Below are 144179 nucleotides of genomic sequence, written 5' to 3'. Positions count from 1 at the left end.
AATTTGGTACAGCAAAATCAGAGAATCTTAGAGTGAAAGTGTGAGAGACGTTGGATAAACTGAATTCTCATTTAGATGCTGATTTATTGCCAATCAATGAACATGTCTCATAATTTGAAACACTTAATCGTTCTATTGCCTTCCTTCCAGATCTCTAATGAGGAGCTTGTATTTATTTCAGGGCCGTCACAATGATCAAAACAGAACCATCAAGCTGTGAGATCTCTGTGTCCGATATTGCATCCATCTGGGTAATAGTTGAGATGGCGGTAAGAGTTCTTCCTGTAATTAATGGGTTGCTGGTTTGAATCCCTGATCTGTCCATTTCCGTCATTGTGTCACTTCACCCACCTTGCTTGCCTCTTTCAAACTGCACAAGGACAGCTGTTGCTACTATCCAGTAGCTTTCCACAATCAGCATGTGAATGACTGAATGTAGTGTGAAGCACTTTGGGCTTCTCTGGACTTGATAAACAAAGTCGAGCTTCCTTTCCATGTCATGTTTTATTATGAAACTAATGACATCATTCACCATTGTTGTTGTTATGTACGATATGTTTGATGCGTATGACAGGTTGGGGTTGTACATCAACTTAGCATTTGGACTAATAAGTCAGTGTTTTCACTTAGGAGGCATTTTTGCTGTCCACGTGACTAGAGAGGGTGAAGCATTCCCTCTGGAAGTCCTTTCCAAAAAATAAATACATGTTGGGTTCTCTGAAATTGCATTTCTCTGTGGAAACAGGGCAGAACTTTTATAAAACCACTTTCTCATGTTGATGTGGCCTAAGAGAACTAATAGGAATTTTACTTTTGGGGGCCTGATCTGAGCATCTCTTTGCTGCCTCCCCTTTAGAGGTTTTCTGAGCTAATCCAGCTGGGAGGAGATCCTACCGAAACAGAGATGTCTGGGTTTTTCTCAAAGGATGGAACCTTTTCTAGACTTTGGCACTCTGTTTTCTGTTTTTTTTTTTTTTGGGGGGGGGCTTTCAAAATTATTTGTTGGTTCTTTCTGAAACAGCTGCTAGTGTTTGCTGAGTATTACTCAGTGGTGGCAAAGTGAGCGTGCCATTATACCAGAAGCCCTTATTTGCAATCTGGGTCATTATCAGCACCCTTACACATGTTCCTCCCAAGTTCTCACTGGTTCTCACTGGTTCTTATTTAATTAATTCTTATTCATTTACCTTCAGTAGAATAAATCAGTAACACAGGTTTTACTTAATTTGTCAAATTTTCTTTTCACTTTATCTCTTGAATCTGTGTGGAAGGTATTAACCTGAGAGAAGCTTAAGTGAGATTGGGACTAGACTAAATAGATTCATTTGCTATGTATATATATAAAAAGTCAGATTTGTTCATTGTTCTTAAGGGACTCAAAAAGTGTTGATCGAGCTAGAATATGAACCTGATTGTGGACACTAAGTTCTAGAAGCACAAGGCTCACATTGTTAGTCAGTGTGGTAGTGGATATGTCTGACACATTTTTTCCTCTCATATTGTTTTTCACCACTGAGGCTCCTGATCCTTTGAGCCCTTTGTCTCTTCTCCAACATTTATATGCTTTTGCTGAAGCTCAAAAGGCAGTCCCAGAGGTTTCAATTAGAAAAGTGTGGTATATCTGAGTGTACTCCCTTTAATAGTAGAGTGATCTCCTGAGTGTTGCTGAAGGGTTTGGGGGAAAGAGTTGCACTGTCTCTAACTTGGGTTAATTGGGTTTCTTTTAGCTTCTCACTGCAACAGTACAAAAGCGTGGAACAGGGAGAATATTTTTTTTATCTCCTGAAAAATTTGTTTTTCTGGCTGACATACAGAAATACAAAACTTGTGATAGTATTTATCTGATTTGAATTAGGTGGTGTGTGTAAGATTTCCACTACATGCTAATATCCACTTTATTCTTCACACAAATTAGTACATGTAAAGATAACTGAAGTTGTGAAAAATATTTGTGGCGTTTCATACAATACATTCAATTTAAACTCAGTATAGTTTAGTATAAGAGTTTAACCATCAGCAGTACAGCAAATTCTAAAATGATACATAAATATTTACTGAACCGAATTTTTTGTGTGTTTTTTTTTCTATGACTGTGGCCTTAGCTAAACTCACTTGTGTAAGCACTCATATGTTGATGCTATTTTACTAAAGATGTATTTATTATTACATTGGAAAAGCAGTGGTATAGCAATACAAGCGGAAAAGTAGAATGCCTCTTTTTTGACAATACAAATACAGAAAGATTTCAGACTATTTATTTTATTTTAAGAATAAATAGTCTGTGTAGAAAAATATCCAGTTCAGGTTTGACTCTTCCACATATTGAGATTTTTAGCATATCACAAGATTTGCAACCCCAAAACCATTGTGGTACAGAGAGAGACATGGGAAACCAAATTCCCTACCCAACTACCTTGTGTCCCAGTGAAGCTAGAAACCCCGGAACCTGTGGATGCTCAGAAGCACCGAGCAGAAAAACTGCCCAGCACAGACAGGGAGGAAACCTCCAGACACTGCAACCCTCTGGCCAGGCATCAGCATTCCCAGCACTGAAAGGGACAGAAAGAAAAAGGGCACCATTGCATCCTGCTTGATGAGACAGCCCAGGAAGGTCAAAGGTGCATGCCCCACAGCAATTCCCCTCTCACAACTCGCAGCCCAAAGCTGACACATAATATCTCTGAGAGCCGTAGGCCATCAGCCAGGAACCCACCATGTTGCAACATAGTCCAAGACCAATGGTGGTCCATCCATATTTATTTTAAAGTCATGTTAGAATGAGTAATGGTAAATGATTTGCTAACACATCTCATATTTTCAGCATCTAATTTTGATGCACTTTGTATTTTATACAAAAAGCACAAAATGTACTTTTTTATGTTCTCAATTCTTTTCTTATTATTTCTCCTCTTTTACAAATGGCATTAACTTTTTTATTTACTTCTATGTCAAAATTAAGTGACAAGACATTCATATTTCAAATCCAGTGTAAAAATTTAGAATTTAGACTTGTCAATACTAAAATTTAGAATTATTTTAATTGAATGAAAATTACATAATTCTTTATGTTCAGGCATTTTCTTGGCTACATAAAGCCCCTGAATGCTTGGGCCAAGACAAATATGAATCTAATCTGGTCGGGCAACTTTATCAGTACCAATTACCATAATTAAGTGGCAAATAATCTTCTATGTTAGGGAGGTTATGATGCAGAAAAGATGAGGCATAGTCATAAATACACACAAAGTTATTAGGAAAGCATTTCTAATGAGAATGGAGAACATAACTTAATTTTTCCATGTCTAAAAGATGAAGTATTCAGTGACAAATACAATACTTAGCCATTTGCTCTGGTTAAAGTGTGATTTGAATTTTCCAATCATCATGCCTTATCAAATTTAATCAATTAAAATGTGTAAAAAATAAAATAAAATGGGGGGAAAAAAGGATAAAAAACCATTCCTCTTAATTAAAAGTAGAAAAGAGCCACAGCAATGGCATAAGGGTAAAGTTTGCAACCAATATACGGGGGCTTTAGTCCTTAACACGGCTGTCACAGGTTCGAGTCTTGGCATGTTGACCTTTGGCACTGGCTTCAAAGCTGATCTTAGAGTCTGAGCTCTGGTCTTTTTCGATCATCCTCTCAGTCAGCAGTCCACATGTTATTCACACCTTGAGTGCAGGTGAAAAGTTCTGTCATAAAACTGTAGATTTACACCAGCAGTGGCATGCTTGTCTGGAAATTAAGATCGAAGTAAGGACAAAAAAAACACTAAATAAGCATATTTGTATTTTTTTCACTAAAAGAATAATATTTCATAAAACTAAATCCACAGTTCAACAGAATTTAAAAGTTTTGGTCTTTCCAGACCGTTTTATAATATTAACAAGAGTATATCTAAAGATAACTTAAAAATAATAAAATAGTGTTTTAATTTTGTGTTGAACTGAGATCTACGATTCAGATGCCAATACAGTTCGACACAGCTGAAAGATGGAAATAGCTTTTCTATTTTTCAGTTTTGTGCTACTCCTGGATGATATGGCACCCTGGAAAGTGAGGCATATTGCTTATATTATTAACCGCCCCATGGAGACACCAGATGATCATCCAGTGTCTGTGTGAGAAATATGTTTATCATCACAGGCTGATCCAAATAACATGTTGATGATGATTTAAAATAGAGAATTTGGACAGCCTACATCAGATCCCCAAAGCAAAGCTCAGCCAGATTTGGGCAAAATTCCCAATACATATATTGGCTTTATTACTCAGGTAAATTGTGCTGAGCCAAAAATCTTTAGATACACAATCTCGACTACATGTTCAAGGCAGAAAAATAATCTATGAAATCGGGTAGGGGTGGGGGCTCATGGATGTGTGTTTATTGTGGAAGACTATAGAGTTTAGTCATTCACTTAAACCAGTCACTCTTTAGTTATTCTTTAAATGCAGTTTTGGCCATTTTAAGGTTTGAGATCCATATTTCTTTTTTTTCTATAGTGAGTTAAAAATAGCCTAAAAATTACATTTATTTATTTATTTATTTACTTATTATCATCTCCTAACAGTTTTCATATAAGATCTTGTACAAAGATTTTATATCCAAGAAAGTAATTGCAATTCAGTCAAGTTCTGCTTACCATAGAGATGAGACTGAAACAAATAAGTAGTGAAGAGCTTGTTAAGCCTTCAAATTTAGCTGCATATTGCAGAATATTTCTGCTGTTCTATTGCATAATGTTGTCATAAACTCAAGTTTCAGCCCAGGTAACAGTTGTGCAGATCTGATGGTTCAGTCAAAATTTTTGCAGCTGCCAAACTGGAATCCTGCAGTAAGACAGGAGTCACTCTGGAGGAACCTACAGCTTCCCAAACAGAACAGAAATTGAGAAACAATAGTCGACAGACCTGAGACTTCCTGTGGTGCAGTTAAACCACATGAGCCAAACTGAACTCTGACAATAACAGATAAAATCGATGGGAGAGATTCTCATCTTCTACCTCATTGACAATTTATTTCATGGATCGCAGCAAACAAAACTGTGTCTGATTCAAAATGAGGGAGCGCCCCGGCTCTCATTCTCACGCATATTCCCTTGGTTACTTTAGTCCTAAGGCTGTTGAAGCTCAGTAGCAAAGTAAGACAGACAGCACAGGTCATGGGAATGTAGCAGCCTGACTTACGGCAGATGCCAAAAATGAGACAAAGTCTCTGAGATTCACGCAATCCAACTAATTATCAGACATAAATGAACAGGAAGTGCAACCATCTCAAACGAACAAAGTGATTTCACAGATCAGTGACGCCCTTTTCTGGAGATGGCAAATTAATGACTGCGCTATGTATTTTCTTTCCTGTGCTGCAAGTCCTCCGGAGTGCAATAACATTGAGTGTAAAGGGCTTGCCATCAAAGAGGTGAGATCGTTTTCTGCCCTGGACGTAGAGTGAAGTAAATGGGGAAACTGATAATGAGATTCACTTAATTGTAAATTAACAGAATCTTGTTAATAAGATTCTGTTAATTTAAGATTTATTTCCTTATTGATTCATTTACTCCTACTGCGGCGAGAGTAAAATGATGTGAGAGGATAGTTCCCAGCAGACCTAAATGACTAAGAATTGAATTTACAGCATGTCATTAATCACACTGGAGATTGTGAATTAGGATGCAGATTTACTTTGTGCCTTCAGTTACTGTGAGCAGTAGCCGGCAAAAACCAGTGTATTCAAATTGTTGATGGCGTGGTGGTGCGAAAGTTATACGCCTGGCCTGATGTAATTTACGTTTTGACATTCTTATATGTACATGTGGGTGGCAAGTATATTAGGTATGTAGGTGTTTCTAAAAAAAAAAACAAAAAACAGACAAAGTTGTGAAGGAGACTTTGAAAGATCAAGTATTGCACTGGGTTTAGATCAGTTTGCATAATTCATATACAACAATGAATTTTGTAAATATGCTGACAGGACATTATTTGACAAGTAATTTGAATCTACAGATATCCCTGTAGGGAGCATACAATCTATTATCCAATAGACAATGCATTTGTAAATCTATATCTGTCTCAGGTTTGTCAGATAATTTACACTTTGTAAATATGACATATTGTCTGTTTAAACAACCCTGATGTGACTTATACCTGTTGAAACTTTCCACAAAGAATCCTCTTTTTTGTTTTAATTTGTTCGTTATCTCAAGAAACCACAAATGGTGAATGACCAAAAAATAGCTAAATCCACATTTCCAAAATTAAGTAGTCTATTTTTATTTGCCAGTTTATGATATGAAAGAGCCATTTAGAAATTGTTAAATATTGGTAAATAACATTAGTCATTTTTTAGAATAGCAACTATCTCACTATGTAGGATTTGTATTTCAGTCTGTTGTCCCTTATTAGTATGTTTAATTTTTTTTATGTGGTCACACTTTAAAACTATTATTTATTAATATGTATGAAATCCTTGTAGTAGTAGTAGCAGTAGTAGTAGTAGTAGTAGTAATGGTAGTAGTATTAGTGGTGAGATGTTTTGTGTGTGATTATTATCAAAATAAAAGAGGGATGTACATATTACAAAAGGAAATACCAGATGGCAACAAGCTTCCCATAGAGATATTTAGGGTGGCTTTAATATTTACAGCCATTCAGAAAGTCACCAAGACTGCATGGAGATACTTTTGGAAATAAGGGGTAATTTAGGACAATGCGATGTCTCATCGATTAATGTGGCAATGAGCTAATGAGCTTCAGTAAGCGATTTCTGAGTGGTAATTCAATGACAAAACACGTGACTTTTTGAGCAATCGACCAAATATGCAGTTGACCAAACATGCTGTTCAGCTCTGCTTGGATTGCTAGGTGAGGGGCCGAACTCAGCTGGGGATGTGAAGGACTGGGCTTGGCTAGGGTTACTTAGTAACCTGAGCAATTGTAACTTAATATTCAGCAGGTTTTTAAAATGGCTTGTTTTGCACACACCAAAAAACATGAACTTATTGCCAGAAAACATCTGGTTGGTGGATTTATTTATGCACTTCCAACTGATTTTTGGAACAGTAAAAACCCAAATGGAAGTACAAAAATATCCAAAAAGTGAATTTTGCATCATAGGTCCCAATTTAATACCTTTTTAACTATATCATTCCATACAATAAAATAACCAAATTGCATGACAAGGAATTTCAATCATTATCATTAAGTTATGAAATTTTTATCTACATTGCATTTTTGATAATTTCCTATATAACCAGACCAGAAAAGCCATTAATAATTTTTTAAACTAAAAAAAATATATATATTGGGATTAAGTGGGGTTTTAAAACTTCTTTTCTTTTTATGTCAGTTAAAACATACAACTGCCTTTTCCACTTTTCAAGAGTAACTGGTGAGTTCAAGTTCTAAATATGGTGGTGTAGTCAAATTATTTAAAAAATGATTAATCTAAGTCCATGTGAAAATGGGGATAATGTTCGTAAGGAATAGCTAACGGGGTTGTGTTTCACTGTAAAAAGGCCAAAATGTAAATAGAAGATTGAAACTTTCACAGGCAGGTTTGTAGGTTGTTTCAAAAGGTAGAATTTTTGAGCTGAAAAGCTGAAAATTTGCAATACAAAATGCAGGCATTAGCACAAGGGAACCATTTGAATAACAGGAGTGTGACAAAAGGGAGGAATTATCACAGATTGAAATACCAAGGAGTATTTGTATGTGCTGAGGCGGTTATTATGGGGAACAGGAGACCTAATGAATCAAAGCTGTGAGGGCAAGAGACTTAGACAAAAAAAAAAAAAAAACCTAATAGAGGGAATAATAAAACTATGAATATCATTAAAAATATGTTTCTGGAGTTAATATGCTTAATTATCTGATAAGTCAAGAAAATCTCACATATCATAAATGTGATATCAGAGATCTGAATAATTTATATTATTTTGAGAGGTGTTTATTTATTTCACTTAATTAGAGCTGCATCAATAAGTCTTCAAGAAAACGATAGGCAGGCCACGCCTTAACCAAAATAATTTGAGCTTTTGATCAAACATTAGGGACAAATTCTTTAGCCCATAAATTTGGAAAATGTGGTTATTTTTCATTGTCAGTTCACTATAAAACTACTATATCTATCAACCTGCAACTCTTTCGTTCCTTTTATTAGATACTTGAGAACACAAACCAGAAATCAGTATTGCCCATTAAAGTCTGCTCAATCTGCCTCTACCTTAACCATTACTGGAAAACACAGGAGTGGGAAATCAGCCCACTGCTTTTCTTCTCAATCATCTGTAATGAGAAGATTTATGGTGTTCACAAACAAAAGAAAATCCATTGAGTGTTTTTTTTTTAACAATGGGAGTCAAGTCACAGTTGCAAACCGTTCTTTATTTCTGGGCCACATCAGATGTTCCTGCTGCCTTCAGTGAGTGACAATATTGCAGTGGCCTCTCAGGCCTTGAAGTACATGGAATGTTTGTGATTTTTTTTTCTTCCTTATAATAAATGAAGATCAGACATCAAAAACCCAGAGCATAAGTGTCAAAAGAAAGCTTTACTCAATATTTCAGAATTGGTATAGCTCAGATATTCCATCCAGGAGTACTTGTACTCGAACTGAGGTCCTGCATGTTTTAAACATTACCCATGTTCAGCTCACCTGAATCAAATGAACACTTCATTATCAGCACTTAATGGTATTTCAGACATTAATTATGTTGTACTGGCGTAGGGATACATCTAACACCTGCAGGAGTCCAGGTCTCACATGAAAGAAATCATATATTAAAAAGCGGGATGTCTACGTTTAAGTGACTTTAAACCTAGAATAACAAGAGTTGTCAAAAATTTAAACAGTAAGGGCTTAGTCAAAGTCAGAAGGTATCCATTGATCCATTTATTTTTTCATCCCCTTGCATTGCATAAAAATATTTTGTGTGTGCTCAGCCACTTTGTTTAAGAAGTGGGTAAAAAACTTGACAAAGTGTTCAGTTAAAAACACTGCAAGAAAGTCCAACTCCTCAGAGGAAGATAACAAAAGTCATTCAAGGTGTTAAAACTGTACACATTCTCCTTATTTCTTTTTCTTTGACATTGTTTTATGTTTTAAAACTTTTTCACTGAATAAATTGTCTCTGTTTTCTTCAATAAATGACATCACAACAATCTGAATTCCTATTTACTGAGAGAGGTTGCAAGGATAAAATCCCTCCAGCTTGATTCTGGGGAGGAATCTGCTCAGCTTTCCTATTACTGCATCAGCAGGAGCAGACTACATTTTTCCTCCACCAGACTCTGTGGCACTTCTCTAACTTTGGAAAGAAAAAATGGTTTATTATCTGTGTCACAATCTTTGGACATCTGTGCATAGTTTGGTCATATTCCTTGTCTTTTTCTTGTAAAGTGGGCAGTGATACACTTGTTTAAAGCAAATACATGTAATTTTAATGCCAGTTTTGCTGCCTGATGGATCATCTTAATAGACATAATGTCTTTTTCATGAGATCTTGGGCCTATCTACCATTCCGGAGCTTAAATTTAACAATGCCAATACTACCAGTGACTATGAGTTACCCTGAGGCTGCCTTCTTAATACAAAACCAGTCTATCAAACAACGATTGAAAAAGATCCACAAAATCGTCTCACTTCAAAGACCCAAAAATCTCCTTTCTAGTACATAGTGACCAAATAAAGTCATACACCTTCCTCACCCCACCCACTACCCCCACACCTCACATCACCTTTTGAACTAAACTCTTCAAAACACAATCAGTCCTAATTATCAGCCATTTTATTTTTTTTCCCTTTAAGTATTTCTGTAATGATTTGGAATATTTACATTATACATTATACACCATAACCCACATTTGTTGTGAAGGTATTTTCTATAATATGAATTTATCTTTCACAATAAATGCAACTGTGATGCTCAGCTCAAAAGCGATGACACAACATTAATCTGTGATTCGCCCCATTTTTCCACTCAGTTGACATAGTAATAAGGACTGTTGATTTTCATAAAATAGTACATTTTTGCCAATTGTTCTGCTCTGTCTTGGCAAAGCATTGATTAATTCTTACAACCTTGCTTAAGATTTTTGCCACAGGCCCCTAGAAATTATTTTAATCCTCTTCCTTTAGTCTCCTTGAATGGCAAAAACAAAGATTCTGATTTGTTAAGTGTTAATCCACACTTGTCTTTCCTCAGCTCAAATCAATATTGTTTGATGTAAATAACTAGTCAGGGCACATGTATATCCTTTATTATTATCCAAGGTCAGAAACAAAAGGAGGGGAGGGATTTTTGCCAAATGTTTCCCTTTAAACACTCTTTGTACTTCACATTTGTTTTACTGTCTCAGAACCATAATTTCCACAACGTTCTGGATTAACCACACACACTTCTTATCTTTGGTCTGCTCAAATGTCTGTGTAATTATTCACACTCATGAAGCAAACCACAAAATAAAACCTTCACGTCGGCTCCATCAAAGCCCGCCTTATCACCTTCCTGAAGCTGGCTCGAGTCGGAGAACCGGGACTTCTGCTGAGCGTCACCAGAAATGAAAGAGAAAAAGGTTTCAGCCGCTGTCACCATTTGAAGGAGACACTGAGCTGAGTTTGGCTCGATTGCCCGAAGTTATTAGCTCACGGTAATTAAGTTTGCATTATTCTCTCCTAACAGTGGAATGATTTCATTCAGCTCGCCATCATTGTAGCCCAGCCATTTGCTCGTCTGACACGTGGAGATACCCATGAGCTGACCCAGCGAGGGTATGAAGAGAGAAAAGAGAATGAGTCAGAAAGGAAGAGAAACTGTCCTTAGCAATATGAAAACCTAGCAAACCGCTTAGGCCGGCCAATGTCTCAAAAGGATTTTGATTGCAAGAACGTCGGATTCAGACTCAGATATTAAAAAGGCTAAATACAAAAAAGTTGTTCAGGGTGTCGCTTTCTTTCTAATATGATGGCGCACAAGTCCAGCAGCTATACGCAAACACAGAGACCAAAAGGCAATTTATAATTACACAACATCTATGCTGCATTTTTGAAGCCGAAGGAGAATGTGCAAACTCAAAAGAATGCAGGAAACTCTAAATGCAAAAAAATAATGTTAACAAATGTTTCATCCTTCCGCTTTCAAGCTTTACTGTAAATGAAACGTACAGATTGAGAGGCTAAGATCATTATGTCATACTTTAGCTTTGAAAATGGACTATAATTAATAAGTGTTCCAGTTTCTAAGTCCAAGCTTTAAATAATACAAATCTGAGACATCAGATGGAATGGTCATAAAGTCTGATTTCATAAGTTTCTCACCAGTCCTGAGTTTAAAATTAAATAGGGCTGTCACATGCACAACATGTAAAGAGTTTTATTAATAATTTAAAAAAACATGTAAACCATACACTGTTGCAGGCTTGAAACACACTGTGCTACCTTCTACTGCTGTCTCCTTTCTCTCATTTTTATTTATATCTTTTCCTTTTATAACTGTATTAATAAGTTCACTAACGTCCAGAATTTGCTGTGCATTTATTGACTGACTGACCTGTCAGTCAGTTCTGTCTGATGTGATTTTGGAGCAACAAATTGTGCAGTCTGACATCTTTTATGGTGCAGTGTGATGGGAGTTACTGTCATATCAGGCTTTCACAATGTGACTTGCTCAAGCACAGTGTGTGCTGGTCCTAGATTGGGTGGGACATTATGCTTATATCCAAGTAATGACTCCTTAGGTAAATGAAATGCAGCTTTGTCTTTTCAGGCCTTGGAGCCAGGTGTCACTTCTGGGCCATCATAAAGTTTTTTTTATTGGCATAATTCCTTTTGTGAGATTAAGACAAAAGCACCATAAAATCAATGTAATCTTGGTGTAAGTGTGATAGTGGGTAGATTGGAGTAGGTAGATTGAGAAAATCCTCTTTGCCCATTATCCCAAACTATATGACTCTAAGCTGCATGACTATATAGTACAAATTATTTGCTACTGCTTTTGCATATTTTTGCAAACTATTTTTTAGTTTAACATTTAAAAAAAAAAATCTGCTCATAGTGCATCTTTGTGGAAGATATAATCCTATGTGACAGAAAATAAGGGTGCCGAAGTCCACTCTTCGAGAGCTACCATCCTGCAACCGTTAGATGCATCTCGACTCCAACACACCCAAATGAAACGGCTCATCTGCATGTCTTTCAGCACCGCAGATGCTTGGCAGTGATCCATTTATTTGATTCAGCTGTGTTGGATGTACTGTTTGGTAATAATAAATGATTTTGTAAAATGCTAAAAGTGAGAATGACAAATTTAAATCTATATAAAGAAAAGTTCTCTCTCTGTTTCATGACTTCTCTTTCTGTGGAAAATAAACTAATTTTAAAGAACAGTGGAGCCTATTTTCAATGAGGAATCCTGTGAAGAAAATTACCAAATCTAATTGACTATTATCCAACAAGACTCTTCACATTGTAAACAAATAAAGCACAATCAATGGTGTAGACAAATGTTTGAAATCAGTAACATTTTTTCTAAAAGAGCACCATCTCAGCTGTGCTCTGGTGGTTGCACACTGCATCCTGTACAACAGTGGTTCCCAAAGTGTGGGTCACCCCCCCTAGGGGAGGCGCACTGCCATTGCTGGGGAGAGGGAGGAAGCGGTATATGAATAAAAAAAAAAAAACAGTTACACAAAAGTGTTTCACTGTAAAGATGGTTTGTAGTGTGTTTTGTTGCAACCTGAAGTGTGAAATTAACTTCAGTGGAGTTTGAAAACAAAATATGCGTGTAGGTTTATGTCTGGTTGGACAATGTGTGTGCCAAGTTGATTATAATTTTTTTTGCTTTTTCGGGGAGGATTTTGTTGTAATACATAGGGGAGCCCAGAAAATCTTTGGGAACCGCTGGAGGGGCCCAGAAGAAAATCTTTGCGAACCACTGCTGTACAGGATCCAAACACATCTCTTCCCCAAATGTTAGCAGCAATATACCTGAAGTTCTCCATATGTATGCTAAAAGCTAACTTTGTTATTCCCACGTTTTTCATGTGTTGACTTGAGCTCAGAACTGCACCTAAACATTATGAGTGGACTGGGAGCAAGCGAATGTCGTTGACAGACCAAAATGAATTTTTTATCACTGTCTTTATAGCTCGAAACGATTCCATATAACGTACCGTTCTGCATCTACAAAAACAAAAAGTATTTCTGAGAGTGACAGTGGCAAAAAACACACTTCTCACAAAAACAAACAAGCATAGTGCAGGAACATGTGTACAGTAAACTGCAATGGTGCTACTATGGAATTGCAAAGGCCTGACTTGTTCTGCAAGAGCTGCAAAAATCTAGCTTAGAAGGCAACAAAAATAAACATAGCCTTCTCTTCTCACACTCTGATAAAAGCTTATACTGTTTATTAATTCAATGGCCTTTACCGTGTTTTTGGATGACTCTCCGTTTGCCTGTCAGTGTGTCTCAGTGTATAAATAAATGAAAGCAAGTTGCAGCTGAAGCGGTGGACACTGAAGGCCGTAGCAAGGATGAAATTCCTTTTTCACTCTGTCTATATCATACCAGCCATGTTTTCTGTTTGTTCCACGTCCTATAACACTGCATGAGATGCCTATTACAGCTGCAGTTTATTGTCAAGTATTTGCATACCTTACAAACTATGTGTTGTTTCCCTACTTTGCTCAGCATGAGCTTGTAAAATGCAACCTAATGAGCAGAGAGACTTGCTGCAGTCCAAAGGTCAAACCAGCAGGCATCTGGGAAGCTAATGAAAAATTCTCAGTCATTAACCATCCCACCTCTGAATTGCCCTTGAATAAGGAACGTAATCCAGCTGAGTGGCCCAAACTAGAACTGGGACTGCAGCTGTTCCAGTAAACTTTTTTGCGACAGACAGTTTTGAGAGAAATTTTCACAAACCTTGGATTTCTGCTGCTCAGTGGATTTAAAACATGTTTAAAGGTTTTTTAAATCAGAAAATATTTTAAGTCTGGCTTTTGCTTCTTTAAAAATTATATCAATTTATACTTGGACAACTTAACGACAATTCACTGGGTAAGCAATGGAGCAAAAGATTATTGTGCTGTAAATTTAGTATGATGAACTACATCTGTTCCGTTGCATTTCAGTGTTTTGCTAAAATCATGAAATTATATCCAATGAATGTGTTTTCAATCAATTAAAAAGTCAATGGTAATGGGTTACAAGATAAATTATAGATTAAGGATTGCTTTCCTCCATTAAATAAGGATGACATCTGTTAGAGAGGTAAACAATTATTTGAAACATGAATTAGTGCCCATATTTATAGACATACATAGTAAAAATACATTTAAAAAACTTTAAATAGTTTTTATTTGCATTAGCAAAACTTTCTGTATTTTGAGCACATTTATTGAATGGTTAAAAACTGGAATGTTTGGAAATAATTGTGTTTTTGGGATCATCAGTGGCACTCATCTTTGTGGCCCCAACATTTCCAATAAAATAAATATGACTGATCATTTTTTGTATTATTATTTAGTGTATACAAACCTTGTTATGAATAACTGCAACTCCAACTAACAATGCTGAACAAGGAGCAAAGTTTATCTTGCAACCCCACTCAGTGAGGGGGATCATAGGAAATATGAATAAAATATTTAGAATGCACTGTTGAAGAACTACGGCAAATTTTTCAAGGAGGCTTTTTACAAATCTTTACCAGCAGTACTAATAAATGTGAAGGGCACTATAATCACGATCATATTTCATTTTTAAAAGAGCATGTTTAATTTTAAAGCACAGCCACATGTTTAATTATTTAGGTGATATTAATGGATTCTGGGTTGGATTTTTATTTTTCTAGACTCCTGAATTTGGGCAACCAACCACAAACTACCTGTCTTATGTGGGAGGCATCAGCACTGAGCCTCCTAACAGATTTGTGCAGGGGATGTTTTGTTTCCAGCTCTGCTTAAATTCTTTTTGTCATTCACCTCAGCCTCTGCCTCGGTCAAGCGTTTCCTTCCCACAATGAGAGTGACTTGCCTAAATTAGTGGAAAAACAGAGACAGAACACAAAATCCGAACTGGCTGTTGTTTGGATAGTAAACAGAAGTCCACAGGATGGGTAAAATTTAAAACCATGATCTTCTGTCTTCATGGGAATTCTTTAAAAAGATGCCTGAAGTGACTTTGGTGGGGTAATATGTTAATTCTGACAAACATTGTGCTTTCATTTGATGAAACATGTTTTTTTTTTTCTATTCTTACTAATTAATTGCTATTCAATCAATACATAATACTGGTATTAATAGATTTTAGTGCATTGAAATAATTTTAGCACCAGAGTAAAATAACTCTGTTTATTCTGGTATGCCTGAAAATCCCATCCAGCTTCCAGTGCTGTCAAAGTCAAATCTTTACATTTCACAGTCAAAGTAAGGAACCAGGCCGGAGATTTGCTTGTGTACACTGGCTGAGAACAGCTTTCTGTGTGAAGCCCTCACAGATGTGTGTTCATCCCAAAGTAAGAAATTCCTGGAAAAGATTCTGACCAAGGTCGTATCGAGCATAAAGTTTTTCTCAGCACCTATATTGGTTTCATAAATAATATATCATCTGAAAGTAACTTTATCTTGCTCACGTGAGCAAAATGCAGAACTGAGATGCATAAACTAGTTAAGTTGTTTAGCTGCCAACTTTGATCTGGGAAGCTTTAGTTGCATTCTTGTCTTAAAAAAATAAATAGTTGTACACTCTGCATAGCTTTGAGCACCCAGTTACATTTGAAGAGATGTGATTTAGCCAAACATAAGTACACTCAGGAAGATCAAAAAGGCATTTCTATATTACTTTTAGCAAGTTTTCATTCTGAACTGGTAATTTATTGGAATGTCTCCAGAGAAGATGTAGAAACAATAAAAAAAATACTCCCCCAAATCTACCGCCACCGCAGCAATCTGTGTTGCTGAATTTTTGCTCATAAGTAAAGCCCCAGGAGATGTGCGCAAATGATCCTGAAACAGATTAGGGAGTCAGTGCCCTGCACCTCCTTCTCGCTGGTAGGATTCCTGCCTGTCTGCTCGGCTAATCTAGGCCTGCCAGGAAACCGCAATACCGGCGTGAAATACATCTCCTTGGGTTTTCTGATAAACACACACTGTGTACATCCCTGAATGCTGTGGGACCAAGCTCTGATCCTTTGTCATCTTCTTATCATTGGGTTTCTATTGGCCGGAACAAAGGCAGCTCCACTTTAAGTGCCTGCTCTGACATTTTAGAAGGCGGCATATTGTTTGGATTAGGTGCACTCACAGTGTTGTGAACTTGAGCAGAAAAATACTCGTGCGCATTAACACGGCTGTTTGTAGCTGCTCATTTGAGCCTCTCAGCTGTGACTTCTTCCCTGCTTTGATGAAAGTGGAGCCACGGCATGCTTGTTGAAGTATCGCCTTCAGCACCTGGCTGTCACATCAGTGATGGCTCTCTCCTCCCAGCGCTTAGAGCGAGATGTCTTAAACTCTCTGCTTTGAGCCACACAGGGCAATAATAATCACTCAGCGGAGGAACTTGGAAAAGTTGAAGACAACACAGCTAACTGACTGACTGAAATATGAATTTGACACATTGAGGCCTGTTTTATCACTTTTTATTGCTTATATTGTGATACATCCTGCTGCTGAAATCAGTTACCTTTGAGAACTACTTCCTACTATACCCTATTGCCATGAAATGTGTAAGAATTATAATTTTCACAACAAAATAAAGGATGTTATGCTTGGCACTCCTACCACAACAATCTGTAACAATTCCTATAAAATATAACTGAAGCAAAACCAGTTATGCAGTCATTTACTTTTCAAAATTAATCAGCATCCAGGAACTTTTCAATTAGTATTAAATACCTCCTGTTTCCCTGGGGTAGAAATATAATGTGATGCAGAGGCATAGTGTTTTTAAACAAGACTGAATGAGGATTCAGGTTTATGTTACAAACACACAGTGAGTAGGACGGTAAAAGAAGTCAGAAAAAAAATCTGTTGCTACTGTGAGAACTATAGGAAGAGGTGTCATATGTCAATACTAAAACATATGTGTGAAGGTGTTGAGTTTGCTAAAAGCATGCCAGACTTTAATTAAAATCAAGCACTTTGGTTTGTTGAATTGAATTAGAATGAGTCCATGGAAAATACCTCATGCAAACTGTTAAGTGTGGTGGAAGAGCTGCGATGTTGCAGGCTTGTTTCTCTACCCCAAGTCCTGGGAATCTTGCCCAAGAGCACAGCATCATGTGTTTTTAAAAATATCATGATATTCTAAATAGGAATCTGGAAGCTCTTCCCTGAAAACTGAAAATGGGTTCTCTTTGGATTTTCATTGGAATAAAATTCCAAAACATGTGACCAAATGAAGTCAACCAAGGGTTCACCAGACACAAAATCAGATTTTGAGACCAAACCTGTTAAAAATTTTAACTTTTCTTGAAAGTTGATAAATGTTGCTGTTACTATATAATTATATTGATTCAAATTGTATTAGAAAACTTGTATCTGCTGCATTTCAGCAGTTCTTGCTAGGAGGAAGAATCACTGAGGCTACCCCTTAAATATAAAAAGTCATCTTTCTTCATTGAAAAAAGTCATACACTCATAAATAAAACATTTGTTAGAGTTGTTGCAGAGCACTCAACACGAGGAGAAAAAAATAAACAAATGCGACATATTAAAAAGATAGCAGTTTGCTCTTGTTCCTGCTCGCCTCATGCAACATGGTGACGATTTTCACACATCTGCTGCAGCACAAGAGGCTTCTGTTAAGAGTCAAGATGGCAATCGAGTTCAAAGAAAACCGTTCTGAGATTCAGTGGGATAAATTATGTCTAGCTGTAGTTTTATGAGCAGCATTTTTCCCTGCCTGTCACAACATTTAGATGAATCAACACATTATCAAAGACCGTGTGGGAACATAACTTAAGACGAGAAAACAAAATCTCTCTGTATCTGTTTTACATTAATAGTTGGTGCTTATTTGCTATGTTTGCCTAATCCTATTATTCAGGTACATTTTGTGTCGCCTTGTGGATTTTCTTCACAGTCATTTTAAAATTGTTATGGGTTTATACAGATGTATGTTTTGCTTGGCAGACCTGCAGACCTCATCTTTTCAAAATTAATAATTTAATTGTTTGTCCTTAAGACATGAGGTTTTCTACAGTGCCTTTAAATAGTTATGTATTATTATTATCATTATTATTAAATTATCATAAAATAAACTACATACTTCAGAGAATAACAATGTGAGTCCTGATTTAAAACGATTCCTACCATATTAATTTGGCTAGAAGTCATTTGTAGTTTTCATGAAAAGTTTAAAGGCCCAAAATTTATATGGTGAGTTTACCCTAACCCCACTGAGTGGGAATCAGTACAATTACATTCTTTGACGAAGCTTAGTTTAAGTCAGAAATAATTATACAAGTCAGATCTGAATTTGATCTACAGATATATTTATTTATTACAGTCTTCTTAAGTTTATTTACAAATGCCCTCTATAAAATGTTAATGACTCTACATCAAAGTTGTGAATGTTCTGAAGAAAAATACTACATGCACATTGTCAAATAATGTTTTGGTCCAGTCAGAAATCCCTGGGCAGAACTCCTTTTTTAATGCATTTCTTGTCAAAAGAGTTTAAGATCAACGCTGCCATAACCACATTTATAATACAGTCTCATCCACATGCTGTAAGGCTGATGTTCACTCACTGGTTTATTGCAGCATTTGGTACTTTTTCAAAGAGTGCATCAAAGGATGGAAAACACAGTGTGAGATAGATTTGCTCAGTGACCCTCCTCATGATGCTAACGTTCATTACTAGCTAATGTGAAACTTTGAAGTTTCCCAGATGGCATTGTTTGTTATCATTCACGCTTGCTGTTCAAGCTTCACGACCTGTAAATAATACTCCTCCTAACTGCCTTGTTTTCAGAGCTGAAAGTACATATGGGAGCCTAACTTCTTGAAATTTCCAAGTGTCAGCCTCAGTGGCTCATTTAAATGCACGGTCATGCTGCTGTTTCTGCTGCCGTCGCCGCCATGCAGTTTGTGTTTACTATTTCACAGTTTCATTAACAGTATTTTAAAGCCAGTGACAGCACACTGAATGACTTTAATTATTCCATGCAAATGTTCAGACACAAAATAACAGCACGTAAACACTATAGCATTTATGCATAGATTAACTAATATACACCAGTGGGATGGCATAAAGAAAATATTGTATTAGATGAGGTTGGAGTAGCACTAGTTAAACAATAACAGTTTTAGCACAAGAAGGATTGTAAGTTGTATTGGTTTGTTAATGGCCTTGTTCATTTTCCAGGGAAAAAGAAGAAATCACCACCTTTTTCTTTCAAAAAATAGTTTTAGGCAAAAAACAAAAAACAAAAAAATAAATATATATATATTTCACTTTTAACTAAAAGATGGCATAAGCAGGTACATTAGACAAAACAATGTTTTGTTGAGTTTCCTTCTATCATAAAAATGACCCAAAGGCTGCAAAACATAAGTGAAGTAGACATTCTTCAAATTAAGAAAATGTGTTTTTGTCCAAAACCCAACTTTATCTATTAAGTTTGGGGTAATACTTAACTGCGCTATATTATAGTATTAATGTTTTTTATTTTTTTGTCATATTTAAATGTTTCATGTCATGAAGCAGAGATAACCTGAGTAAAAAAAAAGAAAGTTATGAAATAATGAGTTCATTTATTAAGAGAAAAAAATTATTCAAATGAACATTTTTGTGTGAAAATATTGTCATGCCAATAATGAAATGTGTCACATTTGATAACAAAGAGACTAGCATTTCCAATAAGTGACAGTAGGAGTGGGGGAGCTGTGAAAAAGGATTAGCCCACTCTTCAAGCAGAATTGTTTTAACTCAGCTACATTAGGATGGTTTTAAAACTTGTTTTAAGTCAACTCCAAATAAACAGATTCAAATTTGGACTTTGACTAGGCCACTTCCAAAGCTTAAATTTGGATGACTTAATGGTATGTTTTGGATTATTGTCCCACTGGATAATAAACTGTATGTGATAACACAAGTTAACTTGAGTTTAAGAACTGGTCGTTGGTACACTCTCAATCAAGATTTTGAGATAGACGGCAGATGACATCATCAATTATGTCAAGTTGTGCACATTCTGAAGCAGCAAATAACCATTTTGAATTGTTGGTATGATACTTTTGTTCTGACTTGCTTTTAGTTTAACAGTATACCAAGACACAACTTGCAGAAAAAAATCCTGTTTCCTCAGTTGATAAAATATTGTCCCCAAAATCCTGAGGATCACCCAGAGTTTATTCATTTTTAGCCACTTCTGTTCTTGTTGCTCAGCAAGTTTTGACCTCCGTCTTGTGCATAAATGCTATTTTTGCCTATTCTCATTCTTGCTGACCTTTACTAGGGGAAATGAGGCCTGCAGGTGCTTAGGTATTGTTCTGAGTTCTTTTGTAACCTTCTTAATAAATTGTTGATCTACTGTTGGAGTGATTTTGCTGCTGCTGAGGTCTCTTGCTGGAGTCTCAATTATTTTATTTTTTACATTTTGGAGAATGATAGATGTCAGTCACTTTGCTTCTCATGTTCTTGATTTTGTTTTGCACCATTAATTGATTGTATCACTTTTGGATAGCATTTTTTTTTACTTATTTAATGATCCTTTTACAAATTTGTTTTGAGCAAGGAAATAAAAATCTGTAAGGAAAGATTTTTTTTTTATATCACCCTGTAAAATTAGTGAAAATTAGTGAAAGTTTAGCGTAAAACACATATAAACATATTTGCTAAATTAACTTTATGTGAAAATGTAAAAAAAAAATAAAAAAATAAAAAAATCCTTTTTTTTAAACTTTCTCTGCTTTTTAGTTAAATGTGAAAACTGCAAAATTTAAATCTATCAAAACTCCATATTTGGATTTCTATGAACCAGAAAGAAGTAGAGAGTCTGCGCTCATTTCCTGCAGGGTCTTGTTGGTCATGCTATCCCCTACCACCTTGGATCTTGTCTTGCCTGTTAAATGGATTTCTTAAAAAAATCAGTTATATTCACTTTATTACTGGCAGCACATATGAGCTGCTGAGTGTCACTGAACTGTGATTTGGGTGAATAAAAGAGCCTCTTTAGCATTCAGGTGTAGTTAAGGCAGCTATTAGAGCAGCTTTACACCTCCAGAATCAGAAAGAGGTGCCGCTGATCCTAACTGATCCTGTGCTCCGGGCACTCCTCCTCTGCCCGCATAATGACTCATCCTTTCACGAGATACATTTATGCAAAGGATAATATTTGAAGATATAAATCCATTTTCAGTGTCCCTAAATGTACAATATTTCCTACAAGTCCAATTTCCTCTATGGTACCGAACATCAGTTATAACTACTTTCTACATGCTACCTAGCTCACTTTATTTAGTCCGTCAGGTTTTTAATTTAAGATAAATTAAAAATAATAATAATTATTATCATTTTGATTTACAGTGACCTAAACCAGAACATAAGCAGTAAAATTAATCAATTACCATTTTGTCTCTTTGTTTTCTCTTAAATAAAATCAGCTGTTGAACGACCAGGCTATAGCAGGTTTCACATGTCATTAAGGATTCTCAGAAAAGATGAGCTGTTAGAAAGTCATCTTTAATATCTGCAGAAGTTACAAAGCTAAAAATCCAAAAGCAGATACGATTCTCTGAAGGATTACAGAGGAATATGAAAAAATGAAGATGGATAGCGGGAACTATAAGTGAAAATACGTCAGTGTTTTTTAAAATCTTTTAGGTTTAATGTTTGAAGGGGAAGCAGCACTTTAGTTGCATATGGCAAATTGAACTATAAATAAATATATTTCCCATGAAATGACAAAATCCTGCTGGAAGCGGCTGCATAGTGGCAAGTTGATGCAGTTGTGTCACATATCCAATTAATTGACTGTCGTTACAAAATGATGACTTCAAAATGTGTTAAATGCCTGGTTTTTCACCTCATCGCTCATTGTGACTGTTCTCACTTCATCTGTTCACATCTTTGTTACCGAGGACCAGGATTTGAAAAGAGAAGCCGGGAGGATGAAGTGAGCAAAATGGAAGAATAAACAGTGAGCATAAACTCTTTTTATGTTTGACCTGCTAACCAATGAGAACAGACCGAATCTTCAGAGCAACTGTCTGAAAGTGACACTGGCTCAAAAAGAACATTTCAGTCAAATGGTTCAGCAAAAATACCATCTGGGAAAGTATTATGCTGCTATTGTCAAAGTCCAAAAATCCTTTTTTGTGAGAAAACTCAAAACTGAAAATCAGCTAAACAGAAGTAAGAGGAATCAGTTTACCATGGTCATGAAATAATTAATAATCAAAAATATTTAAAGACTGTTTTTTGTCCCACTACAACTGCTAAATTCCTGCAGATGAACATTAAATTTTTTCTTACAGCTTCTTAGCAATCAGCTCAAACATTTAAATATAAAAACTATTAAACATTCAAAGTACAAGCTGCCCTCTGCCCAATGAGTTAAAATAAAAGAAATGCACGCTTTTTAAAAACCTTAAAAATGCAGCAGTTTTTATGGTTTTTAAGGGAACATTTCTCAGTTTCTCAACCACAACTGAGAAATGTTGTGGTTGCATATTTATTATGGATTTGATGCCAGTTTCAGTTGGCAACAGGTTGGCGTTTTGTTTTGTTTCTAAATCAGCGTCCCAGACAGGCTTTCAAAAGGGAAGATGGAGAAGGCTTCCCCACCAACTGTGTCTGCAAATAATTCAACAGTTTAGACACAATACTTGCCATGCTTATTTAAAATGAGCTGTAGAAATGTTGAAAACTGCCCTGTGGTCCATTGAATTAAACTATTTTATTTTTTTCTTGGGCACATTTACTGATTGTACCCAATCAATGTGTGCTGAGAAGAGCTTTAAACACCCAGAATCAGCAATGAAATTATAAGGGTGCTGGGTGTAGTACTACAAGCAAGCAGCGAGTGTGGTGTCCATTTTTGTGAAGGAAGACTTAATATTGAGCTGTTTACACAGGAACTTGGCTCTCATCTGAGTTTAAATGTTTATATTTATGTCAGCAATATAATATTAAACTCCATAATTTATATGAAAGTACAACTTTTCTCTGAATTTTTAATCGACTGAAAAAATCTGTTAGACAGCTTTGGGAAAATTATTCAGCCACTTAATAAACATTTACATCAAAAATACAGAGACTTTTTTAACCTCATGTTGATTCTCAAAAAGGGCTTTCATCATGAGTTTCTCAATCAATCTGACAACTTCTTTCCTTCCAAGGCAGTAGGTCCAACTTCGGGGCAGTCTAGGTACGTAATTGTCATGAAATGTGGGGTGTGGTGGTGAGGCAGACGCCTTAGACCCATGTTGAAGTGGATGAAATGAAGATTTAATGAAGAATTACCAGAATAAACATAGCCCAATACAATCCAAAATGCTGGGCAGCACAGCCGAGCGGACACCAGAGCTCGACGCAGGTAGCAACCGGTTGAACGGAGGAAGAGATGGACTGGGCACACAGACAACAGTGACAAGACGCCAACTCAGACAAGGACCCGACAAGGAACAAGGAACACAGGTGGGGTTAAATGCACAGGGAATAATCAAGGAAACAAGACACACCAGGGAGCAATCAAAGGGTAAGACAGGACAGCACAGAGACTCAGAGACAGAAACTCAAAATAAATACACAGAAAAACACAGAACATAACAGTAATAAAATTACAATTACGCAGAAGAGTGGTTTATTTTAAAAGTAAACTACCATTCCCAATGAATACACTTCTCCCTGAATCATCCACCTGTCTGATTACTAAGACAAAGACACACAATTATGATTACTTAATTTTTCCTGGAATAATAAAAGATTTTTCAGCCACTTTCAGAAATAAAGGTGGATTTCAGTGCACTGACTCCACCCTCAGTCCACACCTAGTGAACAACACCCAAATTCTGGAATAATCTTTTCTTCCTTAAAAGGCTACGGTTATTCTTTTTATTTGTTCACTATTTTCAGCAACAGTTTTTCCTTCCATTAAACATTCTACTTGTATGCTTGGAAACCGTAGTTTGAACAAGCAGCTTCATTAGCAGATTTTGTTTTGTTGTTTTTGGTTTTTCTCTCTCTCTCCTTGTGAAGGGTGTCAATAACTGTCTGGAGGACAGTTGTTAAGTCCCTTTGATTGTGGAGGTCAGAACTTCCCATTTCTGTAATAATTTGATGTAATACTCAAAATTTTTGCCTTATGGTTTTGAGCAGTGATCCTCAAGATTAACAAAACATTTATGCTCAAATTTAATCATTCTTTGTCTATACAACATTTAGTTTTTAAACTGTTTAACTTGAATAAAGTTTAATTTTAGTGTAGTGGGATTTCTGAGATGCATATGTATACCTGATTAAAGGTCTGACTGACATGTGGTGAAAAAAACAGCAATGAATTGTCCTTGTTCAAACCATAACGACTGTTGTGGTCTGTATGCTGAACCAACCCAGTGAGTTCATGAGTTGAATTTGCTCAGTCATTTTAAACCAAATTAATCTGTTTGCTTTCCAGCTCACAGATTCTCTGTTTAATATGCCTGACCATCTGTTCCGAACAACATGACTGATTTCTATCTCTTCAACAGAGGAGAGACATGATCGCTTAGTGTCGTGGCCCCGATTGGTCTGTTCATTGTCTGTACCTGTAGTTCTCAGTTAGGCTACATCAGAACACAAGGAAACACCCCGAACGGGTCAGCAGTCTATCACAGACTAACACAATTTCACAGCCGCATTCACACATCCAAGAAAAGTCAACCTGACCTGTGTGTTTTTGGACTGCAACAGAAAACTGCTGCACCCAGAGGAAAAGCCTTGTGATGTCAAGTCAAGTTTATTTGTGCAGCCCAATATCACATAAGATATCTCTGTGGGCATCGCGGGCTCACAACAGCACTAGTTCCTGACCCAGCTCGATCTCTCTCAGAAGATGAGGAAAGGGCCGGTAAAAAGAAACAGTTACAAGAAAGGAGAAGAAACCTCGGGAGACAGCTTCAGTGAAACAATTCCCCATCCTCTGACAGATGGGGGAGAGAGGAGGAAAAGAACAAAGGTTTAAAGGAGTCTTGGAGTTAGGGCTGAAAACATCTCATCACTGAACATATTGGTTTTTTTGTCCTACTTTGTCCTTAAATGTATTTTAAAAATCCTCTCAAGTTTAACATGTGAATTGTTGTGGGGAAAGAAAAAATGAAGTGAGGAATAAATTATTTTTCTTCATGAATTCCAATAAGATTTAACAAATCTAAAGAACCGTAGAGCTAAACTCTTTATTCCCATTCTTTGTTGAGGAGGCTTATCTGAAAAGTAGTGTAAACCCAATAGATACCAGCAAAGAATATAAATAGTCTTTCATTGTCCTTTTTTCAGATTTCTTTAGTTGTTTTGTTGTCCATGTTTTTGGCAGCTATAGCTGAACTGGAGATACTAGCCTCTGGATATTTTGAACCAACTATGGGTCAATTAGGAGCTGCTGTGGGGAATGCTAATAGATGGGTCCAAAGAGGGATTAGAGCTACAACCAGTTGAAAAAGGGTGTAACAGAAAAGCTGTAATATGTAATAATAAAACTACTTAGACTTTTTTTCCACTTAACACCACTTGAAAGATGAATGCATTTGACTTTCAGAAAGGAATAATTTTTTTCTGGTATTTGCAGCATTTGCTGCTTTTGACCTTAAATCTTTAATTGTGTATTTGACTGGGAATTTTATGTCGTAAGTTGAGAGTACTGTGGTGTGCTGAAAAACCAAGAGGTGAGGCATTAATGAATTCCAATCACAAAATGGAACAAAGCAACTTGCTACTTCTTCAACCCAAAAATCATACCTTACCTGCTCTCCACTGTATTTTTCTAAAGCTGGTGCAAAATAAGAAAAAAAAAAATATGTTTACTGGTTGCTTTTAAGATTCCTCTTGATTCCTTATGTGCTGATAATGACAAATAATATTTTTTTTTCCATTTTGAGTGTGCTTAATACTCACTGAAGCCACAAGAAACATTTAGCTGATAACAGTTTCAGCAATACACAGTACAACTAGAGGTAATTTTAGGAGAAGAAACACAAAAGAACATATTTGTTAGAGAGTGGTCACCAACAGAAGAATACATTTAGCAAAATTGCCACCTATTTTCTTCAAAAACACAATTCAAAAACAACTGCTTGACTGTAAGACTGGCTGATTCATCATCCTTCTAAATCTTTCATGAACATCCATATGAGGAGCTTTCTGTGCTTTCTGCAACCCACAAAATGTTTCAGAGCTTGAAATTGTTAGTTCTGTTGCTTCATGATGTGATTCAAAGTGCCGGATAGTCATAACAGAGCAAAATTACTTGATTCCCGATCATTTTACATAAATTTATTTTCAAGGTTCCTACAGCCTGCCTAGAAATTCTGAAATTATCTGATACAATTGAGTTCAGAGTGGAGTGTTTGTACATGTATTCTGCCAGTAAACACATGGATACTGCAGTGAACTCTAAAAGTTTTTCCTACTTTTGACAGAATTTAGATGAGAAGTTGTTACTAAGCATCAACAAATTGATGTCCCCGCGTTGAATCATCCACATCATCATGAAGAGAGTAGAATGTAATACTAAAACCAAAAGCCCATTGGTCTGCAGACAGCTTGTTATGACCCACAGTTACAATTTATTGTGACAGAGCCCTCCATTGAGCAAAGTAATTATGTTGAGAGCAAAGGAGGAAGTTGCCATAGAAACACAACCCCAGAAAACATGAACTTTTACCACCAGAGACAACTGTTCATGATCTGTTCGAAGACACTGGTCAATATTTATTTTACTCATGACCTTTTCATGACCACATCATCTTCTCAGTGTATGAGTAACTGTTAAAAACATTCGCTGCAAGACATTTGCTAATTAAGTTCATCTGTGTGTAAATGTCCATATCACATATTGGAAGTGATATGGGCATGTGGTATACTTGTCCTTGTTAGCACATGCAGTCTGACCTTACATCAGTGTGATCCACATTATGTTCGAAATTAACTTTCTGGTATAATTGTGTTGCTGCAGATACTGTTTTGTAGGTTATAGTGTCATAGAGCAAATTGGAAAAACAAAGAGCTTAATAGAATGGCTCCCATCTATTTGAGTAATCTTGCGAAGACTAATGTCATGACTGGCCATCAGACAGTAGTAACTACCTCCTCCTCAAGAAGATCCAGGCTTTATGTGACATTTCAGAATATTGAAATTACCTACTGAAAGCTAACAAAATAGAAACTCAACAATATCAAGAAATTCTTGAAAACCCAGCTTTTCAGAGAGCTTGCTCTATGCTCCTCCATACTCCTATACTTCACTCTTCAGAAAGAGTGAAGTGATTCATCTTTCTAAGTTGCTTTTTGTTGGCTCTATATATTATCTTCGTCATAAAAGTCCTCATTTTTAATGGGCTTTGGATAGAAGTTTTTACCAAAGGTTTTTACATAAAAGTTAATCCATTAGGGAGCCTGTTTTATAGAGGGTGTCAAAAAATGTTCAACCATGTAAAGAGCTAATGGACAGATCAACTCAATATCTTCTCCTCATACAAAAGGCTTGGACTATCGACTTTTGAGAAATAATTGCTTCCTGGAGTCGTGGACTCTATTGAAGTTATACATTTTACCAAATCACTAACATTTGGATGTTATGTATGTACCAGTTCAACACTGTGACTCTTACCAGAAGTCGCATGCTGTGTAAACGATGTACACAAACTGTGACAAGAAAAGTGTCAACTCAAAAAATATGGCTGTTAAACTTCCATTTGAGTCATTTGAGCTATTCAATATTTGAAAGTGTGTTCAACATAAACTGAATGGCTTTTTTCACATCCTTCACTGCTATTTCCAAACTACAACCATAGACAGACTACAATTCAATCTGGAGAGACTCACACAGAGAAAGGTAGCAGTTAGAATAGTTTTAATGGTTCAATCTTTGGCGCTCAGACCCGGCAGAAGACTAATGAGCTGAGGATCACCGCGAGCCGAAGCTTGGCTCGGGCATAGCTCAGGGTAGTCTCCCCCCCTGGGTCCGGACACTGGTGGTGGAGCGGAGCCTAGAGATGGAGGAGTGAGTAGAGTGCCTGGAGGATGTTTGCCTGAACAAAGGTGGAGATGGGGAGGAGGTGGGTCGAAGCATGGCTGATGAGCAGGAAGACCCAAGGTAGCTTGTCCTTTTTGAAGGAATCCTTGAATGACAATTGGCTGGAGCGGCGCAACGCTCCGGTCCTGGTTGGTTGCAGCGGGGCGTGGTGATTAGATGATGAGGATAAGCTGGGTCCATTTCCCAGCTTGAATTTTTGCCTATGCTTCATTTCTAAACAGCACAGAAAATGAAGGTTTTTGTTCAATAGAGAAATGAAGCTCAATGAGAAAACTGTTTCATGCAAAACAAATATAACTTCTTGTTTAAAGTCTATGTAGCCCTATAATCAGCCTTTTGTCAAAAATATCCTTCAAATGATTAATGTGTGCTTAGAGCATCAGGAAACGTTTAGGTAAAGCATTGCTCATGTACAGGTATGATAACTAAAATTAAATAGATTAAACTATATGGAATATATATGCATTTTTTTCATCCCATAAATAATAAAAGGTGAAAGTATATTTCCAGGGTGACTTTTATCTCATCTGTCAGAACCCTCAGCAGCCTTCAATCATGCTGTCTATCAGCCACAGCTCAGGCCACAAGGTGATACGCATTCAAAGTGACTGAGGTAGACTCACATGAAGGTAATTTACTCAAGATATAAAACAGTTGAAGAAGGTGGGAGCATTGGCACAAACTGAACAATGTGGAGGTTTCAAAGCAATGCATTTATTTTCTAATTAATAGTTAAACTGCATTGTTCAGCTGCCAAACGAAATGTCTCAACTGAGAGGGGGTTTGGTGAGACACAGAAGACAAATGTTTTGGGATGGGATTAGTCCTCCATTTTTACTCACAATGGCAGACTGGGTTGCTAGAACTGGCCATTAGCTCAAATGACTTTCAGGTCTTTTCAAAGACACACAACCACTTAATACAAAGGCATATGTATCACAATATAGGCAGAATTGTTTTAGCAGTCATTTATAGAAAAGAGCTACAGCCCTCATCCAAGGAAAGACACTTTTCCAACAAACCATGTCTAATTCGAAAAAGAATGGAGGAGAGAAAAAGCAATTTCAATGAGCCAGGAAATGTAATGCATCTGGCCCAGCAGCTTTGATGGGAGTGTATCAACTCTAATATGTATGTGCGGATTTGCGTGGCCATCCATGTGTCATGCTGTCCAGATGAGAAAGAACACGGTTGTTCTATTACATGGGTTAGCACTTCTATGTAGACCACTTGAGACCTGCCGGACATGCATATCCTCCCTCACATTGTCACTGCTGTGCTGAGTGGAGTGAAGTCAAACAACTAACACCCTTAAAATGAAACTGGAAATGGAAATTTATTATTTGATTCACTTAGGAGCTTTCATCGTGTCATCAAGAAGAAAATTATAGGAGCTCTTTCATGGCCAGTGAATGGGAAACAGATTTGTAGACATGGTAACAGCAGCCAGGTTGATTTTACAGACAATATGGGGATGTTTTTCTGGTTCAAAACAGACAACAGCAAGTGAAGCTCATTTTCATGCGAAATAAAATAACTCGTCCTTATACAAGTGGAGCTGTATTTTGGATTTCAGCTTTCATTTGATTTGTGACTGGAAAAGAAGAAGCAGATTATTTTTTTATGTTCACAGAAAGAGCCCATAATGATGTCATTTAGAAATATAAGCATTCTTTTTTTTTTTCAAAATGAAAATATTTTGCTCCACTGTAATAAGTTAGTCTGAAATATTCCAGTTTTGCTTTTGATTCTTGAAAGTATGGAGCACTGTCACCATCCTGTACCTCATAGCTGTACGATCCCTAACACCAGCAGATTTGGTGGAAATGATTGCCAGTTCTGCAGAAGGGGCCAAACTCAAAAAGCATCTACGACCACTTAGAACTGCCAGTGTGTTTTCCACTTAGGAATAAATACTGGCAATAGTCAAATATACTCAGTAATGGCTTGTAAATGATCCGCAGCCACAATTAAATGCTATATGGATGGGGGGATTTAGCCAGTTGCAATTTGCAGTTTTTGCTGTTGCACATTACAATGTCATTACATCCAAAACCTCAGCTTTTTTATACTTATAGCTACACTTTTGGAAACATGCTCCTTGACAATGTGTGGGGGATTATTGCCCTACTGTTCTGAAGCTTGGGTTAGGAGAAATTTAACTTTCCTGTATGCACAGTATTTATCTGTAAGTCAAGTAAAAGGGGAGAAATAAATACTCCAAAAATATATACATATATTTTAATTAATATTTTAACACTTATTTCAAAGTGAACAAATTGTTAACAGTTTTTTTTTAAATAGGTAAGTTTGCTGTCAGATAAAACATCTTCAGGCAGAAGGGTTTTGGGACAAACTGCAGAAGGGTTTTGGGACAAACTCTTGAGGTAACTTGTGGATATGAAATAGGAGGACAAATTTGCAAAGGAATGAATTGACCTGGAGTCACCATGGATGCATCACTGCAGAATCTCAGTCTGTTCTAAGCTATGTAATTATGATCACTGTTATTCAGGTTAAATTGTTTTGTTTGATTTGTCATTTTGTCTGGAATTCTTGGTGGCAGACAGAGACAAAGTGCTGGAAATGCAGTTGGTCCTGACAGTCTGAAGGACTCTTAAATGCCGCCACTCCCACAAAAACAGCATGAATGGTTTCTTAAAGAATGTTTAAAACCCATCATTTGTCTTGATTTTACACCTGGTGGTGGATGTTAAATTTATTTTTTCAACTGGTATTTCTGTTAAGATCTGATTCAGATCAGGCATAACCTAAAAACAGAAATGCTTTAGGATCCCAAAAGCATATTTTTTGTGCAATATAAAGTATTGGATAAATTGGTAAAGTGAAAGAATACACAGTTTTTTTGTTTGTTTCAAATTAAATCTAAAGAGTGTGGTTAGCATTAGTCTTAAGCCCTTTGACTTGTTTACCTTTTAAAAATAATAAAATAATAATAATAATTTTTTTCTGCAGTCCAGTTCTCTCCTATGCATTCACAAACCAAAAGAGGTTAATAGTAGTTGTGGAAGAAAGTTTTCTGGTCAACTAAAGTTTTTGCAAAACACTATGTGTGGCAGAAAATTAACATTTTAAACACACCACGTCCTTAGTGAAAAATTGTGGATGAGACAAAAATCTATGGATGAGAAGATAGAGCCAAATATAAAGTAATCATGGAAGAAACCATGTCAGACCCTAAACAATTTGCAGCTGTACTTACAACAGAAAATGACCACAAACCTTTTAGATTTTTATTTAGAATGTTTTCAAAAAAATTGTATCATTTTTATCCTCCTCCACTACTTTCAAGTTCTGTGGATTTTCTGGGACAATATGTGAAAATCTTCAGGGGCTATTTTTACTGCTTCAAACATATTTTCCACTTCCTGGATGTCATGTACATATTGGAGGAAGTGGTGATTACAGATCCTTAAATACATCATTTCTGAGCAAAGCAGTATGCCAGTAAAGAGGAAAACCACATATGAATTCATTTATTATTTAGAATATTTACATTTGTCTTTTTTTGTATTACATTGATACCTGCCTCAAAGACTATGATTGCAAATGAGCAGTTTTAGAGCTAAAAAGCCTTTTATTTTTTTCTGGTGCTCATTAACATACGCTGTCCTTGTTAAACAAGCCAGTAATATAGCACAACTAACTAAGGCCAAGCATTTGCAGTCTAAACACAAAGCCCTTTTTAATCCTCTAATCAAATTTAATGATGCTGCCTTTAAGTGTATTCTTCCAAATTGTGCTTTTTAGTGGTAATTTATTCATGGCAGAAAGTCGTAAGATCTTTGCTCAAACAATAAAAAGAATACTCACAGAGAAATCCAATGGGCTCTGCTGTTTCTACTGTGCTTTCTTAACATTATCTTTCTAATTCACAGACAGGAAAGGGAATTGGATTGGGCCGCACATTCAAACATGACACAGCCATCTGACAATTCAGGAGAGCAAAGGGCGTTTAGGTGCAGTGGAGAACTTGGAGAGGCTGGAGCTTCTCAAACAAGCAGCACACCACCTCACCAGTGGTGGGAAATAGAGGACATCTTGCCAGGTTATGACTTCAAACATGTAACAGCCTCAGCAACTCCAGGCCAATAGAACAGATTGCTCCAATTACAGCAAGCCTCACGCACTAGAGTCCCCATGATACACGCGACGGTCTGTTTGAGTGGACTTTAGGCAGTGGCATGCTGCTCTGGAGCTCTGAGGCCCACATGTCCCACTGCCAATCTGTATTCTGTCTGAACCCACAGACATCTCCTTTTAGCCCTGCTTTCGTTTCAGCTTCTGTTCAAACTGGCTGTTTTTGGCTGCCAGCACAGGTGATTGGCAACCTCGTTCTGAAATTTATAACAAAATCAATTCTTTAACAGCATCCCTGAGCACATCAGTCTGAGTGAGAGGATTTCTGCCCCCTTATTTTCAGCTTCTCAGCCTCAGAGTTGTTGTAGATGAATTCCCTTGCACATCATGGCGTATACCCATGTCAGCTCTTAGATTTTGCTAGAATTTGCAGCGTATAGTAATGCAGAAGATGCTAGGTGGCGGCATCATTGGGAATCACCTCTTTAATTGAGGGCTGCTTTGAGAAATTGATCAAGGCCTTTGCAAAGGTTGAAACACCGTTGAGGGAGGAGCCTTGTCAGCAAAGATTCATGTGTCTCTTGGAGTAGACTCTCCGTGGTCTCTTTTGTTCGGCAGGCCCAGTATGAGGACGACCGCATGATGAGCACCACCACCTCGTTTCTCCTCCTAAATCTGAATTAAAAAGGTGAGGCTGGTGCTGATAGGCTGCCATAAATGATACAGTGTTGTATGTCTGCATGCCTCCCCAGATGGCTGCTGCACTCCCTCTGCACCATCAAGACACAGGGAAGATGTATGGTTGTGTTGTAATGAAAGCATGAAGGGGTCTTAAGTCGCAAAAGGAATATCTCCATCACACTGGTAGAGAGGTAATAATGCCCATGTGTACTGTATTCTGGGGAAAACAATGAATTGTGGGGCGACAATTCAAAGCTTATGAATTAAAGGAGAAGCAGAATAACCTCTAGTGGAGACTGTGAGCCAGTTGTGCTTTAAATACTGCCTGCAGTTTTGTTTTTTTTTCCTATTATAAGTGTGTATTTGGTACAAACATGAGGGTGAGCAGGATAGTTTGTAACAACTCATCTTTAGAATAAGTGTCAATAATTTGAGTCTTATCATATATTTTGTTTTCCATGGTGGAATGATTGTTTAACATACACGTTCTAAGAACTTAAAGAAGTCACAACTTGGATGTACAAGAGTTTAACCTGGATTTTCTAGTTCAGACATAAATTATGCATACAGACTCCAATACACTCACCAGATCCTTTATTTGATACATCTTTCTTTTACTGGGTTGGACAAAAATTTTGCCTTATTTCTGTATTGTTAAATTAACAAGGCGTCAGAAGACATTTTGGTCCATGCTGTCATTGCAGCATCATGATATGAATCTCCCCCTCCACCACATCTCTCAAAGTAGCTCTGTCGGATTGAGGTCTTGTGACTGTGGCTGCCAGTTGCATACAGTGAAAGTTGTGTTTAAGTAACCAGTTTTAGATGATGCGAGCTTTATGATGTGATGCATTATACTGCTGAAAGGAGGCCTCCAAATATGGGTGCACTGTCATAAATGTATGGATACGATCAGCAACATTTCTCAGGTAGAATGTGGCATTCAAATAATGCTTAGTCGCCACTAAGAGGCCCCAAGTTCAAAAAGAAAATGGGAGGTTGAAGTTGGTTGGAGGAACAAAGGATCATTGATGCATGAGGATGGAAATAATAATTTAATGTTTTTAAACCAAGTTCTGACACTACCATGTGATAGCTGCAGCAGAAATTAAGTCTTATTGGACCAGACAACGTTTTCCCATTTGTTCATTAAGCCTGTGTGAACTGTAGCCTCTGTTTTCTGTTCTTAGCTGACAGGAGTGTCATTCGGTGTGGTCCTCTCCTGCAGTAACCCGTTTGCTTCAGGGTTCGACGAGTTGTGCATTCAGATACGGTGTAGTTCATGCCTGGGTTGTAATGAGTGGTTATTGCAGCTACTGCTGCCTGTCTAACATCTCAAATCAGGCTATCCTTTCTTCTCAGACATCAACGCTGCATTTTTGTTCATAAAACTGACATTCAAAGTTTCAATTATGAAGAATGATTATGTAGTTCAACATCTTTGTGATTCCAGGCACTTTGCCCAAGCTACTACAACATTCAGAAAAAAGATATCCTAAGCATTACTACCACCATGCTTAACTGTCTAAAAAGCTTACTCTGAATTGAAAAAAAAATGGACCAAAGTACTCATATTTTGTCTTGTTTGATTGACTATGAACATTATCTCCAGATGGCATGTGGCTTTTCCTTGTGGGCTGCTCCAGGGGCTTGTTTTTGGTCTGTACCTTCTTAATTAATGGGTATGTAAAACTCATTTTTCTGCAGACAGAGACACTGGTGTTCCAGCAGCTACAGTTTCATTATATAATCTGACTGGTGTGGTTTCTAAACATCCTGTCTATTTTCCTTTTGTCTGACACATAAAAATTTGATTCTGAAGGTCAAAACACAATTTTATGTTGTGACTGAACTAACAGCAAAACAGATTGTGAATGGATAAACCAGGCTGAACTTGCCTCGCCAAACTCCTGATCTTAATTGTGTTGAATATTTGTGGTACTGTGTGTGCTAAAAAGTCAGGTCCATGTCAGGAAACTAGTTTAAATGAACTCCACTAATTCTGCAGAGAAGAGTTGTTCAGTCAAACCTCTGCCAGAAGCTTGTCAACAATGGATACAAAATGGATTTGGATTAAGTAACATGCAACTTTATTTTAACCAAAGATCAATGGATGGTGTGTATTAATATTTTAAGTCTGTATGTAACATTTGGGTCTTTGTGGATTGGAGGAATCAGAAAAAAAAAAATTAACTTATACTCTTTTTTGTTTGTTTGTTTGTTGTTGTTCATCAAAGTGTGTTGTATAATTTCCCCCGGCCACTGGAAAGAGCGTTTTTTTGAAAGCAATAGTAAAAGCTCAACTTTTGCTCATAAAGACTTTATATAAACTTCTTGAAGTTTTATAATAGATAACTGGAAAATGTTTGACAGTATGTTGATACAACTTCAAAGAGGAGTTCATAGAAGTATTTGTAAGGCACAAATGCCTCGTCAGTTATCGTCAGTTGTCATAAAAATGCAGTATATATCAAAAATAATGTAAAAGACATTAGATTTTTTTTAAGTTGATTTTACATAACCTAACTCTTTTAATGGCAAAGATATTATTCACCATTGTCTTAATAAAAGCATTATTTCCTAAGAAATTATTATTCCTGCAAACTTCCTGTTGCAGAAATCATTTCCATTGAGTGACACTGAATATGCATTCAATATATAAGTGGGTGAAAATATTTATATGAACTGCCTCCAGATGTTCTAATAATGCAAGTGTTTAAAGAGTTCAAGATTAGACAGATTTAAAAAATATACTTGCCTGAAGTAATTCGATGCATGTACAGTTTACATGCAACATACTTGATCCATTTCTATGAGATAGTAAATATTGAATGATTGATGTAGCCCTCCAGTGAACATGCCCTTCACCAGTTAAGGTATTACTTTGTAAACTTTCAGGAGCCATTTTGCAACTTCTAGATTACAAGTTCCTGACATGTTCAGGTATTTCATCTTCTTCACTAAAACTTTATGATCCTCCATAGGGATTGTTATCTGGCTTATTTCCAGTTCGATTACCATTATGACCTTAAAAGGTATAAGGCATGGTGTTTAGTGAGCTTTTAAAATGCATTAGATGTTCACTCAATAAAGAATTTTATTTTATCAGCCTGTGTGTCATCCTGTGATCCTGTTGAGGTAATTAGTTCTTTCACACACTGAGTAGAAAACATTGCTTTACTTTTTTTCTGTGCCCATTTAAGTATTTTATATTATCAAATAGTTATGTGTTCAAGTTCAACAATTAGCATTTAAGGCAGCACACAGACTAAGTACAGTTTTATTTGTAACATCTCAAACAGACCTTGACAAATCTCCTTTTAGAACACAGTGCCATGAGCTGCCTGTTGAAGCTGATAATACGACCTGTAGGAACACTGTAAAAATAGGTGACCTCCAGCAGTCATGAGAATAGGCAGCCTAGATGTGAAATCTCTGGTGGACTGATCTACCTGGCAACCTAGAAAGTGAAGCTTTCTACCATGTGAGCAACCTCGCAAAAATGTATTTTTCTTCTTTGTGCCTAAACCTAAACAAACAATAAGTGATCATTTTAAAAGTGAGAAATTATAGCTTAAGGCAGATTAATCTGTTGCACTTACGGTCACATTTAATAAGTTTGGATATCATTGAAAGTATTGTTTATTTTACTAACTCAGTTCACACTACAAATGATATTTTTAGATGTTTGTCAGTTATTAGGATTTTCCACCTACAGCTATGGAAAACATATTTTAGAGTATACAATTGCATCAGACCAATTAAAAAACATTTTAACGTAGAAATGTGGGCTTAGTGAAAAATATGTTTAATACACGCTTGAAGGCTGTTATTTTCAAAAGTACCCTTGATTTGATAAACAAACTTAATTGTGACATATATGGTAATTTATAGAATATGAATGAATGTTTACTATACTTGAGTATGTTTCCTGAGATTTATAATGTCTATTATGATAGTTTCTTATTGTTATTACCATCAACACAAAAATGCAAATCAAAACTGTTTCAACATGGCCTACCTACTTTTTTGAAAACAGAAAAAGACCCATTACACTATTTTGGTAATGCTGCCAAAATAGTGTAATGCAACCTTACTTATTTGGAGTTTGATATTTGGACATTAATTTTTTTTTGCCATAGTGTGACAGGAAGTGGACATGTGTAGAGATGTTTAATAAAAGGAACAAAATCTTGGGTTAATCTTGTACATCCATTGTACATTAGAATCATAAAATATCTAGTTATTGCAGATGAAAGTTTATAAATATCAGAAGAATAATTTTTTAGTGTTTTTGCTTTTTTTGTCAACAGAATTTGTCTATCCTGATATCTGAGATCAGGTAAGGAATGTAACAGGTCTAGGATGGAAGCAATGAAATGCCTTTTAAGTGTAAAATTATGTATCTCATATAGAGGGAACTCAAAGCAAAATCCAGGTCAGGTCAGTACAGCCCCTATAGAAAGTTTTGAGTCTGCCCCAAGTTCTTCTCCATGTGGGGAATGACTGAAAATCTCTAAATGTAGGGACCCAGGAGGCATCCTGTTCAGATGTCTGAAGCGAACCTCCACTGGTGATTTCTTCGAGTCCTCCAAAGGAGTGTTGTTTTTTTTTTTGTTGTTGTTGTTTTGGGTTTTTTATGGAGATTTACTGTTTTAAAAAGATTTAAAATTCTAGAGTACACTGGTTCAAATGAGACAGACAGGAAGGGACTGCAAAGGTTTATTTAGCAGAGTGGCTTAGGAAGATTCATGAATATTAAATTTTGCCAAGTTGTACTTAAACTAACATCCCCATCAGCAACTTTGATAAAATCTTTATCTAACTTAAATTCATAAATTATATGTAAAATAAGCTTGTCTATTTTTCTTCCTAAGGTTTATCACTTTTTGTTTTATTTTGTGAAAAGATGAGATGAAGTGATGAGCTCAAATTATTACCATAACTTCTCACAGGCCACTCTGCTGAAAAATCACCATTCTGACTCCCAGTATCACCATGTTTTACTTAGCATTACCATCAAGATTAGAGGAGGGCATATCAAGGGAGAGGCTGGAGTTTGAGCTTCCAGTCTATCCAATCTAAAACATAAAGCTTGCCAAGTTTGCCCGCAGTCAGAGAACTGCCAAATCTCTCACATCCTACAAACAAATGATTCATCTCAGCCTTTCAGCGGCAGAAAATATGGAAACGGGATATGTTTTCTGCGGCCAGACAGAGAATCAAAGGATCTTCCCACTCATATTTTAAGTTCTTTTATGGATTAGTGCACATAGTGCACTATTGATCCGTGTACAGCAACTAAACCGTCTTTTCTTAGCTGCAGTTGTGTTAATAAGACAAAACTCTTTTAATGAAGAAATGATTACCAATAAGCTTACACAGAAGCAATTTTTTATTAAGTCAAGATGACATTGAATTAGTTAACTTTCTAAACATTCTGAGAAATAAAATCAGAACACTGGGAACAAACCTTTTGGTCTGCACAAGGGAAGCTGGGAAAATCTGTCTAAAAGCACTACTTGGAATTAATATAAGAAGTTTAAGAATAACCAAACCAAAAACAAAATAAGAAGCTTACAAAGGACAACAGTCCTTTAGCCAATTCAATAATGTGTCCTTGCTGTTGTTTTAGACATTTCATTGATTTCCTTTCACTGAGAAATTGTCAGAATGCGACCATGCAGGAGCCTCTTTTCAACAATTTATTAAATATTCACTGTGCATTTTTTTCCAGTCTGTGCAAAGTTGATTTACACATTTCCTCTCACCAAACATAAAACATGAAAGTTGTCAACAGTTAAAAGGATTGTGCTGTAGTCATTTCAAACGTAGCTGCAGTTTCCAAGGTTACGGGCAACGCAGTATTGTTGTCTTTTAGGTAGCAGGAAATTGGGAATAGATCATAATTTATTTTTGATGAGGAGTAAAAAAAGGAGAGGACAATTTTGTAATAGGAAATATGTTGGTTCATTGAGGCTGGTGAAGGGGGGGGAGGAAACAGAAAATATTGGGACATTGTGTCTGTGGACGCTGCATCATTTCTCAGTGAGACAATAAACATGAGGGTGGCATCTGCACACTCTGAGAGGAAAACAGAAATGTGCACTTCAGATGGGAAAACAAAATTGAAAATCAGCACCAAAGCTCTGGACATCTGACTTCAGCAGATAAATCAAAGATTTATTCAGAGAGGTCAAAGTGTCAAAATGTGAACACAGAACTTGGATGATGGATCAGCACCCATTTGACAGCTGGATGTGATAAAAGCCGCAGGGCATGTTCAGCGATGTGTCCGTCTGCGTATTTGTTCATCAGAGAGGCAGGTGCCTGCAGAACTGAACCGCTTTGCTCTTCTTTGTCTGTGCTACACCAATGGGCATTTGTGCTTTGTGAGGTGGATGGTACATGAAGATGACTATTTAAAATGATAACACAAACCACATAGAACCCAAGCTTGATTGAGCAAGAGAGCCAGAAAGATAATCATCAATCAGCACCCCGTGTTTTCTAAATCAATACCATGTGCTGGCATTCTGGCAGCTTTCCTCACACCACCGCCAGAGACAAAAACAAAACAAAACAAACAAAAAAAAAAAACTCTGCCACTGAATCTGCCACAAGGCGTGCTCCTCTCCTCCTACTTATTTACAGAGGCAGTTGTTTTTTAACAAAAAACACAGCGGCGGGTCACAGGTGCCACGAAAATGAACCATCTTCTTCCCTCTGCTGCAAACAAGTATGAGCATTTACGCTTCCATATCTGTGGATGTATTCGACGTGCGCCCAAATGAAGAACAGACTCCTCTTCACAGGTAGAGGTGACTGCTGACCTAGTTTGAAGTTGGTAATGTGTGCCAAGGTCAGACACCCACAGCGTTTATTTGTTCACAAACAACCAGAAGGCATGTGAGCGCTCTGGTATGTGGTTTTGGTATTGGAGTTCTGTTAACTTCAGAAAAGAGCAAAGGATGTTTTCTATAGCTGCATTTCTTCTCCAAAAGGCTTGAAAAGTATTTATAAGAGGTGGGCGATATTGCTGAAAGGCTTATGACAATAGAAGTGTTTTGTATCAGTTGATATTGATAATTACATATTTGTTTTTTGTTTTAAATATCCTAAATACTGCCAAACTGGCAACGTGACCTATCCTTTTTCATCCACAATTTCCCCATGAGCTGTTGCACTTGTTTTTTTTTTTTTCTCCATCACTCCTGTTGTTTTGTATTTTTAAGCAATTATGAGGCATAGTGGCAAAACACGAAACTGCTCCAACATACTGAGGTGTGTCTGCATTCTGTGAACCTTGCAGACTCCGTACACTGACCTTGGACGGTTTAGCTTTCGTAGTTAACCATACAGATTTGCCGAATTTCTCATGACAAATTCCTTTTCCAAGTTTGATGAGCTAGTTGTTCATCCAGCACTGTTTCTTCTACACCAGGCAGCCACCGCTCCACTGTCAGTACTACAGTGAGAGAGGCAGTCATGCTACAGGTCCTGGCAACTGGTTGCTCTGACTTTCCACATTATGTCGCTAACAAAACAGTTTGAAGCAATTGCTGTTTTCTGTCTAACAGTTTCCTGCATGCATCACCGAGTACACGGCCGTAAAATTGTACCTCTATGGGAACGTTTCTGACAGACATTGAGTCTGCTTCCAGTGTGCCAGGACCTCTGAGGACTGAAATGTGCCCGAGTCTGTTGGGGGTAATATAATTCTACTCCATTTGTTTCTAATTAGATTATTGCTAGGTAACCAAAGAGAGAGTGAGTTAGTTGATGCCACCCTTGCTTAAGCCGTGAGAGGTTGAGCAACTAAAGCCTTTCCTCTGCCTACATCCCCCAAAATGCACTGCAATTATGGATTAAATTTTATTTATATTATCAACAGTCTTTCAGATGTACTTTATTGATATTGATCCCTTGTCTATTACAAAGGTATTCCTGGCAAATACGTGACTTTAGCAACAGTATTCAGATTCCTAGAATTTTTTTAGCTTGTCATATAAAATCCACTAACTGCAGTATATTTCAATGGCTTTTTTAAACAAAAAAGAGTAGAATAGTGAAGGAAAAATAAATTTTGATAAATGTATCAAAACTGTGAGAAAATAACAATTTGGAATGTGTTGCATAAGCATTTACGCCTCCCTATCTTTGGATGCATTCAGCATCCAGATTTATATTTGAACTATCTTTCTTGCAGTTGCAGCTGCAGGTTTACTTATATCTTTACCTGCTTTGCACATATCAAAACTGTAATGAAAGCCCATTCGTCTTTGCTAAATATCTCAAGCTTTTTCAGATTCTTTAGGTCTAGGACTTTCTGATCTTCAATTGTACCTCTGGTATGTTTTGGGTCCAGCTTCATCATCTTCCTATAAAATCTGACAAGCTTTCCTTTTCTGCTGAACCAAAGCATATCCACATCAAGATGCTGCTGCCACCATTTTTTATGGTGGGGTTGACGTGTTTGGGGTGTTGGTCTTCTAATGTTTTTTGCTTGCAGTGAAAGATTGCCAAAGCCTGACTCAAATATTAACCTGTTCTCAATCAAACAGGAGCACCTTCGTTGACATATGTTCTGTACACCCAATATGGATTGCAGTGGAGAGTTTTCTGACTTTTTTTCAACAATTCAATAATCTTGCTGTTCTTTAAGAGAGGCCAAATTGGTGGAGTGTAAAGCTAATAGATGTTCTGTTGACAGATTGGCTGAGAAGTCTGTCTCTGCAGCTCCTTCAGTTTCCATGGGCCATACTTTGAATTTAAAGATGGATTAAAGAGTGCTCTTTGTGATGTTCAAACATGTTTGTGATGTTGGTATATTATTTTATTACTCAACCCTTCTTTAAGGTTCTCCTCAACTTTATCCCTGACCTGTCTGTTATAGTCCATAGTCTAGTTTGTTTGAGGCCTTCATATACTTAGGAATACAAGTACTAAATAAAAGGGGCTGAGTACACACTTTTCAGATGTTTATTGATTGAAAAATTGAGAATCGAGTATTTGAGTATCCTTTTTTACTTACATTCACAGTAAGTACTTTGTGTTGGTCAGTCACAAAAGATTGCAATGCAACGCAATAAAGTTTTCAATTGTAATGTGACAAAAAGCAAAAAACTTGTAGGGTTTGGTTTTGAGTTTTCTGTCGAAAGGCTTTTGTTTCAAACTCCTGGATTTTACTCATCTTAACATTTACTTATTTTTTTATTATAAAAAGCATGACAAAAAGCAACTTTTAGAGCTTTTTACGCTCATAGCTGAAATTAATTCCTGCGTCTTGACTAGGTTTTGAAGTCTTAATCTCCCCTTCACAGCCCTGCTCTGTAATGTCGAGGATGTCATTTATAAATCTGACCTCATGAAAAGCCTTTGGAGTCATTCAACAAAGAAAAGCATGACAACTAACTCTGTTTCCTTTTTGCATACTAAATTGCAAGGGAAGAGATAGAGAAAACTTTTGCTGCCTCAATACTGCTCTCTGCTGGAGAAGAACCTTTCTTTTATGACGCTGACCCATAGGTAGACACTGGACCAACATTGAGAGAAAAAAGAAATCAAGAAATGATACTGAGAGTTAGGTTTTGGGGTTTATTACCAAAGCAGCATCACTAAACAGTTAAAGAAAAAGGATACAAAGCCTGTTCAGTCTTTATGTGGAAGGTTATGCTCTCTTTATTTCCTTAAACAGATCCTCCACCTTATGGATCTCAGATTTACAGGCTTGCAGGCACAGTTTTAATAGCCACAGGGTTGAAGGACATTTGGAGTACTATCACTTTGCTCAGCTCTCCTGCTTGCATGTGTGAGCTCACACGTGCACCTTGTCAGGAGCTACATGCGTCCCGCAGAGCCCTCGGAGCTGACCACCCACCTCTTTTTAGCCCGGTTAAAGAACCAAAGGGAATTCATATTTCAGGATGATTCTCTCTCTCTTCATCTGTGCCATGCTTATTACTGCATCCAAGAAAGATCAAAGCTACCTAAACTACCCTCAGAGCTTGCAGCCCACTGAAGATTCTTCACAGTGCTAGAATAACGAGGTGAAGACTGCCTCCACTTTTATCCTCACCTTACTTAGCAAGTGAGTCATATTTGTAAGAAAATCGTTTTTGCCAGAAGTGCCACACTCCCCTTATAAACACACAGAGGGAGACATGGAAGCATGGGACGATTCAAGCTGGCAAACATGCTCATCAACATTAACACTGTTTTACTTCCCACATGAGGTGAAAGCATTTATTTCCCTGCTGTCGGCTATTGATTCATGTATCAGTATTACCCAAAGGTCAGAGCAATAATCAGATGTAACCTGTATCAAGTGCTCCCATGAAACCTCTGATTCTGAAACAGCTGTTTGAGCTCTAATTAAAGGGAAGTAGCAGGTGTCACCTGAGCCCCGACTGCAGGTCCACACCTGGTTGCATTAATTTGATCCAAAGTGGTTTTGACGCTCTGCTTGCACTTTAAAATCCCACTTTAAGCCACGGGAACTGAGCACCTGGCTGGACAGGAGGAGTGTTTCGCTGACACCACTCTGAGGAAGCCGGGGAGCCCGTGTGTCTGTGGGCGACCCTTGGGACATCTCCATCCTCCCTGGATCTGTCTTACCAGAAACATCTGTAAGTGAGCAGACCTGCGACGCTGACCTGTAATCACACTGAGTTGAGGGCTCGGTGCGCTCGAGATAATTGTCAGTGGAAACCTCCCACAGGCTGTAAAAGCAGCTTGTTTCAGATCTCCTGATGATTTCACAGGACATTTAACTTTACACCTCTCATTTATTATCTCTCCCGGGGCATTTCCAAATATCCATTACCTCGTTCCCAAGGAATGTGGAAAACCTTAACTGCTGCTTGCTTTTATGTATGCATAAATTGCCATAGGGATAAATGTGACTCTGAATTTGGACGGAGTGACACCATGGTTGTTAATGTGCAGCTCTAAACAAACTGATGACCTCTTAAACATTACAATAAAAATAGTCATTTTAGATGCAGACCATGTTCAGTCTGTCCGAGGCTGAACAATGCCTAATAAAATCTAGATGATCCAAATATAGAGCACCAGTGGTTCAAGTGGCTACTGGTTCAGGTCACGTGGAACTCTCTGTGGCAACAGTTTCATTTTGCCATGACAATAATTTCATGAGTCAACAGGCTACGACTGGCAGTTTGTGTCAAGCTAAACAGTGTTTAATTGGATTCTGAGCCATGGCAACGACACCAGAGGCTTGTTTCCATCTTTTATTTCAGCAGCACCTGCAGCGTAATGGTAGTGATTACATCCCTCCTGCAGTGTCCCGGTGGTTGTACCCTCGTGGGCCCCACGGGAGGAGCCGGCTGAAAGTCATAGTGCGTGCAGCGCCTGCTGCCCTGTTTAACTGCTGGCAAACCCTGAGCGTCTGCTGCTGAGGATTTTAGTTACAGCACTGCCGAGACAAACTCGGGTTCTAAAGGAATTACGACAAACACCAAATGAATTGCTCACTTGCACAAAGTCAGACCACTGAGATTTCAGAGTGTTTCTGCAAAACAGAACTCTTTTTGCAAAAACATAAAATGAAAGCAGTTTACTTCAGGGTGAAATTAAATTAAACTGTTTTACAGAGAATTACTGTGAATAGTTTTACAGTTTAATAAAAATATATAGCACTTCGAGTAATGTATTAAGTCTTAATCAACTGCTTGACTCAGAGTGCTTTGAATGTTATTGACTTTTGTTTCAAAGCTGTTTACCTCAAAAAAACTGATTGTTGAAATTAAAAATGTCAGAAAAGTTTTACATTTTATTCCAGCTGAAGCCTACAGTCATCAGGAGAGAGCCAAGGTACAGACCACGTCGAAAGTTATTTGCAAGACCAACAGAAAGACAGACAAAACAGGCAACAACTCACACTTCAAAGCAATTTAGATGCAAAATGTTCTGCAATTTTAGAGAACTTTACAAGCTATACAGGCCACACAAGCTGCTTTTATACCACAACCTTCATTCACTGATTCACACACCGTTTTTTCTAACGTTTTGTGACACCACAGCCTTTTATTTATTAACAGTTGAAGATATCCAGTAAATGCCCAGGGCCGGGAATTGAACCCAGGGACATCTGCATCAAGGACTGTAGCCCCATTGTATGTCACACCTGCTCTACCACTGAACCTGAATGTCTGTTATTTAAATAAATAACAGACATTTATTTAAATGGGAAAACAAAGAAAAGGACATTTCTGGAATAATTTTCTGCAAGCGAAGAAAGGAAGGTGTGTGCTATGGGAATTGTAAAGTTCCCTTTGCCTTTTACAAATAATCCTGCTGGTAACTTCAGGCCATGACATTTTGTGTGTGCTACGAATGTTCGTTGTTGGTTGCAAAGTAGCCAAGAGGAAAGTCAGTTACTGAAAGTTTTACACCATGGTTCCTGATTGGAGAAAAGGTAGACTGCTCCCTATAGGTCACAATTTAAAAACAAAAAAAAAAGTTGTATGTTGGGAGAAAACTGGGACAAATTATCTTTTTGTTAAAGTTCATAACATGCATTTTTGATCATATTTTACTACATTTTGACCAGTACTTCTACAATTTATTCTTGGAAATACTCAGTAGCAGAGCTAATATCTAAGTCAAACTGAGGATGATAATTTTGACATTACCTATGAAGTAAGAGTGTCCAGAGTCAGTCCTCACGGGGCAAGGTATTCTGAATGTTCAGTTCTCTCAAATAGTGGCTCATTAGTAGACCTTTGCAGAACACTGACATGTAGAGGAGGTCGCAAATACCACCAGGGAGAGACATAACACATGCAGCATACCTGCATTTCCTCTTTGATCAGAGCTGTGCTAGACAACACAATTAAACAGGGAGGTTCTAATGAGTCAAAAAAAAACAGTTTGGAGAGCAGTGGCTGATGAGGAACCAGGAGGATTTATTTTTTAGCATAATGAACAACTTTAGAAAATTGAAAAATATGGTGCCATACTGGCGTAACATCAACATTTTAATGCCATTTTATAAATTTCACTGTGAAGAGTATTACTAAGTAAAGTCAGTGTAGGTATACCAGTCTTATTAAACCATATTTTTTTCATCTGAACAGACATGTGGAAAAGCTCTCTAAGAAGTACATGGTTAAAAACAAGATTTTCAAAGGGTATTTTCCATGCCTGGAAATAATGAAATTCTGTGTGTATTATGATCCATGCATGAAAGGTCTAAAAAGAGCCGCTGCTCATCCACATTGAAGGCAGTTTATTGAAGTGGTTTGGGAGTCTTATGAGGATGCCTCCTGGGTGCTTGCAGTTGGAGGTTTTTCATTCATAGCCTATTGGAAAAAGACCCAGAGCTCATTTGTAGGGACTATATTAACCCTCTGGTCTGGAAACTCCCCTGGATAGATTGAGCCTTGTTGATTTTCTTGGACGCAAGGAACTTGAGCTCAGGTAAGTGGAGGATGATGTGTGGAATTCAAAGCACTGTTAAGGAACATCGAAATGCATTTTTTGTCAAAACTAAATTATCTTTAAGTCTACTTTGGGCTTTGGATGTCTTGTTTCTGGACTTTGGATCTTGTTATTTTTCTGTGTCTTGTCTTTGCCTCAATACCTTTTTGTAAGATATTATAAAATTCTCATGACCTTAAAAGATGAAATTGCTCACAATAATTCAAAATTAAATCCTAATATATCCTCTGAAAGACACCAGTCTTCCTCCCACTAGGGCTTTGGGAGGAACAGTGATTCCTCACCTGCTTCCAGAACCGGGAGAAAGGTTACTGACCTCTGTGCATGAAGTTGGTCCTGACAGCACAGCGAGGGACAGAGTTGTCAGACTTGTGACCTTCAGCTCAGCCCCACACTGTTTTACAACTACAGCATAACGTGTGTGAATAATGCATCGGTTCTCCTGCTGGGACCCCCTTCAGCAGCTCACACAAGCAGATGTGGGCATACACAGCATTCGCATTATGGTGTGAGGTTTTCCCCCATACAGTGTAATAAAGAGAGCATGTTTGACCAGCACAAACCTGGTGTTTCGTTGTATTATACGAGGACAAACACCCATTGTGTAGTAGCCTCTCTTAGCTGCACTACAGGCATGAAAGTCTTTGCATCCCTTTTTATTCTAGGATAAAACCTAAATGTAATCCTAGTTCTAACAATTCCTATTCAATTATGAGAACTGGGGAAGTATGAGAAGCAAAACATCCTAGAGAAACAAGTTGGCTGCCTTCTTCTTAAGCACTAAGGATTGTCATAGCTTGGATGACTGAGAACCTACACCAGCATAACTTTAATTTAGATGGTAAAAGCTTAAATATTTTTTTATTATTTTTTATTGCATGTAGAATAGCAACTGCTGCTGTTTTTGATATTTTTTTGCCTAAGATATTAGCAGAACTGTAATAAAACTTAGTGAACAAGCTGCCATTGTGCTCATCATAGTAATGTCTAACCTCCATAAAAGCAAAAACGAATAGTACATTGAGTCACTAGGATTCTGAATGTTTACACAGTGAAAGTGAATAGAAATGCTTGAAGTGTCTTAAAATCCCCAGAGATTCCTGGAAAGGCAGTGTAACTCTCTCTTGTTTCTGTGTGCCTTACATACAAGAGTAGCTCAGCGATTTCCACCGAGATTATTTGAATTTCACAGAGTGTTTGGCATTTGATAATAGTGCTCTGGGTTTATAGATTCCAGAGCTCTCCCAATGAAGATTTCCTATCGTGTTTGTTCATGCCACATCTCTGTGGGTGGAAAAAAAAAAGTAGAGGAATACAAAAGATTAAAAAGAAGATACCTGTGAGATATCAAAAGGACAAATCTGATTATTGTTTCAGCTTCACGTGAGCAGCCACAAATCTGCAAGCCTTCGAGGAATATCTATATTTGCACAATACATCATGAGCAGCTGGAGTCTCGTTTGGAAGGAAGAGGAAAGCAAATGTTTGTCTAACAGTTTTGCCATCATTTATCATGACGGGAGTTATCTCAGTGCAATACAGCTATGAGACAGACTTGTCCACCTGTTGAGACAGATGCATCGGTGTCAACATGTATGTTAATGAGGATATGCTGTCACCCCCAGAGCTGTAACTAGTTTCAGCTGACTGGGCTCGGCTACATTTGATCGACAAAAGTGAAAAGACAGACCTCGGTAGAGAGGAATGAACAGATTTCCCATGCTGCTACACGAAGGCTAAGACGTTGTGGACAAATGTAACTGTGTGGGAGTGTGATGTGGGTGAGTGTATAGATAGTAGGAAACTGCCCACACATGCCAAACAAGTGTGAGTGTGAATTCAGTTTGTGTTTTTTTCTGATGGAAGGAATGTTTCCTGCAGTCTTCTCATCAAGTTGCAAAATGAAATTTTATTCAGGGCCAGTTGCCTTCACACACTTCTATATCTCTTACTTTCATATTTAAGCATGGTCATAGAGACCAGATAGTGAATTAATATTAGATTTTTTTCTAAACCTAAAGAAGGGCATATAATATAACTTTAAGCACTCTCAGTAATATTAATAACAGATTTTCCGACATTATAACTTCCAATTTGGACATTTCCAACTTTAATAGCAGCACGGAACCAATATTTCCTGGTGTTCAAGTTCCTTGACGGAATGTTTTTGCTGTGTCACCTGCAGCCGAGCTGTGCTTCGCAGTCCAGATTCTGATGGAATTTGCACAGTATACGAGGCAATAATAGGTAAATATTGACCTTAGTTGGTTATATTCGAATGAAATATTAATGTTTTTAAGCAGACGTTTGCTTTAGGACGCATTCTTACACGAGCTTAATTATTTTTACCGCTCCTCATATTAACTCAAGCTAAACGTCAACTCTTTTTCAAACGTTAGTTAATTTTAAATAGGCTTTTTTATATCACGAAAGATTATGATGCCTTAATAAGCTCAAATTAAACGTTTTTTTTTCTTCTTCATTGCTTTGAGTCAAACTCTTACAATCCTGGCCCCTTTGTACTAACATACGTTTTAGGGATTTATCAGAATTCCTAGATATTATTTCAGATTTTTTTTTTTTTGTAACATTAGTAGTTGTGAACTTAAGTAAATGAAGAAGATTATTTTTACATGAAAATAATCCACATCATCATAATGCATTAAGGTATAATGTCTACAACCTCAAATCTAAACACAAATTCAAAACGTAATTCATGTATTCACAGACAGAAAAATAAGAACTTAATGTTTTATTTAAATAACTGGCATAAACAAAATAAATGAGCTTCCCAGTGTTTGATAGACAAAGTATAAAGATCAGAATGAAATTGTCATAGTTTCATAACCTTGAATATACATACCACAGCTTTAAAGTATCACTTACTCACAAATTTAAAATAAAAATTTATGAGCATTCCTGTTGATGCAAAATAATTGAATGTACCGGTACTGATTATTGCAGTTATAAGAATGCAGTTTCAAAACAGCTCTATAGAGATTAGTGACTCCTTTTATTCCCAGGGAAAAACTGCAGTTTCTTGAACTGTTTCCCACAGCCTTTCCTTTTGTTTGCCTTTCCTTTAAGCAAGGGTTGAATCATACTTTCATCCAGCTGATTAGCAGTGCAAAGCAACAGGTAGAGGGAGGGCTGTGTTGTGTTACTGTGCTGCATACAGAAAAAAATATCCTTTGGACTGGGTCCTGCAACCTGCAGTTCCAGCACCTCAAGTGGCTCTGTGGACTTTCGATACTGACACATAATAATTTAGCTTAAAATGTGCAGAACAAACAAATTTCTACACATATATACATAATAAATGCATCTTTTGCGGCTTATTTTATTTTATTTTTATTTTTTTTGCATGCAATAAATCAAGCATTGAATTTCCACAGCAGAGTGACACAAGCAATGACAGAATGACACAAGCATTTCATTATGACATTGGAAACTGTTTTTCTTTAAATAATTTTCCACAAATATCCACATCCCATACAAAAATGTATCAATGTTTTTTATGTAAATGTTTTAGTTTGTGTGTGTTTTTTTGCTTTAAAACTCAATAATAGAAATGAAATAGTGGTTGTTTTAAAACTGACATATTTCCAACAGTATAGATTTATGAAAAAAAAAAACAACTATTGTTTTCTCACAAAAGGTTATGGAATATTTGTGGCTCTAACTTACAGACTAGATAAGTTGAAAGTGACTAAAGATGAGAGCTGTTAGTAGTAGTTCTCCAAGGTTACTTTCTCATGCAGGCAGTAAGGAGGTACGTCAGACTTTTGAGGGGTTTAGGGTTCACAATTATTCCCTTCTGCTTGCCACTCATAGTATTACATAGACAGTTTAGTTAAACAAACAAAGCAGTAGTGTGACTTGTTAACATGTGTAGTGTCCACATGCTCAATATTTTGTGACCTGATATCACAACAATTTCACCTCTAGAGATTGAGTGACTGAATAAATAGCCTCTTAATTTTTGCTTCTTGATGTGTGTGTTTTATTATTTGGCTTTTGTGTTCATGTGAATGTGTAAAAATCTGAGAACTGCTGGAGGCCAACATCATCCCTTAGACATGTGATTTAATAAACACAATTGTTCATTTTGAAGAGTTTAGCCCGCGTCTGGGTTCACACGGTTCTGTTTCCACGTAAAAATAAATGAGGTGCTTATGTGTTGGCAGCTTCTACAGGAAGCAGAGAGCGTCCGAGTGTGGATGGAGCAACACAGAGGCAATGTTGGCATTTCCGCGCTGCAAACCGTCGTCATTGTTCATGTGTCACTCGTGCGGTCCTGGCTCATGCTGTCCTCACCTGTGTTTTGTGTTTGCCAGTTAGGAAATTATGTGTACAATGTCTGTTTCCCTGCGGCAGTGAGGCTGTATGTGTGTGGCAGGTTTTTGCAGATTGCTACACTGATGGGCCCACAACCTGCCAAACCACATAATGTTCCAGCTTTTGTCTGAACCAAAAATGCATCAACGTGTTCCAAGATAGACTGTGCAGTGTGTGGATGCAACTTTAGTTTAGATTAGAATTTCTTTTGGGTCATTGCTTCACTTTTACTGTTTTTCTTCTTCTTTCAGAGCATAGAACATTCATCTTATCCATGGCATCTTTGTGGACAAAAATCTTAGCCATCCTGCCTCCTAATGAAGAACAGTTTCCGCTGCAGTTTAGTGATAAAGTGGCGTTAAGCGTGGTGGAGATGCTGAAACGGGCCCGGCAGCAGCTGTACGGCGATAAGACGAGTGCCAGCCGAATTCTCACTGCTCAGATCATTTTGGACTATTCATGGGAGAGACTTAACACGGGAACATGGCGCCATGTGGACAAAGAGTGGAGGCGGGTTTACTCGTATGGCTGCCTGTTCAAAGCAGCCGCGATCTGTCGAGGAAGTCCATCAGAGGAGGAGATCCTGCAGTCTATTAGGACATGTGACATGGGTTTGCTAATGGGCGCGGCCATCATGGAAAATATACTTCAGGTTATCGTTCGAATTCTGCAAAGGGAAATAAGGACATTGGCTAAAGAAGATAATCATGAAAACATTGAGGCAAAGGTTTGTTGTCTTCTTTTCCACACATGTTCCTTTTTTCTTCATTTTAATGCTGAAAGGTCAGACCACTGTGTTTAGACTCAGAGGAGTCTGACTTCTTTTCTTGATTACATATTTTAAAGTACACCTTGGCATCTCAAACAGCCCACATATTAAGGCTGAAACAACCGTCATCAGCTTCTTGTATTAAGAGGGATTAAAATAAATATAAGAAAATAAAAAACCTGGACTCAGCTTCGTCTAGTTACAACCGCCTCCACATGTATCATCACCCTGTTAAAGAAAAAGCCTGAAGGTAAAGTCAAATTTTTATTGCAATCACATACTTTTGTAGTAAAAATGCATTTAAATCAAGATTTTTCATCTAGGTCCAATGTTTTAGTGGAAGAAAAAAAAAATCTCACGTGAAGAAATAATTGTGATTTTATTGCATCACAATCATTCCCACCTTTATATTTTATATCTTTATATTTAAATTCATCAGAAACTTTTAATTAACAATTAAACTCTTTTTATAGTACATTCTATTTTTTATTGGGTTTTAAATATGACATAGAAGCTTATCTCTTTTGGCTATTCTTAAGAGTAAGACTAGAGAATACATGGGTTATATGTTGATCATGAGAAGAAAAAAATAATTTTCTCATCTCCAGTTGCTTATATCAATTTAAATTTTAACTTAAAAGGTTGAAATAACTGTAACTGTGAGAAACGTAGCTGGATGAGGACCCATGATTATTTGTTGGCCATGCAGAGGAAGGATGATGCTAAATGAGATATAAAAGTAAAAAATATCTCTAAAACTCACAGTTAGAGAACTGAAGCAAAGAGTTGAGTTTTGGGCTCACCATATCTCCAAAACAACCATAATATTCTAACTTCATGCCAACTGGTTGTTTGCTATTCATACCAGTAAAAAGCCTGGTGTGGACTGCCATCACAAACATAAAAGTAGAGTTATCTGAACGCTTTCTGTCAGATGAGATTAAAATGAAGCATTTTGGCAACAACAACTCCAAATGTTGAAAAACATGTTGTATAATTTTATTATGCACTCTTCACTATTACGGACAATCTGTGGTGGTATGGGCCTGTTATGCTGGCACAGGTTAGAACCTAGTTAGAGTGCATGACACCAGGAACTCTTTGTAATACCAGGACGTTTTTAATATTATTATGTAACTTGTGGACGTCCAGAAAACTGAAAATGGGTAAAACAGATGGCCAAATAAACACAGAATGTGTTCACCAAACAGAAAATCAGCCTTTTTTTCATGACCGCCATTTTAGGTCCTCAAACTTAAATCTTTTAGAAAACCTGTGAGCTCAGCTGAAGAGAAGAGAGCGTTGGAGAGGCCCCAGAGGAGGAATGGTCAGATATCCCTCTTTGTGTGTATGCTCACTCTGAGAAATATCTTTATTTTATTCATTCATCTATTTAATTTTTTTTACAGATGTCTAATCAAGGTGCCAGTGAATGTGGAGAGTGCTGTATATTATCCTATTTCAAACGTGTTTTTCTTTGCTATTTCAGCTTCAATGACATCAAATGTACTTTCATTACGGTAAAATAAACTAAAAAACAAGATAACTGAAAACACGGCTCTTAAAACTAGCTGAGATTAAAACAAATTATTCAGTGAAATGTCTGAAACACTTAATCCTTTTCGGTAAGTATTCTCTGAAATTTAAATTGACCTTGTTTTATTTTTTTTTTCTCTGCTGTTATTAACAGAAAAGGAAGATTGCAAGCCCACATGTTGGTCTAATCAAAGATGAGTTGTCAGTTCCCAGAATTAAGTGTCCTTCACTGGAAAGCTTCAATGCAAACTACCTCCTTCCCCTCCAACCAGTGATTTTAGAGGGGATAATTGACCACTGGCCTGCCCTCAACAAACATCCCTGGAGGTTTGTTTTCTCAGAATCTATGCATTTTCAGCTAAATATTGTGTCTCGCTGTACATTTCTGTCTTCAGATGATTTCTTCTGAAAGTACACCTGAATCATTGTCTGAAGGATTTTAATTTAGGCCATCAAAATAAGCTTTTATTATTAACATTGTCCTGCAGTTACATTCAGTCCAGCAAAGTAATCAGACTGATATATACTTATCACAAGAGCTGAGAGCTCTTCTTGGGCTGAGAGGGAGGGAAAGCTGGAGTACTCTCACATAGAAGGACAACTAACACATAACACACAAACTCAGTCTGGAAGATATAAAAATGAAAGTTTTAGCTTAATTTAACTTAAATAAGTAAGAATTTAGACAATAAACTGAGCACAGGTTGCTTAATTCATCTAAACATCTGTGATTCTTCTAAATCATTTCAGGTCATCATTTTTCTGCTGCACACTCTGAATTTTAACAGGGAAAATCAAAGTGGTTGTCTGATTCCCATCCAAAACGGCTCTTTTACCATGTTGTTGTGCCCTCCTCAGATCACAACGGCCGTGTATGTTTTTGAGGATAGTAATTCTTATCTCCCTCCTGTGAAGCATCGAGTACCTGAGGTCCGTGGCCGGCTGCCGGACAGTTCCTGTCGAGGTGGGCTCCCGCTATACAGACGAGGACTGGTCACAAACACTGCTTACTGTCAATGAGTTCATCGACAAATACATTTTGAATAAAGTGAGTGTGTCTTTTTTTGTTTGAAGCCCACATTATAATTTTAATTATGGGTAATAAGAGTTATTAGTCCATGTCTTTTGCTTCCCAGGTTCAAGAGTCTGAGAGTGATCACAAAGCTGTGGGTTATCTCGCTCAACATCAGCTTTTTGATCAGGTATTTGTATTTTTGATCAGCCATGTTGATAAATTGTCATAGTTCTTATCCTCTAGGTGTTATCTGTTTTATGCAGTGTGTTGCAAAGATATTTCTATCCCTTGAACTATGCAACATTGCAATGGAGCACCTTAAAGTATCTCACATTTATAAAGTGCGAGAAAAAAGATGAATGGTTCTGAAAGGCTTTTACAAAGAAATGAGAATAAATGCTTTGTACATTTGACATTTTTTCCAATTGTTTTCAAAATAGTTCCAATCAGCTCAGTCAGATTCGATAGAGAGCAGCCTCAAGTGGATTTTCATCTGCACTGGGCCTCTAACATCCCCACAGCATGATGCTACTATCACCATGTTTTATCGTAAGAATAGTGTGTTCAGGTTACTGTCTTTCCTATCATTTGCTGTTCCCTAAATATCTTGTGGCAACTTTAAAACAGAGTTTCTGTGCGTTTATTTCAATAATGCCTTTCTTTTATGCCATCAAAACTAGATTTGATGAGTGCTCTACTAATTTCTTGTAAACAGGTTTTCCCTCACATTTATCATGTGTATTTGTACTAAAAAAGAACTAAATAGTACATCACTTTAATCAACTTTGTGACAGTTTAACATCAAATTCCCAATAAAACACGTTGAAGTTTTCAAGTATTCAAGGGCTTTGAATACTCTTACAAGACCCTGTAAGTACTGTGCAAAATAAACCCAAAGACATCACTGGCAGGTTGGTTTCCTCTGGAAAATACTAAGTGGAGCCCTGAAATGGTTGATTTGTTGTCTAGGTGTTTGTTCTCTTCTTCACATCATGTGAACTGATATAGATAAGATCTGATTTTTGGTTTGTTTGGCACGTCTTAAAAGAAGAATGAGCAGCTACCTGTTTTCAAAAATTTATGATAAACCTGCTGTTTGATCAAGGTGGATAAGAAACTTGAAGCGAGGAAGCAACAATCAACTTTATTAGAGTTTTTCACATTCTGGCAGCACAGGAGCAACAAATCAAAGACACTCATAATAAGACATTAATAAAAAGATTTATTTATGCTGTATTATATATTTTTTTTACGTAACTTAATACAAGGTAGTGCATTGTAGATTGAGCTTTACAAAGGGATCTTAAATCATTTATAAATTTCAGACACTTTTAGAACATTTTTTGATGGTGAAGCTGAAGCTCTGCATCTTTCATAATTGGTTGTTTCTGTATAAATATTTGAAAGTGCAGAAAAGATACCTAAACATTATGGGACGGTTTCTTTTTTACACTATTTAATATTGAGCTTCATAAAAATTCTTCTGTGATATTATGATAAAAAGTCCATAATTAGGAGTCATCCAATTTTGCACATGGAGTTATTATTTTTAGAGCTATAAAAATCCATCCCCGAAGTCAAAAACAAAGTAGGTCTGCACGATATTAGTAAAACATGACATTGAGATATTGTTGTTGATAATATCACTACTACTTCATTTTTCCACCATCAAAGCATCCTAACAACTTTCCTTGGTTTTTCTGATTTTGGTCACTATATCTGGATCTGCAGCAACTGTGGGCGTCCAGGACTCGGAATACATTATTAAAGTTTTATTGCACAGCTTCTACAATCTTATAGCATACCGATTATTTCATTATTATTTCAACAGTCCCTCACAAATGTGGTTTTGCACACATTGATATTGCCATGACAACTGCAGTCCATATGCAGGGCTGTGTTTGCTGTCCAACAGACTTCTTCTTTTCACACCTAAATGTTTCAGATTGTGAAACCAGTTGTAATATTGGAGAAACGTTGTGCAAGAAAATGCAGATTGCATTTTTCAGTAGTTGCTTTTTATAAACTACAGTATGTAAATACAACACTCTTGTTAAATTATGTACCAAATTAACAAGGGTGTGGTATAATTATATATAATTAATCAAATCTATTAGAAATATAATGGGTTTACTTTCACCTGTCACACCCAGACATGATTACAACACATCGTGCCCTGACTTAAAGATATCCAAGAATAGATGAGAAACAAAGTCATCAGTTTGAAAATGCTTGCAAAGCCAATTCTAAAGCTTTAGTACTGCCACAAGCCAGAGTGGTGGTAGTTGTTAACAAATGGCGAAAACAAGAAACGGTGGCGAATCTTCACAAGCGTGATCAGACTGCTAAAATTAGTCCATGTGCAAATCAACAACTCATTCAGGAACCAAGTGATATCTAAATCCCTGCAACTTTTTAAAGATCTGCATCCTGTTATGTCTGGAATTACACCAACAGCATTTTAAAAAGTCGTCTGAGACCATTATACTGTGTTATGTGTGTGTATGCTTTGTTTAAGAGAACATGTTTCAGACTGTAATCTTCTACCTAACCTACACTCTGAGCAGGTGGTGAAAGTAATACACCATTAAGTTGGAGGCCAACCTCCATTAAAAAAGAAAAAGAAGTGACAGTCTGGGGCCGCGTTGTGATCTGAGTGATCTGTTGTAATTGATGGAATCATGACCCATCTGGTTGTAGTCTTAAAAACAAGTGGTTTGGTTATACAGCAGCATAACAGTGCAAAGCACACAAGCACGTTAAACCCCGAGTAACTTAGAAAAACAAATTACAATTTTGGAGCTACCTAGTCAAAGTCTCGAATTAAATCTGATTGAGATGCTGTGACCTTAAGCAGGTTAGTTCGACTCAAAAATGAATGTGTGTACAATGTGCCTGTGCTAAAACAATTCAGCAGAAGAAAAGTGTGCCAAAATTCTTCCACAACAATGTAAAAAAACCCTCATTCCCAGCTGTTGGAAACATTTGATGGCAGTCGTTGGCTCCAAGCGTGACACAACTAGTTATTAGGGGCTATGGGCAATCCCTTATTCGCTTAGAGCCAGATTTCTCTGGATAGATTTTTTCATATGAATAAAAAGTAGTTTTTTTTAATTTGATGATCTGAAACCTCCAAGTGTGAGAAAAATGCAAAAATAAAAAAGAAATCTCTTTCACAGCACTGTTATACACATGCTGTATCGTTAACAGCATGGTGAGCAGATAAATTCATCATTGCCTCATTGAAAACCATACAAATGAAGTTATAATAACTTCAATGATGATTTTTTTCAGTTGCTGAAAAATAATGTCGAATGCTCCAAAACTAATTTCATTAGTGTATGTTCTTTTTGTTTCATTTTCTGCCTTAGATGTCCTATAATGTCTTCCCTTAATTCTAGATCCCAGAATTAAAGGAAGACATTCGCATCCCGGATTATTGCTGTCTTGGTGAAGGAGATGAAGATGACATCACTGTAAATGCGTGGTTTGGACCCAAGGGTACGATATCTCCTCTTCACCAAGATCCTCAGCAGAACTTCCTGGCTCAGGTTGATACAGCTATTCTCTTTCTAAACAGCTGACACCTGATCAGAGAATAACCTCTTGGGATTTCCTTTGCATATCTACAGGTAGTGGGAAACAAATACATACGGCTGTATTCCCCAGAGGACACAGAGAAGCTTTATCCTCACGAATCCCAGCTTCTTCACAACACCAGTCAGGTGCGATTGACAAGTCTGTAGAGGAGAACATGTGTTGCACCTGCCAAGAAAAAAAAAAATAAATTCAGTGCTTCCAGTTTCTGAACTATTCTGTGCAGGTGGAGGTGGAGAGTCCAGATGCTGAACGCTTCCCTGAGTTTGTGAAGGCACCGTACCTCGAATGTGTCTTACAGCCTGGAGACGTGCTATTCATCCCTGTCAAATACTGGCACTATGTCCGATCTTTAGAAATCAGCTTCTCCGTCAGCTTCTGGTGGTCATGACTTTATTTCATAATAAAACACATTTACTCTCAATTTCGCTGCTAATAGTTTTTACCCAATGAGAAGCTAATTTCCTTTAATGCTACATCAGACAAACCTTTGAACGCTGAACACACACTGCTGAATGATTAGTCTCAGTTTAGCTGCAGATGATTGAGACAACATTTACTGTGTGCAAAGCTAAATGCTCCACAAACTAACCAAAACTCCTACAGTTATTAGTCATCTGATTTGATATTATTCTCTTTGGAAATTGGCTTATTTAATTGTCTACTCCACCTCATTCCTACAACGTGTGATTTCCATAATTCTGGGAAAATGAGACAAGTCCTCAAATTTAATAACCGAGCGAGCTACAGGTACAGAACAGTTGTAACTCTGAATAAAACGACAGTCTGAGGCAATCAAGCAGGTCACAGAAGGAAATGATTGAAGTAAATGAACCAATCTCTTGGGCATACACAAACTCCTAAATTAAAACAGCCTCACTGGATAAAAGCCCTAATGGTGAAAACTCATTCTCTCGCATCTAAAAGCACAATAACTGACAACACAGAGCGCACGCTGCGCTTTTCAAGGCCCCAGTCGTGCATGCTGCAAGTCCATTTCAATCAGATCCACCTATTAGGACTGTGAGGATGTGGCAAAATGAAGCAGATCAGCCCCGGTGTGCACATTTGTTCAAGTTATCAACCAAAGGTGCGGTAGGCTGAAGTGGTGCTTTGGGAAATCAAGCTGGTGTTCGTCGGGTGGAGCTGAAGGGCTGTGGGGACGCTCAATTAAAACAAAAGCTCAATAAACACAACAAAAATTATATTTTGTCAATATTGTCTCTAACTCAACTGAACATATGCTGAATTCTGTGCTTGAGACTTTTAGGACTACTCATGCATTAAACATACTAGTATTGAGGTAATAGACTTATCCTAACTGAGCTCACTCCTTACAAGGTTACTCCACTAAACTAATAACACAGATCGTGCTGGGATGTAATTTTGGGGCTAAATGCTGTAAACTTTCATTAACCCTTCCGTTCTTTGTTATATCAGTAAGTGACACAATTGACTTGAGATTTCACTAACCTGCTTTTTCTCATTATAATTTAATCAATACTCAATTACCTATAAAGTAATGTGAGACCAGTGGGCTTCTGACCTTTTCACTGAAACTGAGCCGTGCATGCTCCTTTTTGATTAATAGCGTTATTGATTTTTAAACAAATCTGACAAATTGGGGTTAAAATTAAGTGATTCGGCTGGGGAGATTGGCTACAAGCTGGAGGTCCATGTTGTGGTCAATTAAAAATTAATTTAAAAGACCACAATTCACAAAAATCACAGGAGTCGTAGCAAAAATCGCAAGGTATGTGTTTATAGAGTGCTAAGAAGGTTGTGTGAGTTTGTCAAAGTCACCCTCGATAAACATCTTCTCAGTTTTCAGTGTTGTTGAATACTAAATCCTCTGAGTTTAACACACAATATTACTTAGCAATAAGTATGACAAATCTATTTGATGAAAATCACAATTTAATGCATTAATTTAAAAATAATGCACAATATATAAAATCATTTATTTATTATCTTTACAAGTGTTTACATAGATTAAATATAGGTTTTTAATAAAACCAGTTAATGTAGATATGTTCAAGCATAAATCTTATTTATTAAATCTGTACATTTATATATATTTCCACATGAAGCAGTTGATAATAAATAAAATAGAGAGTTAACATCTTTGAGTAAAAACCTTGTGAATGGATCCCCTGTACATAAGATCTATCTGGTGTTAAGATTTTTTATAATTTTTTTTCACCTATATATTCACAAAGAGAATTGACATAACTCATTTTATAAAGGAAATACTGTCTTGTTGCAATGATTGGACTATTCAGACTTAAGCATCCCACCAAAATATATTGTAACTCTGGAATATTGATTATGCATTCATTTTATATATAATTTAAATAAAAGCGGATTTTGGTAAAAACCACATTAAGATTAATGATTTTTGTGATGTGCTACAATACGGTCAGATACTTCTATGGTTTTCTGGTCTTAAGGTTCATCATTATGAGTTACTCATGTTCACTTCAAATTAAACATATTTGCTAAAAACATACTGAGCACCATAGCAACAATTCTTACGTTACATCGATGTAAAGGACTTTTAAGTCCAAGCAGAAAAGAGGGGAAACACATTTTGACAGAACACAGACTGATGTAACACACAGTCTGACTTTGGACATCCGCTAAATTTACCTGTTAGCAAGTATATTTAATTTGTACCAACTAAAGGTATACATTTAATATTTATATTTGAATTTAACTCTACCTCCATGTATTTAAAAATAAATACTCAACATTTAAAATGTATAGATATTTTAATAAATTATATTGTTTTTAACATTTATATTTGATGCATATTAAATATTTATTATGATATTATTAATTCAAACCCTATTTATGACAGGTTTTAGGCTAAAACGCATAGATAGGAATTTGTGTGCGTAATTTTCAGCAATGGCAACGCCTTGTGCAAGCAACAGTCACAGGATTCAAACGTGTGTTAAACTTTTATTATTCAAAGATTTACCAAAAGGAAGAAACATTTACACTATAAAGCAAAATGTACAAACATGACATAAAGTAGTGATTGTCAGGCATTATTTAGTATCATTTATATAAAAAAAAAAGGTGTAGATACATAAAATATTAGAATTTTCATTACGACAAACCTGAGCTAGAAATAATGTAGAGTATAATATAAAACAAGTGGATATAACCGTTTAACCACAACACTGTCAACTGAAAACATTCTAACATATTGCGGCAGCTGATAATTCTGTGGTTCTTCATTGATTACTTTATTACAATGATACATTTTTTTTAAAAATAAAATAAAATGCAAGACTGAGTTTCAGGACTACATTTGTTTTCCAGGACACAAATGATTCCGACCACAGAATTCTGCTTTTCAAAATTCCTGTGAATCCATGGAGTACTCCTGTATCCTCTCAACTACGAAGAAGCAGAGAGTTCCAGTAAAGCCGAGGACGACCAGAAGCAGGAGTTGCCACGTCAGCAGAAGGTAGCCGCTGTAGAAGAACGCCACTGCTGCACTCACAGACTAACAGGAAACATAAATTTTATTGTTGGTTATGAGAAGAAAGAACTGCAAGCTTTGCAACATCTCATCTGTAGCCATGTTTGTCCAACTGTGGAACATGTTACATGGGTGGTATTTGAGCTACCTCTAGTGGTACTCAGAAGAAATTTTGGCATTAATTACAAAGTAAATATGTACAAATTAGCTGTGACAAAGTGAACAACAGTGCACTAGGAACAGTTTGCTAGGTGTGATGTATGTTTTTTTTTTCTACATAGCTCTGAAGGTAGAACATGGATCTGACAAAGACATCAAACCCAACTTAACCATGTTGGAGTTCCATGTTCCAAAACCACCAGGATGTATCAGTTGATTCCTTTACCTTTTTTTACAGTGGTTATCACTAACTTTCATATGAAAGGCAGCCATGTTGAATTTTAGGGTCAGCGTTGGTGAGAGTCCATCACTTTTCCTCATCGCCATTTTGAATTACATGACAGTTGAGAATTTCATCTTTTATAGATATGTTGTTTTCAGATTTACTACAGTTTTAAAATGTCTGACAAAATTGTTGTAAAGTTTGGGAACTACTGGACTAGAAAGACCAGTCTGTTTGAAAGAAGTAACATCTTCTCATTTGTCAGATTAAATGTAACTTTTGAAAATAACATTTAAATATAAAAAATGTATTAAATATACTTTTAATACGTCTCTATATTGAAAATATATACCTTTTTGGTGTCCTGATGTGATATTCTAATCTTAAATGTGATTTCATTAGTTGAAAATCTGCGTAATTAACAGAATAATGGCCTGAAATAAATTCACTTTTCAATAATCTAATGTGTTTAATATGACTGTAATTGTCCCATATTTTAACATAATTGGCTTGATGAAATCAGTCTAGTTTGTTTTAATTATAATTAAATATTTAAAATCATCCAGCAAATTTTAATTTTTGCTAATCTGAATAAACACAAAAAGCAGTTTTCAAATGAGTATTTAATCTATCAACAACCCGTTCCTGTGTTAAAATGTAATTGGTCCCTAAATCAAACAATTGACTGTTCCAGCAGAGTGCTTATTGCAAAAGTGATCAGGAACTTTGTGGCTTATCTGATCAGCAGTGGTTTTCACATTTGATGTTTGGATAGTTTTCTCCATTATGAAATAAAATTCTCAAATGCAAACTGCTAAAAAGAAAAAAGAAAGAAATTTGTATGAAGACAAATACTTTTTCTTTTTCATAGCACTGCATGCCAACATAAAGTTAAAAGACTTGCTCATTATAATACCTTGAAAAATATGTTCCACTATTTGAAAAGCAAGCTTAGAAAATATCACAATTTCCTAGAGGTAATTCTTTTTCAGGATCAACTATGCTGCAAAGAAAAGAGGGCGAGGTGAAGATTTGCCTTCCTGACACCTTCCATCCCTATTAATGAGACTTCAGCTGAATTTATTTCACACTTGACAGGACAACATTTTGACTGAGCTTTGCTCGGCTCTGCTAACAATGTCTGAGAATTGGCAATCGAGGATTACCTGGATGAATTTAAAGATGGCGAAGGCAGACGTGCTTTGTTCGGCGTAAACATGGCCCAATATGCTGTAGAGCTGCGTGTTGAAGCAACTATCTCCAAGTCCAAGCAGGAAGGAGCACAGCAGGGCAATGGATGCACTGAAGGAGAAAACAAAATGCTTATTAATAACATGACATGAATAATAACTGCCTGTCCGGAAGCTTGAATTCCCTCCTGTTAAATAATGAGAGAAACCACCTACGATGGGCTTAGAAATGGATTTTTTTTTGTGGTAGTTTCAACGACGACAGGCGCGTCATCTGGGATGTTGAGGAAAATCAGGTAGGAAGCAACGAAATGGACGACCATCCCCAGAAACACCACCGAGGTTCGTCTGAAGCGACTGTTTTTGCACAGGAGTCCAAACAACCCCCCACCTGAAGGGACAAAGAATACTGCAAGAACCTCTCCTGGGTTTTTAAATCTCTGTGAGCAGTGCGTTGACCCACCTATTATTTCTCCGATGCCCACCACTATCCCAGAGATCCCAATCAAGCCCTTGGCTGCTTCTCCAAAGTGGGCAGTTGCGCCGATGCACGTTCCGTACACTCCACTGTAGAAAGACAGCTCAAGCCCTGGAGAACCGGGACAGTGTGTTTTCAGCTCCAACTTCAAACATTTCACAAGAGGCAGGACGATTTTCTACATTTCCCCTACCGCTGTAGACCATGCAGGGACTCAGGAGCATTATCGTTTTTGTCTTCAATAGATGCAGGATGGTTTCTGTAAGAAAAAGAAAATAAAATTCAATGCACTCATTTGAATTGCCAATGAAGCCATTTTTTTTTTTTGAACAAATATGCCTCGTTTACTGCTTCACAAAGCGTGGATTAAAATGCAGACATTAAAGTCCAATTTTCTCCTTAGAATTAAAGTTCTGTGCTGGAAGAGGATGGGGAAAAAACAAGACGAGCCAAAGAGCCACATTTAAATGCAGAAAGGAAAGCACCCAGGAGAGGCTTCCATTCAGGCTGTTAGAGAAATCTAGATTTTAGGGCAGAAATCCCAGTAGGTTTGTTTATGTATGCCTCGATGCCCTTTCTGACATGAATCAGCATGCATCTTTGATAAACCCGATATCTTTCGAGGCAGGTGCACACAAGTCTACGTGTGCACAAGATACACACGAGACAAAGAGCAATCAGATCATCCAAACAACCTGGGGCAGCACTGAAAGCAGGAGCAACTGCGGCATAGTTTCCAGTTGACAAACAGAGAGATAATCTGAGATAAACTCACGCTAAGGCACTGTCTGTGTACTCTGTCGCGTAGCAGGGAGATTTTTATCCACATGAAAGCAAGTTTTACTTGAAGAAAAACAAAACTGCCTGCTAGCTGCAGAATGGAAGCAGTCAGATGTGACGCAAATACAAATCACCAGGAAACAAAAGAAAAATGTCAAGTTATTTTGTGGGGGGTGGAAATGGGTGGGAGCCAAGGGGGGTGGAGGTCTCTTAGATTTCTAATGGTTTCATATCAGGTGTGAAAAACTATTGGGTGAAAAAAAGCACAGCATTGTGATGCCATCAGTCATTTTGGGCCTTATTTGCAACACAAAGCTCAAGATAAAGACTGTAGTAAATGTAAGTTAAAGTTGAATTAAGTAAATGTAAGATTTTTTTTTTTTTTATTCCATAAAGTACTTAGTGTTTGAACAGAATTACTCCTCCAAAGGTTTCTCAGTAAAATACATAAGAAAATAAATAATGTTTGGGTTTATATGTTAACAACACATTCTCAGAATTATTCTTTTTTTTTTATTCCTTATTAACTTTATTTAATTATATACAATTATATATACTGTGAGCCTAAATGCAGCAGCTTGTGTATTTATTGAGTGCATCTGAATAAATTTAAATATTATTAACTCAATTATAAAATCCCCAATGTCTCATAAATTAGACAGATTTATTAAAACTAGAGCAATATGTTTCAGTTATTTTTGTGTATTTTGATAATTTTCTACCACATTTCACTCAACTTTCCACTAATATAATGGCACACAGAACTTTGTGAACAGTCAACTTCTCTGTCAATAACTTTTTATGACTGTCATGTGGACAACTGTCAAGTCAGTAGTCTTATAACTGTGTAGGCTATAACAAAATTATAAATATTCCAACCTTGGATTTAAGTGCATATTCAACGAGAAAGAAAGTGTAAAGTTAAGAAAGAAATCCTTTTAGCAAAACCATCTGTACCTCCAACAATAACTATACAACTCAAATCTTTTTTTTAATGAATCAGATCAGCAAGTAACCCGGCCATAACCTCCATAAAAGTGACATCTTTTACTGCAATTCTGATCCTGTGTAATATTTAAATAAAGTCTAAATAAAAACTTACGGAACTGTGTTTTGGTATCCTGAAGAGCGGTGTTTGCTCTGTTCTTGTACCTAAACAGCAGAGGAGACATTGATGTTAAACTTCTACAATACTCAAACTGATCAATAGAAATCAATTACTCAGCCACACAGAGAAATGCCTTCCTTTACACCAGAGCAAATGTGAAGTGAACTATATCTTTAAGACAGCATAGTTTCTTTACGTGCCATTTGGAAAAGCTTTTGTGCATAAATACTTCTCATCTGACTTTCAGTCATCTTTCTTTTCAGATTCTCATCCACATTCATGGAAATTAAAATTAAAAAACATATTGAGGGCCTTTCTTGCCACACTCAACAGTTCTACATCTTAGCTGGCCCGGATCTGCCTGATTGCAGCGCACTCTTCTTGAATGCCGTCACTGGGCTCGACTAGGTCAAAGTTACAAAAACCTGGACAAAAAAAATTTGAGTGTAATTTTGTTGAAGGACAAATCCGGTTCCAAATTTCTGCAAAGCTGTACCATTACCTTCATCTTGACAAACACTTAGAAAATCCAAGGCAGGCAATTTGGAGGAAAATCATTTTGTGGATAAAAAAAAGCTATGTAAATTCACAACTGTTTCCTCTTTGATTTGTTATGTTATTCCTGAGTGACGACCTCAGTACATTCTGGTTGATTTTGTAGGACCACGGGGAAAGAGGTGTAATTATCTGAAGGACGGTCCTTTACATTGTGCGCGTTGAGAGCAGCGACTGCCCTTCCTCTTCAGACAGTAGCTCCTCTTCACGATGACTCGTCCTCAAGACCAGGAAGCTGAGCGTGCCAAGGATGGAGGAGACCAGCAGGAACAGAAAAATATTCCTCCTGCTGCTGTCTGAGATTAAAATAAACGGCTTTAATAAAAGGCGACAGATATTTTAAGACCGTCGAGCTGAGACAGATTTATAATTACCACCCAGTCGTATAATCCTGTGTGATGATAATTTATTTGCATCATCGTGCAACATTTTTGCTCTTATAACCAAAACGGTAATTAGCCGAGTCTGACTTCACCTGATATTTCTGATTTTCCGTTCCAGTCGAGGTAAATGTAAAGATTCCCAAACAGCATGCTGCAAATGAAAGGGACTCTATTAATTATTAATGAATGGAGAAAAAAAAGCTTCTATTGTCTTTCTGATTATTAGCACAGCTGGCCTGTTTGTTTTCACCCGTCCATAAATATGACGGCCACTTTCCCTTTAGGGAGCTTTTAAATCAAGCCTGCTGTACAAGTACACACTGCTCACAATTGTTCTTTATATATTATATAGTGCACTGTATATTCACTATATGCCATATTATCCCAGTGTCAGCATTCTGTGTGAAGTTTATGGAGCGTGGCACCCACAGAAATCCCCACAATGAAATGTAAAATGTAGCCTCTGCTTGTCGTTACATAAAAGAACAAATGTTGTCTCTCTGAAAAGTCCCATAATGTAACACATCAGCTGCTATCATGCAAAAACTGCTACTGATCAGCAGTAAGTCTGTCCATGTTTCATTTTGAGCATGGTTCTAGGTGGCGTTGTTTTCTTTTTTCTTCCAATGTTTTCATCTGTTCTCGATTGATTTTTTTAAAACGAATGAATCTACTATTCTTCCATGCTCATGTGAGCGAAAAGCAAAAATGCAAGTCTGCATCACATTTTAAAGATTAGAAATATACTAGAATGGATTGAGACTTGGTGTTAAAAAGATTGATTTTATTTGATGTTCACCAGAAGTTCTGCCAAGGAGGAGTGGGGGAGGCCTGGGCAGTGGCAGATCCTTTATACTCACAGACCCAACACTGTTTCCTTCTCCACTAAATCTGTGCTAAAACATAATTTTTATTTATTTATTTATTATTTTTTGTAGGAATGGGGATATGAGAAAGACTTTGTGAAATGTATGTATTTGTTTATTTATTTATTTTGTGGCATAAAGATGTTGAAGTTCTGTTATGGCCTTGAGCTTTTGTGTGCTACAGTGAAATTAAAAGAATGCATGATCTCCGTCTGGGGACTCCTTGTGAAAACATTGTGGAATACACAAAACCTAAATGAATTTCAGCAACGCACATTTGCAAAATTATATTTCAGAATAAAAAAACTTGAATCATTGGTCAGTACTTAGACAAGGTGTACAAATGAGAGGAATTTAAGAACCACTGTTAATTTGCTTAGAAGAGATAAGAATCTCCTAAGAGTTAAAAAAAATCCTAAACACTTAATGGACTCTTGTCCATCAATTTTCATGTTTGCCATAAAGAGACGAATAAACAACCGTGTTCAACTTAGTCCTGCTAAAGGAAAAAAAAAACTATTCATCTGGAAAAAAAGGTTATTCTCTATCTCAACTCTAAATCATGTGGTTATGCGTAAATGAGCTTTTAGAAATGTTTTATGAATTGTAACCATGAGAAGTGAGCTGTCCAATTTAAAAAAATATGTGGTTAGGAGGAAGTGAAACACTGCATTTCACAGCTTTAGCTCTGTACCATCTCTTAAACGTTGAAGTGGTGGTATCTTGGTCTGGACTTGTTTTGCTCAACTTGCAACTGATTAACTTACTAACACAGATCTAAACTCAAAAAAGAAGTTCTCAATTGTTTCAAGGAATGTTTCTTTAAGTTGATGCTTTGATGTATTTCTTGGTCTTCTGTGTTGTTTCTTTCTAACAAACTTAACCATTTAGTTTGTATTTTCTCAAAATGTCAAAAAAAAGCTTGCCAGTTGAGTGAGTAAAAATTGAAATTATAGGGGATTCTATAATTTTTCCACAACAGTAAGTAATTAATTTTTTTTCTTTCCCTTCTACTTGTTTTATAATGACTTTTTTTTTTCATTTTTGCAAGGTGCTTTTAAGGCAGCAGGCCGTGATTAAATAATATGACTTCCTTGTTCTTAAGGATGTCTTAATAACTATGCGGGCAATTCAGAATGAGAAAATCTCATCAACTTTTATGATAATTATAGCCAGTCTGTGTAAGTTTTAAGCATTTTACCCTTTAAACATAACCCATAATCTGTATGCATCAAGCCTCTTTTCTGCTTTTTGGAGCTTAAAAAGCTGTGACCTTTAATTGATGTTTTTCCACTTGGTGGATTAGTGTAATAAAAAAAAAAACCTATGAGCAAGATGTTAAGTGAACCATTTGAAAAATTATGTTTGAGTGGTAGAAAATGTTACCTACATTAATTTTATCTTTTAGAAATAATGAATTTCTGCCTGTGGTGAGGTTTTCACATAAATAAGCGAGGTTTCAAAGAAAAAAAAAAAAACATCCATTAAATATCTAAATCTATTTCTGTCTTTGATTAAATATCCATAAACATATGGTCTCCTTCCAAGAACCCCGGTAAGGAGAAAGGAGAAGCAGAGGCTATTCAAGACTGCTAACAGTGGCATTCTGTGTTTGTGTTTGCAGCCTGGGAGCGACTGAATCATAAGTTTATTACGGCCGTGATCATCCCTGCAGAGTCAGATTAGCATGGCCCTATTGGGAGCTTTGGCACAGGTGACAGCCAATGTAATTATAATACTAATTCAATTTGCAAATTGGAGCAAACACAAATTAGCTGCCCAAGCCGGCGTGCATGAGAAATGGGCCACATCCAAGAAACGAAAAGGGCCAAATCTTGCTTGCTGTGCTTTTAAGGAGCTTTGATGTGTTTAGTTTTAACACAGAGAGAGAGAGACTAACGGCAGCAACATGTTTTATTAAAATCTGATTATGGTAAATGAAGAGCAAAGGAACATATCCTGCTGAGACATAATGTGTTCCGGACAGGAATTCTGGCAGCTTGAGTACAATTAAGACCTGGACAAATGTAGAGACTTAGCATTAAGAATTAAGAAAATATTGAAAAATAAAAGTTTCTCCAATTTTAGGAACACATTATACAATGAGGACTAATTAAAAACTGGTATGAGAAATCTTAAATTCCCAAATACAACAAAAGTTTCTGTAATATTAATTCTTCCATGTACAATAATTCAAGTTCTGAAATAATATGTGTTTTGAGCAAACCTCAAAATATGGACCAGAATTACACCATGCATGCATTCCCATTTTGACTGAGCCTGGCGTATAATGTGTAGCTACCTGCATTGTAGTAGACCCCAGAACAACCCGGTGTTCCTGTTGATGGTGGAAGCTTCGGAGTTTTCCACCAGGAAGTGCCCCTGCGCAGTCCAGAGCACTACACGACGCAGAGAGGGAAAAGATATTCACCACTCAGTTGCTGACAAGAAGGGATAAATGACGCTGGTGTGTAAGTAAGTAATGCATTCAAATATTCAGTGGCCAAAAGATAAAAAATGCAACTGATTGCAGTGTTTCGAGGCAGCATTAAAAAAGAAAACTGCTCCAAATTATTTTTTGTGTTATTCCTTTAAATAGTAAGTAGACGGTCTTCTCTGTATTTTCACCAACATTTATGAGTAAACTCAAGATGCTCTATGTTACTTGGAGACACAGTTCCTAACCCATTTAAGTTCTAATTCAGGATACACTGTTTATAGCATTGTCGTATTCCAGGCGCAATAATCCCTGTACGCATGATTAACCACAACTTTGATTCTTATTTATTTATTTTTTACCGCAGACAAACAGAGCTTCCATAGGCTGCAGTAGCCCAAGGCAAGCATGTTGAACTATTTACAAGCTTTAAATTTCTTCAGCTATTCTTAATACCCTGTATGCTGTTTCACTATGTATTCTCAGTGAAAGCAATTAAGCTTACAGACAAATACAAATAGTATAGCTGCTTCAGGTCTTTTTATTTATATAAATATAGGGTCGGTGAAAAGTTTACATAAACTCATTATTAGGAATAATTCATTTTAGGTTTTCAAGATAGTTTAATTTTGACTACAGACTTTTTGTAGCCATCAACAGGCTTCTGGCAATTCTGGCTGGATTTTGACCACTCTTCTATGGAGAGTTTTTCTAAGCTTTCTGTAATGTTGAGACGGACCTTGAGTTTGAGCAAGGTCTGCAAATTTTCCAACAGATTTGAGGATCTGGGATAGCCTTTTTATTTCTATAATCAATACCAGTATGTCCATTTAAAAACTAGTTTTGCGTGTGTTTCATATTATTGTCCTTTTTGTACACCCAACTGGGTTGAAGCTGCAAACATCTGCAGCAAATTGTTATTCTCTAAGGAAGGAGATTGGAGATTCGTTAGGCTGTTTACGAACAGATGGGAAACTAAAGACTGCGGCATATTTATTAAAAACTGGAAGAGTCCAGACTACCTCCGTCTCTGTCCATGGAGAAGTGAGGTTTTTAAACTGACACTTTCAAGTCCAACTAAAATTTGCTGACATAAATTGAGCTGTTTGGTCAATATAAGCACAACTATGTTTAGATGAGTCATGTCAGGCATGGAGGTGGTAGCATCATGCTGAGGGTCTGATTTGCTTCAAATGTACCAATGCATTGCACAAAGGAGTAGGAATAACAAAACTTCCATTACAAATTTATAGCTAACCAAAATATAGGGAGAGAATTTATGAAATGGGAACTTACACGCTGCTCCTATACCGATGAGAACAGAGGTCAGGTAAAATGACCAAGTAGAGGGCATGATGAACACTGCAATGTAACCACTAAACAAAAGCACAGCAATGACCCACATGTTTAAGCATTTGTGTTCTTGCATCTGTTTCTCTACTCAGCACAACCAAGTTTACCTATAAAGTAGGCCACTCAAAAACATGGTCATTTTCGCTCCAATAACTGTAACAACAGTTGGTGCAATCAGATTGGAGAACGAAAAAACTCCATAGATGATCCCTAGACTGCAGAAGAAGTAAAGAAAGTACAGTTAGCATCTTTATGCGTTTTTAATTTGGTGAAATAAACTTTTTCTTTCTTTCTTTTACCTGTGGTAACCACTTCCGCTGAAAGTTGAATTGTTCAGACTTTTCACCACAGTTTGCTGAAAGGAAAACAAATATATATATATATATAATAAAAATATGAATTAGGGTTGTCAAGAGTTTAGAGCCTATTTAGCTTCAGGTCATTCATCCTGTGAAAATTTCACTGACCATTGAGGAAAATCAGAAACACGAGAAGCGCCTGACTAACTCCTCTGACTTCCATTTCCTTCACTTTACAAAAAGCAGCAGCAGACTGATTTTCTTGTTTACGCTTTCATTTATAAAACGCACAGCTATAGTACAGAAAAAAGTAAATAAATAATAGCTGCGAATTGCACGTGTTGATTTGTAACACAAGATTTCTTTTTTGAGACATTGTTTCAATTAAAATATATCTTCAATCTGCAAAATCAGGATTTGAGGAATCCACACCAAAAGCACCATGGTAAACAGATGATAATTTTTGAACTTACTTCAACGTTCCCACAGGTGGTGAAGGCGGTGAAAATGAACAGAAACCCTACACCCAAAACCACAACGTTGTAAGTCCTTCTGTCTGCCATTCTGTCTTTTTCTTCCTCCTAATACATTATAAGTATTAGTGCTTTAAAAGTCCTCTGTCGATGAATTCCACCTACAACTCTTAAACTCTGGAGGATCCGAATGTCTCCATTTTTACAAAGTTTACTAACTGTTTAGTTACAGTTTTATTCGCAAACAGCAACCAGAGGAGCATTGATGAGATGCAAATAGAAGGCAACAGTGAAGCACTGTACACGAGAACACTTCCTTCCTATTATACAGAGTACACATGACAACTTGTGACTTTAATTACAAGCAGTTTTTCCGCTCTTTTTCCTTTTCACTCAGACTTTTTCTTTCGTCGTCATGAGGACGGTCGTAACAGTAGTTCTGGGTTCTGCCTCTTCTGTCCGCGTAATTTGTGGTAATTTGTGTTTGCTGCCGTCTGGAGGTGGCCACGGGAAACGTACCTTCATGAAAATTACTGAACATTTGCAAAATATGAATAAAAACTTCAACAATTACAAAACAATTATTGTGTTACAACGTAATCTGAGATTTATATAATATACTCTACTGGGTATTGTGAATCTATTTAGTTTTCAGTTTTGATAATCCAAAGTGTATAAAAGCAAAGCAGTGAAATTGTGATATTATCCCAATATGCTGTCTTTACTTGTTATTTTTAACATAGTTGTATGGCTCTTTAAAATATTTTTAAGCGGCTGGCAAAAACATCGGAGTTTATTTTGAATTCTAAGATATTTTCAAAGACGGAAAACAAGATTAAAATTTCCATCGTTCGATGTCTTTTCTTGGCTACTACAGTGCAAAGATGCGCAAAATAACAAGAATGTGCACTGCCACTTACTTCCGCCTTCACATCCACGTTTTCCAGATGTGACTACTACGTACATGTCTACATTAAGTTTAAAATTATTTCTTTAAAAGTCTATTTTTAACAAAGATTATTTTATGGTTCTCATTTTCCCAATTAAACTCACAACAAAGTTACATATATCTGTATAGTTATGAATATTTTCCACATAAAATATTCTCCAAATGCGCATGCGCGTTTCTACCATATCCGTTTTATGACCAATTATCTGCAAATGCTTTAACTAAGTCAAGTTTGCGTAACTATATTTTTATATATATATATTGGATAATTAAATTATATTAACACATTGTTACCATCCATATCAAATCATTGGCGTGCCATAACTAACTTATTTTAGACTTTTCTTAGTGGTATCGGAGTCATCCTGCTTCCTGTATCCTCTGCCGCAAACCGACAGATTGTACACAATCATCATGGCGACGCAGGATGGTGGGTACAGAGAAAAATTAGCAAAAATACACAGAACATTTTTAGTTTACGTTTGTGTTGTAGCAATAAAACGTCACATATGTCTAATTTAGTCGTTGAAACATGCTGTTATTATTAGACGGTGATGTAAATGTGTGTTTTTCTGCTACGTTTTTTCTGTAAATGTTCAGCAGCGGTCCTGCTAGCAAACGTTAACGATAGCTATCATCAGTTACATTTATCTACATTTGACGACAGCTGCTATTAAGGTCGAAAGCATTAACAAGTGTGAACATTTGACCGTAAATTATCATTACATATATAAGACATTTAAAGATAATTAACGAAAGTATTGGAATCTCATGAGCGACTCACGGTAATGTGACTACTTCGGCTAAAATCCTCAGTTTTTGGGTGTTTGATTATTTTTTTGTTTTGTTATCTCTGTCATAATTGCAAAATTTGCGTTTGTTTATTTTGTTTTTTAAAAATTTCGTTCGTGGTACAAAACACTGTGGTGACTTTCATTAAATGTGAGCGATAGAACGAGCTAGAAAGACCTCGAGAGTGAATGCGGCTGAGGAGAAAAAAAAAAAAAGCGAAACTAGGAGAATCTTCAATGTGTTATATAAAAAACATCTTCACACCTTAAACATTCAGATGAGCAGGAGAATCTCAAGCAGTACTCAAATAGATTATCATGAAGTCCCACTGACTATATATGCACAGTGCTACTATAAAGGATACAAGGTAATCTTGAAACATTTTTGTATAGCATAAAAAAAACTTTACTAAGCAACATAATATGTTTATAATTTGGTTTTAGGTGAAAATGTAAACCAACAAGTCAGACGTTTTTCTGCAGAAAATTCAGTGTTTTGTTTGATCAAAGACAGTAAAGTGAGGAGGCTCAGAATCACATTTTCTCTTGGAATTCAGTGTTTCACAGGACATCAGTAGTTCAGTAAACAAGATAACAAATGTGTTTGCTCTAATTATCAGTTAAAGTATTCTTAATTGTTAGACTTATAGCTCCCTTTTCAGAATAACATGCTTTGCATTTTATTTGTTGTTGATTTAGAAATTTATCACACACTTTGATCTAAAATTAAAACTTACCCAGTTTTATTAATAACATTTGATCATAACACTATGCTGATTTTAGTGTTTTTAGTGTATAGTTACTTGTAACTAAAGATTTGTTTTACTTTTTCTTTAGTCTTAAAGAATTATATTCATATACATTTTCTCTGGAATAGACCGTGTTCTGCTGACATATATTCCAGGAATTCTTGTTTAATTTTATTTAAATAAATATAAACCGGATTCTTTTGTAGGAAGTGAAGGAGCCATAATGGACACCGAGACTGAGGCAAAGCCAAAAGAAGCCGAGGCATTTGGTGAAAATGTGGAAAAGGCCGATGCAGAATCTACATCTCTCACAGATGCAGGAAATGCCACAACTCAGGACTCTAGTATTAGCAATGGCGACGACGCAGACGACAAGCAGGAGACGGTGGACTTGAAGATTATCTGGAACAAGAACAAATACGACCTGAAAATTCCTGTCAACAGTACTGGAGCCAAGCTAAAAGAGAGGATCCATGCACTCACTGGTAGGAGAGTGAAATTGTTTAAATTACTTTTATATTACATTTTATAACAAATGTTGTTGACTAAGAACTGAAGGAGTTCTCACATTGCTTTTAGGTCTTCCACCAGCAATGCAGAAAGTGATGTACAAAGGACTGCTTCCAGAGGATAAGACGCTACGTGACATAAAGGTTACAAATGGGGCAAAAATAATGGTGGTTGGATCTACAATAAATGATGTATTAGCTGTTAACACACCGAAAGAGGTTATTCAGCAGGAAGTTAAAGCCGAGGAAAACAAGAAAGAGCCCTTATGCAGGCAAAAGGTAAGATTTTTCAACAACTCTGTTAAATATTGAAGTTGTATGGATTTTTTAAAAACCGGCATTGTGTCTTTAGCAACACAGGAAAGTACTGGACAAAGGTAAACCAGAAGATATAATGCCAGCTATCAAAGGAACAAAGGTGAGGGGTGATGATTTGAGCTCATTCATGTTAGCTACAGCTGTCCAACTTATGTTTTGTCTTTTGACTGAACTTACAAGGGATTAATAGCTCCTTTGTCGTACCAACAGGAACGATTACCAACGGTGCCTTTATCTGGAATGTTTAACAAATCCGGAGGAAAAGTAAGACTCACATTCAAACTGGAACAAGATCAGTTGTGGATCGGGACAAAAGGTGACGTTATGATTCCTGACTGAGGTCCCAGTGGTGCAGAGATGCTGACTATGTTAATGCAGTTATGCTTATGCTTTCTCACTTGCAGAGAGAACAGAGAAAGTTCCAATGGGCTCTATTAAAAATGTTGTGTCCGAACCCATCGAAGGCCATGAGGACTATCACATGATGGTAACTATTGTTGCTGCCTGCAAGTCAAATTTATGATTTAGCTGTAAAATAAAAGAAAAGAAAAATCTAATACTCAGAGTTAGCAGATGTGTGTTTGGGGTTTGCTACCCAGAAAAGTTCAGAAGGTAAGATTGTTTTATTTACTTACAGAAAAGGATGGAGCTCAGCTGTATTTTCTAAATAAAAAGTATTTTGAGGATATGAAAAGCTGTTGTAGCTTTGCCAGGAAAGCTTTGAGGGAGTTGTGTGCATCAGAGACTGAGTCATAATTTTCAGTGTTTTTCGGAGGAATATTCTCAGGAAAGGCTCTTTTAAGATAAAACTAGTAGTGTGGCCTTATAAAGAAATCTGTCAAAGATATGTGTCTCATAGCTTTGCACATATGGAAATTATCAACCACAGGATTTGCTTTATGAATCACAAACTAAGGTCATTATGCCGTGAAGTACTTTTCTTGGAACATACCTAGTATCTGTGCTTGTATGACAGAGAACTTATAAAACGTATTAATCAATCATCAGCTCCACCTTATCGAACACTTTAAGTTTAATAGGTTTAACTGGTTCAGGTTTTAGATCACAGTATGTACATTTGATCAATAGAGTTGCATCACAGTCCGTATACATGTTAGCAGAAATATTGAATCAGATTCTAGAATCACAGCTTTGCTTTGAGTTTAAACATCCTAATGAATGAAATGCACTGCACGGAGCTCAGCTCAGAGGGGAGAGAATTAAATTTTGTATGTTGTGCATTCTGTTAAAGCATTTCAGAAAAAAAAATGGAAAGGTGGTAGTTTTCTGCTTCCGGTCCTGGACAGTAGGCTGTAATTGATGGAGCAATAAAGTCTACTCTATACCAGAAAACCCAGAAATATTCCTTCAGTTTATAACCTTAAGCTCAATCACAGTTGTGTTATTCAGGAAGACAGGTATCTAAAGCATACCAGCAATCGTGTAAAAAAAAATATTCTACAAAATGGCCCAAATCTCTTCCATTTGCTATCAAGGTTGGCCGAAACAATTGTTAGGTTTAGGGTTGATTTACTATTAAATAGGGACAGTTTGATTTGGTAGCTTTTTTTTTCTTAATTAAACAAATAAAAATTTTAAAATTGCATCTTTATATTTCCCCAAGTTACACTGTCTGTTAAATGCATTCATATTAAGATAGAACACATAATGTATACTAACAAATATTGTTTCAGTGGTGGGATGTAAGGCCTGATGGCATGCAAACAGATGTTTTTTCCTTGTACTGACTGTAGGCTTGATGAAGTCTTGGTTGTGAGAGATCTGAAGACACAATGGATTGATAAGATCCAGTTGGGCATACAGTCCTTTGTCATTGTATTCAGTAAGACTTAGGTTTTCTCTCTGAAGACTTAAACAAGAGGCCTAACATGTATAAAAAAATGTCAGTCATGTGGGTAAGCTGTCATAGTCCTTGTAATCCCAAAATTCCTCACCAGTTTATCTTCCACTTCTGCAGGCTTTTCAGTTGGGTCCAACGGAAGCCTCTCAGTATTGGGTCTACTGGGTGCCTGCACAGTTTGTCGATGCAATCAAAGACACAGTCCTTGGAAAATGGCAGTATTTCTAATGTGCCTCTTTTTTTGACAATGATGAACTGGGATGGAGAGGAGCCAATTAAAAAAAAACAAACAAAAAAAACAAAAAAAAACTGGAGACTAAAGTGAGGCTTGAGGAACTGTTGGAAAGCTTTCTGAAGGAAACTGACGGATGCCTGTGGACTAACTATCTTGTTTTTAGGTTAAAAGTGCACTATGCGGCAGCATACAATTTCTCAGCCCTGTTGATCAATGTTTTCAGCAAATTCAAGGGAAAATAAAAGAAAAATGTACAGAAATTGCTAACACTTTTCTTCAGTTATTCTTAAAAAGAAATAAAATTTATTTAATGAAATAAATACAGCCTGAGTTGTTTGACTCATTTGGTTCCTTTTGAGTTGTGCCTGCTTTCTGAAACACAATAAGGGTCCAATTGAGGTTTGATATAGATTAGAAATGGAGTTTTACATTTGGCTTAGTTGTCTTGCTTTTTGCGTATTTGCTTTCTTGAAATAAAAGTCATACATTACAACAAAAAACAGGGAGAAAATTGTCAAATTTGTGCTTGAATTACAGAGCTTTTGTTTTAGCTTTTCTGAGAATCTCTTCTGCTTCAACAAATTATGTACAGAAGAGAGGAAACAAAATTACATTTACAAACCACAGTAGAAGAGTAAAGATTGGTCAAACCAACGTGTTTCATATTTAAGAAATGAATTCATCAGGACTACAGTATCAAACAAAACTGCATGAATTACTTACTTATTCCTTCAGTGTGGAATAGGAGCGTCAGGAACAAATGTATATTTTAAGATGCCAGTTTAGACTTTTTAACTAAGATTTTGGATTTATGTGTACATCTGTTAATGATAATTTGCTACATTGTAGATATATTTGATTTTATTCAGATATATAGATGCATCTCAATAAACTACATACTTGGAAAAATTGAACTCTGATTTATTATGCACAGAGGGATATATTGCAGGGGCTGATTTCTATTCTAACCAAATTGTTGTTGATGGCTAAGCAAACGCCTCCCTTTTTGTTCCTAGAGTATTAAAAAATACATAAACAGATTGAAAACAAGAATACTGATGGATATTTCCACAGTATGTGCATTTAATAGCTGCTCCTCTTTGCATGAAATACTGAAGTCGGTGTTGCATTGAGCACTGCTAGGGGGTTGAGCCCTGATTGCTTTAACAGCGGCCTTTGACTGGGCCGTATTGTTGGATCTGGCGTCTCTAATCTTCTTCTTAATACTCAGTCTTTAGGGTTTTATTTTAGCCAGTTTACTGATTTATCGAACACAGTTATACTATGGTCATTAAAGCAAGTATTAGAAATTTTGGACAACTCTTAACATTGTTCATGGTTTAGGGGTGGGTCACAACAAGAATAGTTGTAAATTAGGTCATGTATACGTCTGTGTAATATGTCTTAAAGCACTGACTTTCTGCAGTTTGTGCCTTGTTAATCTCTTTTCAATCTTCAATGAGCTTTGCATTGCAATCCTTTCACAGCTATTGTTATTGTGTATATATTTAGAATTTTCCTTCCACTCAATTTTTCATTACTATGCTTTTTCCATTACTAGTCTTTTAAAGCTTGCTCTCCTTGTGAAAAGTGTCAGTGACCGTCTGCTGGTCAACTGGTCAGCTAGCAGTCATTAGGGGGCAACTTTTGTGTATTAATAAAACTAATTTATTTGGTCTTATGTTGTATTGTCAAAGTGTATCTCTAATCATAGGATGAAATATCGCTTTCAAAAATATGAAATTGATACTTGTATTTAGCTGTAATTTAAAAGTATTTACATTTTTAAACAAGATTACATGGACACAGACGTAGATGAGAAGCTTTTAATTTGAAATAATCCTGGCCGGAACCTGTTCCCAAGAGGAACATCTATATCTTCCGGGTAACACATTTGGCGCGCCGTAAGAAATCAAATGACAAACTTTCCTGTCTGAGCTGCTCCATCTGGAGTCAGCTTCATTCGTCCTATAATGTCCAAACTGGAGCAAAGCTACAAAGACGGGAAACGTTCCCCGCCGATTAAAGTCCTGTCGGGTCAGCTGAGGGCGGCCGGGATCCGGGGTGCCGCTGACAGCGCGGAAGGATACGTAATCCGAGCGGGCAGGGGTCGCACTCTGCGTGTGTCTCTTGTGTGGATGCAGGGCACGGTGCTGGAGGTCCAACTGGACGGGACCACCGTGATGCTGATGGACGAAACAGGAACTTTTGCCGTCCAGGGCGTTAATAACATTCCCAAAGGCAAACCGTGTTTGCTTCCAGGTAATATGGGTGCATCTGTCATTCAAAATCTAATCATAGTAATCTGATTTAAAAATATTTCTATGGCTTTTATTGTTGTATTTATTATTTCTAATACCAAACTCCTGAGAAAATTTTAATTGCACACAAAAAATTAAATTTAACGAGTTTTACACTGAACTGATTTTGTAGTCATGGAGACGAGACACCTTTCACAATAAAGATAAACCATAAATTATCTTAAGAAAATGACTGGAGTGTGGTATTGTGTAGGGTCTTATTAATGGAAAGTTGAGTGGAAGAAAAATAGTGTGGACATGGTGCACAATGTCTTTCCACTGCTGACAAGCTGAAGGTCGCTATTACAGCAACCTGGGCTTCCTCAACACCTGAGCAGAGCCACAGGCTGAGATAAAGTTAAAAATCTATGCTGTACTTTGATGAATCCTACCATCATTTCTTAGTGCTTGAATATCTTTATCCAAAGTATCCTCTGTAGTTGTTTGATCAAGTATGCACATTGATGCTACACCTAAAATATTTATTTACTTCTAGTAGAAAGAAAAGGATGTTAAAAATCAGGATATCAATCCAGACTGTGATTAAGTTTAGGATAAATCTGCTGCTTTTGACCATCATAATTCATCACTGCATTTTCATAAACATGAACTAAGATGAATAAAAGTTTATCTAAAACTTGTAGAGTTGGATTCAGTAACTTTAAACTTTTTGACATTTAGGCAGCAGTCACTTTTAGTGGATCTATTGAGATTCAGTATGAAATCTAAAAAATATTTGAGTTTAGAATTGCCAGATTTTGTCAAAACTATTAGAATAAATGTTAACTTTACTCTTGAGAAAATGCAATACTGTTGTTAAAAACTACATTATCCACTACAATTAATATTTTTCCACAACTTTGAATTTTAGTCACCAAAATTTTTTCATCAAAAGCAGCTACTGTTCTCAAATGGCCAGTTTGTGTGTAAGCATTCTTTTGCATTTGCAATATTGCATTTTGATATATTGTGCACCGTTTTTTAAACCACTGATATGTCCCTAAAAATGATTCTGTTTTGAAACTTCTCCAGTTTTCAAATAGTGCATTGATTTACTTTTCCACATTAAACAGCATAAATTGCAGAACTGTAGATCCAAAATGGCCAAAAGATGTTAAATAAATACAGCCGGAAGCTTAATCAGCTGCTGTACATTTTCACCTTTGCCCACATTGATCACCTGCTGCTGTTGCAGGTAAATATGTAATGGTGATGGGCGTCATCCAGGCCGTTTCCCCGGAGCCAGTAATCCGTGCTGTGAAGATGGCAGACCTCTCGGACTTCGCTGCGCTCCACAGACAGATGTGGAAACTGGAGGTGGAGGAGCTGCAGCAAGTGTTAGCCTGAATATCAGATGGCTGATAAGTACTGCTAGCTGCATAGAGCAAGTGTGTTACTAAATGTTTGTGACCGAGGTTCACCCGGAAATGTCTTAACGCGGGTTTTTTTTTTTTTTACTTATATATCATACTTTGTAAATATCTGTTTTACATGCACCAGAGTTGCAGTGACTTGTTTGTGTAAGGCATATTAAATCTTAATAAAACACAGTTTAAGATTTGAAAAATATGGTATCTTTATTTGGTAAGGTGCCCATCACACCAGTAACACTATCAGATAAATGAAAAGTGAAAATGACCTATGTTGACTCATTAAAACACAAAAATGTCAACTCAATTTAAGTAGTTTAATACTTAAACAGGAAAGGTCATTAACATATACAAATATTTTGTGAAAAGAATTTTTTTTTAGGTTAACTAAGCATCGGAACATGTCTCTGATCAAGGTTTACACATGCTATTTTTGTCACCATATTCAGGCGTTTCTACTGAACAATGTGTAGCAAAGCTTCAGGTGTTGCACACTGAATATTTGCTATTAATGATAACACTCTGTAGATTGGATCAGAGAAAACCACCCACCAATCAGAGGGACAGTCCTGAACGCCCTCTGTTAAATCATGCTGGGATCAGGCTACTTCCTGCTCCAAGCAGAGGCCTTTTAACAAAGACCTGATTCATGACTGAATACTGCCTTATTTCTGAGTGAGCATCAATATTTCCAGCATGTCATTATTTAATGTCTTTAAGGAGAAAACTGTATTTTCCAAAATCATTGTCATTTGGTGCTATAAGATGGTCTTTTCTTGCTTTGGCAAGTTTCATCAAAAGGAATTCCCTGCGCTCCATCCATTCTTTCAGCTCCTGCTCTCCATGAGCCAGCTTACACATGTCATCCTCTGTGCAAGTGCCTTTGAGAAATCTGTTGAAAGAACATCAAACATCAAAAACTGCAGAAGAAGGGCCAAGGCACCAGGAATAGACCAGCTGTTTAATCTGATAATCTTACCTCTCACAAACTTTGAAAGTGCCTGTGGGAAATCTGTACTGCCAGCAGTTCTGATCATCCTCTGAGTTGAAAACTCTCTCTTTGTGTTTTTCTGAAGTGATATGCTGCTGCCACTGCTTCTCGCTGTTGCAGTTTTTACCACACAACCAGCAATGATTGCCGGCCTGCAAAAATGAAATCAGCTTTTAAATTTTTCTTTAATTACAAGGCAAATGACCAAACTAGAACTCACAAAAACCAGGACAACAGAGCTTGAAGTCTTTACACTGCCTCCCTTTGAAATACTTCTGATAGTTTATAAATCAGTGAATAGCTTAGCAACAAATACATCAAAGATCTTTTGATATATCAACCTTGCAGGTTGGAGAAACAACATTCAGATACTACACATCACAAATCTGGAAGAAACTTCCAGAAAACTGCAATAATCCAGGAACACAGTTTCTTTAAATTAAGGTTAAAAACTCACCTGTTCAGAGTTGCCTTTGAGTGGAACATTGATCAATCTATTTGCTTAATGGTTTTGATGACATTTGACAAAATGTAATGTTTATTTCTTGTTTCACAATTGGTTACTTTTTTTTATAGTTTAAAGCACATTGACCCGCTTTGTTGCTGAAGTGTGCTGTACAAGGAAAACTTAACTTCAATGAAAAACTCCACTGAAGTTGACAAAGTGGTAGAGATTTGTAATCAAATTGAGGTATGAAATATTTTCAAATCAGTATCGAGATGCAACAATCTCAGGGATGCTTATTTCTTAGTAGTGGAATGAAAGTTGTCATTTCTCTGTTGAACAGTTCATGTTTCCAGAACAAACATGCCAACTGCCAGTTTAAACAAGAATTGTGTGTGGAGGCAGCTGGCTCTGAAACTCACCACTTCCTCAGCATAGTCTGTCGGCATGTGGATCTGTTTGCCGTTCTCCCTGAAAGAATTATTGGACATTTCTTCCCCCCAGCCAGGCTTTTGAGACTGCAGCCACTGCTCATAAAGCTGATCCATATCTGGAACTGGAGGATGGACATACAATGAGTGTACTGCAATGCAAGGCGATTCAATTGTACCAATGAAATCCAACCAAGTGAGAAAGCCAAGCTCCTCCACAGAGACTCACTGTTGTTTTCCTTCATGTAGGTCCAAAGGTCTCTTTCTTCTATACTGTGAGCAAATGTGCAATTGCCAATGTACTGACACTTCTTGCCCGCTGTCACATGCATGCAAATCTAAAATGAAACATTTAGTTACTGGTTAGCAGGAACTCAAAAAGAAAGTGTTCTTCACATTTAGGCAACAGCAAAATTTAACAATGCTGGATGTGTACCTCAAACTGAGATGGGATGGGCTTTTTGGTTGGAAGTGGTCTTACTGTTGTCCACTTTTTTCTTTCATGAGAACTTACGAGCACAACCCTCTTGTCTTTTGCCCACCTAAAATCAGAAAGAGACCAATTAATATTCGCTCACTTTGAAACAATCTAAGAAACTGAAATACTTACGTATGTCTTGCCTTTGCTTGGCAATACTTCTTATTTTTGTCAGCTTCACTCAGTTGGCCGTTTCTCCAGCACTGGCCACAAACAAACATCATCTTCAGATTTGGAGGGCCAAATCTTCTCTGTGGATTTGAAAACTGGGGATGTTTGAAGATTGAGATACTTTGTTAGACAACTGCAGCTATTTTTATCCGTGTTAAACAGAATGAGTTGATACATTGTTTTGTAGTGCGTTTTCTACCTGTGCTCCTTGCAATGAAGCTGTTGCATTCCAATATTTCTTTGCCTCTTGAACAATACTTTCATGAGTGATGCCTGCAAGAAGAGTTAAAAAAGTGAGTGAAAATATATATTTTTTAAGCCATATTTTTTCCCCTCCAAAAAATCTAATTTTTGTCAGCATTCTCAAAATGGCCTCTGAATTCTGGTAGCAAAACAATACCTTGCAAATATATCAATACACTTTAAAAAATTCACATTATGAACATTAACAACCCTACAGACTCCTCCAGTTGGACACAAAAGATGGTTGCTAAGACAAACAAGTTCAGCTGAACAGTTGTTCCTGTTGTAGTGCCATTCTTCTCCCTACTGTCACTACATGCCTGCTTAGTATGAGGGACCACTGCAGTTACCAACCATCTTCTGTTGACGTTCAGAAAGTGCAATTGCGTGATGCTGCCCACACCATTTTTCACACTTCACATGTTGTGTTCCGTTTTCAGCCATACAGTTTAATTCTGATCTCATCTGACTCCAATACGCCCAACTGACCTCTACTGATCTTTACAGTTTATTCAAAGTCAGCTGGTATTGAAACTATACTTTTATATGGAACTGTAGGACTTCTTGTATTATTGACGGTATTTCGGACTGACATTCATCTCTTGCAAAATGCTAAAGTAACACACGTCACTTACCAAGTTCATGTTGCATCATCCAGACCTTGAGTTCGATCAGGCTGTGGGCGTAGAAACAGTCATCTTCTCTTACGCAGCCATAGCGCACTTCATGCCGGCAAAGATCCAGCTGACTCTGGGAACTCAAAGGTCTGATTTTAGAATAACGAACTGTATTGTCCCTTAAAATGTGAACTAGGCACCTAGGAGGAGACATAAAATGGGAAGAAACAAAGTTAGTAATTGGATCATTTTTTCACAATTTCAAAATTTTTCTGAAAGGATGTTTTAAGACAGAATCTAATAAATTTTGAATGACTCACTTATGAGTCTCAAAGTCATGCTTTGTCACTGGATGAGAGCAAAGAGATGGGTCATCTTTGTTGGTTTTGCTGATTATTCTGGGTTTGTGGTCAAAGCACACCTGCAAGACATATAAGGTGCTTTAAGGAAGTTTCATCAATTCCCAAACAATATCTGGTTAATTTTAGCCAAACAGACAAATCAGGCAAAGTACAGTTAGTTAAGATTTTTTAGAATTTCTACCAATTAAGTATTGACAATGCTTAGGTCAAGTACTACCGTGGTCTTTTCATTGGTTTATTTGTAATATTTATTAAGATTTATATGTTTCTGTATAGTGCTTTAAACATATTGCAGTTTCATTCATGTTATGTTTCTTCCACTGAACTGATTTCATGCCAAGAAAAGAGTGAATGCTTCTCCTCCCCCACATGTAGTCAGCTACATACGACGCCTTGGGAATTCCCTTGAACTTTTATCCTCAGTGAAACAAAAGGACATGTAGGTGGCAGTTTAAAAATTATTCCTTTGCCAAAGAAAAAAGTCACAACTTACCCGAGTGCTGCCATCCATTACACTTTTTATAGTAGAACTGTTTTAAAGGCATGCTTGCTACGTGTTAGCATGTCTGTGTCATTAAATATGAACTGCATGCTATGCAGCACTCTTTAATAAAGCAGATAACTAGACTAATTACATTGCCAACGCAAACTTTTATGACTCCTTATGTTATTCAGTGATGAGAATGAAAAAAGATTTTGTACCATAGGAGCTCTAAATTTTAACTACTTTTTGTTTGGTCTTCCACAACTGTAAGAAAAATTAGTTGACTTTTTTGTAAACACAAAACCAACATCGATTTTAAATTACCTCAGTGCTTAAAACTAGATTTAGACTTGTATCAAAAGTTGTTGTAGATTTCAAGACTGTTAGTCATTTTACAATAAAAAAAAATGTTGCACCTAGTAACAGTAAGAACAGTAACAATATGTCATAATAACTTAAATGAAACTATTGTTATTGTTGCAACAGAAATAGGCAGTGTGACATTTTTCTATTTTTGTTCCTTGCTATTCTGTTAGAATCTCCTGGATGCAAACTTGTAGTTAAACAAAAAGCAAAAGTGCAAATATGGAGTCCACAAGAACAAAACCCCCCAGCAGTCCAATGCAGCTGAGATGATGTTATATACTTGGTTTCTACACACATCAATGACCCATATTTTCATCACAATAGTCTGACAGCAAGGAAGACGAGTGTTTAACTCTTTTGGACTAGTACTGCTTCAAATCAAAATTAAAGAGCCAAAATTCCACCATTAACATGGAATATTTTTACATGAAATGTTGACTCATTTAGAAAGAAATTATCTTATTAATCCACAGAGCACTTAATGGATCAAACTCACATGATCTCCGACACCCTCAATTTTTATGACCAGATAAGAACAGATATTTTCGCTTTTTCCTTAATTAAATTTGTCCGGTGAGAATTTTAGTTAATGCCATTCTTGATCCGAAGTCAATGCAACTGTGACAACATTTAAAAAGCATATTTTCGGAAGCCTTCAACTAAAAACTGTAGAGGCAGAATGTGCCTGTCCACAATCTGCCACTCCACTTTCATGAAGAAGATGTGCATAAAAGTTTGTATCTTTGCCATTTTCCACAACCTCCCTAGTGGATTTGGCTTAAAGTAATCTCTTAAATTGACCAAAAACATAGCAGAGGGGAGCATGGGAGGACCAAAAAATTAGGGTGAAAGCAGGCAGACCTGCCAAACTCAGGTTTTGAAAGTACAGCTCATCAAAAATAAATATTCAAAGTACAAGTAGAAACGAGCAAAAACCTGCTAAGAAACTATACGTCATGATTATATGATTGATTGTCGCATTAAGAATTCCCATTCATTACTGTCCATCCATCCATCCATCCATTTTCTGTTCACCCTTGTCCCTAATGGGGTCAGGAGGGTTGCTGGTGCCTCTCCAGCTACATTCTGGGCGAGAGGCAGGGTACCAGTCTGTCGCAGAGCAACACAGAAACAGACAGGACAAACAACCATTCACACACACATTCACACCTAGGAAGAATTTAGAGAAACCAATTAACCTGACAGTCATGTTTTTTGGACTGTGGGAGGAAGCTGGAGTACCTGGAGAGAACCCACGCATGCACAGGGAGAACATGCAAATTCCATGCAGAAAGACCCCGGGCCGGGAATCGAACCCAGGGCCTTCTTGCTGCAAGGCAACAGTGCTACCAACTGTGTCACTGTGCAGCCCCCATTCATTACAGTGAAGAGTATAAATAATTTAACACGCCACTTATTAATAAAATGTGAATACTTTCTTCAAGAAAAGTTCCAAGCACTTTCTGTTTTCCTGCTTATTGTCTTATGCTTTAAGCACCTTCAATTCAATTTATGACATCACAAAACAGCATCGCTAATAGAGCTGCACAGGTTTTTACCTTGGTTTTACATCTACAGATGCAAATATTTCGCTTTAATGTTTCCAATAAAGCAGAGAAAAATACAATCTAAGCATATAAAACATAATAAATTAAATCAAGGCCCTTAGCATTTGTCAATGTTTTTCCTTGAATCAGTATGATTTAAAAAATATTTGCCTCATCAACAACAAAAACAAAGAACAACCCTTATGTCTAAACACATCAACCTACTCCAATGTCAATGCAGTGAAAAAATTAAAACACTAACCCCACAGAGAAACATGAATATTCCACGATGCTCCTGTAAGATCTTGGGAACAGTTAGCCTGATGTTTGAGTTTGGCCCAAAAGGATCAAAAAGCAGTTCCCTGGAGATAAAACCTTTCCGCTCTAGAGTCCAAACATCAATCTCTTCCTGGCAGTATGCAAATGTGCAGTGGCCTGGGTATAGGCACTCTTTTCCAACAGCCACCTCTGAAACAGGTAAGGTCACATTTTAGTATTCCCTCTCAGTCTAAACTTGACTTAAGAGGAAGCAAACTGTGCACAAGGAAGAAAAACATGCTATGGCAGCACCTCTACTTGTTTTAATGATGTATTATGATAAAATAAATAGAATAAACCTTTATTAGATTACTGACAAAGGCTATTCAAAAATCAAAAGAAAAATCACAAGGGGAAAAAGAAAAGTTACCTTTGCAAATGTAGTAAGGTCCTACATATTGGGTTTTTGTTGGTCTGGGTCGAATGAGCTTCCACGTTTTGTCAGGTGAGTGCTTTATTCTTCCAAGTAATACATCTTTTTTGCATTTATGATCTTCAGTGTGAAGAGTGTAATCCAACACTCCAGGTCCTGCATGCACAAGGAAAAAAACAACTTTACACCAAATGAAACAACACACTCTCTCAGCTTACAGAAACTCTAGGAGAAAACACTTTTACCGCCATAACAAACTCTCACCTGTTTTGACGTAACATGTTGAGCAAGCTTGCTTGAACTCATGTGTTTCAGCTAAGGGGTTTTTTGCTAAATCCACAGCAGCAGGAAGGTCCTTCACTTCAGGCATACCTAGTGGCATTCCCATAGGCTGTTCTTTATTGTTGAGCTGTATTTAAAAAGAAATTTAAAAACTACTCCAAAATTATATTCTTAAAAGCTGCTGATTAAACAGAGAAATTACCTTTGGAATGAAGGGACTGTGGGCAAAATCTGAAAATATTGGAGTGAGAAGAACAAAAAGAAAGATATTAAATTTATTTTGTATAAATATCTCACCATTTAAGAAAGAAAAAATAACATACCAGTTTTGTAGTCTGATATGCTGAGACTGTCCAATGAGTCCAGTGGTGAGGGCAAGGAGTGAAAAGTGTCCATACCAAACAAAGTACTGCTTCCTGACTTGTTATAGAGAGGAGGCAGAGTTACAGTACACTGCTGTGAACTAGTATGGAGATAAGGGCTTATATTAGAGGGCATCAGGAATGGATTTGACAAAGAACTGCCAGAGGAAATACTGGTAGGCAAGGGAAGAGGGCCTTTCACGGTGGGGATACCCTGATGAAAGACAGAGAAAAGTTACAGTTCAGCTGAAAGAAATAAGAAACTATATAGATACATATATCCCTTCATATCAAAATTTCCCTACTAACCATGTCTGGTTCAGGGCCAGCTTGGTCCAGCAGGTCATCCAGGTCATCCCCAATTATGTCGGTGTCAAAATCTTGACTGGGTTCAAGAATCTGACAAGGCTTGCTGGTTCGGCAACCGTTCACAAATGAGTGCATGGAAAGAGGAACTGATGTGGGGGCAGATACAGGCAGGGGGACTGACTCAAAGCCCGGGGGTTCAGATGGAGGTACAGATAAAATACTTTTGCTAGGAGGAAGTTCATCAACCACAGAGTCATTCATAGGAGCATGCACTGCTGCCGGGGGTTGGATCGGAGCTGGACCTGAAGCCAAAACACTGCCATCATGAGCAAATGGAGGCACTTCTAAAACAGAAAGCACAACAGCATTAGATCTGACTCAGCTCCTTCTCACGTTCAGATCAAAACTTTTTAATAGTAAAACTTACCAATTTCTATTTCTTCAACTGAATCTGAGCCACGAGAAAACTAAAAATGAAGAAATTTCACAGATTAATGTATTGTTTGGGAAACTGTTTTCTTCAAATGAACTCATGAAGGTGATGTTGCATACTTTGTCACATGATGCATCTTGATAACTTGATCCACGCAAAACATTCAAGGCAGGCTGTAAAAAATAAATTTTTAAGAGGTTAATATTTTTTGATCACCATTTGGAAAGTACATTTACATAACTATTAAATTACTTTACTCTAGAAAATGCATGAGTCAGACAGAAAAACTAACTCTTTATGACATTGTGTGTGGTCAAGCTGACTTTCATACATACCTTACTTCTTACATAAGCTTTGCGGATTTTCAACCCCAAAATTTTGGCAAGGTCCTGAGTCAGCTGTGTGACATTGGAATCCTGAGAAGACAAAATAACAGCTGTGAAACAATCTTTATGGATTACTGTTATGCTTTAAGCACAGGAAATACATTTATGACAAAAACCAGTAGATGTTTCACTGTGTTATGCATTGTAAATAAGGAAGTCCTTATTTTGTATGAATAGGGATGTGTTCAAGTCAAGCTTTGGCCTGCCATCACTGATTTGAGACAACTCTCTAACAGCTTTAAAATAAGGAAGAACAACATCATTTAAAGTATTACTCAAGCCTACCTGCCAGAAGTGATTAAGTATTTTTAGTTGGAGCAGAGAAAGTCACATCACCTGTCAGACACAAGATGCTAGAGTCCCAAGAAAATGGAGACCCTGACCTTAATTTTCCATAAAGCTTCCAACCTTCTCAAATCCAGCATGCTCAATGACTGACAGAGGCTGAAAGCTATAAAAATATGATCAAGCAACTTTGTTAGAATCCATTCAAGTTTTTTCTCTGACTTTCTAGCAGCATGAATGACCTAAATAACTGTCTGGTTTCCTTTAAAATAGTTTCCTACATCATTGTTCTTCCTCCATCTTTACTTCTAAACACCTTGCTGATCCTGAAAATAGTCAAGTTAGAGACTGCTTCATTTAGCAGCAACACCGAAGAATGTTGTCAACACAATGGAAAGGCACTCATCTGTGTTCACTGTTTAAAAGAGATTGAAGTTTTTAGTTCCCAATCAGTTGATCACTAATCCGGGCAAATCAAGAAGAAAACCAGCTCATTCCAATCATCATCCTGTTTCTCAGTGCATCTCAATTTCACTGCATCCAAACGCCTTCTGTCAGTGTTGCATTAACAGTATGTACCTATGTTACTGCTATATTCTGTGTCTCTAACCTGTCAGGGTGATTTCTTTCTCCTCAGACAGGGACAAAACAACAAGTAGATTCCTTGCAAATGCACATCAGTAATCTGCAGCAGGCAAATATTTGTTCTTACCTGAGGCACTGTAAGTGAACATTTGGCAACAGCCTCATAGGCCTCTTGATGTCTCCCCATTTCTTTCAAGGCTTTTGCTTTTCTGTACAGTGCTCTGTAGTTCCCCTCATTCAACTGGAGAGCCTTTTCACAGTCTTCTAGGGCTTGGTCATACAGTCCCTACGAGTAATGACAAAAAAATGGTGTGCCTTGTTTTGACAACAGTAAAATGTTTTCCCTGACATGTAAAACATGTTGTTGAATCCAGAAAAAGTAAAATATTTCACATAGCAAGTCATTTTTTTTCCTCAAATATTTTTTGATGGATCCCATTTAAAAACCTTAAAATAAAAATAAAAAATAAAAAAAACAAGCTTTACTGTTTAATAACTGATAACATTTTTGTGATAGATCAATTATCAATAAATATGTGTATAAATTTTAACCAATAACCATATGATTAGGTCTGCTAAGCAGTATAAAAAAACTTGATCAGCTCTCTTGTCATATTCAGAATTTTCTGTTTTCAGTGAATAATTTCAGCCAGTTATCAACTGAATGACAATGCAGAAAAACACTTGATGATCACTTGGCAAGTTTTTTTTTGTTCTTTGCCAACATAGCTTCCATTAAAAAGTGAAGGTATTGGAAATCCTGCAGTCCATCTCAAGTGAGACAGCTTATGATGCATTAGAACCAGCTGACACCAACTTACTGGAATAATATTGAGATATGCAGCGGCTCGATTTGCATACAGCTTCTCCAGTACACTTGTTGGAACACAGATATCTTCAGAGTCCGCATAGTCTGCTATACTTAGTGCTTCTGTGTACATCTCAATTGATTTTGTCCACTCCCCTTCTTGGAACACATCATTTCCTTCTCCAAACAGGTTCCAAACAAGTTCCTTTATGAACACCTGGAAATTACAAAGAAAGCAAAAATCACTGACAATTACAAAACAATGTGCTATTTTTACGTTTTTTTTATTAGACATAAAACTTTTCCATTTACTCAATTTGAAATGCTGGCCTTTAATTTAGCTCACGGAAAAAAAAAAAAAATATGCTGCACCCACATTCAAATTTCCAAAGCTTACCTCATACTGCTCTTGGGTTCCAGGAAATGGAAGGGTTGATCTACAAAGCCCAAAGCAAAGAACAGAATGAGTTTCACACCTTCAATATGTCAATTCAATTAAAAAAAACAACCACTAATGAGAAAAAGAATGTTTTAAAGTTTAGCAGCTCAAGTAGAAAGCCACAAAGATCAAGTAGTACAGCAACATGATACAAGGAGGACCATGTTTTGCAGACTGTTTAAGTTTAGCAGCTTATATAGGCTGCTAAACTTAAACTCTGAACATGCAGTGACCAAGAACTTTACAGACAGATCCAATTTACTTTATACATAGAAACAGTCAATATAGGCAGATTCGACGTCAATTACATGTCTAGTTATAAAATAATGCTGCAGTCAAAATAAAGAAATGTATCGAACTGCCCTATTCTATTCTTTTTGGTACTAAATCAGATAGATTTGTTTCCAAAGGGATCACAGTATGAATTGTCATGTCACAATTCATATGCGAGACATGCATCAAAATTCTGCACCAGAAAGTGCCAGATGATGTCAATGGCTGAAATTTATAATTATGAATGAAAAGAAATAAGTGTGTGTCAGTGAAGCACATCACATAAGAATTTCACCACTCCAAGCAAACAAAACACAAAAAATGAAAAAACAGTCATCGTCCAACTACGCATCCAAGCTTCTTCATTGAAGTTGCAGTTAATGCTCCACCAAAGGCCATTGTTATAAGCTGTGCTTTTTTTTCCTCAGCTTCCTTCATTTGGTTATGACCCTGTGACAAACCTGTTGGCTCTCATTGCTGAATAACTTTAAAAATCAACTCCTAGATGACATTACTACTTCCATAAATTCAATAGTAATTGAATGAGCACGCAAACAAAAAATTAAAAAATTAAATTGGAATTGTGCATTAAGTCCAACTGTGTAAATGTAACCTGAGCTTCCTATATTTATAGGGATAAATGTAGGAATTTATTCCTAACAAACATTAGGAATAAATTCCTAATATTTATTTCATTAGGAATAGGTTTCCTATGTCAATAAACACAGCTGGCTGCAGAGAGTCACCATCTTTGTAGCAGTCACTCCTCCTGAGCTGGTGACAACACGCAGTTGATTAAATCAAACCTTTAACTTTGCTCAAATGTTACATATTGAGCATGGATATGGTGACAATGGAAAAGAAAACTCAATTTTAACAGGAAGATAAGATAAGATACAAGTTTATTGTCCATTAGGGTGAATGTTTTCCTGAAGATACCCTCAGCATAAACTGACTTGGTGACATCCATAAAAATGAATTACCAGGAAAGTGTTCAGGTGTTTGTGTTCATCATTAGCAGGACTGGTCACAATGTATGCACAAACTGACTGGAAAAAGCCAACATCAACAGAAAAAGATGCTTAAGAAAAGCATACCCCCAAAAATCTAATTTCAATAATCTGTTAAATTTGCCTCTAAGAATAAAGTGATTGTTTATTCACACTAAATGATACTGAACACCAAGGATGTAAAATGTCTCAGTATAATTAACTTCAGGATGTTGCTTTACACATTATAAAAAAGAAGACAGTGAACTCTATAACAAAAAAGAAGAAAACTCTATAACACTCTTTTCAAGACAGTTCACTTAAAAAATGTAAAACCCTCACAAAATAGTGAAGTAGAATCAATAGGTGTCAGTCATCTCATGCTATCTTGAAAAGATCACATGATTTATTGCACAAACTAAATTCCTGTGGTACTAAACATTACAATGGAATTTCTGTTTTGTTATGTGGTTATTTTGTCATCTGCAGTGTGTTTGTTGTCTTTGAAAACACATCGAAGACAAGAAATCTGGACATTCTATTACCACATAAAATTTCAATAACCTATATACTTAGAACTACCTCATTAAACTCAATATAAATTGTATTGCTTTAAACTCTTTCAGTGTTTCACCCTATGGCAAACAACAAAAATCAAAGTGACAAATCTATGTTGTTCATAAATGCTAAATGCCATAAAATAATCTGATCAGATTTACAGCATCTGGTTAAAAAAAATTGCAATATCCCAACCTGACAGAGCTATGAAATAAATACAATTTCTTTTATCACTTTTGTTTTAAGAAAATGTCTCTGACAGATAAGTGGAAATGTGACATTACTCTGTGACACAGCTGCAGAACAGGGTTTGCACAAAGCTTTTGTCTACACAGTGCTGAAGCCAAGCCCAGAAATAAAAAAAATACAAAAACAAAGGCCTACTCTGCCACCTCACAGCTGATCTCACAAAAATAATGAAACCAAAATTCTGTATGACTAGAATCACAGAAACATTTTCTTCCTTCCATGCTCATTTCTGATAAGCTTCAAAATATACATTATCTTAACATCCCACTGCAGTTTATGGAATTAAAAACAACTAAAGTCAGACCAGCTACAGGAGCCGCTGGTCATCTTCTACACAGCCATTTTTCAGCCTGTTCTGAGTTTGTCTATCATTGTGTGGTTTGGCTCAGCCACAAAACAGGAGACCGCCAGGTGCGCAGAGAGAATACTCGGGGCTGATCTTCACTCCATCCAGGATTATACAGATCTAGGTGTAAGAAAAATGTCAGCTGACCACATACATCCCGGGCACAAGTAGTTAAGACTTTTTCCTTTGGGTCGGCACTACAGAGCACTTTCAGAATAAACAAACAGCCACAGAAACAGTTTGTTCCCTCAGGCTCTCTTTGATGAACGCTTAAGAGTACCCAGCTAGTCTGCTGGGAATCACCAACCTTGTCTTAATTTATTTTGTAATATAATATATATATATACACACAGTATTTTACGCACTATAAGGTGCACCTAAAACCCTTCAAATTTCTCAAAAGCTGACAGTGCGCCTTATAATTCTGTGCACCTTATATATGGACAAATATTGAGCCACAACAAGTCTTGCAACTACGGTAAGCAGTCGCCGACTTCATTTACCCCCAAAGAAGAAGCGCGCAGTGCATGCTGCGCGAAGCGTGCCGTTTCATTCCCATTTGTGTGTTTGTGTAAAGACCCCAAAATGTCTCCTTTTAAGAGACACGCTTATGATGCAGAGTTTAAATTCAAGGCAATCAGTCACGCAGTAGAACATGGGAATAAAGCGGCAGTGAGTTGTCAGAACACTGGTTTGTAATCTATTACGGTAATAAAATTTGACTGACCTATCTGACTTTTTTGTTGACATTCCCTATAGCGCAGCTTCATCTAATGGATGCATAACGTAACCCCAGTCTCTACTGTAGCATCTATTCTATGAGCCTTATATCTAAAAAAAAGTTTTAAAATAGGCCATTCATTGAAGGTGTGCCTTATAATGTGGTGTGCCTTATAGTGCAGAAAATACGGTACACACGTTTCTTATAAAAAAAATAAGAATTTGTTTCCTTCAAAATGTATGACTATTTTTAAAAATATCTCCACTTTGAAAGCAAGAGTGGAACCAAAGTCTTATTTCTTTTTGTTTCTATAAATCTGGCAAGTAGAGCCAATTATTATTCTATTCAAGTTGATTTCATTTACAATCAGACATAAAAATAAATAAAGATATATATTCTGGTTTAAAAAAAGCCCCACCAAAACAGCCATTACTTACTTCTTAAAAGCCTGACCGATATACCAATAGAGAAAAATACATTAGTGTGATGCAACACACTAATATTAAATTTCACAAGCTGAGATTTCTGCTTGCTTAATTAAATGTTTACAACATGCTTTGGTCAAGAATATATTACTTATATGCTAGTTTCTAACTCCCATCTTTGCACTATTTCTTCAGCAGGAGCAGTGACATGGCTCACTTCTCTCTCTCAGAGGTACATCTATCTTGTGATGGATGTATAGACAATTCATACTTAAGGTCTAAACCCCAGCATTTTATTACAACACACAGTAGGCATCTCACAGGAGCACACACCCAAGTTCAAATCAACACACTGATGTGTCAATACTTCAATGGTAGTTTTTTTGATCTGGGAATTTGGATTTAACATACTAGTTGCAATGTATACAACAAATTTTCTTTATCACATCATATTTATAAATGTTCAGTGTTTAGGGACTTTAAGAAGCTAATAACCTAGCATTATCCTGGTTTACTAGGTTCCATTAATAAATTTGAGTATTTAAATGCAAATGGCAAATTAAATGCAAATTTCCAGGTAGAAAAAAAAAAAAAACACATCCCGAACTCTATTTTCCAAAAGAAGTGAAATCAGTCTGATTTAAAGTTTTAGCTGAGTGAAAGTGGTAGATCAGATATCCTTTAAATAAAGACTATTATTCGTTCTACTGCATATGTGAAGTGCTAAACCAAAAAGTCTCTAAAACAAGTTGAGGTTTTACTTTTTCTCAACTTTATGAGGTGCACTGATGTAGGAAACTAAATATTTATCATAAAAATTTGGTTTTGTTTTCTTTTTTTGTACCCTATTAAGCAACTGATGATCTGTAAAATACACTCACTGAATGAACTGAAGGCCTTTCTGAATTTCCTGCCAGCGGCGACTTCTGTCCCGACACGCTCCAGACATAGTTGCGTGTTTAGTGTCCTCTCCTCAAACAGCACCTGTAATTATAAAATTTGATGTAGCTTTTTAAACAACATCCATCCATCCATTGTAATCCATTGTAATCCATCCATTGTAAATTGTAATTCTTCTACCTGCTCGTTTTTCTACATCAGTTCATGTTGCTATAGCCTGGTTATGGGTTCGACTAATAAGAGTCAACATTTCTAAGCTTTACTTGGAATGCCTTCACCCAGATTCACTTCCGAGTTTGAAAATGACGACACACACACACAGTCCCGGAAATATGAGTTAAGTGGGTTATTTTTAAGTATGAGAGCTTAAACAAGCGCACAAACGGTTTGGTCGGCATTTCAAAATAAATAATACAAGTTCTAATTACATAGTTGAGGTTGTGGACAAGTTAGGTCACCGGCCTGCCGGAAATGTTCAAACTTTAGCCTCTGAAAGACACCATTCTATTATCGGACAACGATTCGATAGGCTTTAACCGCGCAGTCGGAGTTTACGTCCGATGCGTCTTCACGAGAATAAAGTCACAATCAACTATACATTATTTATACATTGTTAGGGCTGGTCAATATGTTCTTCTGGAATGGCTACACAGCCTATGACCGAGGTTTAAAAAAGGAATTAAGATATAAGTCTAAAAACAACCAATGTGCCATTTCTACCAGCAGTAAATCATTAACACCCATTATGATTTCAATCGGTGTTTCAAACTTTCAAACCTATTGCAGGATACACTGTAGGTACGGGAGTTGATGTGTTATTCGTACAGCCCCGTATCACGTATCGGATTCAAAACTGGTTCATATTTTAGTAGATTAAAGTTTCGGTCGTTAAATAATAGGTTTACACACGGAATACAGGAAGGTTATAGAGAAAATTTTTGTTCTAAAATTTGAGTATTGCCCGCTGTCCGATAATGGACGCATGTCTTTTAGCGCACGTGTATTACCCGCGGCTAGACACCGTCGACTATACTTCTCGTTAGCCACCGTTGCCTCCTGCTAGCAAATGTTACCGTTTATTACACAGTTCCAAAATAATTCAAACTTAGTAAAAAAAAAATTTTTCTTACAAGAGACCATAAACACACACTCGTTAATCAATAGGATGACACTACTGTGTAAAGGAGGAAGTCTGAACCAAACAAAGCATTGGTATTTCCAAGTTAAACTAGTTCCTCAACGCAAACAATGGCGAGCTGTAGATGTTTAGCCCCAAGCTTAGATGGAGAATATAACACAGACAGTTCTGAATACTATTTCTTTACTCATTGACGTTTTCATGTTGTTGCCCCCACTGGCGATTATTAGACATGACCGTTTGGGACAGGAAAAAACACAACTGGATCATGAACGTTCCTTTTCTTCATGTCACCAATTTAATGTAGTCTGTATGGGATCTACCTCTGAAATAATAGAATTACAACAGGATTGGTTATTTGTCAGTAATTCTTAGAAAACGTTGAGAGAAAAAAAAACATTTTCAGCAATTATTTGTATTTTATTTTTTTGCATTTCACACTTTTTACTTTTAACTAACAACTTAGGAAGGTTCAGATCTGTTCTTAGTTCATTTTTAATTGTCCGTTTGTTTACTTTAATTTGAGTTACTCATACAGCTGAGAGTCAAATGGCTTCTCTGAATAAAACTTTGCAGACTTCTAATTCTTTAGATATGAGTCAGACTGAAAGATCACATTTAATTATTTAAACAAAGCAAAAAAGTATTTTGATAACTTTCTCAAAATAGTAGATAAGAATTTCAAAGAAAACCCCAAGATTTACAAGAAAAAAAATGCAATTCTTGACTTACTAACAGGGGACACTCATCCTACATGAAGTGTACCTTTAATGTAACAGTATGCAAGCATCTCTGGGGAAATGAAGATGAAAAAAAAGACCATCTTATCACAAGCGGAATTGTCCAAGTTTTTTTTTTTTTTATAGGCTTTTTAAAGAACATATAATATGACTAAAAGTACAAAGAAAAACAACACTTCTCCAGTTATTTCCAAGTCTGTTTTGCTTGAATTGATTAATAAATTTAGCAGTTGGAGTGCACTGCTCAATAAGTGTTATGTTTGTTTATCGAGGAAATGACCACAGAGTACACCACAGTGGCTTATTCTTCTGGAAGAGAAAAATATGGATGACACCAGAAAAATAAATGTAATTGGATCAGAATTATTCTGCTTTTATGTACTGTGTGTGATATAGTGGAACCTCTTGTAAAACTATCTAGTTCACATTAACAGAATAAGACAATGAGACGTTGATAGAATTATTGACATAATAAAAATGGAGCACCCGTTTCATACAAACTTAGTGCTGTCTGGGTTACTATATGAGTGTAATCATCCTGTTAGTACAACAATATTTTTACTTTGCTGTGACTCAGTTAAAATAATTGCACACAATGATAAAACTAGACCCTAAATAAAAACAATTGTTCTACTCTCATTCTCTACCTGTATTCTGCCCTCCTGTCTGTTTGTACCAAATTAATCAGATAAAAAATGGTGTAAAAATGAAGAGTAATTATCAATATGTTGTGACCAGTGTTGTGTGTGTGTCCTTTTCTTGCTTAGAGATTTATGTCTGGAGGTTTTGCTGTTTTATCTTTTCAATTAAACACCCTGGAAATTAAATTAAACTGATGCTGGCTCAATTTGAAATTCTAGATGAAATAACACTGTAAAGTCTCATCTAAAAAGGATTTCAAACATTTGGTAAAGCACTTACTTTTGTGAAATCGTCTTTGGCCTACGTCTTTGACCTACGTCTTTGACCTAAATTGAATTCAATTAGGTTGTTTGCCCTCTAATATTTTTACTATATGTCTTACAATTCTGGAAACTTCTGAACATATTTAATTATTTTTTCATTAGCATCCATTTAACAGTTCAACTTTTAAAATCTGTAAAAACTATATATTTTCTGCCATACTTTTGGAGCATGTTAAGATTATTGTGGTACACAAATATGTATTTTGCAATTTTTGTTTATGTGTGTGATTTTATAATTCTATCATGTTCAATATAAAATAAATAAATAAAAAATAAAATAAACATAGTTCATGTGTCATACTTTAACAAGTTAACTCTGTACCAGGAATGTTTTAGCAATAGTAAAACAAAGCCTTTTTGGTTAATAATTAATTGACTTTTTTGTAGACTATTTGATTTATCTTCCTCAATAGTAATTAAATGAAGGAAAACCACAACATACCTCAGTATACAAAAAATTAAAATACAAGTAAAAAATATTTCCAGTGGTTTTGCTTTAAAATGTTAATTTTTGCTTACAACAGACGTACAAATGTATACAACAATCTCTCTCCTGCAGGGGGAGCCTAGTGTCACAAACATTGGATTAGGTCCTGTCCAATGATGATGCTCATGAGATTATTCCAGCAGCCTCTAAAAAAAGCCTTCCCCTTCACTCTGCACTCAGACGGTGGTAGAACCCTGGTTGAGCAGAGTTCAGGTACCTCTTGCAAATAGTGATGACATTTTACCAAATACTTCTCCTGTTCTCTGGTAAGCTGTTTCATTTGAAGTTTCACATCTTGTACAAAAGACAACTGGAAGTATGATTTATAGATTACAGATGAAGCTAGGCTAGATCTTGTGAGATTTTTGTAAAGTGAATGTTGGCAATCAAATTAATTTTGTGGAAGAGAGGAAGAGCTGGTGAGTTTTGGTATTTTTCTAGGTTTTACAGCATCCTGGTCTAACCTCTTGTTTATGAGACATAAGAATGAATTCTGTCCTGTGTGTCCTAGTTACTAATGAGAAGAGTCTCTGTGGATATTACAGTAGCAACAGAATGATGCACACAGTGATTAAAATGTTTATTAACAGGCAAAGAATAAACTAAAATAATTGAATGATTTCACATCTAAAGTCAGCAAAAGAGTTTTATGTGAAGCAAGTTTGAGTCTTTGTGAATCAGAAATGTTGTTAAGATTTTACTCGTCAACTATGCATAAAAAGGTATTTCTTTCAGACTGGACTACTATGGCTTGATTCTCAAGGATAGAGAATTTTGTTCCTCCTCTTCAGTTGTTTATTCCTTTTTGCAGTGGCTGTGGCTCCTGTGGCTGCACACAGTACCCACCGGACAAAAAGAGGGTTACTTGAGCTCGCAGGAGCCATCAAATGCAGCACTGGGAGATCTGCTTTGGCTTACATGATGTATGGATGCTACTGTGGGCTGGGGGGTGAAGGGTGGCCCCGTGACAGAGCAGACTGGTGAGGCAAATCCTTATCTCTAATCTTTTTCACATAATAGTACGCTTCTGCACCTGACGACAGCATTTACCAAAATTCCAACAGTCAGACAGGTCTATGCATGCATTATAGGCTACAGAGCTTATAATTCAGCATGCATTACTGTGTTTTCACTCTTCAGCGCAGGCATGGTATGTACACATTATTTCCTCTTCTTGGTGGAGCTCAACTCTTCGATTTCCAAAATAGGTGTGACCAGTTTCCGAATCCGTCTTTCTCCACTAAACCACAAGTACTACCAGAGGACTGGAACAAATGAATGATGACCTTTTTCACAACACCAGCCTGGTCAGATGGGGACTTTAAAATAGGCCTAAAACTCCACACCCAAATCCTAATTACCGTCTCTTTGTTTTCTATCTTCACCACTAGACATCTCACTCATTAAAACTGTCTGACTGCCAAGTAAGTGTAGTGAAAAAACAAAGTGGTAATCCTGGACTGCTTTTAAAATAGCTGTGGTGTCGCTTTGCCACCCATCTATACTGTTGCTCAGTCCACTCCAGAAGGAGCTCAGCCTTGAAAGTAATGCATTCAATATGTTGCGCCCATAGGTGTTGTCACAAGCATGACTGCTGTTATGGAGATGCAGAACGTCTTGGCTGCTACACCAAAACGGCCAAATATCAATGGACTTGCGAGGACAGGGAAGCTGAGTGCGGTATGTATATATTTTTAAATACACCTTCAGAAGATTGAAGAAAACATAAACTTTTCCAGTATGTGGTTTTATGAAAGGGTAACAGAAGAACTGTTCAGGCTGCACATAGCTAATATTAAGTATTCAGAATTTTTGACTTATCACATCGAAATCCTGTGCCGTGTGAAAGTATCAGTAAACTTAGTTTTTTTTTTCCTTCATTGAACAACAAATTCCAATTTATTTTTTTTTTTAGGTTTTTATGTGACAAACCAAACAAAGCACTGCATTATTATTGGGAAATGAAAAGAAAATTCTTTGTGGTTTCCAACTTTATTTCCTTTTTTATGAATGATACTGAAATTGTGACCCAAATTTGGTCACAGATTTTGTTTGCAAATCTTTTTAATGACATAAATCTCTTATCTTTTTCATTTCAGAGGATTTAGAGGACAAATGTGAGAAGTTTTTATGCAAGTGTGACAGAGAGGCAGCCAAGTGTTTGAGAAAAGCACCTTTCATCCAGAAATACTCTCTATGGCCGGACTTTCTGTGCGGCCACGATCACCCAACATGCAACATGTACTGACAAAGTAAAAGTATCTTCCTATTGAGTGCCTATTTTGTGAAATAGTATAATAAATACATCCAAAACTGTCTAAATTATCAGATTTTCACAGTCATCATATTTATGAGACATGGTGGCACTTGCAAAGTAAGTAGCTATGTGTACAAGTGAGGGTTTAACTAAAGCAGAAAATTCTATAGGCTACATATGAAATGCAGAGGAGCGCAGAATATCCAAAAATTGCTCAACATCACTTCAATATATTTTTACTCAAGTAAAAGTAAAATTTAGTTGTCCAAGAAACTACTCAAGTAAGAGTAAAAAAGTATTTGGTAAAAAGTCAACTCAAGTGAGTAACTGATTAAATTATCAATCATTTAACGTTTAAAAATCACAATCAAAATATTAAGCCAATTGGAAATTTTGGTTTTTTAAGGATGAGAACAACAATAATTCATGTAAGTATCAAAAAATAACAAAATTAGGCAAAAGAACATTTTTCCAAATCAGTTTCTTTCAGTAGAAAACTTATGAAACTTTGATAAAAGCTGCAGGTGTGTGTCTGGTGAGTATTTGATTAAAACATGTTTGTTTTTCATTTGTGGCTAGAAAATCCAGAATTTACTCAAGTAAGAGTAGCAATACTTCATAATAAAATTACTCAAGGAAAAATAAAAAGCATTCAAAAGTTACTCATGTAATTGAGTAAATGTTACTAGTTACCATCCAACACTGGTGAAATAAGCCTTTCTCTTCCTCAAAAGATTAAACTTCTGCAATTGGCTTTAAGGTCAAGTGTTACAGTTCAAGCCACCACTTCCCACAAAGCTACGGTACTTTTATATTGAAGAGCTGCAACCTAGACGTCCACTCCTTACATGCTATGTCAGGGTTTGGGCCTTGCTATCTTTCAATGGAGCCTAAAGAAACAGGATGAACTTTACTAAACAACAGTCTGAGCTCCGTTAAGTCTGCAGTGAGATAATCATCAGCAGTTTCGTGTTACTGCCTAAAGGAGTGTTTGGTGCTTTGTGCTCAGCTCTTTTTAAGGTTTTCACAAAATCACAACCTAGTCACAGTTTGTTGTGCAATAATTTTCCAGTGACTAAGCAAATAGCTGTCAAATGACCTAATTTCCTGTCAGGGCTATAAAATATGAAGTTGAATGTTGGATTTTCACAATTTACTTTGTTCGTTTCAGAAGTTCACAAAAACGTCCTCCGATGCAGTCCTTCCCCACAGTGGAGGCTGGAGACTTTCCAACATCCCTAAAAAAGTATCAGCTCATTAGCTGTGTATGAAATCTACGTCTTCAGCACTAGATGGTGCCAAATCCACAAACAAACTGCAGGGCAAAACACCCGAGCAAGAGTTTGACATCATTTCTGAAATTGTTTTTATTTTTTTATTTTTGAAAGAGAAGACTGTTCTCACTCTTGAGTCAAAACCTTTTACTCCTCTTTCCTACGTATGTTCTTTCCATCAACATGGAATGTAATCTAAATCCGCCCAGATGTTACTCAGAGCCCTGTTCTTATGAAGTGGGGAAAACACAGCTTCTTTGTTCAAACAGTGCTCCGTCTGTAAACTTCAACCGAAATGAGAGATGCAGTTACTGTAATGTATCCAGCTAAGAGCTGAAAGTTGAATGTCTGAGTCAAAGCCTACAAACACATGTTCAGTTGTTTTGAACCTTTGCCGTACAAGAAAGTCAAGAGTTGTAAAGTGCAAAAATAAAGTTACTGGAAGTTCCTTTTGTTGTCTTATTTTTGCTTATACAAATATTAAATTCTCCTATTATAACATCAATAATTTTCCTGGCTTTTGTTTCATGATCAAGTGTGATGTGTTCCATTTTAACTACTGTTTCTATTTGCTTTTTCAGTGGTAGTTAAAAGACTTATTAACTAGCATCTCAGAGACAGCAGACGTTTGAGTTGAAAATCAGCAGGGATTTCTAAACCAAAAATAAGAACATTATATACAATCAAGCTAAAGTTCAAAACATATATCTGCTGCCCTTATGTGTTTGTAATTTTTTCTTGAAATTAGGGGTGGGGGGTGTATTTTTGCTGTGTGTCACTCTGTGGTACTAAATATTTCAGTTCCATTTTGTAAACTCCATTCCTTGAAAACAGTGGAAACGTTTTTCATTTTGCAGTAACTCTTACATGTGTTTTAAGAAATGCTGGCCTAATTTTCTACAACATTATCAAAAAAGCTGACAGAAATGCCAGTCTTCCTTCATTCACTGTATTGCTCTGCAGCTGAGAGCCAATAAAGGCTTGGTGGAAACAATACAAACATGAACATGATGAGTCATTTCCTACTGGGCTGAGATATTTTGCTCTCTTAACGTCACACTGGGGTGTGGTGTGTTTGGAAAAATTTAGCAGGTAAATGCTGTCTCTAAAAGTCCTAAAAGGTAGATATTGAAATATGTACTTTTTTTGGCAAAAAATACAAAACGCAAACAAACAACAACAACAAAAAAACAAAACAAACAAAGACATGTCTAAAAAGAAGCAGAAATTATAATACATTGTTTTTAGTTAATTTTGCTTGGTTTTGAATATTTACTCAACTCAGATGTTTATAAATGACAACTTTTATTCTGCTCAGAAAAATACGAAGTCTCAGACAAGCTTCATGTTTACATTCAGGCCGAACTACCAGCAGCAGTTTCTCAAATGCTAAGAAAATTTCTGGAAAAAGGCAATAGACTGTCTACTACCATTATTGTACAATACTACCATTATTGCTACTACCATTATTGCACAATAGGTAGTTCAAGACGTGAGGAAGGAATGCGATCAGAAGACATATGATCAATAGCTGGAGAAAAATCAAAGTGTGTAGCATTTTAATAAACAGTAGATGCATGTGGTTTATGCAGGAATTTATCGGTGATGTGTTGAGGATATAAATAAATCTTCTGCAATATGCTGCAACCCATGTCAAAGTAACTGCTGTGATCACAACATGTTTTAAATAGTTAAATAGTTGCCTTAGTAAATTGGATATGAAATAACTGCATATGTGATGTGTTACCCAGGAAACTGCACTAGTATGTAAAGTTTGATATGAGAGGATATTTATTATACTAAATCTGACATGTAATGTTGCTTTTACATTGTGTCAGTAATACTACTACCACTGAATATTCCTAAAGTTTCAACAATTAACAAATACCATGGACACAACCAGATTGACAGACAAAAGGCACGGACGGGGTTCGAACCCGCGATCTTCGGTTTACGAGACCGACGCCTTACCACTTGGCCACCGCGCCTGCGCCGTAGAGACTCGCGTTTGCCATTTTGAAAGAAAATGACGCTCCTCCTACTTAAGTTGTGTAAATAGGGGTTTCATATTCTATAGCGATAAAACTATGAAAGACACACTGTTTGACGATAACAATCCGGAAGCATTAGCCTACAACAGTGATATGAATGTGTACGGTGGAAACAAACTACAGACAAAAGGCGCTAATAAAAATGTATTGTTGTGATTTGGCCACAAGAGGCTGCTATCGTCTTCGGTCACAGATTTTGGTGGTGTTTTCAGAAACTTGTAACAAATAAGGTGAGTATTTAATTCTTCTGTTGACAGTGAGGCCGAAAGAAAGTTTTTATTTCTACTGTGAGAATTTTTGACATAGCGTATTTAGAGTAAAAAAAAAGTCCAACTATATATTTTTATGAAGGAAGCATGAAGTAGGGTTTATGTCAATTTTCATTTTAAATTTCTTCATTGAAAGGAAAAAAACGTATTGCACAACAGGGAAGCTACTCAAATATGACTCTTCACATTAATAACAGGTGCATTAATCAGATAAACTGTCTGCCAAGATGCCCATCCATATATTTATATATTTATATGTCTAAAAAGCAGGAGAATTCTCTGTTTTTTTGGAATTTTTTTGAATCTCTGTTGTTCTTTTGCAAAATAACAGAGATTACTGTTTTATTGTGCAGTTTGTGAGTGTGTGTGCATGGGTGGGTGTGTGGTATCAGATATCCCAGAGGCAATGTGGAAAAAAAAGAATCAATGAAACCTGTTTTGTCTATGGAGAATTGGAGTTTTTACCTTAACCTGTTTGTAGAAAATTGTTATGGTATCTCCAAAATCAAAAGCAGTTCTAGGTCATTTGAATTAATTCTACAGTGATTTAAAACATCTTAATAATTTTGAGATTGTGTTAAAGTTTATTAAGTTACACATTGTTCTATTACCCAAATTGTTGTCTTGTTGCAAAACAGAACCATGCCAAGGCCAGATTATGGAAAGCTGTACCCTGATACTTGACGAAAATGGGTTTTAAATTGCTGGAGGCCTTTGCAGTGTCCTTTATATTGTGACTCTTGCTCATGACAATGGAGTTCTGTAGCCTAAGGAATCTTGTCAGAAATCCCATGCATTTGGGGCATTATTCTTCATGCAAGAAACATTGAGCAACTCACTCCCTCGGAGAATAAGAAGTATTTCTGTAGCAGTCTATTTAATTATTTATCATTTTGTTGTTGTTAAACCATTCTTCCCGAGTCTGCTGCATGGGAATTTGTACTCCAGGATCTGTAAGAATATTTGTTTTGGTTTTAGTACATTGATTTTTTTTTTTCTATTCAGGAATGCCTCTATTTTTCTAGCAATTTTTTGTAGATTAGTTTGTAATTCTTACTTGATAGAAACACTCAGATTTTGATTTCAAAAGGCAAAAATAGCTATTTTAACTGTAAGCTTTATCAAAGAGGAAAGGTTTAAGCCTTGTTTTAAAAGTAGATTGGGTGTGCCTCAAAGACTAAACTGGGAGCTTGTAAAGTGTGATTGAAACAATACAATTTGTCTACTTATACTTAAGAGTTTGAAAAGGTGGTGGAACTGGTGTCTTGTGTTTGTGAAAGACTGAAAAAGAATTCCACAATTACAAAACTCCGCATCTCTCTGGTTTCAACTTCACAGTTACACGCTAATTTGTGCACACAAAAATAACCACTAAATATATTAGGATTTTGGTTTTATGTGACTAAATAAAAAAAAAATCTCATGTCCTCAGCATACAGGAGAGATAATAGAGACACGGTTTCCACTACATTGACCTGAAGATTGTATTGGATTAGGCAAATTTAACAGTTGTGTCTCTCAGAATAATCAAAGAGTAATAACCCACATTATATGAATGAGTGGGTATATTGATTTGTTTGCTCAAAATTCTTGTGTGAGAGTTTGCAAAAGATCAAGAAAGATGTTTTTTTTATCCAAGTAATTATTGAAGAATTATTTTTTTTATATTTGTTAACATTTGAGAGCTTGAAATAAAATATGCATAAATGTAGCACAGTTCTATTAGGCATGGCCGTCGCCTGGCGCCACAGGTCTGTGCTGCTGCAGCTTGCAGAGAAAACTGGTCATTGTAAGAAGCAGCATTCTGCTTCTGACCCCGGTCACAACTCGATGTGTAAGTGTGAAATCTAACTGAAAGTTGAGCAGCTGATGAAGCTGCAATACAAAGAGAATATAATTTCTCCCCCTCTTTCCAAATTTGTTCTTGATCTCGCTCCTGTTTTTGGGGTTAATCCATTTAACAGGGCTGATTTCACAACTTCACAGAGTATATAAATAAAGCTTTCAAAATCTGGAATTTTATGATGTATTCGGTTTCTGAGTTCTTCAGATTTAGACTAATTTGTGTCAGCTCTGCCTTACTGATAATTCTCTCCTTTTTGCTTAGAAATTTGTTGTTGTCCTCATGCTTGTTGATTCAGTTACCATAGCTACAACTTCTTTGTGCTGGCAAGCATCTGGTCCTGGTTTTCTCCAAAAGGGTTCTACAACTTGAGCTGTAATCTAAAGTAAAGATGCCTGTCCCTCAGTAATGGTCTTGTGCACCTTTATGAACAAGAGAATGATTACAGTGACAAACATGGACCCATTTTATGCAGACCATAGAAACAAGACTGGGAAAGCAACCCAACTTGAGAGCAAGGTGAAGGCAACTGGCTCCTGTTATTGATGACTTAATGGATTTTGTTGATGGAAATAATTACTATAATCATTTTAGTTTGCATTAAGAACTAAACAGAATTAAGAGAAAATGTAAATGCTTCAACTGGACTGACTTACGTTTGAATATTTTTCTTAAATAGAGCACCATTTGAGTTTTAAGTTTACTTTTTTCCATACAGTAAACTTGAACATTTAAAAAGTAGTTCAAATGAGTGAGATTTATGAGGGACAACGTTTTCTATTAAAAAGAGTTTAAAATCCAATCTATCGCATCTTAGGAAAATATACAATCTGGAAAAACAGGGAAAATCCTTGGTGTCTTTTTAAACCCAGACTTGTTGAAGTCAAGGGCCAAAAGCTAATTTTAATTCATTTTTACATTTTTTTGTGGGATACCCAAGAAATACTGTGAAAAATAAATGTGTTCGCTTAATCTGCTGCTTGGAAAAGGACAACAGCCTGTCCAGCATGTTCAAGCCGCCCCCCTGCTGGGCGGCCCATGAGCCCGTCGATATGCTGGTTTGATGTTGGATGGAAAATTAGAACCCCCCACAACAAACGGAGGGCTGGAACAGAGAGACTGGAACAGAGACAGAGAGGATAGAAAGAGAACAACCATCGACAGATGGACTCTGTTGTGATTAAAGATGGCGTCAGTCTTCACTGCAGACTACGAAGGACTGTATCCGATCAGTAAAGAAGTGGTGGGAGTTGTCTGTGGTTCAGCTCATCAGAACCATGAAGAACACAGTGTGGTACATCAGCAGGTATGATGACTGCTTTTGCAGGGATGAAAACCGTAACGTTCCATTGTTTAGTGCATCGGTCTATTGTGTCTGGTAACGCTTTTTTATGTCAGTGCTGTGCTGTTTGGTTACATTCTTCCTCTTGTGGTAACAAACTGCTTCATTTGATTTGACCAGTGAATATATATCTTGTAAACAGGCAACTAATAATTATATGTGAAGATTTGAATTTATCATAAACCTGGCAGATTTCAAGCAATTCATTATTTGTCGTACATCGTAGCATAAACCACCTTTCAGCACCATAAGAAATTTAGGCCTATTAATTAGGCATTTTCCCTTTTTGTGAATGCAGGTACACCAGAACAAGCATGATATTCAGCATGAACAAACTCAAAGTCTTCAAATTGCTAAATCCTCTGTGTCTAACACACTCCGAGACTTGTTAGGCATGATCTATTCAGCCCGGACAAAGGACAGCGACGGGACTCCAGAATACATTTTCTGAAAGTCTATTGATATTAATATTTGGGTCATTTTCAGAATCTCCAACTACCCTGAAGTGGTCCAATAAGCATGACATAGTTTTATAAAACCTTAATGTCTCAATCATTTTGGTAACTGGTTCAGCTACTTTTAGTGTTTGCAGTTGAACCTTTTACCTTTTGCAATTTTCAGTTAAAAGTGCTTTGCAGAAGACATAATTTCACTTATTGATTTTGAAGAAAGCTAGTTAAAAGAAATTAGAGCTCTGCTGTAAAAGCTTAGAAAAAGAGTGTTTCTTAAACTGTTTTTATGGGATTTTCTTCATCAATGAGTCTTCAGCTGAGATAAGCTCAATTCACCCAAAACCTACAAGAAAATCTAAATCCACAGTGACAGGTGGAACAAAAGAGCCCTGAATGGACTGAATTGGGAGACATGAAGTTGTCTTCTGGTAGTCCTTTACTATAGTTGGATATTTGAGAGCGTAAGAACACATTAGAATAAATTTTGGAAGAAAACCTTTTTTCTTACTACCCAGAGAGACATAAATTGTTTGTTGGTCAGCAAACAAGTGATATAGTATTTGTACAAATGATGGACGAAGCATTCAAAAGATTTAACAGAAGTTTTTAAAAATAATGCTCAAAATGCTTAAGTTAATACACAGAAGACTTACAATACATAAAGTTTTTGAATTTAAGAATGAATAGGCCTTTCTGTTGCAGTTAAATGTCTCAAAGAGAAACAGAGACTTTCACTAATTACGTCTGATGCCATGACCTTCCTATGGGCCACATTCTTTAAGGCCTCATTTCCAGTCAATAGCGATTACTTTTTAAAGTACGGTAGTCTATAAACTGAATTGTTCCTAACTACAGTGTTCAATTGTGTGAAAGACTGTTTTGTTCCCACTTGTTGTTACATCAAGAAACTACATCCAAATCATTTCAATAAGCAAACCAGTTCATAGCCATATTTTTGGTAGTTAGGTGTATTTGAAAAATTACTGGGGTACATTTTTATAAAATAATCTAATATCATGTATCCGACACAGCTTTACAGTTTAAACTAATTTAAGCTGTAAATTAGTTTCAGAAAATTTCCACTGATTGTAGTTCTGGATCATCAACTCTTGTAAATAGGAAGATTATAAAAGCAGAATAAACCGAAATCCACATTTTTAGTTGAATGTGGCTGTTAGATTGATTGTGGGCACAATCTGCTGAGTGATAGTGGAAGTTACAGTAAAAGGGTTTGTTTTGGTGATAATAACATCAAATTGTATTTTTGAAACAGTTGCTTTTCAGTTTAACTAAATTTCCTGATTTTGTAAGTTTTAGTAATCAGTTGGGTTCACTCACATGTCCTTGAATAGCTCTATTTGTGTGCCTATGACCGACTGAAGATTAATTTGTGGCTTTAGCTAATGGGTTGAACACACACCCAAAGTAAAATAAGATTGTTCTGTGATTAGTAGTTGACTTTTCATCTGTACTAGCAGAATCAAGACAAAATATCTGAAGTATCTAAATTTGAAGCAACTGGGGAAAACCTTGCCTATTTATTTCTATCACTTTTGCATTATTTCCACTAAGGAGTACAGCAGGGAACAGTGTGGCTTGGCAAGCTATAAGATGGAAATAGAGAAACCAACCCATACCATATCTTTACTGAGCCCCTGTTAGTTGCGGGTCCATAGGACAATTGTACAATACACTTAAAGTGGCACTATTAGCATAAACACAGGGAAGTTTATTGATTGATGCACCGACCTGTGCTTTACTGCTTAGTGGAAACAAGGCATTTATCAACAAAAAGCCCACAAAGGAAGGTCCTTACACTGTAAAAAGTAATAAGTTCACTTTACTTAAAAAAAGTTAGGAAACCGATTGCCTCAAAATCTTCAAGTAAAGTAGCTAATTCATTTTAAGGTGTTATTGCTAAAAATAACTATGTTTAGACCACTCAGATAAAGGCAGTAAACCTGAGTGCCGTTAACTCAAAATCATTAATTGGGTTAACTGTAAAATATTCATTCAGACAACTCATGCAATGGCAGTAAACTTGAGTGCCGTTAACTCAAAATCATTAGTAAAGTTGACTATAAAATGTCAATTATGACTACTTCAAATTGTGAGTTATGTCAATTAAGCAGTACTCATAAAAATAAGTTATACTTACACGTTTAAGAGTTCACATTACTTGCAAAATATCAGGAAACCGATTGCCTTGATATGTTCAAGTAAGATGAACCAAAAGTGTTAAGTTATTGGAACGAAGAGCCAACAGACAACAGTTTGAATGGAAAAAAAATGTTTAATAATTAAACAAGTTTACCTTAAATACAAGGTTCTCAAGTGTGGTTACATACACACTAACCTGGAAACAAAGTTTTCCATAGACTTTTTTAGGGAAAAAAATGACATGACTTTTTTTCTAGGGTAGCCTTCAATCTAATATTGAATCCTTCAAATGGCCCTCAGTCTTTAAAACTTTGAGAATCCCTGCTTAAATGTCTGTTGACTGGTGTGAAACAAAAACTCAATTCTCAATACTAGAGCCTAACATTTATCATAACATTGATAAAGTAAATAGTGAAGTAAATGCAATGATGCTCTCTCCAACAAAAAAAGAATCAAACAAGAAATAAAAATCACTTTTCCAATAAGGGTAAAGGTATCAACGTTGATCCATAATGTCACATCACATTCACTCATTGCATCAGAAGATTTTTGAGTGATTGTATTTTTGGTTTTAGGGATTTATGTCCAAGTGAGAGAAGCACCCTTTGGATGAAGTCAAAGGTGTACTTCAGTTGTTGAGGGTACTCCAAATTCAGAGAATAAATAAGTCCAAAGAGCAAGCACATGGCATGTGGAAGATTCCCAAGATCATTCATGACAAGACTTCCTTCCAAAATGATGGCAGTACTTGAAGACTGGAGGTGCAGTGAGTCAGTGGAGGCCTGCCTGTCCTCAGGAATGATGGTCAGGATCCCAATGGGGGTGTGAGACACGTCTGGGTCTTTGCAGTCCTAACAGTAGAAGCAACACCACAATTACATATCAACGTAACACTTCTTTAGGGTGACCAGACGTCCTCTTTTTCCCGGACATGTCCTACTTTTCAGACCTAAAAAAATGTCCGGGGGGAATTTAAAAATCGTCCGGGATTTTGGTCAACTGCCTCAAAACACATTACATAGCTTACAGTGCATTGTGTTTACATTGCCACTCCTGTCCACTACTCCATTCCAGGTTTCTTTAGATGAGAAGAATCGGCAGCACATGTACACACATGTGCTACCGATTTCTTGTGCTACCGTTGGTTCTACCCCCCCGTTGGCGCATGTGTGTCCGCCGATTCTACCCCCCGCCAACAAAAAAAGAAGTGTCCTCCTTTTCAGAAACCCAAATCTGGTGACCCTACACTTCTTCATCATGGCTGCTTCTCCTACAGTTTACAGCTGTTCTACCTATGGCAGTCTACTCATCATAAGCCTTCTATAACAGTACAGCGGCTTTTTTAACCCGCCAACATCTTTATCCTTATCCCTTTTCCTTTTTTTGTTTTGCGCCCCGGACAGCTTTTTTGCTCTGCCGCTCCATCTTGTTGCCACTAAATAAACATGATATTTTCGACTAACGTTAGTCCCAGGCATCGCTAAATCATTACACATAAAGTTAACCTCAAAACCTGGACTTACGGATGAATTATACGGCCGAGATAACGAATATAAGTTTGCTAAAAAACAGTGGGACTTACCGTGACAAAACTTAGCTGCAGCAACCGCCGTATTGTTGACAGTTTGGAGCTTCTTTCAAACACGTCGTCACTCGTCAGTGTCCAATGCGCATGTGCATTTAACGAGAGCTGCCGAATGATGCCGAGTTTTTTGCTGGTTATGCAGATGCGTTTTGCTCACTCATAACTCCAAGTTCGGGTTACTTGCTGCTGATGAGTTTGATTACTTGCCTCAGTAGAAAGTTGTCTTTGCTAAGTTTAAGTTAGTATAGTCAACAGAGTAAGCTGGAATGAGTTCAGGTCACTTTTCTTTTTGAGTACACTTTACTTTTACATTTTACAGTGTACCGCATGGTATGCTTTGAGTACAACTTGCCAAGAAACACGAAAGATGGGCTTCTCAAGAGAATTAGCAACACTTCTGAGAGACAATCTCATTTTAAGTTTTACAAAACAACTTAGTCTTTTTATAACTGATAAAAATGCAACTGCATAAGACATCATGGTTTTAACATGCCTGATTGCATTCACAATGTAACAGAAATTTGCCTCATGAAAATATTCAGATACACTCTTAGCAGATTCAGAAACATATAAAACACCATATCAGTATCAAACTAGATTATATTCCCTTGATGTCTTTAATGGTGCTTCATGATTGCAGATTATTCTTGTCCTGCAGCACACGAACAGCCCCAGATATGTACCTATTCTTAATATTGCACTAGAATCCCACCTTGAATATGTGTGGAGTCTAAATAAAGGTGGAACAATTATTGTATCACCCAATTTAATGTATAATGTTTATGTTTTCACAAGTTTTTGTCCATATTTACTCTCTGAGACATCATTTGTTTAAATGTAAAAAATAATGATTTGGCAGCTGCACACATGATTAAGCATATCATCATGGGTTTTAGAAATGAGGTGGTTAAAAACTACTCGAATTGGTTTTCAAATCAGCTGCAAAACATCCCCAGGGCAGGTTCAAATTCATGCATGATTGGCACAGAATGTACTAAATAACTGCTACTTTGTGCTGAAAATTACCAGAACTGCACAAAGGAGCAGAACAACCAGAATCTTATTGGAAACTCTCTGAGTTGTTATTTTCATTTGTGTGTCTGTTTTCTTGTGTTCATTAAGTTTTTCTTGTTTATTTTCATAATCCAAAATTATTCTTTGCAGTTCATCAGAACATAGAAACAACTTTTTCACTGTTGTCCTAAAATTATTTAAAATACTGTTGTTCAGTGTTGTTATACATTGTAAAGTAAAGTTTTGACTGTATTGCATTTTTGCTGCTTTATGTAATTATGTGTCTAATTGCATTAATAATAACAAAGCAAATAACAACAAGCGCTGTGTAATTTATTTAAAGGTAAAGATTTGAGCTCAACGCTCCATAAATAAAAAAGTGTGGGAATGTTATATTCATATATCTTGCTTGAAATTCAATGTCGCTTTTGACACGCTTCTAACTCTGAAGTTATAGAAAAGTCCAGTCTATAATTTTATATTTGATCAGTGATCCATTTTAAGTAATAACTGTTTTTAACAAGTTCTATAGAGTTGGCGCTTGTGGCCAACAAGGTTAGAGTGGCTTATACAGATGTTTTTTTGTACTTGACCTCTTGACGTTTGTGATGCTTTTACTTTGTCTGTGTGTTGGCTCCCGTCAACATTTACATGTATTTCTTTTGCAACTATTAGTTTGGTTGAATCTTTCCTTTGCTCTTGTAGATATGCAATTTTATCCCAATCAATTTCCGCACTTCCCAGTAGATGACTTTTTAATCCTCATTTCCGACAGCTGTAAGCACTTTCATTCTTCTCTGCATCCTTCCGTCTCAGCGGGAGCCATTTGGCATCGTTTGCATGTTCTCAGTCATTTGCTGGAGGAAGTTAGTGATTTGTGGTTGTTGGAATTCAACTTACAAGCAAAAAAACAGGAATAATTTGTGAATTAGGTGCTAATTACACTTAGGGGAGGTCTTCACCTTGTTTTTCTAGTGTTTGCAATATTTCAAAATAATTATGACAAGTGTGCATTATTTAGTGAAGTTACACAAGTCATGGATATGTATACTTATAGGTGTGCTTCAATCAAATGTAACATGTTTAGTATCTTTCATTAGATGTCATAATTGGCATCGAAAGTGTAACCAAATATAATAAACTATGAACATTTTCCCTTGCATGGTAGAAAAAAATGACACCCATAAAAGAACTTGGGAATTGTAGAAGTGTGAAGTTCAACAAATATCCTCAGAAAATTACTTTCTTTTTTGCACTTACTTACATCTGCTATGAATGCAGTGATGGAATTTAATCCGTATATATGTATAAGAAACTCTGTTAGTGAAGCTTTATATCAGCAGGGGGCAGCAACCTACTTTATCGCCTTTTCTGTGTGAAACATTAAGAGGTAATAGTCATGCTCTATACTGTGGAAACATTTAACATTGGCTTGTGTAAACTAAATTTTTGTTTTTTATCTTTCAGGAAGAATTGGACTGCACAGATAGACTCACACACCAATATTCTACTCTAGTCAGTTCGTTCCTTTTGTGGGAAATTAGACTGGCTTTCTTATTGCAGGATAATGCATTAAATAAGCTTACAATGGAATCGACAATGATAGGATCCAGGCCTGGAGGATGCATGAGGATGACAATCAAACACAAGGTAAAACATTTACACTCAAATCAGAATTTTCTCTATTATCATTGCAGGAACAATTAATCAAACTGCAAACACACAAAGAACCACACTGAGTCATACAGGTAAAAGATTTATCTTTTGTTTCTTTTTAGATAAAGTTCTTTAAAGTTGACTCGGTGCTGCACAGATTGAATCTTGAGATTATTTGCCTTATTTCCTTTCTTAAATGATGTAGTTTAGTACCGGTCGGATGGCTGTCGTGTTGCAATAGGTGAAAAAGTGGTGTGTGTGTGTGTGTTTAGCCTGGAGGGAGCTGAAACAATAGAATACTTTTCATGATTCCTATTGCTCGTATAAATGTTTAAAATCCTGTGCACAGCTCACACTGTAACATGTTTCCAGGTGTGAGCAGGCATTGCAGTTGATGTGATGAGATGGAGTGTGAAATGTGGACTCCTGTTCATGCTGCTCTTTTTAAGTCGTTCCACTGAATAATGTGATCTGAGACGTTTTCATGTTTTTGTGATGTTTCATCAGCCTTTCATGTTGGATTCAGTAAAACGATTTGACTGCTTGGTGCCTGCCTTATATCAAAGAACAGAAACAGCCTTCTAATCCTGCATTTGCTCTTCTGGTCTTTATATTATAAAGTCATCGCAGTAATGACAGGATCAACTGCATCTAAGAAGCCCGGCAATATTTTAAAATGTGCTGTTGAACTGAAACAATTGTTCAAATTGTGCCTTCCTCTAAAGGTGGTTCTCATGTAAACCAGCTATTGTCTGATTATTTCTCTTTCAAGTGTGCAAATATCTATTTCAAATGGCATAAAGTGGATTAAAATTTGTCACTACTTAGTGTTATTTTTAAGTCTATAACACAACTTGTATAGAAAATGTTTTTAGAATATTTTTTTTTTTGTGGAAAATGTGAGATGGAAAAAGAAACAGCTCTGCTTTGCTTTGAAGTTTTGTAATACATTAATAGCAGTGTAGGGTTTTACATTGTTTACATTTGAGATGGTCATTTAGAAAACCTATGATTTTTTTTTTTTTTCTGCGACCTTCTCTATTATTGGTCCAGCACACATTGCAAATTGAAATGAAAGCAAATTGTCTATGAGATTAGTCTTTTTTAATCTCTAGATTTACATTTTCTTGTTGAGAAAAGTTTGACAAAGGGAGCTTGATTGCAGCACATAACAGGAAAGGAGATTGCCACCACAGGAAGCTGATTGAAGGATCAAGGCACCTTTGAAAGATGTAATCGGTGAAGTTATCTGATGCAGTTTGTGGCTTGAATGAACATCTTGAAAGCTTCTGAAACAAACTGCTGTCCAACCTGTTTGGCCAAAAAAAAACATATTTTCATGTTAGTGCTTCATTTGCAACAGTAAAAAGGCAAGAATTCACATTACATCTTATTAATGTAAAGTTTCAACATGTTACACAAATGACAATTAGATTTTAGATAAAATATAGGCTGAATACTGCCACTTATTATTTTCACATAAAGATATTTCAAAAATAGATTCAATTTAATATTAATTTGTAGCACAAGTTTTAACAACAAAAGTCACTTAACAAGGCAAATGGCTGGATATGCTGTGGTGGCGCAGGGGTTAAGCACAACCCACATATGGAGGCCTTAGACCTCGACGTGGCTGTCGCAGGTTCGATTTTCAGCCTGGCGACCTTTGCTGCGTGTCTTCCCCTTCTCAATTAAAGGCCAGTAAAGCCTTTTAAAAACAAGGTAAATGGCTGTGATAGAATCAAAATAGATCCAAATTTAATTCACTCAGACCTCCCACAGCTTACTGATCCCCTCATCCTGAGTTTAATTTAATCTGATCACAAAAAAGGTTATATGTCATTCGTTAAATGTCTTTTTTTAATTGAGCTATTTTTGTGTCAAGTGGTTATAACCTTCATCCATCCATCCATTTTCTTTACACCCTTCTTCCCTAAATGGGGTCGGGAGGGTTGCTGGTGCCTATCTCCAGCTGCGTCCCGGGCGAGAGGCGGGGTACACCCTGGACAGGTCGCTAGTCTGTCGCAGGGCAACACAAAGACATACAAGACAAACAACCATTCACACACACACTCACACCTAGGGAGAATTTAGAGAAACCAATTAACCTGACAGACATGTTTTTGGACTGTGGGAGGAAGCCAGAGAACCCGGAGAGAACCCACGCATGCACAGGGAGAACATGCAAACTCCATGCAGAAAGATCCCCGGCCAGGAATCGAACCCAGGACCTTCTTGCTGCAAGGCAACAGCTCTACCAACTGCGCCACTGTGCAGCCCCTGGTTATAACCTTTTATAGGTTTTACAGCTTAGGTTCACAAACTGTTCAGGTTAAAAATGTTCCAGCCATTCTGACCTTTTGCCTACATTCATGGGCTTGAGATTGTTAACAATTCTTTTAAGGCTGATATATTCTGGCATACAACCTTTTTAGGACTTTTGCCAACATACCTGCAGGTACCATTATAGATTACAATCTTCAGAGTTAGAAAGTTATGAGAGTTAACACAAATTTTAATAGTGTGCTCTATTTATGTAGAAATGCAAGTTTTAACACTAAAAGCCAAAGAGAGAAAGAAAAGGGGGAAATAAGTGTGCCACATGTAGCAGAACATTTCAGAAGCAGTTTGTGCAGTGAACAGGCGAGGCGCTGTGCATGCTCTGCTGTGCAGCCTCAGCTCCGCACAGACATGAGAGACAGCCACGGAGAGGAGAGCGGACTGTCCTCTTTGTTGTTGGTAAAGTCCTGCGCGTCCTAACCATGACACCGCGGGCAGACACTGGTGTCGCTCCAGCTGCCCGATGCGCACCGAAGCGGACGGAGGATCTCCACCGGTTAAGTATCTGTCACTTTTGTCTCTTCTCTCTGTCCTCCGCTTAGAAATTGGAAATTGCGGTACTCGGTGGAAATAGACCCGTCGCTTTGCAGCTTGTGATATAAAGCTGTTCAGAAATCGGTGTGGGATACCCGCTGTGCTGGGGGGAACAGTTGCGGGCGGCTTGTAGCGCGTTGAGTTTGACGGCCACGGCGCGGATATTAATAGTGTGACAAAGTTGTTGCACTTGTCGGTGGGCTGCTGAAAGGCCTGGGTCTCTCTCTCTCACTCCCTCTCTGTGTATGTATGGAGTTTGTTTCTGGCTCCCCTCCCCCACTCTCCGCTGCTGTTCCTGCTCATTCAGGAGAGGCCAAGACGTGAACGTGATGAGAGGCTCACCTCAAGATACAGTTGCAGAGCAAAATGACATTTCCCCGTGATCGCCTTAGGCTTGAATCAGTGTAAATGCACACATGCATCTGCAATCGCAGCCACTGTAACCCTAACGCTTGAGCTTCACAGGTAGAGGGGTGCGATCAGAGGTGATGGATCCGTCACCATTTACCTCCAGCTGTCATCCCCCGCACATTGGGATTGGTTATTCCTGCACATCTGGCTACACGCACGGTGCACGTGCTGCTCACACTTCAGCACTGGGCAGCATTTGATTACAGCCGGTTTTGTCTTTTGTTCAATCAGGATAAATGATTTCTGTATGTATTGAATTAGACAGAGAGTGGGCGTGCCCTAAAGGGAAGGGTACTGGCAACCAAGAAAGAAATACTTCTCATATAATCACAGTGAGGGAGTGTGGGTGCCAGCCTTTTTATGAAATCCAAAAATTTAGTCCAATTTGAGTCAACAAGTCCCCGGAGCTATAAATAGGGAAGTAATTTACACAGAAAATGTAAGATGAAGACAAGGTTAAATGTCAAGTTTTTTGTTTTTTTCCCGTGTTTTACTAGGATTTGGATCTGCCAGCAAACTGTCAAAAAATAAATACTGGCTTTGGCACGGATATGTGAATTTATCCAGTCAGCTGTGGCTACATTAAACCTTAAATTAAATACAGAAGCCATATCTCGGCAGCTTAGTCATAAGCTGCTCAAGCTCCAGCCAAGAAATGCTCTATGAATACATGAAGAGCAAAATATGTCCTTGAAAAATGTGTTCACTAAAATAATTTTGAGTGCAGCGCTCTGCAGATGATTCTGCCATTAGACTTATAGCAGAGGGATTAATTAAAATTAGAATATGGAATGAGGATCGATACAGTAACCTATCAAAATTCTTCCTCACTTTTTCTAACTGTAAAAGGTACTAAGGGTGTTTAATTATTTAGCTCAAAATATAAACTCCTTAGAGAACTTAGATGATGTTTTAATCGTGTTTTAAATTAGGTTTGGAAAGGTGTGGGAAGAAACGATTTGTCTTGTGCATATAAATCAGTTATATTCATGCTGCTGAGTAAAAAATCCATCATATCTATTGAACCACATAAGAAGCCAGAAGTGTTTACTCTTATTGATTTTTCTATTCCTCTGTAGGTGTTTTTGTAGCTTAATCATACCTAAATGTTTGAGATCTTGACACAAATTCTAAATCAGACAAACATAATGGGGGTAAATACCAGATGGAGTTTTCAAATTATGGTTTCATTTCTTTATGGGGATGCTATCCAAACCAACCTGGCCCTATCAGACAAAGCATTCATCCTGCTAATTCAGGCATTTACCATCTTTTTATGGAAAGTTGAGTTAAATTTGACTTAGTTTTCCATAAGCCTATAGTGCTAACAGATTTATTCCCAGTTTTGGTAAGTGGCTGACTTACCAAAACTACTCCAAGAGTTCCCTGGCCAAAACTAAAGACCTCACAAAAGAGACATTGATATCCCCCAAGACTTTCAGGAAAATATTTTTTGGACTGATCAGACAAAAGTCAAACTTTTTAAAAGGTGTATGTCTTTACATGTTTTGTAAAACCAAAACAGCATTTCAGAAAATTCTGCCTGTCTGTGGCTGCTGTGGGAAAATCTTGGGCTATTTTCTATTTTAGAGTTAATTCTTTTTGCTGTAGCAAAACATGAATTATGATATGTAGAAAATCTTGAAAAAAGATATTCAGCCTTCAGTTTGTCACTTTAGGCTCAATAGTACTTGGATTATGCAGCAGAAAAGTGATCCAAAGAACACCACCAAGTCGACATCTTCTCAAAAAAGAAGGTTTTGTAGGGGCCTGGTTTGGTGCTCATTGGTTATCTTTGTCTGAAAAGTTAATTGACGATCTGAAAGGTTTGGAAAAAATAAAACTAAATCTTCAAAGCTCCAAATACTTCTTCACAGTACAGTACTTAGCATTATTTACCAACTCTTGAAACAATTTTTCAAGTTTTCAATATACAAAACTTGTAGTTCACTTAGAAAGCTCCTCTCCATTTTTCCTTTCACTTTCTTTGCTGAGGAGAAATAGACTTGTACAACATGGAAAGGTTTTATTTGCCACAAGGTTCAAGTTAGAAGATGACTGGCCAAAATCTGGACATGACTTTGCAAATATCAGCTGAGGCCTGTGAAGGAAAAATGTGTCATCACAGGCCTCATTTGCTTCTGCTAATGAGGTGGAAGCAAATGAAAGTTGAAGACAGTTTCTCTTCAAATTTCTTTATGGCTGAAGCTTGGGTAGAGCAGGACAGACAAAAAAAGTGGTGATAACTTTTTTTTTTTGCTGACAGAAAGGAAAATGGTTGTAAATATTATTGCTACCTTGGGACAGTGTGAATTATTTGCCCAGCATATTATTAAACTAATTGAGATTCATATTGCTTTTCAAGTCTTTTCATATATTATGTTCTGAATACAGTGCATGCATGTCTGATAATTCAATTTATGAATTGCTGATTTAGCATTAGTCTAAGAATGAACCTTTGTGCGAGTGCGCTAGCAATGGTCTGCCTTCATTGTCATGTGAGCTGCCTCTCATTATATATTTTCCCTCCTTGCAGGAGCTTTTTCAGAGAAGCATAACTAGAATACTGGCTCCAACAGTTGTGCAGCGTGGGCACCGCAGGGTTCATGGATGCTGGGACTATGAGCATCAGCGACCAAAGGGGCTTCATCTCAGACCTGGGAGGCAGCTTCACTGAGGATGCTCCCAGACCTCCAGTTCCCGGGGAGGAAGGAGAGCTAGTGTGTGGTGATGGTCGCCAGCATGGCAACCTCACCTTCTCCAAGAATGAGGGCGCCAAATGTGAGGCGTCTGTGGCCACGCCCAGGCGGTCAGACCTGGATCTGGGCTACGAGCCAGAGGGCAGTGCTTCTCCAACACCACCCTACTTAAAATGGGCAGAGTCCCTTCATTCTCTCCTGGATGACCAGGATGGCATTCTTCTGTTTGGGAAATTTCTCAGGCAAGAGGACTGCGCGGACATGCTGGACTTCTGGTTTGCATGCAGTGGCTTTCGCAAACTGGAAGCCAGCGAGGGGAACGAGGAAAAGAAAGTAAAGCTGGCGAAAGCCATCTATAAAAAGTACATCCAGGACAACAATGGAATTGTCTCCAGACAAATCAAACCAGCTACTAAGTCTTTCATCAGAGATTGTTTGATGAGGCTTCACATTGATCCTGCGATGTTTGACCAGGCTCAGACCGAGATACAGAGCAGGATGGAGGAAAACACTTATCCTTTGTTCCTTAAATCTGACATATATTTGGAATACACACGGACAGGAGGAGAGAGCCCCAAGCTGTGCAGCGACCGAAGCTCTGTTTCTGGGAATGAAAAGGGACTGTCAGGGTATTTACCAACTCTAAATGAATGTGAGGGGCCAGAGGAGACCGAGCGTGACCTGACCCCAAGCAGCCAGCTCACTCAGAAGCTGTTGATGGAGACGGTACCGCAGCAAGCTGCCAGCAGTGCAAAATTCCAGGACAGCCAGGAATACAGGTAAATCCTCCCAGGCATCTTAAGAAAAAAGCTTTACCTCAGCTCAAACTGTGCACTGTTTCCCCTCCAAACTGCTGAATTAGAAATAAAGCTGAAACCCCAAAACAGCATGAAGTTGGAGATGAAAACACAATGTGAGTGTAGCGCAAGAGACAGCAGAGTTGATGTTGTGTGAAGTGGAGCATCTCCACCTCAAGTGGGGAGGATATGTCAGAAGTTGAATAGGTTATTCCAGCTGCTGTTTAGAGTTTGAAACATAAAATCATTATTTTTCTTTGTGCGTGTGGGGACTCTGAGAATTATGTTTCCTTTTCTTTTTTCAAAGACCTGGCCAGGTATTGATGGGAAGGCGTTCAAGCTGATTTTATTTACATTCGTATTTTGGATAATCCTTGACCCTTATTTGTCTATTTTTCCTTTCAGCACAGGGCTAATTTTTTTTTAAAAGAAAAGTTTTTTATAGTTTAGAGTAAATAGTAAATTTTTCTCAGACAATTTGGTTTTTTGTAAAGCTAGTCTTTTTTATAGATCAAATCTGCAGATCTATAAAAATCCTGCAGAGCATTCTCTCTCTCTTCCTCTTTCTCTCTCTATTTCTGTACATAAATATGCTGTTTTAACCATTTGTGAGCATAGCAGCAAATTTAGCACAAGAGATGAGACAATACACAAGATTGAGTTCACAGGAAATATTTTTCCCCGTTGACCCACAAATCACAGACTGTCTTTTAAACTGTCTGAAATCAGCTAAATATTATGTAATTCTGGCTTGTCTAGGCCATCTATTCTGGTTTGCATGCTTTCTACAGTTGTTCTATGAAAATACTTCTTTTCAGGTTTTCATTAATAGAAAAAATATTTTATGAATCTTAAGGTGTGTATTAAAGAGAATCTATTAAGTAGGCAACTATCAAGTTCAGGTTTGATCAAAGTATATTATTTTAAGATAGAGATGATCAAATGGAATACAGATTCACTAAGAAGTGACAGTAGCATCATTTGGAATTATCTCTCTTTTGAACGGTTAGCCAGTTGCAGTGTTTCACAGATTTTAGATGTCGTCTTTTGTGTTTTCACTTTTTTTCTTTACTGTAAACCCAAAATACTGCCACATAAACAATATAAAATCTTATTGTTTGCTTCTATTGGATGACTCCATCCAAAAGCAGTGCAACAACTAAAGAACAACTTCCTTTCATACTTCAAAATAAGATTCTTCACGTCAAAGGCTCTAATATCCCCCATAAGACAAACTCATTGTCAAAGCAAGTAGATAGTAGATGTTTCAAAGTAGTATTTGATTAGAAATAATTGTAACATTTTGAAATTGAGATAATTAGTTCTCCCTACATAAAAATAGGTTTTCTTTTGCCAGCAGTCTTCAAATCCAGGCCTCAAGGCTTAGTGTCCTGCAACTTTTAGATATCTGCTTCTACACACAGTCAAGCAATTAGGTCATTAGACTCTGGATATCTTGACTGCAAACTGAGGAGGTCGTTCAACCTTTTGGCTGAGGAGTATTGGAGCAGGTACACATCTAAAAGACGCAGAACACCTACCAACCAACGTGCAGCGTTAACTTGAGCAATGCATACACTGAGCACTAAGCTCTGTGTTGTGATCTTCATGCCTGTTGTTCACATCTATTTTATGGTTTAATGACAAGCAAAGTTGTCGGGCAAAATATTTAACTTATTATCTGACTGCATCAGATTCTGCTGAGATTTCTTAGATCAAATAAACTCTTGAAGATCATATGTTCCCTCTGCACTTTATGGTTTCCTGCTGCTTCCTTAATCATGTTTGCTTTGATGTGCTTCACAAGTGTTTCTCAAGCCCATATTTGTCATGATGAGAGATCACAATTTGTGAAGAATAGTTGTAGCTCATGGAACTAAAGGATCATCTAAACGTGTGATTTGTTTAGATAGCTCAAACTCCTCCAATGTTTTTGTAATCTCTTAATAATCTTATACTTATTTTGACATTGCTCTGTTCATTGCTGTTCTTACCTTGAATGAAGGACATGTGTTCACTTTTGCTGTTTCTTCTCTGATGACTTATGCTTCTATTCCTTGCGAATTTTTAACCTATAACGGAAATGTTTTGCATAATTTGCTTTTAATTTATTGCCCAGGCGAAGATTCAATGAAAGATGCATCTTTTTGAGCCCTTATCGATTGCTTTGTTGCAGGATACCACTGTTGTCTATAATTTAAAGTAGAATACCTTTAAATCCCCTGAAGGACATGCAGGAATAATGCAACACCACAAGCCTGTCTTGGCTGAATGTAGTAAAATATACTCCATTATTTATTTATTCATGTAAATGAGTGTCTTCTAGTAATTAAAATTGGACAGAGGCCCATCCTAATGGTCTGTAATGCTAAATGCACTGTGTATATTGTGAGGTATTATGAGGGCATTGCGGTGAAGACAACGGAAGGCTTTCCCCAACATGGACAAGCATCCAAATTCTTTTTTGTACATACTGTGATGAGATGCTAATTGCTTAGCATGAAAAAATACATTTCTTCAAAATCAGTTAAAATGTCTCGCAAGCAGAAATATGTCTCTGGAAGTGAAAGTCTTATTGCTAGAGAGAAGTTGGATGATGTTACCATCAGAACCAAGAGAAAAAAAAATACGTTTAAACCTAGTCATTGAAAACAATTGCATCCTGTGGTTAAGTAAAAAAGCCCAGCTGTTAAAAGGAGGATCCTAATTTGATGGCAGCTATTATCCATTTCTCTACAATGCAACTCTGCAAGAAAATAATTGAAGTTGCGTCACAGTGGTACACTACAGAGACATTCCCACAGCTCCAGTGCTGTGATGAGAGACAGGAACTCACATCAGCTGACAGACAGACGATACCTTCCAGATAAAACTCTCTCTGTGACAGCAACATGGTGCACAGTGCTGCACTCAGGAGCAGACTCAGAACAAATCCCAATTACAATTTGCTCTGTTGAAATACAATAAATGAACGGAAATTAGATATTCCCTGGACCACATGATTGCATGTTTCAGTCACAATTTTGAGTTAAACTCTGGTCTTGCTGAATGTCATCGCATTCACCACTACAGCCATATACTTTTTAGTGTTGATATCTGTAAATTACAAATGCTTATTTATGCAAGAAAGAATTTAAAAATTCTAACCAGGGGCAATTTTATGAAAATCAGTGTTTAAAATAGTCTGAAATGCAGAAATGAAAGTGACTTAAAAAAAGAAGAAATCTGCAGAGTTATTACAGAGATTTCAGTCATGCATGTAAAGATCTGAATGGCATACAAGAAACAGCATGAATTAATATGTGAGTGAAGTAGTTTTTGTGCTGATTGTCACATAACTATTTCAGGAATCAAGCATTTGGCTCAAATTACAAAAAGACACGCTTCATTTTTAAATAGCCTCTTAGCTCTACCCGTTGGGTTTTTTTTGTGAACGTAAATTTTACAGCAGTTGTGTCAGATCCCCTTTAGAGAGTGGCCACAGAAGACATTAAAAAGTCTCTCAGATCAGTGTTAAGAAATGAAATGACTTGAAAGAGAATGCCGTTTGTGTTAATGTTTAGGAGGAGTTTATATTAAATAAAAACGGTTGAAATTTGTCCGGATTCTAGTGGTTGTGCATTTCAAAGATGTGCCTACATGCCTTTTGTGATTCAGACATGGAATAATAATAAGAAAAATCAAATGTGTTTCTGTTTGATTTGTGTTAAATTTCTTATCTACTGAAGTAATTTTAAATACAAACTCTATGTTTTGCCTTTTCATCAGCATGGTAACTTTAATATAATATCAGGGTTTGATATTTTGTTTTGAGGGGGTATTGAAGGGAGAAAATAATCTGAACTTACATAATTGTACCCTAACATATTCAGACTTTTACAAAGTGCTTTAAATCACATCACCAAAAAGATCATCTTTATACTCACCATGGTCTCACTGACAGCCTTTGTTGACAAAAAATAACAACAAAGCCTGTGTTGACTAGTTGTTTTGCTGCACATCCATGTTTCTGTGCAGTTTTCAAATATTTCAAAAATTTATTTCAGACAAAATTCAAAAATGAGGTCAAACCTTGTTGTTAGGTTTATATATGAGGAATGGACTTCCTCCAGGTTCATTGTTTTCTGTCAGCACTTATTGAATGATGGCAGATTTTTTTCTCTGTAATTAATTTCATTTGCTGAAAAGATTGACAACTCAAGTGCACACTGGAAGAGTTGGAATAAACAATTTTAAGTGTTATGATAATGGCTTCAATGATAAATTTCTACACTGTCTGAACGTTCATGTTGTTCTCAGATTGTTCTTTTAAGGTTGAAACCATTTTAATTTACTGAAATGGAGGGGAAATTTAAGCTTTACTAATGGGCATAGGAGAGATATACAATTGTTAAGGTATAGGTTTCTTAACCTTAGAAACTCCACCATGCCTCTCCTATAGTTCAGCCAGCTGAATTCAGACTGCTACACTTTTCTTTAGCTTATAAGAATACATTTGCCTTTTTAGAAATTGTCACACCATTCCAGCCCTTTACATATCTGTCTGTGTATCTGAGCATAAACCATTTGGACGTTCTGAACAGGTACACACCCTTATTCACAGAGTTTTTAGTGCAGCCAAATACCTAGGTTTTACTCAAAGATGTTGCACTACTCTAAGGATGTGATGATTCTTTGGTTTATACCGTGTATTCTCAGACGAGGAGGGCAAAGAAAAAAGAAAGAAGAAAGAATAAAGTGATTCCTAACAGAATAACAATGTAGGTTTTGCATCCTTGTTGTCCCTAAAAGATAAATTACCCTCACTAACAGTGTGGATTAGGTCACTACTCAATGTCTTTCTAAAAAATAAGCATTGTTTTTGCTGCTTCTACTTATAATATGATTTGTCTTTTTCTGAATCTGTGTGTTTGGTACCACACTCTCACTTGAATTGTTACTGTTAATGCCAACACAAAATCAGTGCAGTCACATGGACGGCACATGGACGTTCACTGAGAGTAACAACAACTCTAGTGGCTGCATACGGATAACGAATTTATGCTGCACAGGCCTCTCTGAGTAGATAGTGAAGCAGACTGAAAAGTTCGAAATAGGCCTTATTAATGTGGCGCCGTTCTAAAACTAGTTGGAAAGCTACTTTGTTAACATGCAACTGCTGGATACCTGAGCAGTTAACACAACAGTATCCATTTCAATTTGTGAAACCAAATAGCCAAATAGCAAAACAGTTTATTCCATGTTGTTGTTAAAACTGCCTATAGAAATCAAAATAACAACCAACTGTTGTAGACAACACCCTTATGTATATAATAAATAATACGGTATATTTATTATAGCAGTTGTAGAAAATAACTTTTGAAATAGCAGTAGTTAGTTCATGCTATGTGTGTTTGTTAGAACTTTTCCTGTAACCAACCTGCCAACACGAAACTGCAGTATTTGTTTCAAAAGCTAATCATGTCGTGTGAATCTCATCTACCTCCTTACAACTCATCTGACCTGAAGCATTCACATGCACATTAAACCCTATAATATTTCACTCAGCCATTTTGTGCCAAGACGTATCAGCTTGATTTCATTGTTGGGATCACTATTCATTTGATACCTGACAAGATTTAAATCCTGTACTGGTATAATTTTACTTGTATGGAAATTCTTATAATTATTTACTAAATACTTTCTTAGCAAGTCCAATGCTGAGTTTTCTTAATTTTCTTTCAGAATGTTATTATTTATTCTACATATAAAGACTGCAACATTTACTGCAATTACAGCTGCATTATTTAGTTATCATGCACCTTCATTATCCCAGTTCTGTAAATTATTCTGTTAAATGTTGGCGCTAATGGAAATCTGTTTGTCGTGAAGGTTTCATTTGAACTCTTGGTGCTTCTGCATTCCAAGCAGGGAGAAGGTTTGGGGCAAATGCTTTGGGGAATTTCTATTTGAATAAAGAATAATGATGCCTAACATTTATAATTCATGTGCGCACAGCCCTTTAAGTTGTCTGTTCAGCTGAGTGGGTGATGGTGATTGGTGTCAAAAAAGTGTCAATCTTTTTCTTGATGTGTACCAACTTGAAAAGCTCTCCTTCACATTTTAGATTTTATTTAACTTTTGTTAAATATCACATAATGATAACAGAATGTGGAAGAGTTTATCGATAAAGATTTGAGGTTAAGGTTAGGTCTTACCATCTGCATATCTTTCTTGAGTAGAAAAAATAACAGCCAAGAGATAATCAAAGGCTGAAGTTTGGCTCAAGTTTAGCAAAAGGCCTAAAATTGAAAAGAAATAACATGTTAGAGAAAAGTAAAAAACTCAACTCAATTAATTGCTGTACAGTGACTATTATAATGAAAAAGGGATGCACAACCTGCAAACCACAACGGACAAGAAATTTGAGCAAAAGTTTCACAATGTCTTAGGAGGCTGACAAATATATGGATGAGATTCTTCACACACAACCTTTAACTGTCGACTATATTTTTTAGTTTTGTGGCTTTATATTCTTGTGGTTAAAACAATAAACCTGGTTAAAAAACAATCTTGTTTAAAGTCAACAAAGCAACTAGAATTATGTTAAGAAGAGCATTTAATGAATACGTTTTATAAATTATTATAGATTCTTGCTGCACTTAAAATTTTCAAGCTTGCAAGGAAGCCTAAATAAAGATGACTAAGCTGCCAAACTTGGGCAAGAAGTTAACTAAGCACATTTTTTTAAAAAATATTGAGATTTATTTTGTGTAATGTCATTTCTTTTCATAGTTTTTGTGTTTTTCTCATTTCTGTTTGCAGGCATGGACCATGTCGAGAATCCATCAACCCGTACTACGTCAACATTGGTCATGTTCTGGCCCCAGCCACCAGTGCCAATGACAGTGAGCAGCAGAGCATATCCAGTGACGCAGAGACACTTTCGCTCACAGACAGCAGTGTGTATGTATCTTCTCACCGCACAAGAAAACACAGTTTTACCATTTGTTATATCATGGCAGGCTAAAACACTGTCTGACTCAGCAGTTCTAACAATAAAATTGTTTCCTGGACTGAATTCAAAATGTGCAGCGAAATTTATACAGTTCAATGTTTATTTGGCTGGACAAATGGACCAACTTGTCTAATATAAAGTATTAACTAAATGTTTCTTTTCCATAACCTTCACTTGCAAGCTGGAGCCCTAACTTGGTGTTTTATCTGGCATCAATTAAAAAAACTTTGATTTCGGTGTTTGATTATGAGTCTCCTTGTTGCTAAAATGAAGATTCGAAAAATCCTTTAGGTGCAGTGTGACTCTGTGGAATTGAGCTGGAGCCTTCAAAGTGTGCACAGCTGGGCCCCCAAAAAATGTTTGAGGCGGAATGGATTAAAAGCTGCGATCAGCTAATTGGTCCTAAGCATTCAGCACAGGAGACTGTGAAAGCTGCACTGACAGTTGCTACAAACTCATACATTTAAAAACATGTTGCTGTGATCTGCCTGACCACTTGTGATGCAGAACGAACGGCCATAATGCTGCAATAATCCCTCTCATGCTGCACAGGATAACAAAGGCACTTTTGGGTGTTTGTTTCAGAAGGAAAATGCTGCGTGAAGCGTTCAGCTTCAAAGCTGCCTCTGTTGTTTATTCATGAGGATGATTTGTGAAAATATCTTTGTTGTTCATTCCAGAAATGGTGTTCCACCATACCGATACCGCAAACAGCATCGCCGGGAGATGCATGAGAGTGCCAAAGCAAATGGGCGAGTGCCACTACCTCATTTTCCAGTGAGTTATTCATGGGATATTTCCCTTCCACCTCGCTCTCCGCCTCTACACCTCTCTCTTTGTAACTGTCTGTCTCTGCTTATTTCTCCTCTGCTCTCCCATTGGAAATGTGCATATTTTAGTTCAGCTGTGTTACAGCGCCTGTGATGGAGTATAAGAATAGCTGATGGTGAAAGAGAAGGCTGTCTAAATGCAGCTTGATGCCTTCCTAAGCTGTGCGCGCTGAAGCCTAGCAGACATGAAACCTCCCCTGTGACAGCCTGATGCCTCCCTCTGCAGCTTTATGCTGTCGCTTGGTAGGAAAGCCCTGGCCCTAATTAGGCCTGGGAGTAAAGAGTCCAATTAAAAAGCCACACATGGCACCCTACTGTCCTAAGTGTGAATTTACTATGCAGTGGGCCGCATGATGCTCACATCACCTTGCTTAAATAAACATCTTATTTTCAATGTACTTTTGTAATGGAAGATGGTCTATGAACCCATGTTAACAGCTAGCAAAAGAGGAAATCTACTTATTTAAGAGATTACAGTTGATATAAAGTGTAAATAACCCATTAATATGTCAGGTTTATTTTGACAAATGAGGCCAAGAAAGGTAGTTTACAAACTTTTGTTGTAAGAAAATCTAAATGAAAAACTGCTGCATTAATCAGACTGAATAAATGCACACAGTATTAAACTAATACTTTGCTCAAAAAACTTAATTTAATATTTGAAATTCAATTTTATTTGACAGTATTTGGCCACTTCTGAAATGTAAACTGTAACAAAAAAGATTACATTTGTACAACAAGAACAGAAAAGCAAAGCAGAGAAATGAATCCGTTTTAGTAATATTCAAGGTGGTTAAGTCTCGTTGCAGATTCATTCATATTTAAATTTACAGTCCCCCTTGGAAGCAACACTGTCAGTTCTGCCCCTTTCGTTGTTTCCTGCTTCTTTTCTTCAGCCTGACCTCTGACGGGATGTGTGGGGTCAACCGTACTAAAACTGTTCTTAACGGACACACAAGGTGGTAGGAAGACATTCCACAGTGTGTGCTTACGGCCTGACGTTTCTTCTTCCAGCGCACAAACCGGATTCCAAAGGACATACACGTGGAGCCCGAGAGGTTCGCTGCAGAGCTAATCAAGAAGCTGGAGGGCGTCCTGAGGGAGAGGGAGGCTGAGGAGAAACTGGAGGAGAGGCTGAAAAGAGTGCGACTGGTATGATCATCTCACTTTCTGTTTCTGAAAGCATAAGCAGATTCTCAGATTCTCTCTAGAGCTGCACAATTTCAGGAACATATTTAATTCTAATAAAGCCGTTGAAAATTGCAATAACATTAATGGTTATGACTAATTCTCATTTTCCAGACATTTTTTCTTTCTGTCATTGCACAATGTCTCCACCGCTCTATCTGCCACTGAAGAAATAAAGGACGATACACTCCGTTCAACTTAAATAATAGATCTGCAGAACATGAATGCATAGGACATGAAATATTATATTCTACCAAATATTTCATCCAAACAGTCCAGTATGATTGGAATGTTTCCCATATATTGTGCAGTTCTAATTCACAATCACGTAATTAAAATTCTGTTCATTTTGTTGGATATAAAAAATATTTCAAAAATATTTTTGAAATCTTTATATTCAAAAATATAAATATTTTTTTGAATCATGAAAATAGCTGAATACAAAACTAAAAACATTCTCATTAATATGGTATTAAAATAATGCAATGAAATCTATTTTGACAGATAGCAGACAGAAAAATCTCTATGTGTTCAAGCAGTCAAGAGTGACAAAAGATTTGCATCGTAATAGTGAAAATCAATATCAAATAGTATATTTTTGCACTTTTCTTACTTTCTTACTTTAGTAAGTACATAATTTGATAAGGCCACTATACAGTGAGTAGAAAATTAGGTTAAAGAAAATGATTAGAGGGCGAGTGAAGCCGGTTTCTGGGCCAGCCAGGGAGGTGCGTGCGTGTGCTTGTGTGTGTTGGTGTCTGTGTGTGTGCAGCCAACAGTCTTCTAATGTTCACAAACAAAGGAGACTTAAATCCGTCTGGCCTTAATGAAATAAACAAGGCCGGCCATCGGAGTGAAGAGTAAAAAGCAATATGAATCATGTGGAGGATTCTGTCCTTGGCCTGTCAGCAATCTGGCTTCCTGGATGAATCGAACGGAGCACCTGCACACTCGGCCACTTGTAAGCCTGGAACAGTGAGCCAGGCCCGTTTGATGCCACTTGGAACGCCAATGAAAAGGTTGTCGTTACTACAACTGATATTTCTCTCTACATGCGGTGCCAAGTATTAAATCTCTAGGTGGATAATTTATGTGGAGGCCTATGAAAGGAAAAGCTGTGGGTTTGTTTTATTGAAACCAGGAGCTAAAGATGAAATGATTTATATTGTGGCTATCTAGAGTAGGAAAAAAGAAGCTTTGGTTCTAGTACTTTGGCAATTAAAATAACTCTTAAGCAATGTGCTGTTACATAAGAAAGTATCTAGATCCCAGCTACAAATTTTTATTGGATGGAGATTTATTACGTAACTTCCTATGAGGGGAAATAGTTTTGTGACATTCAATTGATTAAATACCTTATGTCCATCTAAAATTCTGCAGAAAAACAGATGAGCTGAAGATTAATATCAGTAATCTCTGGCATTTTTAAAATCCTTTTAAAATAATTGATTAATCCCAACTTTTGACAACAGCTTGCATAATGGAAGAGAGAAGCGTTTTAGAATTGCTTTTTGCAACATCTCTCCTAGCAATTTGGAAGTTTTGCGTCTTCTCTTCAGCTTACCCAGTTTAGTTCCAATGACTGAAAAATATAGAAAAAAAATGATTTAGTTATATTTTTGTGGATATGAAAAAAATATTTAGGTTTATTATTGTGCCCAGAGACTTTTTAATGACCCAGTTATAGAGGCTGCCATATTTTCTTAAATGTCCTGCTTATTTCAAGACAGGATCTCATAGTAGGAATCCTCCACCCTACCAAACAACAGGGATGCGGAAACTCATTCTTAGTTTCTCTAAGTCATACAACTGCAGTTTGACAAATTTGACATGTTTACGTTATTGCTACCCAAAACAGAATTATATTTTTCCCGAATGTGTCAGAAATTATCAGCTGGTATGTAAACAGCTTTAATAGTTAGTATGGAGACTTGGTGAGCCTATATGCCACTCTTTACTGTAGAACCAGTAAAAATTTTGGATACTTTTTAAGCTTCCTTACCATCTTCCCCACTGCACATGGTAGCAAAATAAACTCAAACCCTTGTCCAGATTTGCAACAAATCCAGTTGTTGTAATCTTTTTTTAAACTGTTGTTCTTATTGTGTCTGTATCTTAGTAAATTCCAAAACTGACATAACACCTATTTGCTGGGCATATAGCAACAATAAAACATCTATGGAGTTCGCCTTCTGTTCTAGCTACATTACGACATTCCTGGGATTTAAATTATTGTAGGGAATATATTTCCATATACATGACCTTATTAAGTCTAAATATTCAACATAGTCATCAGAGGTCCTTTTAACTTTCAGAATAAAACTGGACCATTACCAAACATCTCAGAATTTCTCCCCATCTCCTGTTTTATTTAGTTAGATTTAATTTTAATTCATGCACATCCTCTTTTCCTTTTTCACCATCTTCTCTGCCCCTATTATAAATGCCTGTAGCACCCCACCCAGTAAATCCTCCTTGAGCAGATTCTGTCAGAGCACAGTTTTGTCTCAGTCAGTCAGAGTTGTAGCTGAGTCGGCTGCAGTTGTCATGACACAGAGGGAGCACAGAAGTGCTGTGTGCATACTGATAGATGGTGCTCATGGTTTTGTCTCCCCACATCTGCAGTCAGAGGGAAAAATAATAAATGTATTAATGGTATGGGCAAAGCCTGCCACCTACAGGTTGAAATAGGAACAACATGTACAGTTGGGTTAAGCGGAATATCAGAAATCTGCTGTTTATAAAGTCATAATTTATATTTGTTCGTAGATATTTTTGTTTTCACCAATTTCCTTATGATATATTTTTTTTATTAAAGGAGGAAGAAGGAGAAGAAGTGTCCTCACCTTCATCATTACTCAGTGAAAGATTCCCCCCTAGTGCTTATTCACTGAATTACAATCCCCGCTATGCTGACATCACATACAGCAGTCCTTTTGTCCAAGATGCTCACGAGGAAAACCCAGAGAGTATCCTGGACGACCACGTCCAACGGGTCATGAAGACGCCCATCTGTGAGTCTCCAGGAACTGGGCGCCACTCCCCCAAGTCGCGCTCTCCAGATGGTTTCTCAGGAGTGAGAGGGGTGGCACAGTCAGGTCAGGGGAAACATTCAGCCAGAAACGGTTTGAAAGGAGAGACGAGCCATGCGTACCACCACAAATATGTGCCTCACAGTCACACGACTGCGGTGGACACTGAAGGGGCCACGCGCACACACGGCAACCCCGCCTGGAACCTGGAGACAAGCTATTACGGCTCAAAATCTCGAAGCTATGCAGACGGCATGACATCTAACCCTGTGGAGCACATAGGCTACAGGTGTGGTGCAACTTTAATCGTTTTATTCCTTACTCACATCTATAGAATCCTTGTTTTCTACTCAGTTCCATTTTTATGTTATGCAGCAGCAAAGCTGGCCCACAGTGTAAAAGGGCGTTCAAGAGAGGTGAAGAGGCGAGAGCTTATGATGTGCCATGGCCTGCGGAGGAAGTGGAGAAAAAACAAAAGATCCTGTTATGGCTGATGGAGGGTCAGAAAGAAATGGCTCAACAAAAAAGAAGCCCACATGGGTCAGTGATTTCTTACTTTAAGCCAGAAATCACATTATATTGGTTTAAAAGTGACAAATATCTCACATAGTAAGAAAGTTCTGTCTTTCCTCTCAACATATCCAATTTAAATTCAGTATGAGTGCTTTAACCACTCATATTCTTTACATTCAGGAGTGTCAGTGGGTCCAAGAGGACTGCGAACCATGAGGGATCTCGCCTCGGCTCCTCAGACAGATCAGGGTCCATGCATTCATGCCTCAGTGGCCAAGGGCGCAGCAACGTGCAGCCGTTTCACCCATTCATCCAGGACCCTACTATGCCTCCTAACCCGGCTCCCAGCCCCCTCATCCAACTGGAGGAAGTTTGTCGACGGCTTGAAGAGGAAAAGCTGAAGTCTGGATCTCTGCAGCCCAAGCAGAGGTAACAAAAAAGAAAAAAAAAAATCTTATTCCTGCAGTTATCGGTGTGGTTAGTCAGAATAGTCTCAGAACAGAAAGCAGAAAGAACTGTTGGCTTTGTCCAGACAGTTTTGCTTTTGTTTCTTTCTTTTGGCTGCTATGTGTCTGAATCGGGGTTGTTTGGTCCTTCAGGTATGTGATGGAGGTGATCCAAAGGGGTCGCGCAGCAGTCAGGCCTGCACCGGTTCCTCTGCTCAACGTGGTGCCCGCCGTTTCAGAAAACGAGCTCTCCGAGCCAGAGTATGTCTAATGGTTCACTCCAGTAATGATGTCATAACTCTACGTTACCCCAAACCTTAACCCTGTTTATCACTTGTTTTGACAGTTTCAGGTGTTTAGCGGATAATTACGCACATTCAGGCACTCAGACAACCTATGCATAAAAAACAACAGAACAGAAGAGACTTTCTTACATATTTGACCAAAGAACAGCTACAAAAAGGGTTTACAGAGGAAATGTTTGTTGTTTATGTTTGAACAAAATCAAAGAGGCTAGAGTATTACAGATGCATACCAAATCATTTTGGAATATTCTTCTGGAAAACGTGTTTTTGTTTGATGCCCATCTAAGGTGGGTACTAAATAGATGGTGGGGAATGTGTTCGACTAAGATGAAATGCAGAGTACTTGGCAGATCCAGAGGGTGAAGCCTTCATGTCAGATCTGGAGGAACAGAAAACATCTCAGGTTTTAACAACATAACCTTAAGCGGGAAATTAGGAAGATAAAAGGTGTGATTCAGCTGATTTTAAACAACTATTTAAAATCATTGTTTTCAAATTAGCAGCTCCCTGTTCAGGTTTTTACAAAGGAAAGACATACATTCTCTTCAGGGAGGTAAGAATCATCTCACACTGTCTATCATGTCAGTATAGAGTCCTGATCCCTGATAGATATTGAGTTGTGATGGTGATACTGATTAGTTGGCATCTCTTGCCTTGCCACTTGCATGGTGCCATCTGTGGATGAACAGAAGACAGATGGATTCACTGTGGTGCGACGTACAAACACCAACATGTTGGCTACATGCGCCATTAGATTCATCATCCGATTCACTAATCAACCTCTTCAAATATGATTTTTCTGCCTAAAGTCAATAACAGACATTACATTTAGCATGATGAAACAATATAAATGTTATTTCAGCTTCTTATCCTTTTGGCAACTGCCACTGTAACAGCACTTTAATTAATCTGGTTTTTGTCTCATATTCTGTGTTTATGTATCTGTGTCATTGCAAGCAGCACCGTGGATGGATACTGTGCTGTCCTCTGCTTGCCATGTTTTTATTCTGCTCTTTGCTATCTATCTTGTGTCCATTTACTTTACCTTATGAGGTAAACGAAGCAGACGCACTTGCAAATCTTAAGCTCTGGAAGACGTTTTAACTTCAATCCACCTGCCTAATGTCTGCTCCCTGAATAGCAAAATGGATGAACTTCTCCTGTTCAACTCTAAAAGGGGTTCTACAGATCCTGGGCTCAGAGGACCTGTAGCTCTCACGGAAGAAAAACTTAATTTATCTCCATTATTCACGCTTTTAACCTCACTTTTTGTCATTTTACTCTCAAAAGAGCACAGACTTGTACTCTGGAAAACCTCTGTATGTTATGTAGTCATGTCAATTTTTGGTTTCTTCAACTGCCATTTGTGTGGTATGAACTTGCAGCGTGGTTCTCTATATATTATGTTTGTTTGCTTTTAAGCGATACCAATTTTCTCCTGCCTTGGAAATGCTTTGGAAAGAAAGAAAGCTTTGTGTGTTTTGACATATTTTCTTTGTTTTACATTTTCAGACATAAAGCCACTAAAAAGCAATCATGTGAGAATATTACTGTGGCCTACTACTTTTGCGAGGAGCTGATACCATACAGGACGTCTGTCAGAGGCAGAGTTGTCACATTGGGCCAGTTCAAAGAACTTCTTACAAAGAAAGGAAACTACAGGTGGGTTAAACAATGTCAGATGCATCTGTGTAAAACAGCATCTTTTATTGGTTTTAAATGGCCAATTATTTTAAAAGTTAGTCAACAGAAGAAGTTTTTTGTATAAAGCATGTTTTAATCAGAGACAAACTAATGAAATTCTGTCTTTTTCTAGGCTGCTGCAGTTGAGGTGAAATGTTTATGTAAAGTTGTCTATGTTTATGTAATTTGATTCCTTTCAATTGGGACCTCAAAATTTCCTTTTGTGGAAAATACATACATTAATGTTTCTTTTTGTTTTGTTTTGTTTTCTTTAGATATTATTTCAAGAAGGTAAGCGATGAGTTTGACTGTGGGGTGGTGTTTGAGGAGATACGCGAGGATGACGCCGTCTTGCCCGTCTTCGAGGAAAAGATCATCGGGAAAGTTGAAAAGGTTGACTGATGTGAACGCCGAAGGGGAAAAAAAGCAAAGTTGAATTGAAGAGCAGAAGCTGAATGTGAAAAGGAAGTGAGAAACAGAGATCAGAGGAAAGTGAGACAGCAGGGATGGATAAGAAGTGCTGAAGAGAAGATCTCATTCACATTTTTTGGAGTTCGATGTAGCATTGTAAAGTTTTCTAGACAGATGAAGAACAAAAGGACTCCTGAAGCTGCATATTTTTGATAAAGATATATCAGAGGAAGCCTTTCCTAAAGTAGCAGCACTTCCAATTTTTTAAATGTCCAGATGCCAGATATGTACAGTTTGTGTTAAAAGGGTAATCACTTTTTTTTATTATTATTATTGTATTTCATCTACTTAAAATGAAATGGTTGAGTTTTATTAAAATTATTCTCGGGTTAAAGGTGATAGAAATTCCTTTTCAAAGGAGACATTTTTTTTTTGACTTGAATGTTTGTGATCTTCTAAGTGCTTTTATATGTTATCAGAACTTTATTTTGATAGGCTGCTTGTTTATCTACATGTTGTGAACACATTTTCTCAGTTGAGGTTTTCTTAATCTTACAGACGGACTCCTCAGAATCTTTTGGCACAGTTTGGAAGGTTTAATGTCATTTTAGATATTTAATGGGCACTGAGAGTAATTTCATATGAAATTAAGCTATTTATTACAAGAATAGCAGAACTGACGCAGTTGTGTAAAATATTTCTGCTGTTCCTGGTTTGGTGTACACTGACTGGCAATAAAGCTAGCACCATTTTAGGTGACTAGATTTATTTATTTTTTTGCCCAATAGGAGCTAAAAGTAACAAAAGAAATGTGATGCAATAATTTCTAAACTAAAAAGAAAAATTGGAATCCAAATGTGAATCTATGCAAAATTATCACATAAAGTATTTGCCCCTTGGCATATTTCTTCTAATTTTTCCCTTTTGATCACTTTCCTTCACGTCATCAAAGAAATTTTTATATCAAGCACAACCACTGCAGAGACAAAATGTTTTCAAATTATTTATGCATGAAACAAAAGCTCTCCAAACCAATATGGCGCCCTATGTTCTGAAGCGTAATTACCTTCCATATATTATAATTGGTTGTGTGACTCTTGCCAGCAAAAACTACCATCAGTCTTTTAACTAGCAGAGATTCTTTTAAATATTTTTTTGAATCATTGAATATGTAGTTACTATTGAATAATATTTTATGCTTAAACATTTTGATGTGAATGCTATCTGTAAAACTAAAAAAGCAGCTGTTTTACTTGTAGGTTATAAGAAGAAAATCCCTGAAACTTTTGTTGCTGTTTTTCTTTTTTTCTTTTTTATTTTCCGCAGTCAGTAATTGTCATTATGTTTTTCCAAGATTACTTAAAGAAGTAATCTTGGAAAAGAACATATGTTGTTGCAGTATTTCTTTTGTTGCAACTTTAAACCTTGAATAACTCTGTAGTCTGTAAATCAATGAAAATACAGGCTGATTCCTAACCAGAAGCCTTCTCTGTGTGCCTGGCAGGAGTATTTTGATCTATATGTGATAAACACATTTTGCACCAAAGACAGAAAAAGATATCCTTTGGAATGACCCATTTAAACATCATTTTACAGCAGCGCTTTATATCCCAGTTGCTGCTTTTTCGTAGTAGAAAACACACTGAAGACCTAACCTGTTTTTATGATTGAGATTTTCTTATAAGTATCAGCAAAGGACGGAAGAAATACTTGATGAAGTTTGCAGAGTTGTTGCTTTCCTTCTACTCGACTAAAATGTCTCTGTCATTTTATGTAGCCTACCATCCTGGCCATGTATAGACAATGCTAAGGATATTTTCTGACTGAAATGGCACATAAACTAATACTAATGGCTCAGTGTCAGCCAAGTTTGCAAAGATAAAATGGGGATTCAAGGCCACCACATTTGTTTTTTTGTTGTTGTTTTTTTTCTTATCATTGGCCTGGAATCCATAGTGAGAAATGAGCCATTGTAAGGATGTGTCTTCTTACAGCAAGCAAGAACACTGGTAGACCATGAATGCAGAGTGCTGTATGTGTTTTATTGTGTTAAATCTTTTCTTTGTTTTTAAAGATGCTGCTTTTTCGATTGCTAATTTAAATCAATTTAATATATTTGTTGTTTATTAGTGTCTAAAAGTTACCAGCTTGTTAATTTATGTGGTTTCAACATTCTCTGTTTGAGTTATTCATCCCGTTGAAACAAAGAATCTGTTCTGTTGTGTATGAGGTCTTCTCCTTATTAAATCAATGTAATGTATACACTGAATTACAGAGTGCCTTTATTGCTGTGCTAATGATGTCTGCAGCCCAACGTGACACTATTTCCTCCTTTGTTGAGATATTTTCATTTGAATCACTTTTTTTCAACCTATTTATGTAAATGTAAATATGTAGAATCTAAGCTGTCGGCCGTAAGCAGCTCAGCCTTCACATTTACAGTCTTGGACCTGTTTTTTTTTTTTTTTCTTGTTGTTTTTTTTTTTTTTTCTTGTTTTGTTTTGTTCACTAATTAGCATGGTGACCATTTTAAGGTACCAGAATAATAAATTCATGCAATAAACCACTATTTCAGCATTGTGTGATTTGTCAGTTTTCACCTTTAGATGGGACACAAGCCAACAATTACTGGAGGTCATGAAGTGCAGCTAAAAACATATAGGAAAATACATATAAAAAAGGTTTTGTTCTCTTGTGTTTTGTATAACAAAGTCTGAAAATTTTACATTTTCAAGATTTTAATATTTTCTTTTAAAGTATTTTGAAAAACTAATAGGCCTTTATAATAAAATGGGAATAATGGAGTACTGTCTTAGTAATACAGAAGCAATAATGGAGTGATTATAGTAATCAATGTTCTTACCAGTGATCAATTATTACAACTGCATAATTATAAATTGTGCACTACATACTGTATTAGGCAATTATGCTGTACTGGCAGAATTTTTCGTGGAAAATGACTGCATTGTAACAACATTGTTACATATATAACACATAACACAGTTTGAACATGTCAAACATTCTTTTTTCTTGGTTTGCTTTCACAATTGAGGTAAATTTTGTAGTTTAAGGGACTCCATCTGTTGACTTGTTGCTACCACATTGTGTCACGTTTACACAGCAGCATTTGTACTGTGAAGCTGAGCAAATCTGCAGTGCTTTACTACAGACTGCAGATGGCGCTCTAATTGCCTAATGTCTTCTGTGATGATACATGTGCTTGCCTGAATTAACACATCACAGTAAACCATTAAAGGAAACAGTCAAGAAACATGCCCCATTACACATAGATGACATTCAGGTGGATCAATGTGTTCTAACAGACTGTAAGCAGAACGTAGGCTTTCCCTATTGGGAAATAAAAAGAACAGATTTCTAATGCAAAATTGTATTGAAACATCTCACCATGTGTGTCAGGAATAGATAAATATTTACCCAGAACATCTCTTCAGATGATTTTGCCTTTTGGGATGTATACTGCAAATTAGCCAAGTGTTATAGTGTTATCTTTATGTTTTTACCACTTGTCCCCATGGAATATGAATGTGTATATACATATGTATATTTATATCATGCACCTAATTATGTTAGCTGCTTAACTCTTGATAACCACAAAAAACAGACACAATTGTTAAGGTAAGCTCCAATAAAACTATCTTCCTACAAGTCCCAATTTTACAAAGAAGCACCAAGCTGCACAGTTTTTATTGTTTCTTTTCACATGCAGCCTGACTTCATCCAGCAACCTGTTTGTTTGTGCCATTATAGACTGAATCACTGAGAAACCTGCTGACCTCCTGCCTTTTGACATGATCCATTTCTGTCGCCTCTTCCTCTGAGCTCTGCTGATAAAATTTGAGACAATGTTAGGAAACAATGAAACAAAGAGAGGCAAGAACAAAATGACACAACTGCAATTATAATTGGAGATAGACTGAGTGAAAACAGCAAATGTGTTGTCTTCTTAGAAATTCCTGATCTACAATTCACTGGAAGGTTATTGATTTTTTTTGTCTAATAAAGTCAGATAATTACTGCTGAATTATCCAATGATCCAAAGCGAAATGATCCAAAATGCCAACATGCAGTGACTGGCTGCTGCCAGGAAGACACAGGAAGATGTAATTTTATATTTTGTAGATTTGTTCTAAAGAAGTATCCACTGCATTTAAACATAAAGTGATTCATGTCATGAAATAGGTTGGAATTAAACAAGAATACATGAACACTATTCTGCCTCCTCCTTACTGAATTGCTGTAATGCTGCCCTGACAAAACATCTTTATAATTTTTTTTCCAAACTGGAAGACAAGCTGAGCTGGGAACTGTTGATAAAATTCTGCATTATTACGCCCCAAAGCAATTTTCAAGATAAATAACAGTAGAGTTTCCAGGGCAACCAACCAGTCAGTGGAGATGCTGCCAAGGACATCGGTGACGTAGGTATGGATTTTCTAGAATTACCTCTAACCTTCTGGCGGGGCTAATCTCTTCACTTTTGGCAAATTTGACTTTAACAACTGTGATAAATAACACCCACTCAAGCCTTTACTCCTCATGTATTGGTCTTTTCATGCTTTGGATTTCTGTTCCCTCAGCCTTCCAAAAGAGTATGAGTTTTCTGATAATACAGAGGATTGTAACAACAGAGTAATAAAAATGGAATTGTGCAATATTATGTAATTCCTTTTTATTTTTTATTTTTTTTTTTTTTTAGGTTGCAACAATACCATAACAGAGTAGTTTTTTAGTTTTTGTTTTGTTGAGTAAATATGATATTTCCCTATAATAAATGAGTTATTTTATTATTTTACAGCCTTAAAGTTACAATTATTGCATGGACATTTCTGTAGTATATTGGGAAAAAATGAAATTACCATATAATTATATAGAGACAGTTACTTAATTATAAACTTCATAAAACACAGGCACTGCTTAGTTGCTCCTTTCCCCAACATTGTCAATTTTAACATGAAAACATGTACCAGCACTCTACAGTTTATTAATTATGCTATTACCAAATAGCTGTACAAAAATTCATTTTTTTTCACCTTCTTATTTGGTTGTTATTTTAACAACTAACTCTTTTACCTTCCCAAGCTTAACAATCCATGTTGGGCATCGAACTGTGCCTGCAAATGGCTGGGGAATAAAGGCCTTGTTTAGAATTTCATTTTTATTTTTTCAGACCATGTAAAGGATCTATCCGCACTTGTTCATTATGAACTTGTTCTATCAGGTGGTGGTGTAATGTTGTGGGGCACATGTTTTTAATTTATTACCCACTTAGCAAAATCTAATTTTCTGATCTGGGGATTGTTAACATTTTGAATGCATGCCACAGAAAATTCAAGCAGTTCTGAAGGCAAAAGGTTAAGCATTCCTTACTACTTAGCTATTAAGAAGTGCCTAATACAGTAGTCAATGAGTGTATTTTAGTACTGATTTGTTTTTTTATCAAACCCTAAATGTTATTTGTCTTCTTTGTGTTTTATCCTCTTTATTCCTATACTTTAATTATAAAAAACTTTTAAAATCCCTTCAGGAATCCACTCTGTGTCCTAAACTCTCATTTTATCAGTAGACATCATCTGTGTCTAATGTTCAATTTTCCTCACAACACCTGAGGCTATTGATTCATTTTCTTTGTTTTCTCATCATCCCTCCCAATGCTCCAAGCTCTGCTACCACCTCACAGAGAAACAGCAGTCTCTAAGGACTTCTTCTGTTTTGGCCCTCGTGTTAGTTAGTCATCTCCTTTTTCCGACAGCACAGCAACAACCAACATCATAAGGAGAGCAAGGAAATTCATCTGAAAGCCAACATACAGTATTTATGTCTTGAGGTTTGCTATCACTGGAACAGATATCGACTAAAAACTTCTCCGTGATCTCTCTCCTGCAACAGACAAATTTACTAAACATGCCCTCCGTCGCACCTGTAAGAGAGCCGAATCCAGCTGCCAAAGTGAATCTTTCATGTGTGGGCACTGAGACAGCTTCACCAGCAGAACTCGCCCAATCATGGCTGGTCTCACTACAGAAGGAAGCATTAAACGTGGAAGAGAATCTACCTGCAATGTTAAAGCAGTTTGAGAAACAGTTTGTCTTGGAAAACACACTTTACTGTGAGGATTAAATATATACTGTTCTGTAACACATCCGTGTCATGCTCTAAAATAGTTTGAATCTAACTAGCATATTTGCCTGGACCTACTATAATGCTAATTAGCACAGGCCAAATTCTGTCTCTGCAGATGTGAGGAAAGAAAGTGAGCTGCTTCAGCAGGGGGGATTTGAAGTCCCAGTCCTCACTGCAGGAGTGTGTGTCCTTTCAAGCTGCAGAAAAAAAGCACTGCCTAATTTGGAAATGATAAGCTTGTTTTACTCGTGCCATGTCTTTCTGCTCGCAAAAAGCAACATATGAATATGTACATAACAGCCTGACCTCACATGGAAGACATTTCTTTTAACAATAGCAACAACTGATTTTGTACTACAATAAATATAATAATCATTATCATTGTGCACTAAAGACAGTCCTTTTCCATAATGGTGCACAGTTTGACTTCTATTATAGGTACAATATCCTGTAAGTGAAACTAACAGAACTTTGAAAGAATTTAAACACAATACACCGCCATATTGTTAAAAGACAACTAAAGGTCAGTCACACAATTCAGAGACAGAAACTGCAATTGTCTAATTTGTGCATATAATTTGTTTGTTGTATATATTATTTATGAATGCCTAAACATGGCCGTTAAGCATAAACACAGTGAAACATGCACATCTTTGTTCTGTGCTGTGGTTGAGCTTTGTTGTGTTCAGTCAACTGAATAGATTAGAATGATATAATTTACATTTAAAACAGATTGTTTTCCCAGTAACTTAATGTTTGCTGAACGACACTGAGACAGAAATGGCAATTAAAATTTAACTACAAATTAAGTTCAAGGTCTACAGTAATTA

General features: G+C 36.8%; 7 protein-coding genes and 1 non-coding gene across 15 annotated transcripts; 5 read left to right on the top strand and 3 right to left on the bottom strand.

Annotated features, from left to right (window-relative positions):
• The first annotated feature begins 48617 nt into the window (after positions 1–48617).
• On the top strand, positions 48618–61201 carry kdm8 (lysine (K)-specific demethylase 8). Of its 2 annotated transcripts, XM_044099465.1 has the most exons (9): positions 48618–48726; positions 51069–51544; positions 53277–53449; positions 54038–54170; positions 54259–54324; positions 57539–57688; positions 57770–57862; positions 57961–58115; positions 61065–61201. In XM_044099465.1, the coding sequence occupies exons 2-9, from the start codon at positions 51092–51094 to the stop codon at positions 61111–61113; spliced, it is 1272 nt and encodes a 423-aa protein (XP_043955400.1). In that variant the 5' UTR covers positions 48618–48726; positions 51069–51091; the 3' UTR covers positions 61114–61201. The 2 variants fall into 2 exon arrangements, with proteins under 2 accessions (XP_043955400.1, XP_043955401.1); XM_044099466.1 differs by lacking the exon at positions 61065–61201 and having other exon boundaries at positions 57961–58158.
• Positions 61099–71986, bottom strand: LOC122821496 (UNC93-like protein MFSD11). 2 transcript variants are annotated; one of them, XM_044099464.1, is made up of 13 exons: positions 71532–71986; positions 71059–71114; positions 70867–70974; positions 70703–70782; positions 69272–69368; positions 66196–66254; positions 65872–66016; positions 65160–65209; positions 63471–63536; positions 63263–63388; positions 63016–63190; positions 62776–62911; positions 61099–61251 (listed from the first exon to the last, which is right to left on the bottom strand). In XM_044099464.1, exons 1-13 carry the CDS (start codon positions 71619–71621, stop codon positions 61099–61101), a joined length of 1341 nt encoding a protein of 446 aa, XP_043955399.1. In that variant the 5' UTR covers positions 71622–71986. The 2 variants fall into 2 exon arrangements, with proteins under 2 accessions (XP_043955399.1, XP_043955396.1); XM_044099461.1 differs by having other exon boundaries at positions 63016–63388.
• On the top strand, positions 71520–77263 carry ubfd1 (ubiquitin family domain containing 1). Of its 2 annotated transcripts, none has more exons than XM_044099469.1 (7): positions 71520–71600; positions 74227–74505; positions 74600–74808; positions 74882–74947; positions 75058–75163; positions 75252–75334; positions 76826–77263. In XM_044099469.1, exons 2-7 carry the CDS (start codon positions 74244–74246, stop codon positions 76934–76936), a joined length of 837 nt encoding a protein of 278 aa, XP_043955404.1. In that variant the 5' UTR covers positions 71520–71600; positions 74227–74243; the 3' UTR covers positions 76937–77263. The 2 variants fall into 2 exon arrangements, with proteins under 2 accessions (XP_043955404.1, XP_043955402.1); XM_044099467.1 differs by lacking the exon at positions 71520–71600 and adding an exon at positions 72650–72910.
• A 1520-nt stretch (positions 77264–78783) lies between these two features.
• On the top strand, positions 78784–80801 carry rmi2 (RecQ mediated genome instability 2). Its single transcript, XM_044099474.1, has 2 exons — positions 78784–79205; positions 80439–80801. The coding sequence occupies exons 1-2, from the start codon at positions 78917–78919 to the stop codon at positions 80588–80590; spliced, it is 441 nt and encodes a 146-aa protein (XP_043955409.1). The 5' UTR covers positions 78784–78916; the 3' UTR covers positions 80591–80801.
• Positions 80802–80916: 115 nt separating this feature from the next.
• Positions 80917–117086, bottom strand: zc3h7a (zinc finger CCCH-type containing 7A). The gene is made up of 25 exons (XM_044099458.1): positions 117074–117086; positions 112954–112959; positions 108911–108920; positions 95771–95876; positions 91287–91326; positions 90903–91106; positions 90209–90367; positions 89161–89241; positions 88945–88998; positions 88820–88859; positions 88393–88736; positions 88045–88297; positions 87924–87952; positions 87704–87848; positions 87437–87595; positions 87011–87216; positions 84310–84410; positions 84008–84189; positions 83329–83402; positions 83091–83224; positions 82917–83022; positions 82710–82818; positions 82472–82605; positions 81593–81756; positions 80917–81505 (listed from the first exon to the last, which is right to left on the bottom strand). The coding sequence occupies exons 4-25, from the start codon at positions 95836–95838 to the stop codon at positions 81316–81318; spliced, it is 2976 nt and encodes a 991-aa protein (XP_043955393.1). The 5' UTR covers positions 95839–95876; positions 108911–108920; positions 112954–112959; positions 117074–117086; the 3' UTR covers positions 80917–81315.
• pla2g10 (phospholipase A2 group X) lies at positions 99294–103099 on the top strand. Of its 4 annotated transcripts, none has more exons than XM_044099470.1 (5): positions 99301–99385; positions 99931–100099; positions 100693–100799; positions 101219–101360; positions 102548–103090. In XM_044099470.1, the coding sequence occupies exons 1-5, from the start codon at positions 99352–99354 to the stop codon at positions 102645–102647; spliced, it is 552 nt and encodes a 183-aa protein (XP_043955405.1). In that variant the 5' UTR covers positions 99301–99351; the 3' UTR covers positions 102648–103090. The 4 variants fall into 4 exon arrangements, with proteins under 4 accessions (XP_043955407.1, XP_043955405.1, XP_043955406.1 ...); XM_044099471.1 differs by having other exon boundaries at positions 101219–101371; positions 102548–102684; XM_044099472.1 differs by having other exon boundaries at positions 99294–99385; positions 101219–103099.
• trnat-cgu lies at positions 104567–104638 on the bottom strand. Its single transcript has one exon. It is a non-coding gene; the product is annotated as a tRNA-Thr (tRNA).
• axin1 (axin 1) lies at positions 107729–139775 on the top strand. 2 transcript variants are annotated; one of them, XM_044099460.1, is made up of 12 exons: positions 107729–108119; positions 114834–115016; positions 120844–121785; positions 128608–128748; positions 129481–129577; positions 130645–130782; positions 133637–134139; positions 134226–134390; positions 134544–134792; positions 134963–135070; positions 136627–136776; positions 137073–139775. In XM_044099460.1, exons 3-12 carry the CDS (start codon positions 120914–120916, stop codon positions 137197–137199), a joined length of 2550 nt encoding a protein of 849 aa, XP_043955395.1. In that variant the 5' UTR covers positions 107729–108119; positions 114834–115016; positions 120844–120913; the 3' UTR covers positions 137200–139775. The 2 variants fall into 2 exon arrangements, with proteins under 2 accessions (XP_043955395.1, XP_043955394.1); XM_044099459.1 differs by lacking the exons at positions 107729–108119; positions 114834–115016 and adding an exon at positions 117642–117858.
• Positions 139776–144179: the final 4404 nt, after the last annotated feature.

The sequence above is a fragment of the Gambusia affinis genome, linkage group LG19 (assembly GCF_019740435.1).
Source record: "Gambusia affinis linkage group LG19, SWU_Gaff_1.0, whole genome shotgun sequence".
NCBI classification, from domain to species: Eukaryota; Metazoa; Chordata; class Actinopteri; order Cyprinodontiformes; family Poeciliidae; genus Gambusia; species Gambusia affinis.
Note: the sequence above shows the minus strand (reverse complement) of the source record. Positions and strands in the feature narration are given on the sequence as shown.

What these genes read in the sequence shown, in the direction of transcription:
- kdm8 (XM_044099465.1), top strand. Translation starts at nt 51,092, where the DNA reads ATGGCATCTTTGTGGACAAAAATCTTAGCCATCCTGCCTCCTAATGAA. An exon ending in AACATCAGCTTTTTGATCAG is followed by an intron (nt 54,325 to 57,538) that starts GTATTTGTATTT and finishes CCTTAATTCTAG; the next exon opens with ATCCCAGAATTAAAGGAAGA. An exon ending in AGCTTCTCCGTCAGCTTCTG is followed by an intron (nt 58,116 to 61,064) that starts GTGGTCATGACT and finishes TTTGTTTTCCAG; the next exon opens with GACACAAATGATTCCGACCA.
- LOC122821496 (XM_044099461.1), bottom strand. Translation starts at nt 71,621, where the DNA reads ATGGCAGACAGAAGGACTTACAACGTTGTGGTTTTGGGTGTAGGGTTT. An exon ending in CCACCTGTGGGAACGTTGAA is followed by an intron (nt 71,115 to 71,531) that starts GTAAGTTCAAAA and finishes TTTTCCTTTCAG; the next exon opens with CAAACTGTGGTGAAAAGTCT. An exon ending in TCCCTGCATGGTCTACAGCG is followed by an intron (nt 63,389 to 63,470) that starts GTAGGGGAAATG and finishes CCGGTTCTCCAG; the next exon opens with GGCTTGAGCTGTCTTTCTAC.
- ubfd1 (XM_044099467.1), top strand. An exon ending in GAGGATCCATGCACTCACTG is followed by an intron (nt 74,506 to 74,599) that starts GTAGGAGAGTGA and finishes CATTGCTTTTAG; the next exon opens with GTCTTCCACCAGCAATGCAG. An exon ending in ATGAGGACTATCACATGATG is followed by an intron (nt 75,335 to 76,825) that starts GTAACTATTGTT and finishes CCACTTCTGCAG; the next exon opens with GCTTTTCAGTTGGGTCCAAC.
- rmi2 (XM_044099474.1), top strand. Translation starts at nt 78,917, where the DNA reads ATGTCCAAACTGGAGCAAAGCTACAAAGACGGGAAACGTTCCCCGCCG. An exon ending in CAAACCGTGTTTGCTTCCAG is followed by an intron (nt 79,206 to 80,438) that starts GTAATATGGGTG and finishes CTGCTGTTGCAG; the next exon opens with GTAAATATGTAATGGTGATG.
- zc3h7a (XM_044099458.1), bottom strand. Translation starts at nt 95,838, where the DNA reads ATGTCTGGAGCGTGTCGGGACAGAAGTCGCCGCTGGCAGGAAATTCAG. An exon ending in CATATCAGACTACAAAACTG is followed by an intron (nt 87,953 to 88,044) that starts GTATGTTATTTT and finishes CAATATTTTCAG; the next exon opens with ATTTTGCCCACAGTCCCTTC. An exon ending in TATTCATGTTTCTCTGTGGG is followed by an intron (nt 84,411 to 87,010) that starts GTTAGTGTTTTA and finishes TATGTCTTGCAG; the next exon opens with GTGTGCTTTGACCACAAACC.
- pla2g10 (XM_044099470.1), top strand. Translation starts at nt 99,352, where the DNA reads ATGACATTTTACCAAATACTTCTCCTGTTCTCTG. An exon ending in AATACTTCTCCTGTTCTCTG is followed by an intron (nt 99,386 to 99,930) that starts GTAAGCTGTTTC and finishes TCCTTTTTGCAG; the next exon opens with TGGCTGTGGCTCCTGTGGCT. An exon ending in GGACAGGGAAGCTGAGTGCG is followed by an intron (nt 100,800 to 101,218) that starts GTATGTATATAT and finishes TTTTCATTTCAG; the next exon opens with AGGATTTAGAGGACAAATGT.
- axin1 (XM_044099460.1), top strand. Translation starts at nt 120,914, where the DNA reads ATGGATGCTGGGACTATGAGCATCAGCGACCAAAGGGGCTTCATCTCA. An exon ending in GGCTGAAAAGAGTGCGACTG is followed by an intron (nt 130,783 to 133,636) that starts GTATGATCATCT and finishes TTTTTATTAAAG; the next exon opens with GAGGAAGAAGGAGAAGAAGT. An exon ending in GTGGAGCACATAGGCTACAG is followed by an intron (nt 134,140 to 134,225) that starts GTGTGGTGCAAC and finishes TATGTTATGCAG; the next exon opens with CAGCAAAGCTGGCCCACAGT.